We start from the raw sequence: 129,638 nt of genomic DNA, 5'->3' as shown, positions 1-129,638 counted from the left end.
AATGGATAGATCTGAGTTATCTAATCATTGGGATAAATTATTAGCTAGTAATTGGGATCAAATTATGGTATATCAATTCAACAGAATGTTACTGATGTAGAAAAATTATTCACAAAAACATTAATTTTAAAATAAGCACATACTGGGGCACCTGGCTAAGCATCTGACTCTTGATTTTGGTTCAGGTCATGATCCCAGGATTGTGGGATTGAGCCCTGTGTTTGATTCTGTGCTGAGCACGGAGCCTGCTTGGGATTCTCTCTCTCTCTCTCTCTCTCTCTCTCTCTCTCTCTCTCTCTCTTTCTGTCTCTCTCATTCTCCCCCTTTGCCCCTCTCCCCTGCTTGCATGCTCTCTCTTTCAAATAAAAAAATTAATAAAAAATAACAATTTTTAAAAAGTACGTACCATTTAGTATTATAAAGAAAAGAATCATATATATGGTTAGAAAAAAGGTGTAGAATACTAATAGCATAAGTGTATCTGGATGAATTTATTTTCCTCTTCATGGTTTTCTGTGTTTTCTTATTTTAGTAAGCAATCCCCTCAAAACCCCCAAAACTTCTGTAAGTAATGTCTCTATACTTAGCAATCCTTACTACGATTAAGACTTAACGGAAGCAGCCTTATTCACAATAGCAAAAAAAGTGGGAACAACTCAAATATCTGTTAACTGATAAATGGATAGATAAGATGGGGTACATCTGTATAGTGGAATACTATTCATCCGTAAAAGGGAATGAAATACTGACGCATGTCACAGCATGGAGGAACCTCCAAAACGTGCTGCACAAAAGAAGACAGACATGAGACAACCTATTGCCTGGTCCCATTGATCGCAAATGTTCACAAAAGACAAATAGTGGGACGAAGTAAATTATTTCTCGTCTGCAGCTCCCGAAGGGAACAAAGATTAACTGCAAATGGGCAGAGAGATTTTACTGGGGCCGTGGAAATATTCTGGAACTGGACAATGGTGAGGCTTGCACCAATCAATACTAAAAAATCACCGAAGAGCATACTGAAAATGGAATGATTTTTATGAAATGTAAATTATACCTCTGTGAAGTTGTTTTAAAAAAACCTAGTGAAGAATGTGGTGAAAGCTCAGAGACTGAAAAGTATTGAGATTCCATTTGGTTTGGTTTCTAGCATGAAGGAAGAGAATGAGGTACGAGTGTTAGAGAAGACACTAACGCCTGGGGGTCAGTCAGTTAAGCATCTGACTTTTGATTTTGGCTCAGGTCATGATCTCATGGTTCACACTGACGGGCACGGAGCTTCCTTGGGATTCTCACTTTCCCTCTCTCTGCCTCTGCCTCGCTCAGTCTCTAAATAAATAAATAAATAAATAAATAAATAAATAAATAAATATTAAAAAAACATGTTCGAGACTTTACAACTACAAATTACAGCAACTGGCTTTATATGTGCAGTGGCTATCCAGATATATTAGGGTGGGTATACTGTGGTACTTTTGATGCCCAGGGAGACAGCTTATCTAGATTTAGATGCAAAAGAGTGGTCCCATTTCCCTAACCAACTGTGGGTTCCTAGAGGAAAGAGATCATACTCTAGCCTTGAGTATTAATGTCTGCGCCAAACAGCTATGTGACCTTGCCTAAATCACTTCTTTCCCTAGGTTTAAGTTTCCTCATTTGTTAAGAAAGAAAGAAAGAAAGAAAGAAAGAAAGAAAGAAAGAAAGAAAGAAAGAAAGAAAGAAAAAATAAGAAAAGAAAAAAGAAATTGAGTTGTACTAGATTGTTTTCATAGTCCTGTTCAGCTGGAACATTATTTTCCTTGGCATTCACCACCCTCACCACTTTGCCCCAGACTCTTTTCCAACCTGACTTATTGCTTCCATTCTTGCAGTCTTCACATCAGATAAGGTGACCTGGTTCTACACTGTTTGTCTGTATTTTGTCTCCCTGGAGCCTTTGCTGGGCCCCAGACATTCTTATCAGAAATGGGATTTTTCTAATTGTTCCATCCCCAAGCATTTCCCTATCTCTAGATCTCCCTGACTTAATCTGTACACCCTTTGTGGTCTTTCACTGCTGTTCCATTTGTCAATTGCTATATTGCAAACCTCTCCAAAACCTAATGACTTAAGATAACAACCATTTTATTATGCTGACCATTGTGTGAATTAGGAATTATGCACAGCAGGGATGGCTTATCTTTCCTCTCACATGGCTGGGGCGTTAGCTGGAGTTACTCAAAGGATTGGAGGTGGCTGGGATGGGGCCATAAGCCGTGTGCCTTGTTTCTGGCAGATGGCTAGGCTCCTCTCTTCTCTGTGTGGAGTCTGCTGGGGCTTGAATGTCCAAGATGGCATTTTTACTCCTGTGAACAGTGCCTGGTCTAGGACAGCTGAGGTAGCTGGAGCTGGTTATACACCCTCTCCACATGGCTAGGTTGGGCTTCCCCACAGCATGGAGGTCTCAGGGTAGTTGGATTTCTTACACTGTGGCTAGCTTCCATCAGAGCATCTGTTCCAAGAGTGTAAGGTGGATGTGGCAAGGCCTTTTACCACCTGGCCTTCAGAAGTCATGTAGTGTCACCTCTGCTGCATTCTCCTGGCCACACGGGCTCAACCTCAATTCACTGTGGGAAGGGACCAAACAAAGTGTGATCATTGGGAGTAGTGGCTCATTGTGAGAGGAGGCGTCTTTGGAAATTGGCCACCGCAGTTCCTAATCCTTCTGTGTTTTATTTTCTCAACTGAAGTCCAAATTACTTGAAGTTAAGGGTCACGTCTTTCATCTTTTATTATCTCCATTCACTTCTCCTCTCTTCCCAGAGCATCAAGAACAGAAACATGTGTTTTATAGACAGTGGGGATAGACATAGGATAAGTTTATGGATCCCAATCCTGGCTGTGTCACTTATAAGCCATGGGACTCGGGCGATTGCTCAACCTCTCCAAGTCCAAGTTTCCTCATCTACAAAATAATGTTGGAGGTGATGTAATAGCTTTTTCCTCATAGAGTTTATACAGAGATCAAGTAATGATATTGTTTGAAAGTCACTTGGGAAAATAATAAGCAACCAATAAATACCAGCTATTATTGTTGACTAAATGTATACCAGAAATTTATGATAATTGGGAGCAGTTTTGCCTAGGGGAAAAGTGGAGAACTCAAGCATTATTCTCCAGAATGAAAAAAAAAGTTATATAAACTATGATAATGGAAGTAACTGGCTCTATAGTATCTATTCAAATTCTATCCCATTTGCTGGAAACTTATGAAGACATAGTTGAAGTTTTCTTGTTTCTTTTTGTTTCTTAAAGTCTTGTCTAAAGAGAGGATAAGTCTAATTGGCTATAAATTATGATTTAAAGAGTCACAATAAAGTGGTTGTTAAGTACTGACCTGATCAAGAAAAACAAATATAAATAAACAAAACCCATAAAGGAAAAAAATAGATGTGAAATGAAGAAAATGTCAGTGCAGGAAAAGAATCAATCGAGGGGTGTAGATCAATTGAGGGGTGAAGGAACCCTTAACAGAGAATATACACAACCCGAGGGCAGAATGGAGCAAAGCGAAAGGAGAAGATTGGAAGAAGAATCCAAGGCTATGTCTTGATTATGTACAATTGACAATAACATAATTACTACCCACATGTTAAACACTAGGGCATCTTGTTGAAAGGGTTTATCTTTATTCAGGAAAAAAGTGACTAATGTGAACTCTTCTGGGAAAACAATATAAAACAATCCAGTTATGCCATTTTAACTTTATAGAGGAGTGCCTGCAATGAGTTTACAATACATATAATCAACAGAAATTGTTTCAAATTGCAGGGGAAACTATTTTTCTCCTGCTTAGAGCTCATAGTTTTATTGACTATTTTCTTCGCAAGATCGGTTTTCTTCTGAGTGGCTGCACTATTCAAAAGGCATTCAGGAAAATAGAGAGCCCTAGCAATAGTTTTTTTGCAATACAGTCAAAATCATGGCTATAAGACCCCCTTAGTGAGGAAATGTCGGGAAATGACCTTGCAGAAAAATCAAGAAAAAGGTCATAGAGTTAATTTTGGGAATTTCAGTATTGAGAGGAAAGTGGGTCTGTAGCACATACAACATCTTAGATTGGGGCTCTAGGAAACACAGTTTTCAGAAGGACAGTTGAATGCAGATGGTTTTGGGGTGATGCTCTTGGGAACTACACCTGTAAGAAGGGGAGGGTGGGACTGGACAGAGGCCTAAGATGCAATACAACCAAGGCCTCTGCCAATTCTACAGGAAGTTCTGGAGTGGGGATGGCTTTCAAAGTTGTCCCACATGAGATAGGACACCAGGCCTTTGTATATGGCATCCGCTTTCTGGAGAGGGTTAACTCTGTACAGGGCACTTCTCTGCAGTCAAGGGCAATCCCGTGTGAGGGACACAGATGTGAGCTATCTGCTGGTAGCATCCAGGAGTGACCCAAATCTCTGATTGGTTTCTATTCATGCACAGAACTTCATTTTAATTGAGATATTACATACAATAAACATTCCATACAACATACAATATGTAATAAATACTACATTCAATAAAGTGCACAAATCTCAAATATACAGCTCCATGAATTTTTATCTATGTGTATATTCGTGTAACCCCCACTAAAATCAAGACATTGACTAAATTTTCACCACCCAGCTGGTTTTCTCATCTCTCCTCCCAGTCAATAACCACCTTCACAAAGGTACTCGCTATTCTCACATCTATGACTGTACATTAGTTTTTCCCCTTTTGAACTTCATATAAATAGAAACATAGTATATGAACTCTTTTGGTGTTGTATAGAAGTTCATTCTTTCTTACTGCTTTGTTGCAGTACAGAGTGAATATATAACAATCTGTCTCTTGCACTCTTGATAGGCCCTTGAATCCAGTTTGGGCTATTATGAATGATGCATCTATGAACATTCTCATTCATACCTCTTGATGGGATGATTACCACTCATTTCTGTTATATATCAAAGAGAGAAATTGCAGGATGTTAGGGCATACACATGTCTAACTTTATTAGTATATACTGCCAAACAATTTTTAAAGGTGTTTGTATCAATGTACAATCTACCACAATCTTTGATGCCAGAAGAGGTACATTTAAATAATTTCTGCATAAAGAATGAAAAACATGTTCACTCTGAATCGAAGACAACATTAGTTAGGTTAATGATAACTAGATTATGAGACCTTAAAAAAAAGTAACATAAAATCTCATCAGGTAGTCTCTGTAGATATTGCAGATACTTTTCTCCATTCATTTTGCAGAAGTGTAAAGAATGTGAAGGAAGGAGTTTTTTAAGATGAGCTCATGGGTCAGGTGCCCTAGATCTATTCCCCAGAAGCAGATCCTGAGGCAAGGATTTGGCTGCCTGTGATTTATCCAAGAGGTGTTTGCAGGAGAAACCAGTAAGGGAGAAGTGAAGAAAGACAAAGATAGGGAAAGAACTGAATGAGCATGTGGACTCAGGAAAAATCTACTCTTGGCCACAAGGAACTCTGAAGCATAAGCCACACTGGAGTCATCTGCTCCTTTAAGGCAGTCTCAGGACCCCAGATCAGTTTTCATGGTTGTGGGCCTGATGGCAGAGTGGTAGTGGTGTTGGTGGTAATTATTTCCTGGAGCCTCCAATCAATCTATGGCAGTCATTTTCAACTGTGGGCAATTTTGTCCCCTAAGAAACATTTGGCAAAGTCTGGAGATATTTGTGGTTGTCACAACCGCAGGGCTGGGACTGGTATTGGGAAGCTAGAGGCCAGGATGCTGTTAAACATCTTACAATGCACAGGACAGCCCCCCACAACAAAGACTTGTCTTCCAGAAATACTTGGGGTGGAGAAACACTGGACTAAGGCAATTCTTTGAAGAAGCGGTCAAGGGCAAGCCACTAACAACACTCCTTACTAGTGACGGATGGGTTCCCTGTTTTCCTAAAGGGCACCTGGGCAGGGCATCAAAACCACACCTTATGTAGATGTCTTTTAGAAATATGATGTTACACAATGAAGGAAGCTTGAGACGCTGTTTGGTTAGCATTCTTATGTGATCTGCGTTTCATCTAATGGGATGAGACTAGCATCTTGAAATATGTGGTGCTAAACCCTTGGCTACACACTGCACAAAAATGTTGCAAAAAGCTTACTGGTGTCAGCTGCAGCCATGTTAGATCTTCTTCAGAACTTTCCTGAGTTTGTATGAAATTTAAATTGCACTAAATCCTACCTGAAATACCCATTACTGTGCTATTGTTGTTGCCAGTACTGTGCTCTTTTAACAACGTAACTTGAATTTGCTGAAGGATTGGTGCAAGGATCAGAAAAAGTGCTTAACTACAAAGGGTTTAAAAAACAGTGGAGACTCATGGGCTGCTCTATTTCCTGTTGGGACCATCCCTTAAGCCTCTTTTACGATCCAGTATTTATCTGTAAGTTATCTAAGAATTCATCCAAGCCCTCTGGGAATCGCAAAGCTTAGGATATCTAGTCTTACTGTATTTACTACTGTTATATAGAAGGATAATTTTATTTCATACTTCAAAATGTTTTTATTGAGTTTGTATTCTAACTTTCGTATTTTTTTGACATTTATTTATTTTTGAGGGAGAGAGAGATAAAGAGAGAGCAGGTGGGGGAGGTCCAGAAAGAGAAGGAGACACAGAATCAGAAGCAGGTTCCAGGCTCCAAGCTGTCAGCACAGAGCCTGATGCGGGGCTCAAACCCACAAACTGTGAGATCATGACCTGAGCCGAAGTCGGATGCTTAACTAAGCCACCCAAGCGCCTCCTAACTTCTGTATTTTTATCCTAGGGTTATGATCTATGTTTATGATTCTACTGTTGGTTTCATTTTTTTCATCTCTCAAAAACAATCACCACTTTGTTCATTTCTTAAGTCTTATGATACTAACACAGGTAAATAAGGAGTGTATGGTTATGATACAATATTCTTGGCAAAAAAGTGGCCAAATGGAAATATTTCAATGCTATGTTAGGTGGAAAAAATTCAAAATATAGAGTATGATACCATTTTTGTTTAAACGTCTTTCTATACTTCCATGGAGTCTGAAAGGAGGTATGCCAAAATAATAACAATTTAAGGTGTCGTTTGCAAATTCTGAATAAGATCCCACCGCTTCCCAAAATGGCTCAGAGAATCAACTAGAGTTATAAATAGCTTTTAGAGGAAGCTACTTCTAACATAAGTTAAAATTCTGTTCTTTGTAATAACATTGTCTTAATCGACTGTACGAATGCCACCTTCTGGAAACAAGGAGTATTTCACCCTAAAAGACTGCTAGAACAATAGCATTTTGTCATAAGGCTGAAATTGGAAATGTTTATAGAAAAAATATTTTTAAATTTAATACTTAATTTTGAACCTTGAAGATCACAATCAAGTTTTGTTAGAAGAGGGGCTGAATCAAAATAATCAAAGATGTAGATTATATACATATGCTCAATAAAGTGGCCAAGCAAAAGATTATTTTTAAAACACTGGAAGGGCATCCAAAAGTAAGCCTTAAGGAGAAGGAAAAATGTAAACAAATACTGTAGCCATTGAATAGCTCAAAAAATGATGAAAAGCTTCATTCCTGTTTGATTTTCCTCTAGAGTTAACACAAAAAAATGAAATATTGTCTTTCTTTTGAAATAATGTCTATATCTAGACATGAACTCAACTGGATCTATGAGTCAATGTAGATATGTCTAAAAAATTACCAAAGTAAAAAATTAAAATAATGTTGTAGATTTACATCTGTAGTGTGATAACATACCTATGCACAGACAAACAAAGTAACACGGTACCTAGAAATGTATACAGAAATGTAGAATGTTTACAAGTGTATCTAGGATGATTAACTTTGGGGAAGTGGGAGAGAGAACCAGTTAGATGGCAAAGACTTACATGTAAGTTTATATAGGAAACTTATGTGTATGTAATATTCTATTTTTTAAAAAGAGAATGTATTTAACTTGTATAATTTACTGCTAATTGGAAATACAAAATAAAATGAACTCTTGCTTAGAAGTAAAACAACAGAATCCTGTTATATAGGTACAGCTGTCAATATTTTGTGCTATAGCAGATGCAATGTATGTTTCTTACATATATTGTATGTGAACCATACAGTCTAACTGTATTGCAATCCTGTGTGTGTGTGTGTGTGTGTGTGTGTGTGTGTGTGTGTGTGGTCAAACACAGAATAAAATATCTAGGAAGTGCACAGCTCTAATTTGTAAGGTGCTTTCACTTACAGTGTCCTCATGGATAACACAGATTCAGTCTCAGTTAATTCTTTGGCATTAATAATTTAAAAATATTAATGCTTGTGACCTATAGAAATGAGGTCCCCTGGTAGAAGTAAAGATTCTAGAGCAGCCAAAGGCCTATCTCAAGGGACCTTTTGAGAGTTTTGCTGATTCCATGTTTGCACCAATTCATTTTCAATATTGAGTGCCTATGATAATACCTGTGGTCTAAATGTGGAACAATTGGGTACATGGTAATATTGGAGGGATTGGTAACATAGAGTCAATTCTATAGTATATGAGAGCTGGGCCCAGGAATCAGACTCATTTGGGTTTCAATTCCCATTGCACCATTCACAGCTGTGAGATACTGTGCCTGCCATGGGAATATAGAATGCCTACTTTAAAGAGCTGTCAAGGGGTGCCTGGGTGGTTCAGTTGGTTAAGCGTCCGACTTCGGCTCAGGTCATGATCTCATGGTTCGTGGGTTCGAGCCCTGCGTCGGGCTCTGTGCTGACAGCTCAGAGACTGGACCCTGCTTTGGATTCTGTGTCTCCCTCTCTCTCTGCTCTGCCCCCCTGCCCCCACTCATGCTTTGTCTCTCTCTCTCTCTGTCAGAAATAAACATTAAAAATTTTAAAAAAAAATAAAGAGCTGTCAGGAGGGAAAAGGGAGATCATTATAAAGGATTTGGCACAGCGCTGGCACATACTAAGTATTCAGTTAATTCAATGAATCCTTCTGCTATCCAGGAAATAGATCAATGTTTAAAGAGTACTGTTTCGGGGGCCTGGATGGCTCAGTTGGTTAAGTGGCCGGGTTTTGATTTTGGCTCAAGTCATGATTTTATGGTTCTTGAGATTAAGCCCCCAGCCCGGATCTGTGCTGACAGCACGGAGCCTGCTTGGGCTTCTCTCTCCCTCTCTCTCTGTCCCTACCCCGCTTGCACTCTCTGTCTCTCAAAATAAATAAAATAAACTTAAAAAAGATAAAAGGTACTCTTTCAAGTGTTTCACACACAACCTCTTATTTTGTGTTTATTAAAACTCCCAGAGTTAGGGCGACTAGGTGGCTCAGTCGGTTGAGCATCCGACTTCGGCTCAGGACACGATCTCATGGTTGGTGAGTTTGAGCCCTGCATCCAACTCACTGCTGTTAGGTCAGAGCCTGCTTTGGATCCTCTGTCCCCTTCTCTCTGCCCCTCCGCTCCCCTTTCTCTCTCTCAGAAGTAAACTATTTTTTTAAAAAATTCCCAGGGTTATGGGGTGCCTGGGTGGCTCAGTCGGTTAAGCGTCTGACTTTAGCTCAGGTCATGATCTCACGGTCTGTGAGTTCCAGCCCCCTGTCGGCCTGTTTGGCTCTGTTTGGTCAGTTTGGAACCTGGACCCTTCTTCGGATTCTGTCTCCCTCGCTCTCTGCCCCTCCCCCGCTCACACTCTGTCTCTCAAAATATGGATAAACATTAAAAAAAAAAAACAAAAAACAAAACTCCCAGAGTTAAACAGAGTGGTTTTTATTTTGTAATTTTTATTTTATTTGCTCCTACTATTGTTTTCCGGGGTCCTAATTAATTTTGAAGATTCATAAAAATTGGAGGTTGAAAAGTCTTTTGAAGTTATCTGGTCCACTACCACAGGGATGACTCTTACCCCTTTTCCATTGACATTTAAAACCAGGAGGTAAATACTATTTCCTGGACTAATCTAGTTTCTGGTGGAATAACAGCAAATACAACAAGCAGCAGCAAGGCCAAGGGACTAAGTAGGGAAAGATGGACATCAGTGGGACGGGTACTGGGAGAGTATGAGGAGCATAGACTAAAGTGTGCAGAGAAAACTGAGAAAAGGAAAGAAGGGATATGGAGGTACAGCAATTTGTCAGTTCAGGCACTAACAGGGTTTACGAGTCAACGTTCTGGGTTCTGGTAATTGTAAGATGCATGATTATAAGACACAGTGCTTAACCTCTCTTGACTCGTGTTCTTTGAAACTCATAGTAGAGATTAAACGAGGTTAGGGAGATGGACGATCTGTATACGAGAAAACTACTCAAGGAAATCGGAAGAGAAAAGAAAGTAACAGATAAAGAGAGGGAGAGGGAAAGGGAGGGGAAGAGAAATGGGCAGTGAAACACGGAGGGGGGCTGGAGAAAGGGGGAATTGCGGACAAGGCAGGTGAGAACTAAGGAAACCACAGTAACGACGCTGCTGTGGCTTCTGCGGTGACTGCTTCCACACAGGGAGCGTTGACAACTTGCCAGGTACCTTGTTAGAGCTTTACTTACATAATTTCATGTTATCTTCACATCTCTGCGGGGTTAGTGTTAGTGCCATTTTATCGAAAAGTTATCCGAAGCATGGGGACGTTTTGTAACTTCCCTAAGGTCTTAAGCTGAGAGGTAGCCGAGAAGGGATTCGAACGCAGGTCTGTATACCTCCAAGGCCAGTGAGGTTAAAATTAATCTCTTAGGATTTCTAAACAGGGTTGGTGGGTCTAAGGAGGATTCTAGTCCCGGTTTTTCCAAGTTTTGACCTTAGTTCCATTTCTGCGGTCAAATCCCCACGCTCCCCGCCCTTTCTCCACTAACAGCGTCCAGTCTCCATGGAGATCGGCGTGGGGCGGGACTTCCTGCCTCACGCGCAAACACTTCCGTCTCGAGCCGGAAGCGCCTTGGCTACGAGACCCAGTCTCCCGCGTGGGTACTTACTGGGGTGTTTGAGTGGCGGGACTGCGGCGGCCGTGAGTGTAAGTGGCTGGGACACCTGAGTCCGGCGCGGCCATGCTGACCCCCGCGTTCGACCTCAGCCAGGACCCCGACTTCCTTACCGTCGCCATCCGCGTGCCCTACGCCCGGGTCTCCGAGTTTGACGTCTACTTCGAGGGGGTCGACTTTAAGTTCTACGCCAAGCCGTACTTTCTCAGGCGAGTTCTCTGTGTCTGGCCCTGGAAAGAATGTATTTAGGGGATTGATTCATTGATTGATCTTTCATCTCTCAGTTACTCTTGAGATAACTGTTTACCGAGGAAAGAAGAAAGAGCGAGGGATTTAATGATTGCCTTTTCCCGAGATTTCCGCGGCTTCTTTCCGTGCTGAGGAAATGACCTCGTCAGAAGTGCATTCCACGTGTTGTACAAGCTCATTCCGTTCTTAAACTTTGTTAAATCCCACCGTAAAAAAGATTTCGAGCCATTATAAGACTTGGCGTTTGGGATCTTGTAACGTCTGCAGTTTCTGTCCTATCGCCCTAGTTCTCGTACCTTTTTACTGTTGTTATCGCCCTGCGTTGGTCCTCCTACCCTATCCCCTGCTCCAGGACGGTGCGCGCTGACTTCCCAACTGACCAGTCCTTTTGACTTTTATCAGTCGACCTTCTGCTTAAGAGTTGTGTCGACGCTTGGCGGGCCGCTCCCTACTTCCTGATATTCTCTCCTTTCTTTGCCCCCTTGACACCAAATTAACCTCGTTTTCCTACCTCCTCCTAACTTGTCTGATTTTGCCCTTTAGTTGCGGTTGTCGTCCGTTCGCAGTGAGGGCCCTTCATCACAACCTGTTTGCATTTTTTCCTTACAGAACCATAACAAAAGTAGCAACAGCTCCGTGGGCTCACTTTAACGCATAAAGTAAGGCGTATTATGTGTATTTGTGTGTATTATCCCATTTGACCTGGGCAGCGAGCGCTCCTTGGAAATAGGCCTTGATTGATATTAGCTTCTTTTTACAGAAGACACTGCGGATTTTTCTTCCTAAAACATTGTCAACCCCTTTCCCTTTCCTGCTACATAAAATCCATTCTCCTAATCTTTCTAATTCAAGTGTAGCTGTAGCCTACCTTTTCTGCCCAAGTACTTTCCTAATAAACCTTGCTCTTGAGTCAAACTGGTTCCTTCACCGGGTGGGAAACCGTTTTGCTCAGATTCCCATTAAGCCCTGACTTAACTTGCATATACTGCACTTTTCCTGTTTCTTTATTCATTTGTTCCTTTGATTTATTTATACCAGGCTGGGTTTTAGGTATTGGAGGTGTAGTAGTGTCTCATATAGTTTACATTCTAATGGGGAGAGAACAGCAATAAATGAACAAGTAAAGGTATGACTCCAAATTGTGATAAGTGCTCTGAAGGGAAGTGCACGGAAAGAAAATAAAGGGGATCCTGTTGAAATGTAAAGTGGCCCCGGGAAAGACTTTGAAGAAGTGATATTTAAGGCAGGACATGAAGAATGGGAAGTAGATGGTGATGGTGGTAGCAAACATTTAGTGAATTTTCACTTCAGGTTAATACTTTATGTGGATTATCTCATTTGATTTTAAGACAGTCCTACAACATAGTTTCTGTTGTTAACTCATGTCACAGATGAGGTATCAGAGGCTCAGAGAAAAGATGTTAAATGTGATAGGAATGTAAAATTAAACAAATATGATAACAGGAGTTTCAAGGTAAAATCCATTTTGCCTAAGTTTGGGAGTCTTGATGAAGCCCAAATAAGAGGTTATTTGTGAAATACTTTAAAGAGTATTCTTTACACCAATTCATCCATTCCTTGAGTAGCAGGGACTGGGGAGTTGGGCACACCTGGGTCTCAGCACGCTTAACAGTTCTGGCACTTACGGCAAATTATGCCGTCTCAGTTTCCTAATCTTTACAATGGGACTAATATTAGTGATCGTCCAGAGCTGATGTGAGGATTGAGACAATGGATGCATAGTTTTTATTGCCATGCCCATATGTTCAGTAAATAGTAGATATTTATTATAAGGGCCTATTGTTCTAGTTATCTTTTGGTGCATAACCAATCAAATAGTGTTTTAAAACAACAGTTATCTAACTCTCTTGCCCTGGTTGTACCTCAGGAATTTGGTAAGAGCCTGGCTGAGCTGTTCTGACTTGAGATCTTTAATTCAGTTGTAGTTATATATTGGCTGGACCTGGAACAGTGAGGGCCAAAGCAGCTGGGGACTGGTGGAGTGGCTGGGGCACAGCCTCTCTCTTTGTGTACTCTCAGGACTCCCTGTGTGGTGTGTTTGCATGGTCTAGTTTGATTCCTTTGTTGGGGGGCGGGGGTGGAGCTGAAAGTTTCAAAAGCCAAGTATTCCAGGGGACAAGGCAGGTTCATATCATTGATGACCTAACCTCAGAAATCACACTGTCATTTCTGTTCCATTTCATTGGCCCCAAGGCCATTCAGTTTAAACAACAACAACAAAAAAACCTAGTTAGTTAATTTTTATTTTAATTCCAGTATATTTAATATACATTGTTATATTAGTTTCAGGTATACAGTATAGTGATTGAGCAATTTTGCATGTTACTTAGTGCTCATCATGATAAATGTGCTCTTAATCCCTTTCAGCTATTTATTTATTTATTTATTTATTTATTTAAAAAAATTTTTTTTAACGTTTATTTATTTTTGAGACAGAGAGAGACAGAGCATGAATGGGGGAAGGTCAGAGAGAGGGAGACACAGAATCCGAAACAGGCTCCAGGCTCCGAGCTGTCAGCACAGAGCCCGACGCGGGGCTTGAACTCACGGACCGTGAGATCATGACCTGAGCCGAAGTCGGCCGCTCAACCGACTGAGCCACCCAGGCGCCCCTATCCCTTTCAACTATTTAATCCAGTCCCCCCCCCCCCCCCCCCCCCCCCGTAACCATCAGTTTGTTCTCTTTGGTTAAGAGTCTGTTTTTTGGTTTGTCTCTTTTTTGTTTTCCCTTTGTTTTGTTTGTTAAATTACACATATGAGTGGAATATGGGATTTGTCTTTCTCTGACTTAGCATTATATTCTAGATGCATCCATGTTGTTGGACATGGCAAGATTTCATTCTTTTCTATGGCTGCGTAATATTCCATTCTAATATGGCTGAGCAAATATATATATGTGTGTGTGTGTGTTTTATATATATGTATATACATATGTATATGTGTATACACGTACACACACACGCTGCAACTTATTCATTCATTTATCCATGGACATTTGCAAGCTCACTCAGTTTTAGGGGGAGGGGACATAGACCCCACAGTTGGGAGGAATGATGTGAGATGGGCCATCTTTGAAAATACAGTTGGCTACAGTACAGCATAGGTGAATAAAACCTCCTCGCTCCTCTGCTTGGGAAACCGAGAGTCTATCAGGGGTGGCAGATCTGTGAACAAATAGGATTTCACTCTTATGCAGTAAGAATTTAACTCTATACTTACAAAGAATTTAGGAGAAGAACATTGGTATTAATAACTTACATTTTTGGAATGCTTACCTACTTCAGAGTAATAACCTCTTCTTGCAGTAACTCTGGGGGAGATCTGTTATTTCTCACTTTTTACAGATGAAGTGTATGAGCTTCGAAGTTGATTAACTTATACAAAAATGTTGGAGAGGTGGCGAATGGCAGAGCTGGAACTCAGTTCAGATTCTGAAAGTGAAGTTAGTGTTTGTAACCATTAAAACAAGGTAGTTTATCCATAAACGGACTTCTTATGTTGGACTTAGAAAGGATTTTGGTTTGGAAACTGCATTGTAGCTCCAGGAAGCGTTAAGATCAAAGTTAACTAGGTTGTGAAGCCCTGGGCCTTTGGGACCTGCCAAGTTTGGTTGTTGTTGTTGTTGTTGTTGTTATTATAATGTTAGAATAGGAAGCATATGAATAGGAGATATGGGAGGAAAGGAGCCTCACATTTTAAGTTTGGAATGGAATGGAGCTGGTCTCATATGTGGTACTCATGAGTGTAAATTATTGAGTTGATGTCAGGCAGCCATGAAAACTTTTTCACTAGAAAAGTGACACTCTGATTTCTGTTTAATTTTTTAAAGTCTGTTTCAATGTTTATTTATTTTTGAGAGAGAGAGAGAGAGAGAGAGAGAGAGAGCGCGCCCAAGTTGGGGAGTGGCAGAGAGAGGGAGACACAGAATCCGTAGCAGGCTCTGGGCTTTGAGCTGTCAACACAGAATTTGATGCGGAGCTTGAACCCACAAACCCTGAGATCATGACCTGAGCTGAAGTTGGGCACTTAAACCCACTGAGCCACCCAGGCGCCCCTGATTTCTATTTTAGAAAAATTCTTTTGGGACCTCTGTGGAAGACGCCACTGAACCAGAGTAAAACTGGAAACAGGGAAATCAGTTCATTTCCTTTACAGTGAAAGGGGGAAAATCCCTGTATAGTAATAATGAGAGTTGAGAAAAACTTTTGTTTTTTGCTTTTTTTTTTTTAAAGTATTAATTTGCCCCAAATAAACAATTGGTTTTGTTGTTTCTTTATTGTTTTCCATTTTAAAAATGCTTTTGGGAGGGAGGGGAGCCATTTAGTATACCTTTTGGGAGCCCCTGCTGTATCAGGCACCAGGTATATTAATAACTCCCTTACTCATTAGGAAGACGAAAGTACTGTAGAAATAGTGATGACTAATATTTATTGTGGTTTTTCTTTTCAAGCGTCGCTTTTATTGGTGACTAGGGAGTATTCAGACAGAAAGATGAGGCAGCTGTGATTTCTTTTAGCTAGGGAAGAAATGTAAGTTATTTAGTTTGCAAGATGTTAAAGAAATGCTGAAGAATTGCCTTTTAAAATGGTTGATAGATTTCAGTGGTAAACGTACTATCATTGATGGTCACTTATACTCGGTAATTTAAGGACTTGATGTAACCTATTAAATCTGCAGATTAACCCTTCCTGGAAGAGTTGTAGAAAACGGAAGTGAACAGGGATCCTATGATGCGGATAAAGGTATTGCCTTTGGAATTTTGTTACTTTTTTTCTTTGGATTCTTCATGTTAGAATAAGTACATCATAATCTTTCAAGATACTATGGGGACCTTTAGATGTATTGCAAATGCACACTTCATTGTTTCTTAACGCCGCGTGCCTATTGTTCATGGATTTCTTGACAATTACAATTTCCTCAGTCCTGTAAAGTACTTCACAGTATTCTTTAAAGTTACTTAAATACCCTGTTTCTGTTTCCTAGGTGTTTTATTTTCTACTTCTTCTACTTTGAATAAGAGTTTAAAAGTTAGATTATGTGGGGGGTGCCTGGGGGGCTCAGTTGGTTAAGCGACTGACTCTTGATTTCAGCTCAGATCATGATCTCACGGTTGGAGAGTTTGAGCCTCACGCCGGACTCTGTGCTAACAGAGCAGAGCATGCTTGGCATTCTCTTTTTCTCCCTCTCTCTCTGCCCCTCCCCCGCCCAATAATAAATAAACTTTTTAAAAAAGTTAGATTATATGAGAAAAGATGTGGATGATTTTTGGAAGCTGCAAATCAAATTTTTCTTTTAAACTTTAAAAAAAGTTAAAACTTAATAACAGGTAAGTGAGAAACTGTTCAAAGGTGGCAATTAAAGGCCGACTGCATTTTCTTCTCAAGATTGATAAGCCCTTCAGTTTAGCTAGTGTCGAAACCATTTATTTTCCTTTTGTAGATGCCTCTGGATTTTTCTTTATCAGTGGATCTGGAATAAGAATACCCTGTATAGTCTTGTGTAATTTATTAAGTGAATATTTCTTGACCTCAGTAAACTAGGGTAAGAGAGGAAGGATGGCATGAAAGTTAAATGACAAAGTTATAACCCATAATACAATGTAATTAATGTGATAATGAAATATGAAACTGCCTTTCTAGGTAGTAAATGTGCTTTTAATTGCAGGGAAGCTGCATACTGAAACAAATTTATTAAATTTCAAAAGTACCCAGGGATTTAGGAAGCTGTACCTGTGGGTTTGGATTGAGTTGTTTTTGATGTATACTTGACTTTCATACAGCGTGGGTTTGAACTGTGCAGATCCACTTATATGCGGATTTTTTTTGATACGGTATTGTGTTGTAAATGTATTTTCCATACGATTTTTTTAAACAACAATTTCTTTTCTCTTTAGTGTAAGGGCACAGCATTTAATACATACAATCTACAGAATATGTGTTAATCAACAGTTTATGTTATTGATACGGCTTCTAATCAACAGTAGACTATTCATAGTTAGCTTTTGGGGGAGTCAAAAGTTAAACAGATTTTTGACTGGGTGGGGGTTCACATCCCTAAGCTCCATTTTGTTCAAGGGTCAACTGCATTGAAATATGTTTAAGTGCAATGAAAAAGGTAAAAAATATTTTAAATTCACAGTAGTAAATAATGTAAGAAGTCTATGGGGTAGCCTCGATGAAGTGATAAACCTAGTCAGGGAAAGGAAAGAAGTGCATAGGTAGAATTTGAGTCTGTCTTAGACTTTGGGGATATGTCTCTTGAGATCTCAGATAACTTTTTAAGCTATAATTGCTTTAAGATTTTGTGAATTTTTGAAATTGCTGCTATTCATTGGATTAGATATCTTGATTTTTCTTTCCTAGTTCAGAAATAAATCTTATAAGTAGCTATGGGCTAATTCTAAGCTACTGCCTTCTCAGGTCATTGAGTTTTAGAGGTTTTGGCTTGGACTTTTAATATTATCAGTAGGTTAAGGGGATACTGTGTAAGACTAAAGCATTCTGCAGCTTTAGCAGATTAATTTCTGATACAGGTGACAGCTGAATCAGTGATTCTGAAAAACCCTATTTGAGCCTTTTTCTTTTTTTTTCCAAGGTTTTTTTTTTTCAATATTTATTTTATTTTTGAGTGAGAAACAGAGCGGGAGCAGGGGAGGGGCAGAGAGAGAGGGAGACACAGAACCTGAAGTAGGCTCCAGGTTCTGAACTGTCAGCACAGAGCCAAATGTGGGGCTTGAACTCACGAACCGCGAGATCATGACCTGAGCTGAAGTCAGACACTTAACCTACTGAGCCACCCAGGGGCCCAAGCCTTTTTCTATCCTGATTTTTATTCACTATATAACAAGGGCATAATTTTGGAGCCCTATGAAATAGGAACACATATTTCTTGGATGTATTTGTGTGAAGTCTTTGATTTTTTTAATAGAGCTAAGTATAAAACAAATTTATCTTTAAGGAATTTTTACCATTCGATTGCCGAAAGAAACCCCTGGCCAGCATTTTGAGGGACTGAACATGTTAACTGCTCTTCTGGCACCAAGAAAATCCAGGACTGCCAAACCACTTGTGGAAGAAATAGGTATGTTTATTGTAGTTAAGAAGAAATAAAGATAAACAGAAAATTTGGAGTGCTTTGTGTTTCTGGGGGAAGAGGGATATAGCAAATAGGAAATGGGAGAAAATCCTTCAGGTGACAAGATAAGGACATCACATGAAAATAAAACTAGCTCATTTGGTGACATATAATTTTATTTATTATTTATTTATTAAACATTTATTTATCTTTGAGAGAGAGAGAGAGAACATGAGTGGGGTTCGGGCAGAGAGAGAGAGGGAGACACAGAATTCGAAGCAAGCTCCAGGCTTCAAGTTGTCAGCCAGAGCCCAACACAAAGTTCAAACTTGTGAACTGCAAGATCAATCATGACCTTAGCGGAAGTTGGACGCTTTACCAACTGAGTCACCCAGGTGCCCCGGTGACATATAATTTAAAGACAAAAAACACATTACTGACTCAGTGTGTCGGTCACATTTTTGGACCAGTTAAAACAGCATCTCTGTCTTTTGCAAAGTAATGGCCTCTTGAGCTTTGATCAAAAGTTTATAAATCCAATGAGTTACATAAAATGAATACCGCCTAGGTCAAGAAATGGAATGTTTCCAATACCCTGGAATCCTACCCTGTGCCTCCTCCTGGTCCCTTCTTCCTCCCTCTGCGGTGTTACTGCTACCTTCAGTTTTGCCTGTTTTTGAATTGTGTATATAACTCAGGCAGTATGTGTTCTTTTTTGTATGGCTTCTTTCACTTAATATTTTTCTGAGGTTTTTCCATCTATAGCTGAGGTTTGTTTGCTTTCATTGCATTTACTATTTATACATCTGACCCTTGAGGGCCTTCGGATTGGTTCCTTTTTTGGGGGGGAAGCTATGAAAAATAGTGGGGTTGGGGCACCTAAGTGGCTCATTTGGTTAAACATCTGATGATGGCTCAGGTCATGATCTCATGATTTGTGGGTTGGAGCCCCATGTTGGGTTCTGTGCTGACAACGGGGAGCATGGAGCTTGCTTCAGATTCTGTGTCTCCTCCCTCTCTGCTCCTCCCCCACTTGTTCCCGTGCCCTCTCCCTCTGTCTTTCAAAATTAAACGTTAACATTTTACAAATAATGAGGTTATGTATATTCTTTTACATACCTTTCAGTGCATGTGGGCAGGCATTTTGTATACTTTTTCCCCTCCAAGTTGTACCTAGGAAACCCCGTACTTGAATAAATTAATATTTAACACATTCAGGTGCTTCTGAAGTTTCTGAGGGAGGAGTAGAAGCTGAGGATGAAGAGTTTGACTGGGAAATTGAACAGGTCCCCTATGAAGAGGTATCAGAAAGTGCTCTGAATCCACAGTACCACTATGGATTTGGAAATTTACGATCCGGAGTGTTTCAGCGGTTACAGGTACGGTTTCTTTCTAAAAGACCTTGTTGTATAGGGTTTTACCATTTTGATATTTTAATTTCAGTTCTGCTCCTACTTGGAGATCTTTAATGAAGATTATAGGAGGTGATGTATTCAGAGCACAAGTCACAGCTGCTTCTCTGTAGTGATTACACACGTTTGTTCCTTTCCATTGCATTGGTGGTTCTGCCCAGTCACACTGTGCTTACAGATGTCAGATGTCCTGTTACTTTCTTTTTTCTCCACTTCATTCAGTATTCTAGACATGAAGTTTCCAAAACACAAAACGGAACTCCTCTTTCCTCATACTTAACTGCAAATCTTTGTGTTACACTTCTGAAAGATGAAAATGATTACATGATGTTTTATAAATATAAATGAGAGAGAATGTTCCCGGTGAGAATGAATTTGTGTCTTTTGCTCGAATTGTTTAGTTCTTGGTGTACAGTAGGCACTTGTGTCTGTTTACTCTTGGTGGGGGTTGAATGTAATCTCTTGTTAGAACCCAATCGTTTGTCACTTAGGCTAAAAAGGAATGACATCAGTCTCTCTTCCTCAAAAAACATAGGGAATTCTGCTTTATTTTAGTTTATGGGGGGAGAATGAAATGGAGAGGAGAGATTTTGAACTATTTTGTACCTGTGTTGTTTTATAGAAAATGCCTCCCTAGATTGTTATATGATGGAAAGTATTTCTGAACCATTAGCTTGGAGTTTTGTTTCGTTTTGTTTTGTTTGAATTTTAAATGAAAGAAATCGTAACAGACAACTTTTTTTTTTTTTTTTTTTCTTTTCAATCCCTATCTGGGCAGAGGACATGAAATCTCTTTAGACTGTAGTTTATTATAGTAAGACATATTTGAATTTACTAAAGAAGGGTTTACCTATGTTTTAGTCCCACTTCTGCTGCTTAGATTTGGGGTGATAGGCCAGTTATTTGATCATAAACAAGTTTTGTCTCCTCTTTATCAAATAGGGATAAATTTACTCATCTACTTTGTAATAGCATTTAGAAAACTTAGGAGATGCTGCATTATAAAAACTCTTTGAAAAAGAATAGGATACTAGAAAGACTTCTGCCCATGAAAAATATAAAATGCTCTCCAGACTCTTTGAAGAGAACAAAATTGGGATTTACTTGAGCAAATAATGCTGATTAGATACTCCCTTCAAAACCCTTAATGCTTTTTTCCCTGAATTACGGTCTCTCCATAGTCTCTCTCCCTAACCACATTTTCTGGTCATCTCTGAGGTAGAGTCCATTTTGTCTACAGCGCTAACTACAGTGAATGGACCTCACCTGTTTAGCTGAGAGCTACTTTGTGGTCCATCACTTGGGGTTTACCTGTGTGAAGCTCTAAATGAATGCTAATACAAGTCAAGCAGGCCAAGTACAGATTGTACATTTAGATGGATCATCATTTCTGAGGCGACGGAACTTGGTTTCTTGCTGCTGCCGTTGAGGGGAGAGCATTTCAAGGGATTTCTGCCAGGTTGGTGAGAAGATGCTGGAATGCCATAATGTAAGCCTAGGCCAAGTCCTTTAGGTCCCAAGTCCTTGTATCTGTTGGAAATGTTCAATAAGTAATTTAGATTTATTTTAAAAAATGTTATGAAATATTCTCTGTGTCTTTCTGAATGTCTTAACTAAGGCACCAAATCTTTGGGCACCTATCACCCAGCTTTAAAAATAAATGTCAGCATAGTTAGAGCCCCTGATTACATCATTCTGTTTCCCCTCAGAAATGAAACACTGAATTTGATGTTCATGATTCTCGAGCCTTTAGCTTGATGATCTAAAATCATTAAAATGTTCAAATTTTAACTGAATGAGCATTGCTGTTCTAAGCTGTTTGAATGCATATTTTCTTCGACAGAGGAAAAAAAGAGAGCCACGGATGTGAACCAACCCTGAGGGGTGATGTAACTGGTAACTAGTGGTGCAGGCTTATAACCCATGTCTGTAGTAACGGGGTAACAGAAAGTTCTCAAAGTAAACATTTTTGTGTGTTTAGTATTGTGACAAAACCTGATCTGAATCGATGTCTTTATTATTATTTTTTTTAACATTTATTTTTGAGTGGAGAGGGGGAACAGGAGGGGCAGAAAGAGGGAGACAGAGGATTGGAAGCAGAGTCTGCACCGTAAGCGCAGAGTCTGATGCGGGGGCTTGAACCCACGAGTTGTGAGATGATGAGCTGAGCCAAAGTCAAGTCGGCCCCTTAACCCACTGAGCCACCCAGGAGCCCCACCGATGTGAGTCTTTTATTAGTTTCTTAAATCCCGCTTAGTGTGCATATTGACAGATTTTGCCAGAGAAATAGTAATACATTTGAATACAGGGTGCTGCCCCAGATTTAGAGGGGGTTAAATAAAATATGTAATGGGTGTGTACCAGTTAACTTTTCTAAATTCTTTAAAAAGTCTGAATGCTGAAGTTCACTCCTCTCTAGGGGGACTTGAGTAACAGGTACTGGACTTCCCTGTCTGTGCATCAACAGCCAACAGCTACTGACTATGTCCCTGTGCCAGGCACTGTGCGGGGCTCTCGTGTCTATCTGTTCCATCCTGGCATCGTTGCTGTTACTTGTGCACCTTTTACCAGTGGACAAACCAGTAGATGTAGGTACTGGTTTTTCAAAATGATATACATATATTTTTTTATTGAATGATTTTTTTTTTTTTAAATATAATTTATTGTCAAATTGGCTAACATACACTGCGTAAAGTGTGCTCTTGGTTTTGGGGGTAGATTCCCGTGACTCATCGCTTACGTACGACGCCCATTGCTCATCCCAACAAGTGCCCTCCTCAACGCCCATCACCCATTTTCTCCTCTCCTCCACCCTCCCCTCAAGATTATATGTTCTAATGAATAAAACTAGAAGTTTGTGGTATTCTTCATGACCATTAAGGAATGAAAACTTTCAAAAATCCTCTGTGAACCAAAGGACACCCTCTCTGGGGTATTAACGTAGGTGTGTTTTGTGCGATAGTGGCCCCCAAATCTCACATAATTGGTGTTCCTTGCAGAGTTGTTCTGCATTCATGACTGCTCTGTGTATGACACCACTACCCTGTGCTTAAAAACTGAGTGATCATTTGACTAAGGTTAGTGGTGTGGGTGTCTTTCTGCTAGTGAAGCAATGAGAAGAAGCTGGAATGATTACTGCCTAAATACCTTTGAGAACATCTCTTCTGTTTTCAAGTGATGGACTTAAGAAACATCAGCATTTTCTCAAAGAATGTTTTCTCACAAGTTTAGACTTTCTCTCATTCTGCCTTTGGATGAGAAAATATCCATGAAGTTTTGTTGATGGCTCGTATTTTACTAGTTTTTCCACAGTCTCTTTTTTCCCCCCCTTAAGTGAAAAATAGGTTTATTTTCTTTGATGATAAAAGCGATATATATTCATTATAAAAATATAACAAAGAAAGGAAACATCATTCGTAATTCCAAGACCCAGGTATCTGCTCTTAATCGAATAATTTAATCCTTCATGGGGAGGGGGGGATTTATAGTCGATGTTTTTTTTCCCCTCCAACCATGTACACGGCATATGCTTAGAAACTTCCATATTTCATACTGATAATGAGAAGAAAAAAGAAGTGCTATTTGCTGAAACATTCTTTTTAACGTATCTCTCCCCTCCCCATCCCTTTTTTTTTTTCCTTTTAAAACCGCTGCCAGCCGCCAGGGCGCCTTTGGAAAACTGCCCCGGCTGCTCAAAGTCAGGGCCTCACAACCGGCGTCAGGCGGTGGGGGCTGCCAGGAGCAACCATCCCAGAGTCTCTGGGCACCAACCCAGCAAGCTCCCGGCACCACTGCTGCCAGCAGCCACAGGACGCTGGCTCGCCGGCCCTTTTCCTTCCCGCAGCTGCACCAGGGACCCGAGGCTGTTGTCTCCAGGAGGCCTACTGGCCAGATGTGCACACAGTTCATTTTCTCCCTGGAGGGTCTCTGCCATAGCGATGCCAAAATTTAACATAAGCCTGATTTTCATCCTGCATGACCTTTTCTTGGCAATACCCACTTTAAATGGTTCGACTGACAGTGGCCGTAGCAGAATCACCGCTGTTCTGGTATGGCCGAACATTTCCCATCTTCCTATCTTTCTGCCTTTGGTTGGTTGATGCCCTAGATGGATTTCTCTTCCCCCACGCTAACTTGGCTTTGTAGTTCCTTTTGGTTCCTCTTGAGAGTCCGGTTTGAACAGGGCCACTGTGTATGACCGTGCGAAGGACGAGCCTGGTGGGACTTGTACTGCTGGGGATGTTCGTGTTCTTTGGGGTACAGACTGCATAGCTACATGTGGAGGCCCTGAGTCTGGAAGCAAGAGGGGAGAGGAGGGAGAGAGGAAGGACAGCTGCATTCTTACTGTCTAATTCTTACTCTCATGAGAGCAGAGACCTGGTGTGTATATTTATTTCTGGATCTCTAGCACCCCAGGCAGCCCCTCATACAGTATTTGCTGAATGAATGATTTAATACTGAAGGCCAGGAACAGTGCCAGGGATACAGTGAGGAAAAATATTGACCAGACTCCTGTCCTCATGGAATCTTCTAGTGGGAAGCTAGTCCGTAATCCTGTAAACAACAAATAAACTAGAGAATTTCAGATAGTGACAAGTGAAGGAACGGTTGGGGTAATGTGGGAGACTGTGGGGTACTCCTTTGGTGAGGATGCCCAGAGAAGGCCCCTTTGAGGAGCGACATTTGCACTGAGTCTTGAATGGTGAGAAGTGTATTGTAAATGCAAAGTCTCAGGGTTTTAGAAAGGGAAGGAAGCCTGATATGTGGCTTGGGGGATTTGAGCCAGAAGAGGAAGGTAGGAGGTGGGCGTGAAGTATAGGACAGGGGCTAGATTGTGCAGAGCTGTGGGGAAAGTCTGGGTTTATTCTCAGTGCAATTAGTATTTTGAAATGCCTGTGGTTCCCTTAGTCCGTTTATCCTCTGAAATGTAGTTACCTACAGAAATTCCCAGATTCTACCCCATTTGTGACCTTATATCTGGTTCAGGTGAAGTAATGAAGCAGCACATTTTAATCCCTATTTTTCTCTTTTTATTGCTACTGGCAAGTGAGGACGTGGAAGGGGAAGGAGGACAGGTATTCCCAGTAGGAAGTTGGACAGTGAGTGCAGGGAACAGCATGGAATAGGGAGACACAGAGGAAAGAAGCTAATTATTGAATGTATTAAGCCTTGTACTTGATGCTTTACTCGTATTATTTCATTTAATCCTCATAACAGCCTGTGGTAGACAGAATGATGCTCCTTCCCTCCCCATTCCCTGGCATGTCTGTGTGTGCCAGTCCCTGGAACATGTGAACATATTGCATTATGTGGCAGAAGGGACTTTGCACGTACAATTAAGTTAAGGATCTTGTGATGGGGAGATTATCCGGCATTATCCAGGTGAGTCCTATCTAATCACAGGGCCTTTATAAGAAGGAGGTAAGACAGTCAAAGTGAAAAGAGAGAAGGCCACATGATGATGGAAGCCGAGGGAGGAAGGGCATTGTCATGGGACATTTTTTTAATACACCTGCCAAGAAATGAGGAAGCTACCCTCCAAGATGAAAGAGGCAAAGCAACCGATTCTCCCTTAGAACCTTGAGAAGGAACCAGCTTTGCCTTTCCTTCATTTTAGCCCAGTGAGACTGACTCTGGACTTGGGAGCTCCACACCTATAAGAGAATATATTTGTGTTGTGTTAAGGCACTAAGTTTGTAGTAATTTGTTATGGTAGCAAGGGGAAACTAGTCCCCAGCCTCACGGTGGAGGTGTCACTAGACTCGTTCACAGAAGGGAGGGTAAGATTCAGGGAGGATGCACAGTTAGACTGGAGCTGAGGTGTTTATTTTTTTTTTAATTTTTTAATGTTTATTTTTAGTTTTGAGAGAGAGAGACAGAGCGTGAGTGGAGGAGGGGCAGAGAAAGAGGGAGACGCAGAATCTGAAGCAGACTCCGGGGTCTGACCCCGACACAGGGCTCAAACTGAAGAACTGCAAGACCATGACCTCAGCTGAAATTGGACGCTTAACCGACTGAGCCCCCCAGGCGCCCCTGGAGCTGGGTTTTAATTTCAGTTTGTCTGACTACAGATTCACATTTTTTCTGCTTCATTGGGCTGCTTTCAGAAGTGAGTGAGTGAGTGAGTGAATGAGTACATGTATGTGTGTGCAAGGAACTCCTTGGGGCTAGTAGGGAACCAAATGTGTGACTTAAGGGTGCTGGGAAGAAGGACTTGGGGTCTATGGGCAGGAAACGGCTCTCATGGTAGCCATCTGGCTGACATGAGTCCAGTGGGCCCAGTACAACTCGACCTCTCCTCCCAAGGCCTACAGTCAGCACCTTTTCTGGCTATGTGCCTGGAGGACTTCATTTCAGGCAGGTGAGGAAGAGGGGAAGAGTCCAGATTGTCCTGCTTGGGGGAAGAGATGTTTGTGGTGGGTTGCAATGGAACTCTGAAAGCATTTTTTCATGGAAACATTGCCACAGGGTTGTATGCCCTTTGAATGGAGAGTACTCTATTTAAAGTTTATTATAAGTGGAATAAACTTGTGGGTTACCATGAGCACATAAATACTGGTTTTAATAGTATTTCTATAGGGAAATATATTCTTAATCTCCCAAAAGTGAATTGTAAGGGAACTTTTGGAATGCAAAATTTTATTTGGGGACAGCCAAGAATCTGGTTTTTGCCTGGAATGTTTGTAGTTAGAAGTATTAACGTATTCTGGACGTGACATCCAAAAAGTTTTCTGGGCCCTTTCATTGTATTAGAATGTGCTTAGGTTAAATGTTGTTGATATTACTTGAGCTAAGTGGATTGTGATAGGAATGAGAGAATTTTTTTTTTTTCAATGCAAAAATTTGGATTGTGTGGGGAATGTTTATCTTAGTGTCTCCTTGGCTCCTTTAGCTTATTGTAGCTCATTTCTTTGTGGTGAGGTTGCCTCACGGCTCTCGACTTTAAGCTCGATTATTAGGCACTAACCTGTCATTCCATTTGCCAGTCTGTTTTCAGTTTCCCTCCATGACTCTCTCGAGTAATTTCCCTGGATTTCTTTTTAGTTAAGGTTCTTTAAGTTTCTATACTTCTCATTTGTGGTCAGTAATTGGAATGAGGAGGTTGAAAAAAAGATGTCGCTATAGGGATATTTTGCATTGTATGAGGTTTTTTGGCTTCATAATTCTAATAATAATAAAAGATTATATGGTTTCCTAGACAGTTTTCCTACTATACCTATTTTCTGTAGGATTTGACCTAAGAAACATGCTCTGTATCAGTGTGTGTATACATCAGTGAAGACTTTTATGGTAAAATTGAATATCAATTAGGATTAGATTTTTAAGTTTGCAGATAGAAAGTCATGTGCATCAAAATTGCCCTTAAAAATTCTTAAATATGCTCATAAAGTAGAACACACACAGTTTTATATGTAAGTTTTATTTGGAAATCCTTATTTGAGACCAGCTGAGTTAGTCCTTAGGAAGAAACAAAAGGAAAGTCTGCATGTAGATGTTCAAAAGTGATTAAAGAAGACAGTTTTCAGTGATACAAACAGACTTTATTTAACGCTTTAGGAAGTGAACAGTCTTCACTGGGAGACTTGGAAAAATGGGTGAAAGGCAGAAAATTTTAATGGGATAAAGAATAACAAGGAAGAAAGATAGGAAATGTCTGATTGGCCAAGGCCACACAGTCAACCCTGTTTGGGGTAAGAGGGAACCAGGAAGTAAGCATAGCACCCAGGGTTGGCCTGGCTTCTGGAGACTGGCTGACTGGGTCTAGTGGATTTCTGGTCGAGCAGAGATTTATTGGCACACAAAAGTTATCTAAGGTTCTGTTTGCTAACATGGCAGGAGCATCTCCATCTTCCAGTCTAGAAATGTATTTAGGGGCGCCTGGGTGGCTCAGTCAGTTAAGGGTGCGACTACAGCTCAGGTCATGATCTCACGGTCTGTGGGTTCGAGCCCCGCTTTGGGCTCTGTGCTGACAGCTCAGAGCCTGGAGCTTGTTTCAGATTCTGTGTCTCCCTCTCTCTCTGCCCCTTTCCCACTCCCGCTCTGTCTCCCTCTGTCTCAAAAATAAATAAACATTAAAAGAAAAATTTAGAAATGTATTTAAACATGCTGTTAATAACTTTAAAATCTCTAGGAGTAAATGGGGAAGAGATGGAGAATTGAATGTTCCTGTTGCTTGCAGGGAGTTATTCTGTTTTTTGCTTTTTGTTTTTTGTTTTTTGTTTTTTTAATGATGAATGTTCAGGGGTGCCTGAGTGGCTCAGTCAGTTAAGTGTCCGACTTCGGCTCAGGTTGTGATCTCATGGTTCGTGCGTTTGAGCCCTACATCGGGCTCTGTGCTGACAGTTCGGAGCCTGGAGCCTCCTGTGGGTTCTGTGTCTCTCTCTCTCTCTGCCTCTCCTCCGCTCGTGCTCTGTCTCTGTCTCTCTCTCAAGATTAAATATACATTAAAAAAATTTATGATGAACGTTTATGTCTCTGATATATATTGATCACTTGTACGAATTAAATGAGATAACTTATGTGAAAACTTCTAACAGGGAAGCAGTAGGTGTTTAACAAACATTTGCTGGATTTGAATCTACATGTCACAGGTAGTATTACGGCCTGCTGATCAGATTGTTCCTTTGTTTTGGCCTGTCGTGCAAAATTAGATTTTTCGATGACAAAATAGGAGATAGCAATTATTCTTTCTTTTCTGGGTGTTCTTAGGATGAATTGAGTGATGTTATTGATATTAAGGATCCAGATTTCACTCCTGCACCTGAACGAAGGCAGAAACGCCTGGATGCTGAGCTGGCCAAGTTTGATCCTGATCATTATCTGTGAGTATTGAGTTTTTTGAGCGTTTAATTGACCTGACGTTGATTTGAAAATTTTTGGAGTGCCTTTTTAACTATGCTAGGCCTGTGGTTTTGGGATTCTTGAAATTAGTGATGGCTCAGAACCTTAATTGACTTTTGAATTAACCTACAAAGTGTTAAGCCTCTGTGATCTTTCTAAGATATCATTCCAGCATCGGAGAACTCTTAATGTACTTCTTTAAGTTTTTCCTTGCCAGGCTTAAAAGTAGAACACTGCATTCGTGAGAATATTTATAGTTCTTCTCAGTAGACTTTTTGTTGTAATTAATGGTCTATGTAAATGAAAAGATGTTTCAGTTTTTTTTTTAAGAATTTGAATCTACATTTACTACATTTCTTGGCTGATCCAGGGTTTTACCAACACTTCATCTCCGAGCACCTGTAATTGAAGATCTGAGTCTAATTAACAAATAATTGTTCATTGCAGTAGGGTATAAATAAGATCTAATTTTAAGTTTTGTTGTATTTCCCATCTGCCTTAATTGTGTCTTTTGCCATAATGTGTCACTTGCAGGCTTGTATTTGCCTAACAAACTTACCTAGTTGATGCATAGGTAAATAATCACTTGAGCATTGTGATGTCTCTCATTGGCCACAAAAGCAGTACTTCTTCCAAGTAAGGGATTGTCACCTGGCTTCTGTGGATACTCAGTTCTCTTAGGATGTGAGTCCTAGGTTGATGTAGGCCTCAATTATTATTCTTCCCAAGCTCTGGGCCAACAATTTCTAAACCGTTATACATGCAGCTGTAATCATCGTATTCCCTTATATTTGTATAGTGCTTTCAGCTTATCAAGTGCTCTCAAGTGATTATTTAAATCCGTTTTCACAACAGTTGGGTAAAGAAGGTTAAGGGACTTGCCCAAGGTCATACCACTACTAAGTGGCTCCGTCAGGACTTGAAAAGAGTCTTTCCATTTGTCATTTTGTATTTCCTTTTCATGTACACTATTTCAGTTTAACTGCTGTTACTCTTGTGATTAACATTCTATCTCCTGTGACACAGTGGGAGACTAATTGGAATGGCAGAAATATATCTTGTGATGTGCAAATGCATTGAGTGATGTGTAGTGATAAATGGTCAGAACTGTTCAACATCCTAGGGGGAACTGGGTAAGAGCAGGGTATGTTATATTTTGGAGGACATCTGAGAGATTCAGCTCCATTTATATTGCCATTTCTAATTACCTTTATCTCTCCAATTGTGGCTTTAAAGGTCCACTGAAGAGTAATTTGAAGAAACCTATTTAAAATCATGCTGAATATTTAAAGTGGGAAATTTCATTGTCAGCAAATTTCTCGGGCCAGCATGAAAACAGAATGAGCTTTACAAGAGTAAAATTTCAAGTGGGAGGGAGCTTAATTAGAAGAACTGCCTATCTCTTCTCTTCTAAAACTGGAAGAATAACGACATGGCCTGAGAGAATTAGGAAATTGGAATTTATAGTTAGCAGTGTGATATTATATGCAGCCCTTATTTTTCTCCATCTTCTGTGTTTCTTTATCCAGAAGCTCATTTTCTTTAATAGTATGCATGAGCTATTCTTTCCATTATTTAAAGAAGAGTTCTTACACGAGTGGTTTAAATTTAGTCATGGGCAGGTCAGAGAGTGGGAGCTGTGCGGTAAAGGTTCTTTGTGACTCCTCCAGTAACAGTAAGACTTTGGCTAATTGTAGTTTTTGTGTTACTTCTTACCCATTATTTATATTGGCTGACTGACTCACCCAGATGTGTTAATGCTAGTGAAGTCCAAGTAAAATTCTTTTAAATTTTCAATTAAAAAAATTTTTTTTTAGCTCAGTGCTTTTTAAATTGTTCTTAATGGTTAATACAGTGGAGGAAAAGGTTTGCTTCAATTTTTACCTACCATGCAGATAATACATTGCGTGTATCATGTTAGACATTTATGTACGTGAATGTAATGTACATGCATAATACATAATATACGTCATTGTGAAGTATATGAGACTTTCAAGTTGTGTGACTTCTTACTGGTCGTGATGTCTCGTCACGGTGTCTGATATTTTACAGGCTTAAGGAAAACTAATTTTAATTCTATCCTAAGCAGAACACAGTGAGGTAAATTCAGTATATAGAAAAATTCATACCTTTCAAAGGCACATATAAATGACTTAGGATAATAATTATTTTTTAGGTCTTGTGTTGTAAAATCTAGAGGCCATTCTGTGATGTTATTCCTTGCTCTGTGTTTTGCAGCCCAGCAGAATACTGGGCATATAACAGATGATCCATAAACATGCATTGTTTTTGATTGTCTATTTTTTGCTATTTGTAACTCCTTTTGGGCATTATTTTTACACTACAGTTTGTTGAAGGTATCTGGAAACATTCTTTAATAGGCCTTCCTGTTTTGCCTATCATAGCCAAGTTTTCATATTTCTCTTGCCGAGAGTGGTTTTTCTTTCCTTCCCTAGGCATATTGTTTTTTTTAATTGTCAGCATATCTTTTACCTGAACCAATTCATAAATCTGCCTATGTCCTTCTTTGGGAGAAAATAGAAGAATTGAGTTAGCATTCTAAATATCTGTGAGATGAGAAGAGGTACAAAAATGATCCCTAGCATTTGGGGTGCCATTTTAAATTGTAACTTTTCAGTGCTGTAAATTTGTTTAAGAGTTTGATACACTCATGTGGCTTTTGGATTAATTGAGGAATGTCAAGGCTCTGAGTACTAATGATGAGGCTGGGAAGAAGATCACTTGCTTCCAGCATGGCTCTTTATTCAAAATGGCAAGCTTAGGAAAAAGCATTAGAGGAAAATCTCATCGATTTCTTCTTTCACATATGCACTAATTTGTTCAACAAATCCCAGTTTGAATGAACTGCATGCCAGGCAGAGTCACACATACTGAGGATTCGTGTGAATACCACAAGGTCACTGCATTCATGGGGCTTACTTTCTAGTGGGGAAGGAGACAAGATTTGGATTGTGATAAGTGCTCTGAAGAAAAGTCATGTTGTTAAGGGTTTGGAGAGCGACTGGGTATTTGCTGACCTCCTCTGCTGAGTGTCCAAAATTGAACTCATCATTTTTACCTGGAAAGTCTTCCTGCATTTTCTGTTCGGTGGAGTGTACCATTTTTCACCCCAGTCACTCAGGGTAGAAACCTGGGATTTATCTTCGACTCCTTTCTTTCTCCACACTTCTAATCCATCCAGAAGTGGTACCATTTATCTCTTTGCTGTTTCCTTCACTCAGTCTCTTTCTGGTCCTCCTGTATGTCTGGCTTAGTGCAGCAGTCTCATGACTTCGTATTTGGTGTATCCACCTCCAGCCTGGACTCCTGCAAATCCATCAACCATAAAACCACCAGTATCATGTCTTAAGTACTGAAAGTGAACATCTGCTTTAAATCTTCACTGGGTTCTCTATCAATTAAAGTATATAAACTTCTGCCTCCTTAGCATGGTGTAGAAAGTTCTCTGTGATCTGGACTGTGCTTACGTCTGGAGCTTCTCTTTTGCCTGTCCCTGTCTACCCTGTACGCTGCAGCAGTAATGAATTTTAGTTATTTCTCTGCTTGTACCACGCCACTTCTTGCACACTTTGTATTCATGATACTCCTGTGACAGCTGTTTTCTCCCTTGCTCCACCTGACTTGGATAACTTTTATCTTTTAAGACTGGGCTCTGGTGTCACCCCTGGCACACCCCCTCTCAGACTGGCAGAGGAAGCCCTGAGGATCAGATCATCTTGATGTTACAATATTCTCTCTTTGTATCCATTCCCATTTCATCGTGGAGCCCTGAAGGGTCAGGAGTGTCTTACTGATCCTCATCTCCCTGATGCTGCATTTTCATGGGGCACTCGGTAAATGCTCATTGAGTGAATGACATTTAGAAACTTGAAAATAAATTTATTTTGGAAAGTAGAACATTAGTCAACTTCAGATCTTGTTCACAAAACTCTTGAACCATGGACAGTGTAAAGGATAAGCCATTACATTTTCAACTATTGGGACTATATTAGTGAGATTTTACTCAAAAGAGTCATTTAAACATTTTGAAATTTTTAAAGGGAGGGCGTGGAAGTGGTAGATTTTACAAGGTCTTGTTTTGGTTTTTTTTCCCATCACTTCTTCTAGGGAGACCCAGAATCATTTTAGATGGGCTCTTCAACTCTTGACTTAAGTGTCGTCAGCCCTCCAGTACGTGGAGTCCTTTTTTCTCATTCTCCCAAGTTCTCTCTGGGTGATTGTGTGTTCTCCCTTGGCCTCCGTCACTGTCTAAATGCCCACGATTCCATGTGTCTCTCCTGAGCATCAGATTTGTGTGGCTAACTGCCTATTGCACCAGTCTCTGTATGTCCTGCAAGGATGTCTCAAACTCAGCCTGTTCCAAGCGGAAGTCTCCAGCTATTCTGTTTAGTGTCCCTGTGTTCCTGTCTCGTCAGAGGGCACTGTTGTCCACTGAACTGTCTCAGCTGGAATGCTGGATATAGACCTTGACTCCTGGCCCCCTTTATGTCTACATCCTAAGGATTCTAGCCTCTGACTGTAGCTCAGATCCACTTTGCTCCATGTCCGTTGCTACTACCCCCTTCCGGGCCTCCATGATTTCTGTGCTCTGGGGCTTGCTCCTAGACCATATTCCAGACCAGTGAGAGCAGTGGGCCAAAGCACACTGATATGAGACCCATATGTAAAAGGTTTTAAGTGTCTAGTCGTTTTTAGTGACAAATATCCACTAGATTTTTTGGACATGGCTTACAGTGTTGTTGTCACTACAGCGTATTGTTTTCAGCTATCCTCAACTCCCCTTTGCCCCCTTAAACGTGCCTTCTTGTTTCCTGGCCTTTGCTACCTATTCTTGGAGCCAGAATACTCTCTCCCACCTGTCTTAGTCTAGTTAACTGTTAATTGTCATTCAGCTATTGGCTTCAGAGACCTTCCCTGTCATCCCAGTTTGACTTTGCCATAGATGCTCGTACTGTTAGGTCATAGTAGTTACATAGCACTTATATTGTGACTGCTGGGCCCTCCTATGACACTGTAAGTTCCGTAAGGACCCTGACTGCATGTCTCTTATCAGCCGTGTAACCCCAGTGCCCAAAATGGAGTCAGTACTACTGTTGGTTGGCACAGGGCAGAGTCAGTACTTCCTGTTGACTTTTATTAAAGCATTTTAGCTGTTTACTTGTAGTACTTATCTTTTTGAAATATCTGTCATGTACCTGACAAAAATTGATAATTGACAATTACTATTTCAAGATCATTGCTATTCAGTTTTGTCCCATATGTACTTTTATTTCCTGAAGCATAAAAATGGAATGTTTATATTGGTTAATGGCTCGGATTCTGGAGTAAGACTTAATTGGGTCCAGATCCTGGCCACACTTCTTCCTGGTTCTCTGACCTTGGCCACGATGTACAAGTTTTCTGACCCTCAGTTTCCACCCATGTAAAATGGGAGTATTAGTAGTACCCCCTGCCTATGGGGATGGTGTGAAGATTTAAGAAAGTGATGGGTGAAAAGTATTTAGTGCAGTGCTTGGCATGTATGAAGAATTCAGTAAGTTATCTGATTTTCTAATCAGAAATTAACTCAGTTAATAACTCAGTTATCTGAGTTTCTAATTTTAGAAAGATTTCACTATCTCAGTTGAAAGAAAAAATATTTCAGGTCATAAAACTATCAGCTAGAAAATCAACCTGTGAAAACAACCAATTCCTTCAGTTTCTAATTAACTGACATATAAATGAATTTTTCACCATGAGTTCTACTTTTTTGTTGTTCTGTTCCCACGAATACCAGTTTTCAGCCTTGAATGCAAGGTGGTAGAATTTCTGAATAAATGTCCTCCAGGAACCTATTTTGAAGGTAGCAGTTATTTTGCAAGTTAAAACCCAGAAAGTGAAGTACACGCAAATTAATTTTCTCTCCTTTACAAACGTTGCTTTGTTCTTTTCCAATAGTTTTAAGCCAAGGGACTATTAGGACTAGCAGAGCTAAGTAAGAGAAATTGCATCTTGGTAGAAAGTATGAGGGCGCATGCTAATAAATGGTGTGTGTGGGGGGGGGGGTGGGTGGGTGTGCAGTATCTTGTATTTCCTGTTGATTTTTTTTTTTCCTTTGGTAGAATTAAAAGATTCTTTCCTTTATTGTAACCTTACCAGAACAGGTGGTACTTAAAAACCTAGCCCAAGTTCAGTGCTTCAGTCCATTTTGTGTTCAGATTTGCCTCATTCCATGCCAGTGCAGTACGGGGGTGGGCCTTCAAGGGAAGGACTGGTCCTTTCTCCACTTTGTTTCTGAGGAGAGCAGAAATGTCACATATCCCTTTAGTCTGACCCCAGCTTTCGTTTTATGGTGATTAGTGACCACTCAGAAAGTGAACACAGTGCTCATTTCCTTGATCTGTACTTTGAATTAACAATCTCTGTTTCTAATACCAAACATAAGGAGTTAAGATAAAATTAAAAGAAAAATGAAACTCAGCTCAATTCTATGTAACAAGCTCGTTGACTGTTTTCTTTCCAGAGCTGACTTTTTTGAAGATGAGGCTGTTGAACAGATTTTGAAGTATAATCCTTGGTGGACTGACATATATTCAAAAATGATGGCCTCTTTGGGAAAGAGTCAGGAGCAAGAAAATCATGCTGCATTAGGTAAGCAACTCAAAATTAGGCTCATTTGTTTCCCGTCTTCCCTGTTACTAAGCACACAGTTGTAATTCTCTCATGGAGGGAAGATATTCTTTTGGTTTGCTGATTTTGGAAGTGCAGTCTTCACCCCAGACTGGAAAATGCTACTCGATGATTAGACTGGTCTTGGAACAGTCTTTTGAAGTATAGTTGAATCATTGGGATCCTTTTAAAAATTTTTATTTTTTAAGTAAATTTAGGGACATGAACACACAGGACATCTGTAATAGTTGAATAATCTGCTTAAAAGATCTGAACATTCCACTGTAGTAAGGGCATTTGAGTATTAGCAATGGTGGGAAAAGACCTAGTTTTCATTCCCTTTGTCTGTTGATTGAATTGGATATGTCCTCTCCAAGTTTTTCATGATATTACATCTGTATGTTAGAATTATAACAGTTTCAGATAGATCAAGAGTAGAAGGCCCATGTTTTGCGGTATACTGATTTGGCTTTTATTTCTGTATTAAAAAACAGTAATCACTCTTAACAGTTTTAGGGTTTTTTCAGTGCATATACCAACATCTGAATATTAGCTGTAAGAAATTTATAAACAGACTCACACGCACTCTCTTCTTTCTTGACTTTCTCCAGTGTGTAGCACATGTTGTACCTCTTCCATGTCGGGCACTTAGGGTTCTTCCTGAGCTTTTAATAGCTGCCTGGTATTCTGTTGTATATTTTTATCATGATCAATGGACATTTGGGCTATTTATTACTGATGGGACGTTTGGGTTGTTTACAGTTTTTTGCAGTACCTTCTTTGGCCACTCAGTCTGAAGTAGCTGCAAGTCTATTGCCTAACAGTACTTTGATTCTCTGCATAGTAACACGGTCGTCTGTCGTTTGCTGTATTTCTGTTGTCTAGCAGAGTGCCTGTTGTATACTAAGTTCTTGGTAAATATTTATGGAAGAGATAAATATTGTACAAAGTATTTTTGTAGTTCGGTTTTGTTAGAGTTTAGGTGATTTCTACCAGATGGAAAAACTGCTGCTTTAATCTTTTATAATTGACTACTGCAGTAGAGAAACTCATTTATAAATAATGGCTCTTGTTACATTCTTTTCAACAAATCCTTGGTTTTATATTTGATTTGAGTTTAAGAATCTTTCAGTGACCTCCCACATTATATTGACACATTTTCAGGTAGAGGATTGCTAACACAGTTGAGATAGGTAATTGTATATGCCACGTAGGTCTGCTTAAAATGTCTGCTCACTCTGAAATCATCAAGGCTGTCTGCTGGTCTCAATCAGTTTCCCCAAATTTGGTGCAGTGTTTTGATAAGGTGGTGCAGGTGGAAATTGGTGGTTGTGTAGTTAAGTTTTCTGTCCACAAGGGTGAGCTAGTTGCCCTAAAAATCAAGAAAAGGCATTACCTTTCTTTAAATTCGAACTTGCTTCACTTGGATCCTTTGTAGCTTGCTCTAGGTCCTGTTTTCTGTGAGAGCCAGCCTTTGAGTTAGTTCTCTGTGTGTAATTGTAACAGAAGATTAGACTAGTTCTTCCCTTTAACCACTGCCTCTCCTGTCCCTTCATCTTCATTCCACCTGTGACATGTATCCCGACTGGTGCTTAGAGAACAATTGTAGCCTGCTAAGCTAGTATGGTGATTCATTTTAAAAATCACCTTTAAAAATAGCAAGGACTTGTGATCTAAGGTAGAAGAACTTGAGCTCTGTGTTGTTGTACAGAAAGTACTTTTCGTAATGTGCCAAGTAGGGTTAAGGGTGGATATAAGCTAAAGATGGGGTTCGGGCTTTAACACCTTGCTCCATCACAGGCTAGTTGTGTGATCTTGCAACTTGGCAGGGTTGCTGTGGAAATCTTATACCTACCACATAGAGTTGTCTTGATGACTGAATGAGATGATGTACTTGAAATCCCTAGCATGTTGTAAATGTTAGAGGTTATTTTTGTAGACTAACATCAATGGTGGGAGTGCCAGAAATTGAATGACCTCTCTGTGAAATTAAAATTTTTGTACATTTATGAAGCTTTAGGGGGAAGTTTTTTGTTAATGAGATCTTTCTTTCTTTTTTTAAAAAAATGTTTATTTTTTTATTTTTGAGAGAGAGAGAGCACGTGCATGTGAATGGGGGAGGGGCAGAGAGCGAGCCAGAGGGAGAGAGAATCCCAAGCGGGCCCTGTGCTATCAATACAGACCCTGATGGGGGGCTCCATCCCACAAACCATGAGATCATGACTTGAGCCGATACCAAGAGTCAGACATTTAACTGACCGAGCCACCCAGGTGCCCCTGTCTTTCTTTCTTTTTTTCTTGGTCAAGTATTGGAGGTCCCCAGAATTGTGAAAATGTTTTGAAGTGTGTTCACCCAGATGATAATATGGGCAAAAAAAAAAATAAACCAAGAAATAAACTTTCAAGTCCTTAGCCTACTCAAGGAGCATGCTCGTGCTGTATTTTCCCTTCCACTTCCTCTTTGTTCTTTGCCTCCCTGGCCTCCTTCCTTTCTGTGTTACTGCAGTGGGGTGTTGCCAGGCAGATACAGCAGTGCGGGTGAGGGCTCTACCTTTGATTCAGTCTCATCATAAAATAGTAAGCTAGATTGTTTAGAATTCCAGATAAGCCTTAGATGGTGAACTTTGCTCCCTGTCTTTGCCTCAGTTATGATTCCTTTGATTTTATGATTCCTATGATTTTCATTCAAGGCCTGAGTTACAACATGGAGACTTTTATTAATGATCCCAGTCTTCCTCCCCAAAGGCTTGTAAATGGAAGTGTTAAATGCTGTGCTCCTGCTGAGCTCTGGTTTCATGAGGATGGACTTACCACATTTCCCATGTTGTCTCTCCGTGGTTAATCTCAGCCCAAGAATCTTGGCACATGGTTGCATGGTGTGACACCACATAACATTTTTAGTCAATGAACTTCCTAGCGGGGACATCCTGTTTGGCACCAGTGAGTTCTCCAGTGTTTGTAGAGCTAACTGTCAGTGTCAGCTTTGAAAGTTGTAGCGCTGCGGGACTACCCATTTAGGCTAAAGGTTTGAATGCAGCACATTTTCTTCTGGTTCCCTTGATCTGTTTCCAGAAAGTATACAATATAATAGACAGATTTGCATTCCTCCGAGAGGAACCGGATCAGGGATTATTTAATTGTTGCCCCACAGAAGACAGATATTTGGGAGGGGGATTTAGAGAGAAGGGACGATTTCAAAGTAACACAACTAGAGAATGTTCAAAGTGAAGTTAAGAAGGTCACTTTCCATTTTGATGGGAGCCCCTTTGCAGTCTTCACATGTACCGATTGGGGTTTTTTTTTAACATTGGGAGGTGGTCCCGGGCCATTTGCATCATGCGAGTGCACCAGTGTCTTCCCCAAATGAATTGAGCTTTCCGCTGCCTTTGTTTGACTGTAGATTATTTATAGAAGTATAATTAACCGAAATGTTGTGAACTGTATAGCAAGGCTGCTTTGTAGTGTAGCTTAGTCATACAAATGCTTGACAAATGTTACTCATGGTGGCAATCATCCAAGTATTGTTGGCACCGCATCTGTAGTCATTTCCATTGCCGCTGCTTAGTTAGACCTGATTGTGTGCAAACCTCCCCAAGTTCCCCTTTGGGTGATGTGATTTACAGTTCTAATCAAAAAGGCCTTGGGGAGCTCAGACTTTTGGTTTCTCTAGTGATTTCCTACTTTGTTAATATTGTTATTTATCATCTCTGGTTCCTTTGCTTGAATTTCAGAATTTAAATGCATTTGTGTATTATTAATGAGCTATTTAAGCCAAAATGGACTTGAAAACGTTCAGAAAAAGGTGGTGGTGTGTTTTAAGGAAAGGTTGGGGCACCTGGCATCCAAGAATTCGTGAGTACATTCAAGTAGGCTTTTCTTGCATACACGGTCTTGGAAAGTGACTTACGTTATGCAGAAGCCCTTACTTGTGGGTAATGGAACATCAGAACCTATAGTTCCTAGGTCAGTCTTTACAAACGATTAAGTGTATATACAGGTGTGATTACTTGAGAATGAAGGTATAAACATTTAGATGAGTAAATGTATTATTAAATGGTTCTGGGAATGCTTACCTTATGATTTAGAATTATCTGGAAGCAGAAGTCCTTATTAGTCAACTAGGATAAAGGCTTTTCTCAAGTGAGATAATATCATCATGAACACCTGGCACTTTGCTATTAGCTGAAGTAATGAACATCTCAAAACTATACCTATGAGAATACTGTCTCAAACCTTCTTATGAATTACTAGGGGACTAAAATACTTTGTTAGGTATACGTTCTTCATGCAGTGAATATGTGCTTTCTTATATTTTCCTTAAATCAGATTGCTTTAATTGAACTGAGAGCTTCTATTTAAATTAAGGGATCCTCACATTAGCCCTTCAATGAGACATTCTGCACCCAGTTTATCTGTCTTATTAATACTATTTCCAAATCCCAGTCTTTAAAGAATGCTTCACCTGACACCTACCTGCATTAAGTTTAAAAGTATACACATATCTTTATGTTGCTGCCAGCAAATTAAGCAAATGCATTCCCATCGTTGTCATTTATGTAAGCAGCACTTGTGCAAATATATTTCCTGTTTCTTCTCATACTTTTTAAACATAGAATTTCTAACATCATTAAAAAATGGTTACATAAATATATTTCAAGATCTGGTTTTTTGCACTAAGTAAATTTTAATGAGTAGAGGGGTATTGCTTCTAGTAATTTCCAATAACTGCGCTTAAGATTTTTTTCCCCCAGAGGATAGAGTGTAAAATGGCTGGAAGGAAGCCTTTAAACAAAAAGAAGCCATGTTAAAGTTAAGGCTCCTAAGAGAGGACGGAAGTGGGTTTGGGAAACTATGTGAAAAGGGCCCAGCATGTGTGAGGAAATCTCTCTCTTCTGGCCTTGTCCAGTTGTGATGAGCAGAAGGGCAGTTTTTTTGTTTTTTTTTTTTAACGTTTATTTATTTTTGACACAGAGGGAGATAGAGCATGAATGGGGGAGGGGCAGAGAGAGAGGGAGACACAGAATCGGAAGCAGGCTCCAGGCTATGAGCCGTCAGCACAGAGCCCGACGCGGGGCTCGAACTCACGGACCGCGAGATTGTGACCTGAGCCGAAGTCGGACGCTCAACCAACTGAGCCACCCAGGCGCCCCGCAAAAGGGCAGTTTTTGTTGAACAGAGATAGAAGGGATGGGGTAACTGGCTAGTAAGAGAGTGATTTGGGAATACTAAAAAGCAACTTAATTTTTGGGCTCCTAAAAGCATCACGGTCACCTGGTGTCTGTTTTAGTCTTCCTCCCCTCAGGGGCTTCCTGAGTTGGAGCTAGACACATGAGCATGCAGCTAGTGACTGCCCCGTTGACTCCCTTTGCTTTCCTTCTTCGCCCTCAGCGTGGTCCTGTGCCTAAGTCCTGGGTGATGGGAAGTGACGGAAGTGGTGTGTGCCCTGGCCCCGGTCTTTAGAAAGAAGGAGCTTGCCGTCTTAGGCTGCTTGCCCATTGGTTAGGAAATGGTAAAAACCTGGAACAGCTTTCTTAGATGCATAGTTGGAAGTCATATGATGGAGATGCTGATGCCTCACCAGTCCTGGATCATTCACTCAGAATAGTAGTGTGGGAGACAAACTTCTGTTTCAGAGAAGCCACTGTATTTTGGGGTCTCTTGGTTAGCAGTTTAGCCTGTCCTTACCTAAATGTGACAGGCAATTCTAAAACCTGAAGAGAGAGCCTTTTAAAGTTTTGTTTTGTTTTGCTTTGTTTTGAACTACGTTAGTATGAACCACTGGAACTGGAAGCAAAATATTCCTCTTTATTGAGCCTAACTTTTTAAGTGAATTTGAAACTAATGGTCTGATAGGGCATGGAACGAGAATTAAAGATTACTTTGCAAGGTAAAAGGTTGACAACCTTTTTTTTTAGAGGTAGCTTAAAATATCTAGATGCTTAAGTTTCTTTAGAAATTGCTCTAAGGTCTGAGAACAAACTGAGGGCTGATGGGGGGTGGGAGGGAGGGGAGGGTGGTGATGGGTATTGAAGAGGGCATCTTTTGGGATGAGCACTGGGTGTTGTATGGAAACCAATTTGACAATAAATTTCATATATTAAAAAAAAAAGAAATCGCTCTAAGGTAAGTAGCAGGCCATGTTTTACTTACACTAGCTGGGAACTGAGTACACTTATGTTGTTACTTCTTACTCTTTCTGTAAATCTTGCTTTAAGGTAAGATGCATTTTACTTTGTATATATGATAATAACTGATAATGCTCATATTGTTTTAAAAAAAACTTTTTTTAACGTTTATTCATATTTGAGAGACAGAAGGGAATGTGAACTGGGGAGGGGCAGAGAGAGAGGGAGACAGAATCCAAAGCAGGTTCCAGGCTCTGAGCTGTCAGCACAGAGCCTGATGCGTGGCTTGAACTTACTGCCTACAAGACCATCACCTGAGCTGAAATTGGATGCTTAACCTACTGAGCCACCCAGGAGCCCCAGAAAATGCTCATGTTTTAAATGTGAGAAAATAGATCCTTGACGATAGCTTGTCTATATTGTAAACATCAGAGGAAAGTTAGAAAGAACTTCAGCCTTATATACTTGCTTACCTTACCAATGTAGACATAAAGGTTTTTTTTTTTTTTTTTTTTTTTTAACTATTAGCATTCATTAAGTACTTCGCTTTTTTTTAGTCAAGGCAGCCAAATATTGGGTAAGGTGGTTTGTGAAAAGAAATAGCTTTTCTCTGTCCTATCAAAAACTACTGGAAATGGGGGGGGGGGAGAATATTGTATTTACAAGTCACTAAAGCTGAAAATGCTTGGAAGTAATTGTTAGTAAGAAAACAACAGATCTATTTGACAAAGCTAATAGTTCGGTACAGTGGGGAAAAGATGGATTACTGACCAAACTGTGCTGGTGCAATTAACTGTTTACCTGGAATTAACCAGAATCCTTAAACATGAAAAAATTGCTTCCAGATGGATTAAAAACTTAAGATTTTAGAAAGGAAACTGTAAATCTTACAGAAAAGATGAGAGGTTTCATGTACATTTCAGGAGTTGGGGAAACTTATCAGAGACTGTCGATCCAGAATCTGGTTTTGTTTTTTTTTTGTTTTTTTTTTAAAGATGGACGTATTTGGCTACACGCAAAAAAATAGATAAATCAGTGGCAAAGGATCCCATAAACAAAGTCAGTAGAGATACAGTCGATTTGGAGATATGACTAGGGTTCATATCTATAACAGCAAGTTCTTAAAAATTTGATAAGACAAGCCATCCAATAGAAAAAAGTGGGTGAAACACATTGAATGGTTCATTCAGAGGTTGCCAGCAAACCTATAAAATAATGCTTAAAGTTTAGCAGTTAGAAAAATACTAACCGCAGTAAACAGTGGTATATCATTGTATTAGGTTTCTTTTGCTGTGTAACCAATTACCACAAATTAGAAAGAGTTCAAATTTGACTCATTTTCCATGGCTTAGGACTCGAGTTTGCTAGCTGGGTTCTCTGCTCAGGGTCTTATCAGGGTGTACATAAATATGGCCATCTTCTCTTTTCTTTTTTCATATGTGTTGGTAGCTATGTTCTTTTCTGGACCTCAGGGCTCTTTTCCAGGCTCATTTGATGGTTGGCAGAATTCTGTTCTTGTGTCTGTAGAACTAAGGTCCCAGTGCCCTTACTGGCTGTCAGCTGGAGGCTACTCTCACATCTCACAGCCCCCCACACTCTCCTGCCAAACAGCCTTCTAACAACATGGCATCTTATTTCTTCAAAACCAGCGGTGAGTCTCTGGCTCCAGTCTGTTCTTTAAAGCGACATAATCATGACAGTGACTGTCTGATCACCATTGCCATATTCTTTTGTATAGAAGCAAGTCACAGATTCTGCCCACATTCACTGTGTCTCCTCTTAGAATTCTTCATACTACAGTCATTTCCTATCTGTTAAAATGGAAATGAGTAGGAAAAGCTATGATATTTATCGCTGGGTGGGAGGGATGGGTGTAGAAGGAGAACTTGTATCCAGGGCCATTAAAAAGGAGAGTTGTAGCCTTTAAATAAAGTATTCTTAAAAAACAGATGCACTTTTTAACCCAGTGAATTTACTCTCGGGAATCTCTTTTATAGAAATAAAACCTCCCAGTATCCAAGGATGTGTGGTAAGGACATTTATGCAGTCTTACTAGCAGTGGCAGAAAACTGGAAGCATAGTGGATGCCCATCAGTAGGGGGAGTGGTTGGATAGAGCATACCACACCATGGAATATTCTGCGCCTTTACAAAAATTAGCTAAGTACCAGTTGACTTGGAGAGATTTGCCAGAGTTATTCAGTGAGGTAGGCTAGGTGGAAAAAAAGGATCGAATTCTATGGGTGGGGGAGGGAGGATCATATAAATTCCTTTGTATATGTTTATGTGTCTGTATAGCATTACATGATTATAGAGAAAAATATGAAATGATATATACTAGATTTTTAATGTGGGGGAGGCTGTTGTTGAAGATGTAGACAGGGTGAAAGCCAGAGAAGAAAAGACACACTGTTGAAAAGAACCACTGTCTTCCCACAAGTCAAATATGTGTGATGTGGTCCCATTTGTGTGTTATGTAGGTAATACTTTGTGTCTAAAAGATATTAATAGATACTTTGCCCTTAACATTGCCTATTATATGGGAATATTCCTATTCTTTTGTATAGAACTTTCAAAATGGATAATGAATATTTACAGAGTGTTTATTTAGCCATTATGTTTTCTGTTCTCAAACTGTGTTATCTGAATTTTAAAGTCAATAGCTCTGGCATTTAGATGCCTTGAATACAGGACAGTGTAGCAAAAAGAGGGGGCATCCCGGAAGTAAGGAATAAATACTGTTTAGACATTTCTCCTTTATTTAGCTCTACTAGGGTTTGAGCAGATGCACAGCCCTTAATAAAACTGTGAAGCCTAGTTTAAAAGTTCCTTCTATATTCAGAGTTAAATTACTCTTATTTCAGTTTCTATAATCGAAGTTCTAATTTTGACAAATCCTCCGCACTGGGTTTTTTTTTTTGCAAAACTGAATGGAGTGTTTCATTTTTAAATGCATTTTTTTTCTAGTGTCTTTTTCTGAAGAAGAGAAATATCAGCTGCGAAAATTTGTCAATAAATCTTACCTACTGGACAAGAGAGCTCTTCGCCAAGTGTACTACAGTTTGATTGATATCCTTCTGGCATATTGCTATGAAACTCGTGTCACTGAAGGAGAGAAGAATGTAAGTGCACACGTGTCTGTGCATGTTGGCATACGTGAGCAGACTAAATCAACTATAAGGCGTCACTCCTGTGGAGAGTAAGCCCTGTTGGGATGATTTATTTGGGGGATGCTCCTGGCAGAGCTGCACGTGCGTGTTAGTGGTGGGTACCGATGTGAGCACATATTGCTGGCTTGTTCTTTTTTCCTTCTCTCTCTGCGCATCAGTGTCTATCACATGGTGGAGTGGGGCAGTCAAGCTGAGGGTAGAGAAAGGATATCCTGAACGCTCATCTCTTTAGGAGAGGACTTGTTCAAAGAGGGCTGTTTCCATGTGACACTTGACATTGGCAAGAGGTGAACTTTACCATACCCGTTTATATTCTCTGGCCAAGCTGTCCATGAGCAGATGTGAGGTATATCTATTTTACAAAAAAGGGAATCTGAGCATTTTTCTGCGGGTGTCCCTCAATTTATATAGTATGTATGCTTCTGAAAAAATTACATGTAAATTACATTTTGAAAAACCTGAATCCTATCTTTTTTGCTATTTAAAGAAATCTTGTAAAAGTAAAACCTTTTGTAAAGAACATTATTTCTTAAATGGTCTTGTTTTAATAATATAAACATTTTTTGTATCTCTTCTTGATCCACATTTGATTTTATAAATGAAGAGTTTAACGTCTTTCTCACCTATTTCAGTGATCATACATTTAAAAAAGGCTGAAGACTGAAAAAGTCTTTCCAGTCCATGTGCCCCTGCAGCTGTTTATATTTGTACTTGCTCAAGAGTTGTTTTCAAGCTGAGCATATGCTCTCCTTTTTTTTAAAATTATGCAGATAATTCCTATCAGTATAAAAGGAAAATATAGGTATGAAAAAAATGATTAAAATTTCCCATAATCTCAGCCATTAGAAATAGCTACTGTTACAAGGAGATACATCTCTTCATTCAGTCTTTCATTGTGTACGTGTGTTACGTGTATTTAAATTGGGTCACGATGTATATTACTTAATCTGCTTTTCTCACCATCACAGCATTAGCATAGTATTAAGATTAGAATTTGATATGTGCCAAATTTTCTGTTGTTAGGATTCTGAAAATTTCAAAGGTGACTCTTGGGATTTGCATTTGACTCCCAAATGAATATTAATGAGTATGTCACGGGCACACTATAGCTGGAAATGGTTTTTGTTTCCGTTCATCGTTTAAGGATACTGTACTTGGAGAAAATATTTTCTTTTACGAAAAAAGTACTTCACATTATTGCTTAAGGAAATGAGTGAGTGTGTTCAGTCATGCCTGATAAAATTGACCATTTTTGATTCTTTTATTTGCATGTTTGATGCCGCGAAGTCTTGCAACTTCAAGACCTTCTCTAGAATGCACTTACTCTCACAAGCCTTCTCTGAAAGGCCATATTCCGAGCATCTTTTTAAGTGCCACAGTCAGCCCTTCAGCATTATCTTTGAGTCCTTTGGCAGATTACTTACAGAATGTTTGGGTAAGTTAGTTGAGAAGGACAGTAATTGAGCAAACATCACTTTGCTTTAAGTTTTAGTTTCAAAGCCCCTGCTTGTTTGCTCTTATGTTCTGGTACTCTTATCAGTGGAAAAGCTTTACTTTGTGAAATCCCAAGGAAAGTAGGCAGAAACTTGCCTTTGATAGCTTCTGCAAAGCAATTATTTTTCCTCAGCCACAGACGCTTCTTAGTTCTTATGTATGTACTACTGAGACACTGGTTGAGTGAATGGATATATTTACTTTATTTTTGAATGACTTTACCTCGAAAATGACACTGCTCTTTTCTCCAAAACAAATGAAGGTTGAGTCTGCATGGAACATTAGAAAACTGAGTCCCACACTGTGCTGGTTTGAGGTATGATTTTCATTTGCAGTTCTTGCCATTTTGTTTGTTTAGAAAGTTCTTTTTTCTGTCGCCATTAGTTTGTTGTGGGTAATTCAAGCAATTCCTTAACTTTTTTAAAGTGGAAACTTGATTATACAAGTTTTTTCCCCCCATCTTTTTAAATAAAATTCTGATTGCGTTTGTAACTCTTCTAATGAAGCTAGATAGGGTATTGTAGCATTTGGGAGAAGGAGAACAGCGTTTGTAAGTTGGTGAGTATTGGGGCTCAGAGCTCAAAGTTGGGAAGCAAACCTAGGTGATAATTCTACTAGGGGCCATTTCCTGACCATCAAAAGCTGTGCTAATAATAGCCTTTTACATGTATTACCTCTCCTGTTCATTCCAGTCAGTCTGTGAGATAAGTATTACTGCTATGTTACAGATGATGAAGCTTAGATCATAGAGTTTAAATAACTTGTCCAAGGTCCTACAAGTAGTATGGTCAGATCTGATAACTCTTCTAGTATAGTAATCATTGCTTTTATAAATACTTCCCAGTAAATCGTTTTGTAGATCTTATCAAAAATATCAGAGGATGCCATTTTAAAATTTACTGGCTCCGAACAAATTGTTGAATGTAAAAACAGCAGTTAAAAATAGAAGGGCACCTGATGGCTCAGTCAATTGAGTGTCCGACTCTTGATTTCAGTTGAGGTCATGATCTCAAAATTCATGAGATCGAGCCCCACGTCGGGCTCTGCGCTGTCAGCGTGCTCCTCCTCACTCACACACACGCTTTCTTTCCAAAAGAAAGAAACATTTAAAAAAGTTTTTAGGGGTGCCTGTCTGGCTCAGTTGGTAGAGCATGTGACTCTTGAACTTGGGGGGCTGGCATGTAAAATAATAAAAGCTAGCATGTAAAAAAGAAAAAAAGTGTCATTTTACACAACTAACAGTTGCATCATCAATTAAGTCAATTAGTTTTTTGCTTTTCCAGTTTAGGCCCCCTGAGTGGCTCAGTCAGTTGAACATTGGCTCAGGTCTTGATCTCGCTGTTTGTGGGTTCTAGCCCCAAGTTGGGCTTTGTCCTGACAGTGTGGAGCCCACTTGAGATTCTCTGTCTCCCTTTCTTTCTCTGTTGTTTCCTGCTCTCTCTCAAAAATAAACATTAAAAAAAAATCCTAGATACAGTACATTGTAAGTTATAAAATCAAGGTTGTTTCATGGCATCACTTTTTTTACAGTTTATTTGTTTTGAGAGAGAAAAAGCATGGGTGCATGGGGCGGGGTGGTGGGGACGGGCAGAGAGAAGAGAGGGAACATCCCAAGGAGGATCCATTCTGTCAGATCCTGACAACGACATGGGGCTCAATCTCACGAACCAAAAGATCATGAGCTGAGCCAAACACTCAACTGACTGAGCCACCCAGGCGCCCTTCATGGCATCACTTTGTTTAAATAATAGATAAGATGGGAACAGGAACTGAAACATTCAGCTTTGTTAGAGAATTTTGCTACTCCAGAGAGTGTTCCATGAACTAATGGCTTGACCAGCATCTCAGCTGGGAGCTTGTTAGAGAATCTCAGTCCAGACCCACTGAAGCAGAACCTGTAGCAAGATCCCCAGGGATTCGTATCCATGTTAAAGATGGAGGAGCACTGCTCCCTAGACTTCATTTGAGTTCTACTTATTGCCGTGATCAGCATATAATGGAGAAACTGGATTTGGTAATAATGGCATCGATTACTGATGTTGAAAACAAAGTAGTCAGTAACTGCAGAGTTTCATAGTTCTTTTATTAAAATCTACATGAATAAATTCACCTATATATGATTTCATTTTGAAATTTTTATTGATTTTGAGATAACTTAGAATTGCCAGAGCTATTGAGAGCTATGTGAAATTTTTATTAGTTTTTGGTAGAATTTTTTAAAAGTTTATAGTTCTTTTTAGGTATAAACTGTTCTTTGTGAGATACTCAATATTCTTAATCAGATCTCTCATTTGTTAAGGATTAATATACATGGAAATTTTTCTGCTCCCTTAGTTTTACTTTTATATTTTAAGTTTTATATATGGGTTACATTTTTCATACAGTTTTAATCAAAATCCAATTAAAAAACAATTTTGTGCAAAATTGCCTTCGTCTAGTGTTTTCAGTAAGTTGAATTGCTGATGGTTTCAGTTTGATACTATTCAAGATAAAATACTTTTTTCAAGAAAGCACTTTTCTCTTTGATAAGTGAAAGCAAATTACTGAAATAAATACCATGTTTTTCTCATGCCCTAAACACTAAAAAAGAAGAAAAAGAAAAAGTAGAAGAGGGAGACTGTGAACACACTTCACTAAAGAGTTCTCCATCTTTCATCTACACCATCTTGAGTGGTCCTAAAGGACAAAAACATGAAACATATATCATTTAACAGTGTCTTTTATGTGCATCTGTATTTTGTTAGTACCATGTGTTTTAGATTCATATTTGTAATTCTTAAAGGACTTTTTGAAACTTTCCTGCTGCATATGTGATTTTTAAGGAGCATTTGTGATACCTTGATGAAGTATGAGAAATTACAAGGACTGCAATTAAATATTTTATTGTAAGGTGTACAAAAAGAATCTCATTTCATGGTTTTATATTTCTCTCTTGCATGGCTTTGTGATGATCCGAACTTATAGTTTTTAATTGAGAGTAGTTTCATATTTCGTTGTGTCCTTTTATTTATGTAATATGGAAATGATTACTTATTTAAACTATACTTCACAGACTTGGACTAATGTTCATGAAATCCTGGTGTCTTTTGGAAGAAGAGTTTTATGCTACCCACTTTATCGCCACTTCAAGCTGGTGATGAAAGCTTACAGAGACACTATAAAGATCTTGCAACTAGGTAAGATACTCCTGTGCTTGCAGATTTGAGAGGGAAAAAGTTATGTTTTTAGTCTGTGAGGATGTAGTCATGATTTTTGCTTCTCTATGCATAAATCAGTAATGAAGATCATCAAATCCAATCACTTCTCCCTGCCAAGTATAAAAAGCAATAGTTCGTCTCTGTAGATACACTCTTTTCTGAGAGCTGCTGGGAGGGGCAGTGGAGAAGGTACACAGGATTCCAGACCAGTTCGTATTAAAGTAGAGTGCATCATTTAGTATTTCTTGGAAGCCTGCAGTTTTCTAGGCACTATGCTAGGATTGTGGGTATAATAATAATAAGATCTGTTCCCTGTTTCTATGCAGTTTACAGTTTTGCCAGGGCGACAGATGACAAGTAAACAATTCCATTATAGAGTGAGAAGTGCTCTGCTGGGGGATGTAGTGATCACGGGGAGGGGGCACAGAACCTGGACTTGGGAGGTCAAGAAAGACTTTCCAAACAACAGCACAGCTACTCTGAGGACCTTTGACTATTGCAAATCTAACCTGAAGAGACAAACATTTCCTGGTTTTAAGGATGTGGAAAATTTTGAGCTCTGAAACAAATTCCGAAGTGACTATAACAGTATCGTTGGATTAAGTATGTAATTTCCAAAGTAATGAATTTGAAGGTGGCAGCATCCGTTTGTATGGATTAGTTCTGGCACATTTATTTAAAAGTCACTGTCCATCCTTTATGGTCATTTCTTCTATTCTTCCCTGGGGAGTCTCGTTGTTCCTTGGTCCTTAGGTAAAATACTTCTAGGTGTAGGTTTTCAGACTTGAGGATAAGAAGGAGAAAGTAAGGAAGCTCTTCCCTTTACAGCCACTTGACGTCATTGGCTTAAAAGGAAGAGTCCCATCTCCAACGTTTGTCCCTCCTAGAGGTATTCCTAGGTTTTTCTTTGACTTCTGTGTGACATATCACCTTCTATCCTGGAAGCAGAAAATCAGTTTTGAAGTAGATTCTTTTAAGGTAGACAATAATTATCAAAATGAATTATGGTTAAATGAAAGATACCTTTTTATTAATCCAGTTGGCTTAGGCCATCTGTATTTTATTTCGAAGGATTGTTGCTTGTAAAATTGCAGAGCTACTACCTTTGAAAAAAATCAGTCTTTCTTAACTCATAGGTAGAAAAGAAGCTGCTTTGTTTTTTATGTTATTTCTTCTTGCCCTTTTTTTTTTTAGACGTTTATTAATTTATTTTTGAGAGACAGAGACAGGGTGAGAGCGGGGAGGGTAGAAAGAGAGGGAGACACAGAATCCAAAGCAGGCTCCAGGCCCTGAGCTGTCAGCACAGAGCCCGATGTGGGGCTCAGACTCACAAACGGTGAGAACACGACTTGAGCCAAAGTCAGATGCTTAACCAGCTGAGCCACCCAGGCACCCCTCTTCTTGACTTTTAAGAGGTTTCTTGAATTGTAAAAAATTACCTTGAAAGATCAACCTACTATAAGTGACTTGAACTTGAGTTACATGTCACAATTAATTTCTTGTTTGTATTAGATGATCTGTGCGTTATTCATAGATTTAAACAATGAGAGTAAATGTGCGATTATCCTGTTACATCATGGTTTCCAGATGGAAAACTGGCAAAAAACCCCATGTGTGTGTGTGGGCGTGCCCTCAGGCACATAGTTGCTACTCTTTATTCTGGGGAGTAATCTAGTTCTCTGAATTTTTATTTGAAAAGTAATCAGTTCTGTGATTGCATAACCAGAAATAAATTTGCTTGTGTCGACTTACATGGTAATCGATTACTCTAATAGTTTTAGTAGGTGAGAAGTGAAATTTAGACTTAACTTTACATCTTTATCCATCTGACAAGAAATAGTCTTATCAGCTGTGTCTTGATAGCAACAGAAACCTTAGGTAACACTCTTGAGGTCTGTCTGCTGAAAATGAGTGGGAAGCCTCTATAAACTGTACACAACATGTTCTGTGGCTGATTTGGGTTGTGGTTAGTTAGTTAGTTCTGAGACAGAGCTGGGTTGTCTAGAATTCCCACCATAAACTATGGGGAACACAAGCTCCGGATGAGGGTTGTAACCTGTGTTTATCCAGGTGGATGGCACAGGGACGCCATTATTGCCATTGAAGAGTCTTGTGTGTTTGGATACCCCGTGATTTCAATGGGGATAGCTCTTCTGTGGCATTGAATGTTTTCCAAAAATGAATTTGTGTCTACTTATAATTCAAAATGCAATCACACTTTTTATTAGAAAGGTCTGTTGAGTGCCTCCATAGTTTGAAAGTAATGAATAACTCTCCAAATAACTCTCCCCCAAAGAAATATTGATCTTAACTGGAATGAGCTTTCAAAACCAATGTAGCAAGGCTTCAGAATCTACAGAAAGTTTCATTATAATGGAATGACTACAATCTGAATTTTTATTTTGTTTTTGTAAGATCTGAATCATGAATTTGCCTTGAGTGACTTCATAGTAGCCTTCCAAGGGATTCTTTACTGGGCCTTTGGCTGTTTTCAAGTTTGTGTTCTTTCTCTTACCCCTTCCCCACCTCTGAAAGACTGTGTACGCTGCTCTCTTGCTGTTGCTGTATGTCTAATCCAAATTCCTTTAAGGGCAGAAAACCTATGTTGTCCTTTTAAGTATTGTTTTAGCGCTTAACGCAGGACCTTGCGCATGGAGTTTCTTTCCCTGGATCAGTACCCTTTGGGCCACATGATCATCCCCCCTTTTTGTTTCTGTCCTGTTTTAAGCAACTTTTACTTCCTCCTCCCTGTTTCATTCTTTAGGATTAAGTAGGTCGAATCCTTGATGGAAGCATTGCTTGGCTGCTGTTACTCACCAGAATTAAATGAAAAAAGAGATGAAAAGAGAACAGCTTTTCTAATATGCCTTGAAATTTTATTCTGTTTAGAAGTGGTATGGTTTAAGTTGATTATATACTTGTTACTATTTATTATTTGTGCTAATATCTACATTTCATTAATCTGTATGATGGCGCTCATCATCTTCTCTGCTCTTGCTGGGCTTTTGAACATATAATGTAACTATTATATGGAAGATGCTGAACACCATGGGAAACAGCTTAGTTTTTTCTCTCAGTTCCCCCTTTGAACTCATTCTGTCTGTTCTTTTATTGTTTCTGGATGGAATATATAACCTATAAATATCATATCACATACACACCTATCTTGTATAATAGGTATTCTTTAAATTTTTATGTCACTTTAAATTACAAGAATCTCTTTTAAGTACCTAAAACGTCCTCTTTGAACTTGATTAAAAAAGTAAATCTTCCCTTCCCCATCCCCGGCCTGCCTCAGGTTGGGAAGCCAGCACTGGGGGTGGAAGGGTTGGGGGTCCTCTTTGCTGTTCCAGAGCAAGCTTCCACACAGTTACCACAGGCTGCTCCTTCCTGCTTCTCGCTGGTGGGCTTTTATCAGGTATGAGTCAGTCACCAGTCTTTGTACCCCACAATTTCTAAGGGTGATAGGTTACACTCTCTAGGGGACTCTCTTAAAATTCCCTTTCTCTTGGTTTATGGTGACCAGAAGGTAGTTCCTCCCCTCCGCCATGGAGAGTGGTTGAAACCCCATAACACTGCAGTTTCATCCAAAGAGATTTTCTGGACTTGTTTTCCTTAAACTCCTGGAGGTCACTGTTGGGCTGAGGGGGGTCATAAATCACCAGTTTTTGTTCGTCCCTCTGTAACTTTAGCATAGAGAGGTTAGTATCTCTTTTTAAAATATGGGAATACTTGCTATTTGTTTTGTCCTTTGTGGGGCTCATTGGAAATGAGTCAGAAAGAGTCCTGCCTTTCTATGCTCGTATAGTAATAAAAACCGCAGCTGCCATATTAACTATTTTCTGTGGGCCAGTGCTAGGCTTCATTCTTCAGGTACCTTATCTCATTTCGTCCATTTTGCAGATAGAAGACAAGCTCAGAGAAGTTCAGTCACTTGCCCAGGGTCACACAGCTATTGGTTGGTAGAGCCTAGACTTGACACCGGGTCTATCTGCCTCAAAGTCTATGGCTTTTGATGTGTTGAAATAGTTATAAATGAAATGGTATGAAGCCTGGGATTTGCTTCAGAATAATCCACAAGGGGTTGGGGGAAAGTGGGCCAGGTGCAGGTGAAACAAGGTTGGCCCTCAGTTGGTAGCTGCTTAAAGTTGAGTGATGTAGTTCACTATCCTGTAGTCTCCATTTGCATGTGATTTTCCTTTATAAAAGATTTTTGTTTTTGTTTTTTAAGTGTGGGTTCTTAACCACTGTGCTTAAATTTATTCACCATTTTATGGAAAACATTGTAATTCTTGATCAGACAGTTGTATACATATTTTTTTTGGCTAATGAAAACATATGTGTGAAATAATCTTTTTTGGTTCTGTGGGTTTTTTTGTTTTTTAAAGACTTTATTTAAAAAAAAATTTTTTTTTTTTTGAAAGAGTGCACATATGCAAGCAGGGGAGGGACAGAGAGAGAGGGAGAGAGTACCTTAAGCCGGCTCCATGCTCAGGGTGGAGCCCAACGCCGGGCTCTCTCAGGACAGTGAGATCATGACCTGAGCCCAAATCAAGAGTTGGATGCTTAACTGACTGAGCCACCCAGATGCCCCAAAAGATTTTATTTTTAAGTAATCTTTCCACCCAGCGTGGGATTTGAACTCACAGGCCAGAGATCAACAGTTGCATGCTCTACCAACTGAGCCAGCCAGGTGCCCTGGTTCTGTTTTGTTTTTAAGACTATCAGAAACCTACCTTTCTATAAATGTTTGACTTCTGAGGACTCGTAGCCACATGTCAGGCTATAACCCAAGAAACAGCCTTCAGGAGATTAGTTATTGTTGCCACCCAAAAGCTGATTTTGCTTCATATAATCAATAGGCCTATGTATGAGTCATTGTCGGGCTTAATCATCATTTTTTCAGAAATGACTGCCTTACTTAGCCCTTCTGTAAATATATATAATAGTACATTCTATGTGAAAGATAAGAACCATAGCACGGGGCTTGGGGCTATTCTTTTTCTTTAAGGAAAGCAATTGTCCAAGAAATTGGGGTATGACAAGTATATTGTGTGAATCCGAGTTCTGATGCAACCTTGAAGATAAATGAGTTTTTAGCATTTGAATTCTCTTTAGCCCAAAGTCTTCTTTTTATTGAGTTGTAACAGTTACCCCCAACTTGAAAACTAAAAGATGAAATCACAAGGATTTTCCCATGTTGACATTTATCTGTATTTAATTTTTATGAGTTCTGTATTACGAAAATTTTATTTTATTACTTTTTTATTTTGAAAGGGAGAGCAAGAGAGTGTGAGTGGGAGAGAGGGGCAGGGGGAGAGAGAGAACGAATTTTAAGCAGACTCCCTGCTCAGCACAGAGTCTGACAGGTGGCTCGATCCCACGACCCTGGGATCATTGCCTGAGCCAAAATCAAGAGTTGGACATTCAACCAACTGAGCCACTCAGGCACCTGTGTTACGGACATTTTAAAGAATTGTTAGACCTTCTAATGTCACTCCTTGAATACCTGATGTAAAACTAGTTTGCAAGTTATTCAACTATTTGTTGAGCCTTCGCTGTGTCAGGGTGCTCAGCTGAGTCTGGAGGTATGCTTGTGAACAGGGGACATGCAAGTCATGAACTCAGGGAGCTTAAGATTCTCATGGGGGGGGGCGTGGAATTATACAACTATCAGGTTTTTAAAAAATTGCATTTGTAATAAGTAGTTCAGAGGAGAAATACATTAGGTGAAAATAATAAAGCCAGGGAAACAGACTTGCCTTTAAGTTGTCATTTAAGACATGTAACCTCCCGAAGAAGGGAACCTCTACCTTATTTGACTTTTGATTCTCAGTTCTTACTCCATTTTCCTGTCATTTTTTTTTTTTAATTTTTTTTTTAACGTTTATTTATTTTTGAGACAGAGAGAGACAGAGCATGAACGGGGGAGGGTCAGAGAGAGGGAGACACAGAATCTGAAGCAGGCTCCAGGCTCTGAGCTGTCAGCACAGAGCCTGACGCAGGGCTCGAACTCACAGACCGCGAGATCATGACCTGAGCCGAAGTCGGCCGGTTAACCAACTGAGCCACCCAGGCGCCCCTCCTGTCATTTTAAAGCACTTGTTAATTGGTTGATGAGTTCATCTATTAATTTATTCATTCAACAGTTACTTTGTCAGTACCCACTAAAATGCAATTTATTATGTGTAGAGTAGAGTAACCTGTAAATATAAAGAGCTGCAGAAAGATGAATTAGAACCGTGTACTGTATTTGGGGAGTGTATGCACTCATCAGGGAGCTAAGAAGTCCATCACAACCACAATACATAGTAGATGGTGGTAAGTATGTTATGTGAGGCACAGACGAAATAGTTCAAAAAAGGAGAGGTGACGTTTCACTAGGAATCAGAGAAAGATTCGCTTAAGGCATGAGATTTGAATTGGGACTTGAAGGGTGAGTGGTACTTAGACATAGCAGGATGGAGGGGAGTGTTCTAAATGCTGTGAGTGAACAGCATCAAGTGTATAGAATAGCGTTTCCTCAGTGACAATTCCGAGTTGATATCTGAGAGTTGGCCTACAGCCTGCGAAATAGTTCCCTTTCCTGGATGAGTTAACTGGCTCACCAGGATGGATTTCTCTAGTTCTTCGTGGTTATCACCTAATTCCCTGCTCCCTATCCAGGAGGAACTTAACTTTCTGTTTTCTTTCTCTCTTGAGTTGTTGTTGAACTTTTCATTTTCTAGCCAGTTCCCCACTGCAGTTAAAATGTTTCTAAGAGTGGAACAGTCCTAGAGCTTTCAGGAAATTTAAATAGCATGGAACTCGAATAAAATATTGAAGTACCATCTGTGCCTGTTTGTGCTGTCCACTTCCATGGCAAAGAAGGAGGGCCTCAGAGCCCTAGGGCACAGGCCCTGCAGCCCGAGTGTGTGAGAGGGAGGACAGGGCTCTGCTGTGCGGTCACGACTCAGCCAGTCCTTGTCCCCTTTCTCTCCTTGGCTTGTCCTGCCATGTGGCAAAGCAGATTCCTTTTCCTCTCTTCCTCAGAGCTGAAATCTGTGTTCCCAGTCTCTTAAATTGGCACATTCTTTCTGTTTATCCTTACTGTTTGTCCTTGGAGTATTTGTGGGTTTATACACACGCTCCTATATAGAAGGATATTGTATGTGTGCATAAACATTAAGGTGAAGAAAATAAAATTCCAGTCATCTCCATCGGATTCCTTTTTCCTCTAATAATCCTGTCACTCATTAAGTATTGGTATCACTAGAATTTTAAAAAGTTGCTCTCATGGTAATTTATGGGTTACATTTATATAAAACATTCTTTGTTCTTATAAAATACTCTGTAGAGGGCAGCATTTCCTGTATGGTTTACAAAGATAATTTGCCTTTTAATTGCCATAGATGATTAAGAGTTTATAGTGATTCTGCTACAAAAAAAAAAATCACTTGAAATCTTTGTGTCAGGGTTCTTTGGAAATTTGATTTATATAGTAATGCTTGCTGGTAACTATAGCTCACAATCAGCTATCTCTTAAATATTACTCATATCTAGTCAATTGAAATTTGCATTATATTTCCTATACTATTTAAGGTAAGTTTTGTTTATTTCTGCAGTTTTAGAGCTCAACAGTGTCAAGAACTAGGTTAGTTACATGGTTTGATATTATGGCTTAAAATTTTTTTCTATAATTAGTGCCTTTTTAAAATAAATCTAAAGTCAATTTTGAGGGATGCCTGGGTGGCTCAGTTGGTTGAGTGTCCTGATTTTGGTTCAGGTCATGATACCAGCGTTATGGGATCGAGCCCTATGTCGGGCTTCGTGCCGAGCATGGAGACTGGTTGAGATTCTCTCTCTCCCCCACTATGCCTCTCCCCCACTCATGGTCTCTCTCTGTCTCTAAAGTAAAATATAATAAAATAAGTCAGTTTTGAGATTTTTTTATTGATCTGAATTTTTTTTTTAATATGACTTTATTGTCAAATTGGTTTCCATACAACACCCAGTTCTCCTCCCAACAGGTGCCCTCCTCAATGCCCATCATCCACTTTCTCCTCCCTCCCACCCCGCCATCAACCCTCAGTTTATTCTCAGTTTTTAAGAGTTTCTTATGGTTTGGCTCCCTCCCTCTCTAACTCTTTTTCCCCTTCCCCTCCCCCATGATCTTCTGTTAAGTTTCTCAGGATCCACATAAGAGTGAAAACGTATGGCATCTGTCTTTGTATGACTTATTTCACTTAGCATAACACTCTCCAGTTCCATCCACATTGCTACAGAAGGCCGTATTTCATTCTTTCTCATTGCCAAGTAGTATTCCGTTGTATATATAAACCACAACTTCTTTATCAATTCATCAGTGGATGGACATTTAGGCTCTTTCCATAATTTGGCTATTGTTGAAAGTGCTGCTGTAAACATTGGGGTACAAGTGCCCCTATGCATCAGCACTCCTGTATCCCTTGGGTAAATTCTTAGCAGTGCTATTGCTGGGTCATAGGATAGATATTGATCTGAATTTTTAAGGAGGTAACTTTAATTTCTTTAAGAGGACAAAGGCAGAAAATTGTATATATTTAAAGACAAATTTGGGAGAACAAAGAAGAAACATTTTATTTGATCCTAATGAATCAAGGTCCTATTGCACAGTAATAGCTACAGGCCTAGATGAGGTTAGTTGAAAAGTACTTCACATGTTGTCTGTAAAACATGGAAGATTTGTATTCTTGCAATTTAGAGTTCTTTAAATAGGAATTAATACTGAAAAATAACGAGCAGGAGACATTTATGCAACATAAATAAATCAAACCCCTTCTCTGTGCAAGGCATCATAACAGAATCAGCTAAGAGTTATAGGAATATATATCACTTGGCCTTAGCTTTTAAGGAGTTTATTATGTAATAGGAATGATAAGACAAAGGTAAGATACAAAATACAAGGATTTACAAGATACAAAAGAGAAAATCCACTAGGAAGATACCTTAAATGAACTCATAGGCCAAATCCAAATCCGTACTGTATATGACCTATGAGCCGAAAATGCTTTTTACATCTTTAGATGTTGAACACAAAATCAAAATAGTGTTTCATGACACACGTAAATTATATGGAATTCAGATTTTAGTGCTCATAAATAAAGCTTTATTGGAATACGTTCGTGCTCATTCACTTTATATTGTTTATGGCTACTTTTGGGATATAATGGCATTGTTGAGCAGTTGAAACATATTATGTGACCTGCTGAGCCAAAATATTTACTCTTCGGCTCTTTACAGAAAAAATGTGCCTACCCTTGCTCTAGATATACATACATACACAGTTGGAGGAGAGCCTTTCTGAGTGAGCGGAAGTCTTTGGCTGTCTTCCATCCTAAACAGTGGCCAGTGTTGAAGGCAATCATTTCAGCTTTTTCTTGTCCTCCCCAGAGGGTGAGAAGTAGCTGATCTTGCTTGTTCCCATGAGAGTAAGGCCCTCAACACTAGGAGAAGCGAATTGAGATGCCTACTTGTCCAGACAGGTAAGTGAATGACAATGGTGGAACTTAAGACAGTCTGGAGTAATGAGGCCTGTGTGAGCCTGGGACATACATGCTCCATTTGTAGCCTGTTGTTGCCATGTGGAAAGGTAACATTACCAATTTGGGGACTTGAAAAAAAGAATTGGAAAGCAGTGATCTTTAAGATAAAATATTTCAAAAGTCTAAGTGTTAGCAATGAAGTAGAGGTTGTCAATAATACTCTAAGAGCCATAGCATGTCTCAGTGCCCAAGTCAGCCTGTGTGGGTCCCAGGTTTTTCATTTGGACTCCCAGGCATTCCAAGTGCCAGGCTGTTTTTCTCACACCCTCCTGCATCTGCCAGTTTCCAGCTGTGTTGAGGGCTTGTGCCAGATCTCTGCTCTTTCAGTCCCAGCTTGAAGCTGAGTCTCATCCCTGTGGGTTCCAGGAGTAGATTAGAGAAGGATGTGGGAGATAATCTTCATTACCTAAATAGCTATGCCCAGAAACCTTAAAAAACAAAAACAAAAACAAAAAAGGCAGATCCCTTACCTGTCTTTCCACTTACTTTGTGTTACTCTTGAGAGCCAGAGCCTCATCAGGATGAAGGGGATGGGTCACAGGATTCTAGTACCACACCTCCCTGAGACCCCCATAGGGTGGGTGCTTTTGAGTAGAAGTGAGGGGAGGGCTTGATAAGGAAGAAGCAAACGGCACAGGCCTAATGAGGGAGGCTTAGGTAGTTATTACTTAAAGAATGTGTAGAATTTAGAAAAGAAGTGTGACGACAGGTATTCCCTGAGAAAATAGAAGATAGAGAAAAGCAGGGAGAGGAAGATAAGTTACGTGCAAGAAACGGCCAGCACTCTAGTTTGTCTGGAGGTTTGGGATGTGAAGGGGAATTGTGGGAAAAGGGTACAAACGGTGTGCTGCCAGGAGTGTGGAGGGTCTGCGGTGGCTTGCTGAGGAGACTGGGTCTTACTCACCAAGGGACCGTGGAGAGTGTGGTGTTGGTCTTTGACGGGCTCATAAAGTCAGGTTCATCCAGCAGTCACACAGAGGATAGAGTCATAGAAGGGGGTGAGGTGAGCAGCACAGACGAGAGAGGAGAATACTGTTCTTTCCTGAAGCCAAGTAGTTTAGGGGCAGGGAATACGGTCCGAACTGGAGCGCTGGCTCTGGTGTGGAGAAGGAAGGACGTGGGGCAGATGCTTCATAGGTAACGGAGTAGATGCAAGGGAAGGGAGTCCTGGGGCACTTGATCCTGAATGACCTGTTGTCTTCCTTCCCTTGTCATCTGTAAAGTTCACACGGTCATTGTCTCATTTCCTTCCCTTAGCAGTTCTCAAGAATGTCCCCCTCTGTTGACACATGTGGAAACAGATTCAGATTAAGTACCAAACAACTAAGAAATGACACCAGGAGCAAGCAGACCGGGGTCTGCATAACTGTTCCACACGGAACAGGTGAAATTGTTACATCATTTTTACATCAGAGGGAAATTAGCTAGGACTGCACAAAGATTATTTATGTGTAGCTTTTTTTTTTTTTTTAAGTTTATTTCTATTTGAGAGGGACAGAGACAGCGCAATTGGGGGAGGGGCAGAGAGCTATAGAGAGAGGATCCCAAGCAGGCTCCAAGCTGCCAGTGCATGAGAGAGATCTTGACCTCAGCTGAAGCCAAGAGTGGGACACTTAACCGACTAAGCCACCTAGGTGCCCCTATGTGTAGCTTTTTAGTGATCTTTATTTAGCCTTTTATAGCTTGGGACCAGAATTCTAAGATCTAAATTTCATTATCAAAGCTCTATGTAACCTTTTAATGTGCATTAAACTTACATGTAGATACAGATACCTAGCCATTTTTACTAAATTATATTTGTTATACTTGATTAAAATGTAAAGAAGTGTAACTCAGTTCTACCAGCGTGCACCTCATTTAGCAGTAAGCATGCTGTCACTGTAGCACATTGCTGTCTTCCTGAGGTTTGGGAATTCCTCTCTTGAGGTACTCCTCCCTAGGTCATATCCCCAGAAGGGACTCAGAAGGCTTTTCAGGCTGGGTTTGTTTTTTCTTCCTATGAGCCATTTGCGGAATCCACTTGTCTTTCGTCCTATATGTTCTTTTTGACTTTATGCACAGTTTTAGCTTTCCCAGTTCTAAACTAAATTAAATCCATAGAATGAGTCAGAACTGTGACTATTAGGTAGTATCTATTGGAAAAATAAAGTCTCATAGTGTGAATAGTCAACAATAAAAATTTATTTGAAATTGAACTAACAGGCATTGAGATACATGCTGTACTCATAAGGTGCAACAGTTGACGTTTTGCCCACAGAATTACAAAATTTTAGATTCTTCTTATTTTTTTTAAAGGTTTAGATTTAAAAGCAACTGTTTCCAGGGGCGCCTGGGTGGCTCAGTCAGTTAAGCGTCCGACTTCAGCTCAGGTCACGATCTCGCGGTCAGTGAGTTCGAGCCCTGCTTCGGGCTCTGGGGTGATGGCTCAGAGCCTGGAGCCTGCTTCCAATTCTGTGTCTCCCTCTCTCTCTGCCCCTCCCCCGTTCATGCTCTGTCTCTCTCTGTCTCAAAAATAAATAAACGTTAAAAAAAAAATTAAAAAAAAATAATAATAAAAGCAACTGTTTCCAGAGCTTTTTTCCACGAATCTTCAGCTTTTTAACCTTTTCTATCTTTGTAGAAAGGTTTTTTTTTTTTAATGTTCTATCTTAAATTTGGATGCCCAGTTCTTAATTTCAGAAGAAATTAGAAATTAGTCATGCCTCCATTATGCAATTTTGATGACATCCTGCTATGTATTTCTAGACTGAAGCAACCACTACTTTGACAGGTGACTTGAAGGAAAATGGAGTTAATGTCAAGGCTGTCCTTTCAAACCAGCAAACCTTGTAGGAATTGTTAGAGCAGAAAAGGAAAAAGGCAGCCTTGGGTTAAATCTATTACTTGAACTTTTGATGGTACAGTGATACGAGGAAGTTGGCACAGCTGCGTTCTTTCTTGTCAGGGAATAGACGTAATAAGGGAAGGCACAGATAAACTGTGTATCTCACATTTGTTGTGACTTAATGACATAAATCCATAGATCACATACAGGTTTGACAACTAGACACTAACTGAGCAGTTTGGCCAGATGTTTCTAAACTTGGGCTTTATGTACTCCAGACCACATTAACAACTAGCCTTATTGAACAGACTCCTGCAGTTTGTCAGACACTGTGCTAGCCCAGGGAAGAAAGGTGAGGAGGTGCCATGTTTCTTTTGCTGTCCAGGAGTTCACCACACCAGGTGATAAATACTGACACGGTATTTATTGCATATGGTGGCTGGGAGGCAGAAGTACTTATTTTCAACTCCTGCCTTACTTTCAAATCCTACAGTTGCTTCCTAACTGTCATCTTGGCCAGCTCCATGTCCTTGAGCCTCACTTTTCTTTATGAAGTGAGGAAGGAAGTACCTAATTGGAAGGGTTAAATGATGTAATGTGTGGAAAGTACTCGGTGTAGAGCAGGTAGGTAGCTACTAACTCCCATATTAGATGTGCCAGCCATCTGGCACCAACCTGAGGGAGTGTTGGAATCCTCTTCCTAGAAGAGGTACTGCCTGATTTGAGACTTGATGGTGAATTGGGGTCGCACTTGGGGTTGTTTTCCCCAGGCAAAAGAAGTATCTACAAAGTGTTTGTTTGCTTTGTGTCAATTTTGTTTGTAGCTATAATAACAATACATGTAATTCTAAGAACTAACAATGTTTAAAAAACTGGCACAGGATTATAAATTGTGCTCAAAATAGTAACTCTTATTGCTTCATACGTGTTTCTTACTACAACTCCCAAATGCAAGAGCCTAAATAGCTATATGCGGAATTTGAGAATAAAAAAAAAACCCCGATAAAATGGATTGAAAAGCTTTCTTAAAGCTGAATTTAATGTATGTTTGTGTTAATTGTTAGGGACTTGACTTTAAGCTACTTCCTAACAGGGCCTGGTATTGAAGCAAATTACCACACTTTGATTCTCTTAATTTTGATTAATTTGACACAATTACCCTATCATCCCTTTTTATGGTTAATAATCTATGAAAATTAATGTTAGAAGTAATTCATAAGTTATCCCTCCTGATAATGTGGTCTCATCAAAATCCCAGCAATCTAACTGATATCTACTAAGTTGTGCATTTTAAGATGATAGCATTGTTGGCTTTTATTTTGAGATGATTTTATAAATAAATACCAAGCAGTGTTTCCCTTCAAGTATTCCCAGTAACTACCTCTTTTTCCTTTACTCTGATTGGCCTCTTGTCTTGTGTAGCTCAAAACTCTAAAGGGTAGAACTAGATACTCAGAAAACAACAGCCATATAGTAGCTGTAATGTATCAGTAGTTGAAAAGAAATTTAGGTCTTACTATATAGAGTTAGCAATTGATAGTTTTTTCTTTTGCTGACTTTTAGCCAGCAAAAAAAAAAAAAAAAAAAAAAAAAATCCACTATTCTGATAATCTCTTAGTGATGGGAGCCCTGTCTTTTAAGTGCTTACAACCATGAGCTGGTCTGTCAGTAAGACATTATTGCCAAACCTGATCTATTAATAGGGAGATTTCAAGTAGCCAGTGTCTTCTAGTTTAGAATAGCTTAGTCTTGTTTCTCTTTTAAGATCTATAAACCTGAAATGCCACATATGTCAGAACAGGAAAACACTGCTCTTAGTTTACCTACTGTTTAAAGGAAAGCTGGAGAATGAGTAGCCAGAGAATGTGTTAAATACTGTTCACTGCCCACCTGCTTGTTGACTGGCATCCCTGTTTTCTTTATGTTTCTCTTTGTTGCTACTGTGCATTTTTCCTGAGGTAAAACGTTCATGGCCCTTGTCATTTATAATACCAGGATACTGATTTTAAACTGCCTTCACAAATGAACAAGAGATCTTGGTCCCAGAAGCCTTTCTTCCATGGTTACTGTTGGCTTAAGGAAAGACCACGTCTGTCTGGAGAATCCCTAACTCTCTGGAGATACAACATCTTGGAGAGGCCTGTTAGGGCATTGCTGTAGTGACAGTAGTTACTGTGGTTACTGTGCAAAGCACCTTCTTTTTTTTTCCTGCTTTGGACCAGGCAGCGAACTAGCTGAAAATGGTCAATTTTCTCCAGTCCCGTTCAGCAGAAAAAAATGTTCTCAGACTGAGGCCTGAGAAGTTTTTTTATACCTGTATGCTCTGTGATGAGCCCACAACTGGGTGAAGCCCCTCAGGAGCCAGGTACTTTGAGTCCCCGAAGGCTTCTAGCCACTGGTCCTGTCACAGCTTGGAGCAAGGCCAGTTTTTTTCTTTGCTGATAGCTATTAGATAAGTGGTTGACAACCTGAGAGAAAGAGCAGTCAATACAACAGAGACAGAAAAAACCTGCAAGCTTCCTGAATCTCTTGGCTGTGTGGCTGTAGTCTGTGGTGGTTTAGTGGGAACAAAAGAGATCAAGTATGACCTTGGGGTAACAATACACATTGTTGGGGAGAGGATAATTTAAATGTACTTATTGTTCTAGATTGTCAACTGCCAGTAGCCCAGTTCTCTTTTACCTTTTTTTGTCACACAGCTTACCGTGAAAATACTTTGAATGAGACCTGCAGTGACAACACGGCTTTTGGGGAACGCACAACTTTTCTTTTCAAAACTGCCTTGCATGTGATTTTCTAAAATTACCTGATCTAAATGTTGCCTCTCTGTGGTTCAAAACTACAACTTAAAGAAAATTTAAATATGAATTAAAACTTTTTAGCATTCTTGCCACTATTTCAAGGGTTGGCTGTGTGGCCAAGTGTGTCTAACTTTTTGTTAAATAAATGTTTATTGTGGAGAAGCTTGAAAACGGGAAAGTTTAAAGCAGCAGCAACAACTGTAATCCCACATGTAAAACAGTGGTGGGCACACACAGGCACTTAGATATGTTCAGTGAATGTAGAGACAAACTGTAATATGATTCAAGTGTATATATGTTTAAGGGTTTTTTTCTATGTGTATTTGCCTTTGTTTTTTTTAAAGAAAGTAGGGATTAAAACATGCAGGTACAATGTAACTTCTCTTTAAAAAAAAAAAGATTATTGGGGCGCCTGGGTGGCGCAGTCGGTTAAGCGTCCGACTTCAGCCAGGTCACGATCTCGCGGTCCGTGAGTTCGAGCCCTGCGTCAGGCTCTGGGCTGATGGCTCGGAGCCTGGAGCCTGTTTCCGATTCTGTGTCTCCCTCTCTCTGACCCTCCCCCGTTCATGCTCTGTCTCTCTCTGTCCCAAAAATAAATAAAAAACGTTGGAAAAAAAAAAAAAGATTATTTTTGACATTTCTTGTATTATTATTCTTCTGTGATAATGAAGATGTGAATTTGCCCATGGCCCTTAGCAGGGGGGCAACCTTACTTTAGGCATCTCTCCTAACGGAAGCTATAGAATTTCATTAGGGGAGTGGTTGCTATGGATTTTCATTAAATACATGACCTTAGTAAAATCTTAGTAAAAATCCTTGGAGTCAGGCCTCTTATCCTTGCACAGCTGTGTCTAGGCCTGCGCACCTCATCCTTAGGACACCTGTCTCCCCATCCCTGGTTGCACTCTTCTTCCCAACTCACCTGCCTACTCTCCCCATTTCCCATCTGCTCCAGTCTAATGATCTTTTCTTGTTGTTCCCTGAATCTACCCCATTTTATGTCTCCTTTCTGCTCCATTTCACACCATCCTTCAAGCCAGTGCATCTCCCATTTTTCCCATTTTACTTCACTTGCTGAATTATTTACTGTGAGGTCTTGCTCCAAATCCTGCATTTTTTTTTTAAGTTTACTTATTTTCAGAGAGAGAGAACACAAGGGGGGAAGAAACGGGGGAGGGGTGGTAGAGAGAGAATCTCAATAAGGCTCTGCACTGTCAGCACAGAGCCTGATGCGGGGCTCCAACTCCCAAACCATGAGATCATGACTTGAGCCAAAATCAAGAGTTGGTCTCTTAACCTGCTGAGCCACCCAGGCGCTGTCTCCACCTCCCCCCCCCCCCCCCCAAATCCTGCACTTTCTATTAATCGGCTTGACAGTATTCTGGGGTGTCACACTGTAGAAGGGCTTTTGTAAGTTTAAAGTAAATACTTTTTCGTTTCTGATTTCGGGGTGTGTGTGTGTCTGTTTTTGGTAAAGATACATGGTTAACTTTTTAAAACTTTCAGTTGGTAGTTATAAAAGTAAATTCCTTCTCCCTGGACCCCTGCCCCCCATAAAAGAGAGAGAAAGAAAGTAAGAAATTGGCATATGCTTACCCTGACATTTTCTTCTCTGTGGCAATTAAAACTGTTTGAGAAATCCTTAGACTTTAGGGGTGCCTGGGTGCCTCAGTCATTTTAGCCTCTGACTCTTGATTTCAGCCTAGGTCACGATCTCCTGGTTTGTGGGATCAAGCCCTGCATGGAGCTCTGTACTTAGAGTGGAGCCTGCTTAAGATTCTCTCTCTGCCCTTCCCCCCTCGTGTTCTCTCTCTCTCTCTCTCTCTCTCTCTCTCTCTCTCTCACATAAACATTAAAACACATTCTTACACTTTAGTTAGTTCTCGATTTTTTTTCTTCTTGGGTTAATGTGGCTAACTTGGTTTCATCACTTCTGTGAGTTTTGATTGTATTTCGTGCCTCCTGTCATCAAACTGTGCATACAGCATTACATAGGCATGTAATGAAAATAGGCCTGCCGTGGGGGGATTCACATGAGTCATTTGATATCGTTAATCTGGGCCACTCTGATATATCACAGTTCTGGCCGTGACTTAGCCAAATATAGTTTTAGGCCTTCAAAGTATTTGTTTCTCTTACCCACTTGAGCATTGAGGTTTTTATTGGCATTCTTCCCATCTGCACGTGAGGAAGCCACATAGTTAAAATTTTTGAATAAGTGACGGCTCCTGCTTTGAACGTACTATTTAACTCCTGAGTAATAAAAGTGTGCTGTAGACGGAGTGGGCCACGAACGTATGGGTAGTGTAGCACGGTGGCTCACTGCAAGCTGATGAGTTCAGAATTTGGATCCTGTGAATACCTTATCAACCTTGAGCCTCAAGTTCTGCTTCTGTGAAATGAGCAGGGGGGCTGTGGGGAGAATCATCTCTTTCTTTTCCACATTCCTTTGCAGGGTTCAGTAAAGAGCTCTGAAGACTAGGAAGTGAGCCGAGGCTCCCTGAAGGGTGAAGTCTTAATGCTAGGCCGTGAAGGCAGGCTGAGATGTTATTCATTGGAGTGGATTAGAAAAGGCATGGCAGGTGTGGGAGCCAGTTGAGCACAGGACTTTGAAAGCATGTACAGAGAGGGGACTTGAGGAAAGCAGTGCATAAAAAAGTGTGTCTAGAAGGACAGTCTGGAATGCAAGGGAGGAGGAGGAAGATATTATAATCCAGGCATGAGGTGTTGAGAGTACAGGTGAGGATAATTGCCCAGGGAGTTGGGGGGAAAGGGCAGCTACAAGGGCATATCCAGGAAGAATCCTCAGGGCTGGTGTGTGGTGCTGTGGATGAGAGGAATTGCAAGGGTGTAAGGCACGTGAGAACTGTGTCATTCATTCATTCACTCATTCTTAAGATACTGAAATTGACAGTCTGCTGCTCCAAGGTTCTGTTCTAGGTACTGGGGACTAATCCCTAAATAAAACAGAAGTCCCTGCTCTTTTGAAGTGTATTTTCTGGTGTTAATTGTGTTAAAATTTTAGTGGCAGCAATTTTGGCACCTTGAGATGTCATTATCTAGCTCATGATTCTTTTATCCTGTCTAAAAGTCAACTGGGAAATGTCGATGAAAGCATATCCAATATCTTCAGGAAATCAATAGACAGTATTTTTATGTTTCAGGACTGTAAAGATATGAATGGAACTGTTAAACTGAAAATGCTGTATTTTACTGATCAGAGGAGGTGGGGCTACTATACATTTAGTAATTTGCCTCATAGTTTACACATTTCAGGGAATGTCATGAAGTTGGGACACCTAGGGACTTGTTGTTGAGTTGTCAAAGGTTCCTTTGGTAAGCTTTTGGTGGCGTTAAAACTAGGTTCATTCACTAACCAGGAGGAAGTAATTAGATTGAACAAGACTTTAGTACTTGAAGGCTTTTTTCCAAGAGATTTTGTCAGCTTATTTTTGAATGAGTGCTGTGATATTTTAGTTTTCAGCCTCAATTTTCCTCAGTTCTTTAAGGTGAAAAAATTTTAAGCTAATACCAGATAACTCCTTGACAAAAAATGTTGACATAAGAAATAAAGAGGCTTAAAAACCAGAATATAATTTTTCATGGTGTTTTGAAAGCTTGAATTAGAAGAACATTTTATAATTAAAACTATGGTGCCTTTAAATATTCATTTAGTTTGGAGAACTTTCCTTGTACCTAGTTGTATTTCATAGTGTTTTTATGGTAACCACAGTTAATCTGCTATAGAAATAGAGCATAAGAATTACTCATAATTCTTTTTTTTAATGTTTGTTTATTTTTGAGAGAAAAAGACAGAGAGAGAGAGGGCGGGGGGAGAGACAGAGATTGAGAGGAGGATGGGCAGAGAGAGGGAGACACAGAATCCTAAGCAGGCTCCAGGCTCTTAGCTGTCAGCACAGAGCCTGATGTGGGGCTCTTAATCCCTCTTTCTCAGTTTGTAGCATGTACCCTGAAAGAGCACCTACTTTTCAGGAGAGAGGGAGAGAGAGAATCCCAAGCAGGATCTACACTGTCTGCACAGAGCCCCATGTGGAGCTTGAACTCACAAACCATAAGATCATGACCTGAGCCCAAGTTGGATGCTCGACCAACTGAGCTGAGCCCCCCCCCCCCCCCCGCAGGTGCTCCTACTCATAATTCTTAATGAAGGAAATAAAGAGCTTTGGGCTTTATAGTACTGATAAGATTTTATGCAATAAAGGAGTGTTAAAAATATTCTAGAAACATGGTTAAGTTTCTTAACTGATATATGTATGTTACCTTGCAGTATCTGATTTTCTCAGTTTAAGATAATCAAATGTTTTTTCTTATGAATGACTTGATTTTTTAAAAATTTCCTTTAGGTAAAAGTGCAGTTTTAAAATGTCTACTGGATGTTCACAAAATTTTTCAGGAAAATGACCCAGCTTACATTCTGAATGATCTCTACATCTCAGACTACTGTGTGTGGATTCAGAAAGCCAAGTAAGTTTTGAGTTACTTATGAATTTTACATGCCCCCATTTCTGGAATACCTCCTGACCCAGGAGGAAGAAAATGAAATAGCTTGGGAGACAAGTTGTAATGAAAAAGAATACCCCATCTAGATACCAAATGCTTTAAAAAGTGACTAGATCAACATGGGGAGCTTGGCGAATTGGCCTTGGGAAAGGTACAGATGGTAAAAATTTTACTGGAAAACATGGTTATAGCCTAGAAAGTAGATGTGAGAACAGACAGTTCTGATTGGTTGTGGCTATGCTATTGACTGTCCAATATGAAATCTCAAGATTTCGTACGTGGGTGTCCAGACTTGTGTCTTTGGTGTACTCACAGTGGGCTATGAGTGTGTGTGTATGCATGTGGGGGCACCTTGTGCAAACTCCATTAAGACACCAGCCTAATCAGCCGTCATCCTGGTGAGAGTTGTACACTCATTGGCGAACCACTGGCTTACAGAATCTGTTACACAGAGTATAAAAAGTACAACCTTCAATGCTTCATGTGATGATTCTTGGTAACACAGGTATCTACGGGTCTGAACTCTCACAAATAGGCTCCTTGCACATGGTATGTAAGATTTTAAATTTTTTTTTTTTTCAACGTTTATTTTATTTTTGGGACAGAGAGAGACAGAGCATGAATGGGGGAGGGACAGAGAGAGAGGGAGACACAGAATCAGAAACAGGCTCCAGGCTCTGAGCCATCAGCCCAGAGCCTGACGCGGGGCTCGAACTCACGGACCGTGAGATCGTGACCTGGCTGAAGTCGGACGTTTAACCGACTGCGCCACCCAGGCGCCCCGGTATGTAAGATTTTAAAAAAGCGTTTACCATTTCCTCCCTCAGAGAGGGAGTTTAATAAGTTTATTAAGTTTAAAAGGAGGTGAGCTTTTAGGGTACCTGGGTGGCTCATTTGGTTAGGCATCCAACTCTTGACTTCGGCTCAGGTCATGATCTCACGGTTCATGAGTTTGAGCCCTGCATCTGGCTCACTGCTGTCAGTGCAGAGCCCACTTTGGATCCTCTGTTTCCTGTCTCTCACTGCCCCTCCCCTACTTGCTTCCTGTCTCTGTCTTAAATAAAAATAAACTTAAAAACTGAACTTTTGTGAAGAGGTTCAACAGATGTATGCAAATTAACCATTTCAGTAGCAGGAGACGATTAACTGAGAGCATACAAACAGAGCTGTTGATGAGAACGCTTCTTACGGGTTATGGGGAATGGTGGCACAGTATCACTCGTGACTTAGAAGAAAAACAGCCACGACAGTTGTACTGTTGCTGTGATTGGTAAATGAGTGCTTTAGCATGCCTTTAATGCCTGTTTTGAGTGAGCCATTATATAGAATTCACTTTTGGCCTCTGTTCATGGGGAAGCAGCCCTAATGCCGAGTGAGATGAGAAAACCTTGTGGCCATACCTGTGGTCGGGAAAAGCTGACGATCTGCTCAGCATAACGCCTAATACCATACGGCAGGTGGTGGTGGTGTCTGTGGTGGAAATCTCAATGGCTCCAGATGGAGAACTGCATCTTTGACCCCTGAGGTCATCATGGCGTGTCATCACTCCCGTTTGATCCTCCTGCTAATTGAGCTTGTCAGGTACCCTGCTGCCATTTCCTGTTGTTTTCATAATAAAATTAAATTGAAATAGTCTATTTGTGTGGGTTTAGATTTTTCTTGTTCCCTTCAGGGTGAGGATTTTATAAACATGCAGTGAGCACTGAGGTTTGTTGTGAGGATCCCATTTCTAGGAGTGCCTCCTTTCTCTATGGCATTCCTCATTAACTAGAGAAAAGATTGTGTTCCATTAAAGTAGAAGGGCATGTGCCCCTGTGTGCATGTGGGGATTACCACACCTCCTTGCGCTTAAAAAATCCTTTTTCCCTTGGTTTTAAGTTGCAGGAAATGAAATGAAATTCTTATCTTCCTAATAATTGTTATGATAATACTAATTTTTTCAAAGAGATAATGGATTGGGAAATGAGACAGGAGAGGGATACCAGCAGGAGCTCTTCAAATTACTTTTTTTTTTTTTTAATGTTTATTTATTTTGAGAGAGGGGGGGAGAGACAGCCAAGCAGACAGAGAATCTCAAGCAGGCCCTGAACTGACAGCATGGAGCCCAACGTGGGGCTTGAACCCATGAATCTTGAGATCATGAACTGAGCCAAAATCAAGAGTCTGATGCTAATTGACTGAGCCACCCAGGTGCCCCTCTTCAGATTACTTTGGAAAAGAATTTTTTTAAATTATTTATTTATTATTTGAGAGATAGAGTGTGAATGGGGGAGGGGCAAAGACAGAGGGAGAATCCGAAGCAGACTCCAGGCTCTGGGTGGTCAGCACAGAGCCCAATGCAGTGCTCGAACTCACAGATCGTGAGATCGTGACCTGAGCCGAAGTCTGATGTTGAACCGACTGAGCCACCCAGGCACCCTAGAAAAATTTTTTGGACTTGACCAATTTGACCATAACTTTCCTTTCCCTAAACAGGCTGTATTGTTTTCACTTTGTGTGTTACATTTTAACTCTAGTTGAATCTGGCTATTTTTTTCTTTCTCTTGAAATAATACATTTGTTCATTTACCTGATTTTTATTCAGTTTTCTGATTTAATCCTTAATTTTTCAAGCGTAACATAATTGAGGTTCCATGGTCATCTTTACCCTGAACTGTCTTGGCTCTAAATCATTTATACTATAGTGAATGTTCATGATTTCCATAACTAATTTCTTCCTCACCATTCATCTTCTGGTTTATTTCTTTCCCATAGGGTTTATCAGTGAGATCTTGCACCCTATTTTTATGTTTTAAAATAGTTCTGTATTTTCTTTAATTTCTATTCGATGATTTTGATTATAAAGACTGAAATTTTATTTACAATATCAGACAAGTGCTAAATTCTAATGAACACAAAGAACAGCATTTCATTTTTATAGTCTGACATTCACTTTGGCAAAAACTTGTTGGAACTGGGTTGCGAAGTCATTCTTATATTCAATTAATAAAGTTAGGATAACAGTTATCCTGCATTTTGCTTTATACTGTGTAGTTCTTTTTCCTTGTGATGCCTTTGTCTTGTAGAGCATGTTTGCAGATTTTCAAAACTGAAGGTCCTATATTCTTATTCTGCGTTAAAGTCTGCAAATTATCTTTCTGAAAAGGAACACCCCCTGCCATCCTTCACCGTAAGCGTCATTGGAAGTTTCGAGAATGGTGGTCACTGCAGCAAATGCTCCCTGGGTGGCAGCATGAGGAAGTGATTTGCTTGAAGTTATGTAGCATCTCTGAGATAGGTGTGTGATAGTGTCAGAGTTTCTGGATCTGGATTTCATGTTTTCCCAGCTATGCCTTGTAGATAACCAGTTTGTCTTTACCCATGGCATGTGAGGGGAAAATGCCAGAAGACACAAGTTCTCCATTTAGAGAGCTTTTTCTATTGGAAGAGGAGTTAATGACTCACTCATCTTCCTCCTAGATGTTCCCATAGCTTTTGGTTTAAGATCATGTAGGCATATTTCACGCCTGCCTCATTTTGTAGTAATTGTAGTGCTTATCTCTTTCCCCTTCTACAATTTTAAAGTCCATGTGAATGAGCATCTCTCTGGGCCTGTCAAAGTCCTTGGGAGCACAGTAGGTTTTTGTTGAATGGTACTCAGTACAGCCAGTTAAATGAGTATTTTTCATCGTTTAAAAAAAAAAGAAAAAAGCATAGCACTCTAAAAACTATGCATTGGCTCTTACTTATTTTAATTGACATTTCCAGCTACATTCAGTGGATTTTCCCTTCCTTGATTTCTTTCCTGGTGGGCTTCCTTAGCAGTAGCAGGGATTGTTCTGACCCTCTGAGAGTTTACACCCTTTTATATAAACGTGGATAGAAAAGCATGAGCTGTAGTGTATGTGCCAGTTCTTTCTTTTCATTGGCGGCAATGCTTGAGCAAGTCACTTTCGTCAGTTTATCTAATGTAGCCAATGTTAGTATTTTAGTATTTCCTCTATTTTCCAGTGCATTTTTAAACCATTGGAAGTAATAGTGCACATGTCATTTTGTAACTTGTTTTCTCTTTATAATAGTACCCTATGAGTAATTTTCCTTTACCACATAATATCCATAGCATAGTATGTTTTTTAAACAATTTGTTTCTCATTGTAAAAGGAGTATGCACCCACTGAAGAAAATGTGATAGTGCATGGTTTTAATGCATGGTATATTTTGAAACAGGGGGTCAAGTAGGGTATTATTTTGTTGTTGCTACGTGGAGAAATTTTGGTTGCTTCTTTTTAAAAAACTGAAATTAAAATCTAAAATCTTGGGTGTCTTTCAGTCTCAGTTTGAGCTAGTCATGAAGGTCTTAAATCATACTTTTTCTAATATAGTTTTTTTAAGGTAGTTGGTTATGGAGAAAAGAACAAAAACGTCTTTGAGGAAATGAACCACTTTGCGTCGAACTGATAGTTTACTCTGCTTTATACACTTGGTCCATTTATCTTTTCACTTCTTTTTAGCATACTTTGCCCACCAGATCTTACTTTGTGGCCCTTTGGACACTAATATGGAAAGTTTTTAGAGGGAAACTGTTCTACCACTGAATCATTGTATCTTATTTGATAAATCCTGGACCTCAGTTTCCTCAGTTGTAAATGAACATAAGCCATTTCAGCCCTGAAATCTTAAAAGTCTAGAAAACTTAGGACCTCATCATTGCTTTATACTGTTTCACCTGCTTCCTCTGTGTATGTGCTTTGGTAGGGGATAGGTTATGCTCCTGAGAATAGCACAGATCTCTTCCTTTTGGCTCTCTCTTGTTCTTGGTTCACCTGTCAAAAGTCATGGGCATGGGGGTAACTCAAATGCCAAGGTTGAACGTTAACATTGAGTGTAAAAGTGGAATTACTTATTTTTTCAGCCACTAACTATTGAGCCTTACTATATGCTAGGTCCTGAGGTGGGCGATGGGGATACTGTGGTGAACGAGAGGCACACCATCTTAAAGCTGATCTTGTAGTGGGGAGTACAGATGTAAGGGGAACACAGTGCTGTAGCCTGATAGTGGCTGTAGTGGGGAAGCAAGGATGCTGTGGAAGCACTTAGGAAGCCACATGTTTAGCCTTGGAATAGAGGAAACAGCTTCTGGAAGGAACAGTTGAAGCTGAGAGCTGAAAGATGAGTAAGAGTTGGTCAGATGCAGCCGGGGAAGCTGGGGCAAAAAGTATTTCAGACAGTAGGGACAGAAGAATATGACTCTTTTAGAGAGCTCAAAAGCTCAGTATGGATGGATCACAGTATAGGCATGAGAGGGAAGAAATGAGGCCAAGGAGTTCATGTGGAGCCTTGGCCACTTGAAGATGCTTGGACTTTGTCCTGGGAGAGTACAGGGTGACTGAAGAGGTTAAGCCATACAGTGTCTGATGTGATGAGATTCAGATTCTGGGAAGAGCCATCAGGTCCCCTTCCAGGGAATGAACTGAGTGGGGCAGAGCTCAGACTCAAGACTGAAGTCCTCATCAGGATGTGGGTGATGCTGGCAAAAGGTGTGGACTAAGCCAGGGGAGTGAGCAGGGAAGGAGACTGGTGGTCATATTTGAGAGGTGGATGAGCCAGGACTTAGTAATGATGGGATGTGAGGGGAGAGGGAGAAGCGGAAGCATCAAAGAGAAGATCCAGACTTTGACTTGGCCAGTTAACTGGGCCATTTGAAGTGTATTTGCTGAAATTAAATAATAGTGGAGAGAGGGTGTAGGTTGGAAAGGAAGAGAGAGGGAGGGAACATGTCGATTTGCGGTCTCTAAGGAATATCTGTGAGGAAGTAGTCAGGAACATTTGGATCACAGCTGGAAAATATATATGGATGAGAGTTTGGACAAAGAAGGGATCTAAATAGCAAAACATAAAAAACGGTATCTAGTTGCATAGTACTATTACACATATGAATATAATAATAATCAGGAATGGATCCGTTCCAAGCTGGGAAAATAACATCATGCAGAGGAGTAGATGAGTAAAACATGTAAGTAACATGATGAACAGATTTCCTGGTTGTAGCTATGGTGTGTTGGAAGGGTGAGAACGGATGTAAGGCTTTTTTGCATTTAGATCAGTTTTATCTGTCCTCGTAGTATCTCTTTATTACTGAATAAGAGAGTTCACAGTTAGCTTGGGGTCGTAGTGTTTTGGTAATAGAACCACATTTGAAATCCTTATTTCTCCCATTTGGTTACACAAGAGAAACCCACTCAGACTTTTATAGTAAACATAGCAACTTTGTTAGGAGGCTCTAGGTTATCTTCTGGAACCCAGGTGCAGGGAGTACAGCTGGACTTCATGAGCTCAAGTGATGAAGAAGTAACAGCAGTCAGCTTACTCTCTGGTGACGTGTGGTCTCTCGTGTTGCTTCCTCATGGAGGTCGCTGCCACCCTTCTCTTTTGATGCATATGGGCGAGAATGGCTGTTTCCGCAGCTGAGTTCATGTGTACCTAGTTTCAGTAAAGGTAAACTACGAGTCCCTTGCTTGTAATTCCAAGGGAGGAGGAATGGTGGGCCCAACCACGAGTCAGTGTCTTCCTGGTCTAATTGCCTTGGTCACAGTGGGCATGGGGTAGGGATGCTCCGTAAGGTGGTACACGCAGGACATTGGGGCCCACTTTGTCACTAGTGGCATTTTGGAGAGGGATGCATGTGGGGCATGCGGACACCTTAAGAGACACTGCTGTAATTCCATGATGCAGTTCTGAGCCATAGCTGAGGAAGAACCCTAACACTTTACCGTCACCCATGTCACCGATAGTCATAATAAAGGTACAGTGTTGAAGGTGATTTCAGGGGTCTGTTAAATTCAGGCATACCACATAATAATCAGACACTCTAGGTGGTTTTACTTTTGTATGGGAAGTTACTTCTGTGATAAATGGTAAAATGTTAAGTGTTACATGAGCTGCTAATGATTAGCATATAGAAATTTCAAGAAACAATTGTGCATAATTTCAAGCAAGTTAAACCTCTCTTGAATTGAAATCATTCTTGGTAAGGTGCTTATTCTGGCATGTCAAGTTGCTCTTTGGTTTTACTGTTTATTTTTAATTAAATCCACAAATTCATCCTGGATGGGAGTGGGTTTTATCTCTATAAGAAAAGATTAGTGCATGCCAATATTCATTCACTTGTATGCCTTCTGTGGGGTTTCATATGGAAAGGATTTACTTAATGGTTCTTTACCTTATCACCAGTAGTTCAGCAGTGCCCACTGGGGACTGTAGCTCTTCATTAGACTTCTCTTACAAGAAATGTGCCAATAAATCATAGGATTATGAATGTTCCTACAGATTTCAGACTAAAATAACTCTTTGTATAGATACCAATGCTCTCTGCAACTATGTGTATTGAGAAAACTAGCAAAAGAATTCTGTACCTGAATGTTAAAGTTTTGTGGCTTTTTTTTTTTATTGTAGTTGTTTTGCTTATTATGTTTTTCTTGCTTGTAAATTTTTTTTTTAATGTTTCTTTCTTTTTGAAGGAGAGAGAGACAGAGAGTGAGCGGGGGGGGGGGGGGGGGGGGGGGGGAGGGGGGCAGAGAGAGCGGGAGACACAGAATCCGAAGCTGGCTCCAGGCTCTTAGCTGTCACCACAGAGCCCGACGCGGGGCTCAAGCTCACAAACCGCGAGATCATGACCTGAGCTGAAGTTGGATGCTTAATTAACTGACTGAGCCAGCCAGGCGCCCCTCCTTATTTGTAATTTTTACCCTACTTTTTCTTAAAGGTAAACTTTTTATTTTGGTACGGTTTTATATTTCTGGAAGGTTTGTGAACATGATACAGAGTTCCCAGATAACCTACGCTCTGTTCTCCTATGATTAACGTCTTCTATCAATAATGAACCATTATTGATACATTATTATAAACTGCAGTCCATAGTTTATTTAGGTTTTTCCTAATTTTTACCCAATGGTTTTTCCTATCCCAGAATACCATGTTTTGTTTTGTTTTTACTAAGAACTGGAACTCAAGAATCAGTAATGTTCAGTTTCTTGCACATTTTGATTCTTCAAGAGCTTAAATGCTATTGAAAGGTAGTAAAGTGTTACTGAGATACTAAGATAGCTGATATATACAAATACTCCAACCATCAAGATTCCAGACCTTGAAAACAGTAGTATTAACATATTTTGATAATTTTTAGATATTTGGAATTACATAAGTCGTTTATTATTTTTACTTCTACATGTGCTGCAGGCATCATTATTATGATCTATGAATAAACATTGGAAGTTTGCAAAGATATAGTGGGCAAGACTTTATATTTTCATGTTAACTTTTTTAAGGTAGAGATTAGAGGTGAAAGTGTGCCTGTGAGTTCTTGTAAAAAGTGAATGAGAAGTCCCAGAGGTGAAATAGGTGGCCTCCGAACTGGAAAATGCCCCCATGTTTATGGTACATGGGGGCTTGTGTGCATCAGGCCCATTTTAGAGCTGTGACTGGGTGGCTGTGTTAGGTTTGTGTCTGTCCTTGTTTTTTGGTCTTGGGTACTTGGCCAGACTCCTCAAATCCTTGGTTTTGGCTTGCTGGAGTCAGGGCTTTTTATAGTGTGTAATTAGCGACTGTGTGAACAAATTGGCATTTTCCCTCACCTCCTTGTTCTGAGGCTTGTTCACCCATCAGAGGTCTTTGGAGGATTCTCCGAGGATGCTCACAGGATCAAGTGAGTTCGGGGTGGGCTTGATTTAGTCCGGTTTTGTAAACCAGTATTCTCTACTTGATGTAGAATTGTCACAGTGCTCGGATTGTCTTCACATCTCATTCCGAGAAGAGGCTTACGTTGATTAATGTGGCGTACGTGTGGTTATCGCACTTGGAAAGTGCTCTGTTTAAGGAGAGCTTTGTCAAGAGCGTCCTTTGAATGGAGTCACACGAAACCTTTTTAAAAAAACTGTCAACTTCAAGTACAATTTTCTTTTTCTTCTGCCTATTATGATTGAAACCCAATCCCTGTTATAACATAATTATCTCAACCCAAGGCAGCAGGGAGTTGCTGCCTTAATGTAAGGGGTGTGAAGTCCCCTAAATAAATAGAGGATTAATTACATTCACAGCATGTTGTGAAGGTGATGAGATTGATTGTGATCATTTGACTTGTCCCATTTCCTGCTCTGTCTACTTTTCTGAATAAATACAAGCTGGGAAAATAATAAATAGAGCTACAGAGCATATTTTCGGGACTGGGGTGGGGAACAATGTGGGGAGCGGGCCTGCTTGAAGTAGAGTTCCACATTTTGAGTGATATATGCTATTTATCTTACATAATTTTATCAGTGATGATTCGCTTACTATTCTCAATTTAAACAGCTTTCTGGGAAGTAGTTTTTATCTAAAAAAAAATAGATATTAGCAGAACATTGAAATAATTTGACAGATTGTATTTTCAGTGGGTGGATATCAACAAATTTCTGATTCATTTTTAAATGTTTTCACTTAGTGTGGCTTTTTGAAAGGTTAAACTAAAGAAAATGTTAGCTGTTATACGTTTGTATTGTCTTTTCCTTGTAGAGGCTCTGTGCTTTTCTTAAACTTAAAATGATTAATTGGTACTTTCCTAAAGTAGATCATGTTTTCTGTTTTTATTTTATGTTTGTCTTACCTCCTTTGCCTGGACAGTTTTATAATGTTGTAAATTGTGATTTTGATTTATACATTTATTCTCCAAATTTTTTATAGCAATGGCCTCCAAAGTGAAGTGTATTTACCCCATGGAGCACATTGAACAGTCTTTTTGGAGTGGAGGAAGACTAGAATAGGCATATCTGTTTATTTTTAAATGTTTATTTATTCTTGAGAGAGAGAGAACGAGTGGGGGAGAGGGCAGAGAGAGAGAGGAAGACACAGAATCCAAAGTAGGCTCCATGCTCTGAGCTGCCAGCACAGAGCCCAGACTAAAACACCAGACTCAAACTCACAAATGGTGAGATCATGACCTGGGCCAAAGTCGGACACTAAACCGACTGAGCCACCCAGGCACCCCTTCTGTTTATTTTAAAAGAAAGAAATCAAGGTCATTAATGGATTTCTAGCAAAATGTCATGTTTTGTGAATACCAAACATATTTTTAGCGATAGGATACTTGATCAGAAGTTTCGAGCAACGACCATCTTCATTTCCAAAGAGAATCACATATGTTTATTCTGAGTGATGACAGGGGAGGGTCGTCTTGCCTAAGCCATTGGAGTTCAGGTTCAGGGACTCAAGTTGGTCTCTTCCAGTTGCTTGAACTAAGTTGAAGACATGTAGGATTCTGTGAGGAATGATTTTGTGATTTATTGTTAATTACTGACTCAAGGAGAATGGGTCCAGAGAAACCTGGATTGTGAATGTTCTCAGGGTCAAAGATGTTGCTCAGCTTGGTACCCCAGCACCTTAGTCAAATGCGTGTTGCTTATTAATGATGCTCAGTAAATGCTCATTGAACTGAAAATATCTTTTCTAATTCAGTTAAAAGCTTCAATGAAAAGAAGCAGCTTTACCTTCTTTTTACATGATACTGAACCTACCTCTTGTAGGACCTGTAGTGTGTGTCCTGCTCTTCATATCCTAGCATAAAACAAGGATGCCTGCTTTTATAGAGGTGGTATGTATTGGGATAAATGACAAAGGAAACCTATAACTTCCTGCTTGTTTACTTACGTATGAGGAAGTCAGAATGAGTTTGAGGTATATAAGAGAGAGCCAGAGAATAGTGTATGGGTGTTTGGATTATCAGGTAGATGGATGTTTAGATCTCCTGCATGCCATCTATTTATTGTTGTGCAGAATTGGCTCAGAGTGTGGTGTTGGGAATGCCATGTACCTTTCCCAAGGAGTCAGGCTCAAGAACTGACCATCTTAGGATCTGTATCCACCTGCTGTCCCTCCCCAAGTCTGGAGACAGAGTGTGTGTATGGCGGTTGGGAAGGAAGAAGAGATTCCAGCCATCACTTCCAGGATGTTCCCCAGACTGTCATCCCCAAATTATGCGCATGGCCAGGAGACATACTGAGCGATCTGTGATGTGATTGAGGGATATCAGGTATAGCCATTCGATTTAATCCTGTTTCCTGTCGGGAGATAACCTGTGAAAAGTTTTGTAGATTATACCACATCTATCTGAAATATTTATGTCTTTATTAATTATTAATACCTTATTCTTTATAATTATCAATTATTTAATTATTAAATATGATTATTTATAATGATAAATACCTCTGTTTTCTGTGGCTCATTTGTTTTAAATGAGTTTACAGTGTAATTGAACCTGAAATTTATTGAGCACTTGCTATGGCTGGCATTGAACTCTGTGCTATAGATAAGATCAAGGTCAAAATTTCTGCAGCACGGAGCCCACTGTCTGGGAGGGTTAAGGATACTGTACTGCCATGAAAAATCATAACTGGAAAGCTAAATGGCAAAAACAGTGTATATGAAGCTGTATATGCTGAAGTGTTGCAATCACATTAAACACATATTCACAGGGCAAAAATCCTGGAAGGAAGCTCATTCATGTTCATAAAAAATCATCTTTGGTTTGTGGATTCATGGGCACCTTTTCTATTTCATACTTTTTGGTGAGCATGTATTTTGTTTTTCCCCCAGATATACATCTTACTTTCATCAAGTATAACAGGATATTACACAAGTAAATAAAGTAAAAAGTGTGGTGGTCTACACTCAAGGCTCAACTACATAGATAAAGGCATGAAAAAGGGAAGCCTTATGCCCTGAGTGGAATGAAATAAATGGAATAATTAGATAATCAATGCTTGTTTGAGCTCTCTCAAATATTAACTTGCATTTGAGTCACTGTTTTATTAATTTTAGGAAACCACATAGCAAAAAAGAGACCACCTTTAGGGGTCAACTGTGTGCATGTTCTTAGTCTTACAAGAACACATCAAGCAATAGAAAATATGTCTATTATGGTACTTTTGCCTTTCGTTTAGTTAAATTTTTGTTAGTGTTGTGGTGGATATATTACCTCACAGATTTATAATGTGGTGTGCTTTAAATGACAAGAGTGAAAAGTGATGTCTGTTCTGACCATCTTGCTTTCTCCAGACTCATTCTTGCCTTGCAACCTCAGGCCACCTACATACCCAGAGTTGTTTTGGGGGAATGTTATTTTTTGATGCCTTACTAGAACCCAGAGTTAGTTTTTTGAGCAAAGAATAAAACACCTTTGCACATGTAGTATTAGGTACTTTTGTGCTATTCCAAGTAAGCTTACCAGCCAAGTTGGATGTTATTGCTGTCCTTAGAGCCCCCTAATACTTCAGGAAAACAAGGGTTTAGTTCTTATTGGGAGAAATTGCCTTCATTTTGAACTTGATGGTAAAAATTACAGTTGTCAGCATATGTCCTATATTCTTGTTTTAAATGGACACAGCAGTTAAAAGGGTTTCACTTATGAGCGGTGTAGGCTAAAGCTTTGTGAATAAAATGATTGGCAAAGGCTCTCCACTATATATGGATTTTATAATTAATCCATTAAATACTGGATTAATTATAAAAAGCAAGCTTTAAAAACTCAAGAAGTTGCAATGCTTGTATTCTGAACACAGCAGCACTACACATACTTAGGTTTCAGAGGCTTTATTATAATCCATGATTTCAGGTAAAATTGCAAATCTAAAATGTTCAGGAAGTAAATACTGGGTTTATCTTGCCTTTTTATCAGAAAAATCCAGTCTTGCTCCAGGTTTGTAAGAGAACATTTTGGTTTTGATTTTAAACAAGAGCTATAAGCATGTTCCCATCTTCTTTGTAGGACTGTGTAACATTTTTCCACGCATCCTACTTTTTCAAGGATCACCTACCAGTCTAAGATGGGCTCTCCCTTTGAGGCCTGGGAATGAGAGGTGATACCATACGTCTGTTTTGTTTCATATCTGTTGGGGTCTTGTTACCCTACTGTGGTGGTTGGGAGTGGGGGTTGTGACTGCTTTAGGCTTGAATATCTGTTCTTCCATCCATCCATCCATCCATCCATCCATCCATCCATCCATCCTTTCATTCAACAGATTGTTACAAGGTTCTACTCTATGTGACATCCCATGCCAAGATTCTGAGCCTAGGATGGTAAGCGAGAACCAGACATGGCCCCCACCCTCCAGGAACTTAAGGTCTAAGGGAAGAGAATTGTTAATCAAATAACCAGTTACACAGAAAGTGGAGTCAAAACCTTGGAAAGGGCTACAGAAGAAGTTTGTTGTTGCTGAGAAAGCACATGATCGCTGACCTAGTCTACTTGGGGGGATGAGGGGTGGGGAGAGCTGTGTCAGGGAAAGGTGTGCTTTGGGTACTCAAGTACAAGTAGGAGTTAAGACAGGTGGACTTCAGGAAGGTGTAGTAGGTCCACCATGTGCAGAAGTCCTGTGGCAGGAGGGACTTTTGTGTGTGTTCAAGAAACTGAAACAAGATAGGGTGTGCAGTGTGGCTGAAACAGACAAATGTGTGCATGTGGAGGAGGTGGGTGCTGAGGGGCCATGATGAGGCTGGTGATTTAACCACGGCCCAGATATTACAGTACCTTCTAAGTTGTGTTCAGAAGTTTAACTTTTATCCTTAGAGCAACGGGAAGCCAGGGAAGGCTTTGGGACATCTGGTGGGAGAAGATCCGTGGCAGGGACAGTAGTGTGAATTGCTTATTAGGCCAGTTTGAAAGGTCCTTGGGAGGCATGAGTGTAGCCTGGCCAGGGCAGTAGCATTAGGAACTAAGGTGGATTTGGGGAGGGTGGGGGAAGGCAACAGGGAGCGTGACGCCTGATGCCTAGGTTTAAGGCTTGTGCAGCTGAGTGGGTGAAGAGCCCTAATTAGCATAAAGTAATTCTCAGGCTGTTGGCTTTTCTTAGAGAAATTCTTCTCTGTACAGAGCCCTGCCTCTCTGTGGGTGATCTGTACTTTAGTTCATAATTCTGGGTAAGGGATAGTTGTCTTTCTTTGTTATTGTTCCCTTTATTATTTAAAGGAACTGTTGGACTCAGGTATTTATGGAAGGTTACCTTTTGTGTACCATTTTTGTTTGTAGAGATATTTCTTAAAATATTTTTTCATGAAATACAAAATAATAGAATACATAAAATATATGTGTACATTTTAAAGAATAATAATAAATTGAATATGCCTGTACCCACCATCAACCTGAAGAAATAGATAACCAGGAGCACCTGGCTGGCTCAGTCAGAGGAGCAAATGACTCTTGATCTTAGGGTCGTGAGTTCGAGTCCCACGTTGGGTGTAGAGATGACTAAAAAAATAAATAAGATAAACTTTAAAAAAAAAAAAAAAAAGATGACCAGTTTCCCAGAGGCTTCCTGTGGAACCAGCCCCAATCATGTTTCCCCTTCTACCACAACCCTGACTTTTGTGTTAATCATTACCTTACTTTCCCTTAAGGTTTTACCATCTATGGATGTACCCCAGTTTACTTTTAGTTTTGCTCACTTCTCATACTGTGTGTGCTTTTCTGTCACTTGCCTCTTTGGATGTAATGTTTTTTTCTTTTTTCCTTTTTCATTTATCCATGGTGATGTACACTGGTGTAGTTTATTATTTTTCTTCCTGTGGTGTACTTTGTCATTGTGTGATACATTGCAGTTTGTTTATCTATTCTCTAGATTGTTTGTTGGTGAATAGTTTCTTTCCAGTTCGGGTTATTAGGCAAACACTGCTCTGAACATCTTTGTGCGTGTTTCATGGTGTGCTTATGTACAGCTTCTCTAGCAAGCTCTGTGCCTGGGAATGGAAGTGCTAGGATTTAGGGGATGGCTGTGGGTGAGACTTTACTGGGTGATGTCCAACTGTCTTCCACAGTGGTGGTACCAATTTATTTCAACTGCTTCACCCACCAGCAAAGTACGAGAATTTCCCTAGTTCAACCATAATGCCAGCACTCGTTTAGATTTTAAGATTTGCCAATTGGTGAGGGTGTTGAAAGAGTTCCTTTTGTCGTTTCCATTTTCGTTTTTTTGATAAGTTATGAGACTGAGCATCTTTTCATGTGTTTATGGGCCTTTCGTGTTCGCTCTTCTTTGAGACGTCTGTCTGTGGTATTGCCTATTGCTCATTAGTGCTCTCTTTCTCTTTTTGATTTTTAGGATCCTTCTGGTATTCTGGATATTAGTCCTTTATTAGTTAAACATGTTGCAAACATTTTCTCCCAGTTTGTAGTTTATCTTTTAGGTTCCTTGTAGTGTCTTCATAAGCAGAAGTTTTTAATTTTAATGTTGTAGAATTTATCAATATGTTCCTTTATAGGCATGCTTTTTGTTTCTCATTTAAGAAACTTTGTATGATGTGGATGTCATAAAGATATTCTCATACAGTATCTCCTGAAATTTTTATTCTTTTGCATCTAGCATCTAAGTCTTTAGTCCACCTGGAACTGATTTGGTGCATTTCATGAGAGAGGGGATCCAGTTTCATTTTTTCTCATATGGATCACCTTACCCCAGCTTCATTTATTAAATAGTCCATCCTTGCCTCATGCATCCTGCAGCGCTCACCCTGCCATACATCAAGTTTACATCTATACTTGGATCTGTTTCGGGGTTGTCTTTTCAGTTCCACTGCTTTGCTTGTCTGTCATGTGCGCATACCATACATTCTTAATTACTGTGGCTTTATATCTTAGAATCAGCTTGTCAAGTTCCATGAAAAACATTTTGATTGGAATTGCTTTGAATCTATAAATCCATTTGGGGAGACTAAAACATTTAGTCCCCTTCCATAACATGGTATGACTCTGTATTTAAGTTGTCTTTAATGTCATTCAATAAAATTTTATCATAGTATCCTTAAAAACTTTGTACATCTTTGGTTGGAATTAACTGCTATAGATTTTGTGTGTTGCTATTGTAAATGATAGTTTTTTAAAAAATCACTTTGCAACTGTTTAAGCATCTAGAAATATTAATTTCACATTTTTATATCAATTTCTGTGTCCAGCTACCTTGCTAAACTCTACTATTAACTGTTAGTATAGGTTCTCTCCAGTTTTCTGTATAGGCAATAGCAATGCAAATAGTGATAATTTGGTTTCTTCTTTTCCAATTTTTATATTCTTTCTTTCTTTTTCTTTATTCTTCATCTTACTGTACTACTTACACCCTCTAGCACAATGCCCAATAGGTAATGGTGGTCAGGTATTTCTCTATCTTGTTCTTCATCTTTAAGAAAATGCTTTTGATGTTTGCTGCGGGCTTTTGTAGATCGCCTTTATCAAGTTAAGAAAAGTTCACATTATTCTTAGTTTGTGAAGAGTTTTTGATCTCAAATGGTCCTTGAATTTCATTGCGTATTTTCCCTCATCTTTTGAGATGATCTTAAGGTTTTTCTTTTTTAATATGTTGATATAATGAATGGCATTTATAAAATTTCTAACTTAAGTCAGGCCTTGCATTCCTGGGATAAACCCATCTTGATTGTGATGAATTTTTTAAATGTGATTCTGGATTTGATTTGCTTGACTGTGTTTGTGTATTATACACACCAAGAAACAGAAATGGAGAGAGAAGGAAGGAAAAGGGAGGAAGAAGGAGAAAGGAATTTGGCTCATAATTTTCCAGTCTTGTACTGTCCTTTTTTGTTCTCTGAGGTAATTTCTATAAATTGTAATCTCTTCCTTGATTCTTAAGTAAAATTCACCAAAACCATCTTTCTTCTTTTTGAGATTACTAACGATTCAGTCACATTTTCCAATTGTTAGAAAACTGTTCTGGTTCTCTATTTTTTCTTGAGTTGGTTTTTGGTAGGTTGTGTTTTTCTTGAAATGTGTCCACTTCATCTAAATTTTCAAAAGTATCTGACATTAAGTTATTCTTATTTTCTGTTAACTGTTTTTTTTACAGCATCTATGTGTTGTTTTACTGTAATAATTATATTATTGTGTCCTATTATCTTACTGTAATATTCATGTTTCCTTCTTTTTTAAAAAATTAATCTTTCAAGAGAGTATATTTGACTAGTTTATCAAAGAACCAATATTTGCTCTTTTGATCTTCTAGTTTTGTTTGTCTTGTGTGTCATTACTTTCTGCTTTTTTTTTTTTTTTTTTTTATTTGAGAGAGGGAGAGACACTGAGTCTTAAGCAGGCTCCATGGTCAGCAAAAACCCCTATGCAGGGCTTGATCCCATGACCCTGGAATCATGACCTGTGCCAAAATCAAGAGTCTGATGCTTAACTGACCAATGACCCAGGTGCCCCTACATTTTGCTGTATCATTTAATTCCTTCTCTTTTGGGGGGTTTCTTAGGCATCCTCTTCTCCCACTTCTTATCTAGATGCTTAATTCATTAGCTTTGGAGCCTTTATTTAAGCCTATACACTTTCCCACAGGCGTCTGCTTTGTGTGCACTAACAGGGTTTGAAACATACTGAATTTTCATTATTATTCTACTCCAGATATTTTCTGATTTTACTCATGAAATGTGGAGAAGTACATTTCTCCTTTCCATGTAAATGGGTTTTTTATAATGATATCTTTGTTCCTGATTTCTAATGTCCTTGTATTTGTCAGAGAATTTTACCATTGTTTGAAATTTGTTGAGATTAATTTTATGTCTCGTATGCAGTCACTTTCATAGATTTTAAAGCTTGAGTTCTGTGTCCATTGGGTGAAACTCATCAGTTGAGCTGTTTAAAGTTTTTTATCCTTGTTAGTTTGTTTTGTCTGTTTCATACATCAGTTTTTGCCTTGGAAGAGTTGTGTGAAAATCTCGTACTGTGTTGGTTGTGTTATTATCTTTTTGTAGACAGATAGTCAATTTTTACTTTATATTTTGAGGCATATTTTATTCATTTTTGCTAGTTTAAAATTGTTACATCTCTCTGGCGAATTGCAATGTTTATTATGTAGTGGTCTTCTTTGTCACTAATAATGCTTTTTTACCTTTGTTTATTTTGTCCTATATTAATATGGAGATCCCAGCTTTCTTTTGGTTAGTGTTTACCTGGCATATCTTCTTTCTGTCCTTGGAGGAATTAATTTTTATAGACATGATTCTATAAGCTTTTGGTGACTGGTTTCACATTCAAAGATAATTACAAAATGTTGTATTTTTTGTATGTGAAAAATGTACTCTGAGCATAGGATGTAAAGCTGTGATGGGATAGTAGTTTGGGACCCAGATGTTTTGGGGGTTATTTTGGTCTTAACTGTTGGGCATGTTGACATATGTGGGTTCCCCGATTCAGGTATATCTGTCTTTGACTCTCCACCCCACACTGAATCATTCACAAAGTCCTTGTAATTCTTCCTAGATGATGTCTTTGATTTAAATTCCTCTTTTTGGTCTTACTGCTTGTCTTTTAATTCAGGCTCTTGTTTTCTCACTGATGCCGGAGCATTCTGTCTGTTCTTCTTGCCACCAGAACCTCGTTCCCCTCTTGTTTTTCCTGCAATAATGCCAGTCTGATCATTCTGAAATGCCCGTTTTGATCATGGCTGTCCACAGAAGTTCTGGGTGATTTCCCCTTCCCAGCAGCACAGAAGCCTGAGTGCCTCAGCTGGGCTCACAGCCTGAGCTCTGTATCCTCCTCCTCCTCTTCTTTTATGCTTCATCCTTCACTCCTGCTTACTGAGCTCCCTGTCCTTCTCCTGCCAGACAGATACTGTCCCCACTTCCCAAGTTTGCCATAAACTTCAGCTTTTCATTGCCTTTGTGTATTCTGTTTTCTCTGTCAGGGATACTACATTTTGTTTGAAGTTTTGTCTCGTCACCCCAGCAAAGTCATCTCCATTGTACGGCTTTTCTTGGCGATGAACATCTTTAATTCAGTCACTCATAGAATTGAAATGCTGCACAGTCTTCTCATTTGGGGATCAGTTCCCCCTGTGCTGTTGTCACTGTGTGATTGCTTAGCCTTGTCACAGATGGCTCCAGTGCCTAGAAACCCTCTCTTGAGTGAGAGAGCCTATTCTACTCTGAAGCACCTTAGATTGGTTAAAAAAGTTCTCCCTTAAGTTGGACTGAAATCTGTTTTCTTCATGTGAGATTGACTGATTGACTGATTGATTTATAAGTAGGCTCCATGCCCTACTTAAGTGTCAAACTCACGACCCTCAAGACCAAGACCTGAGCTGAGATCAAGAGTTGGACACTTAACTTGGCCACCCAGGTGCCCCACATTAGTTTTAATTCTGAACCCATATAGAATAAGTCTGTTCTCTCTTCTAGCATGCCTTCAGCTATCTAGAGGATCGCTACTATATCCCTTTTAAGGGCTCCCGATCTTTTTTTGTCTTGAAGTTATTCTTACAGGTTCGTGCGTCCCAAATCTTCAGCATTCCTGGTCTTCTTTTAGGCAAACTACTTTGTCAGTACTTCCCCTGACAGTATTTCCCGGCATCCTTTTTAAGTATCCTTCAAGCTAAACAAAACATTCCAGGTTTGGCCAGGAAGTAGAGAGGAGCTTTTGAGCTGTTACCTTTCAGGGGTGTGTGTGTGTGTGTGTGTGTGTGTGTGTGTGTGTGAACATTACCGTATTCATTTAGTCTGGGAGCTCATCTGCTTATTATTGGGAAACCTCAACACACTATTCTTATAGTTTACAATTAGCCAAAACTCTTAACAATTTAGTCTCAGACATTGGTGTTTAATTGTAATTCTGCTTCTCTATAAGTGGTTGAAGAACTTTGTATTTGTCCCTGTTCGTTTGCACCTTTTTGGATTGGGTTTATTCTGTCCACCTGTATTAATAATATTTTCGGAACTGGAATCTGCCATCTGCTGTAACATAGTTTGTAAACTTCCTCTTGAAATCCCTTCAGTGATCATTTTTGAAGTACCTACTGTATGCCAAGCATAAGGCAAGGCCCTGGGGAATTGAAGAGGCGTTAAGTTAGATAAGGCTTCCACCCTTAAGGAATTAGAATGAACATTTTCTGATTTCATCTAAGACAGTGAATGAAATGTGCAATGAGGAAGTCTGTCGTTAACAGCTTTGTGCTCTTCACTAGATACTTTCCTTCAGTTTTTAAATTGCTCTCACCTGTAAAGTCAAATGTGCATCCAGTCGGCTTTATAATCATCCACCCTGTTTTCTGTATTCTGCCCATAAAAAGACACAGAAAATTGTCATATGCCAGCTTAAAACCCGGGCCCTGTCTCTGCGCGAGGCTCCTGAAGGCCACCGTTTCCCCCTCTTAACTGCCTGCCATTCGTGGATTTTGAGTTCACTGTCTTTGATTTCATCATTTTCCTTTTTTACCTTTTTGAAGTGAAGCGGGATATAGATGCCTCTTTTCTGTCTTCTCTGGATGTTGGAGGCTAGAAACATGGTTCTGATTCCATCCCTAGTTATTTTTTCTGTGATGAGCAAACTGTCTTTTCTGTTAGTGTAACCTGTGTCACAAGTTTTGCCTTCCCTAATACCAGCTATCATGTTATGATTTGGGCATTTTTTCTCTTCTCTTCATTCTCAGTTTATTGAACAAACCGACAGACCTTGGTCACACAGAGCATCAAACTCTGTGAGTCTTCAGAGATATAGTCTGGCCCAAGCCAGGTCCTGATCATTCTGTTGTCTTAAGCCACGGCCCACAAAGCCAAATCCTGCTTTTAATCCTCCTGTTTGCAGGAGCCAAACCCTCCTGCAGAAGGTTGAGGTCAGAATGTGTCCCTTGCCATCAGGAATGTGGAGAGACCATAGAGTATCATGGTTAAGAGTGTGGGAGCCAGCTGGCTGACTTCACATCTCTGCTCTGCCTGTATGGCCTTGGACAACTCATATAAATTCTCTCTGCTTCAGCTGTTCACAAAATGCGGCGAATTAGATGAGGAAACACATGCGGTATGATTAGAGCATGTTAACACAGAGTAAGCAGTCGATAAACGGTTCGTGAATAACAAATTGCCAGCCATGCAGTGCTTGCTTAACAATAACACCGGCTGGGTTAGGCACTGAGTCTGCAATAGTAATAGCTCACTGCATGGCAGGTGTTGTACTGTGCACTTTACGTTCATCATCTCTCCTGATTTCACAGGTACTATGTGAATTTGGGGTATGTGTCCATTTTGAGAGCCCCCGGTTAGAAATATGGAAATTGAGGCTCAGAGAGATAAGGTAATACAGGTCTATTTGTCTTCAGATCCTGAGCTTTTAGCCCCCTTGCTGTGGTCCGTCAGTTAGTTCCCTGTCATCTTCCAGAGTGACTGACACCAGCCTGCCCCCCATTAATACTGCACGCGCTGTAGACAAAGTTTCAGCATGGTTTCCCTAATTGAGCATTTAGTCTGGTTGGGGAGAAGATACACAGATGGCAGAATTAGAGCACTGTGGAGTGGGAGCCCCTCCACATCGCCAGTGGTACAAGTCATTAGAAAGATCGGGATTCGAGGAAGGGTGACTCCGTGTGGTCTAGGAGGCTTGGGAAGTAGAGTGTTGAATTGGGAACTTGCGATGGGTGGAGTCTGGCCAGGGACAGAAAGAAAGGAAGGGGAAGTTCTAGGCAAGGGCACAACTGAGGCAGATCCCCAAACTTAGGGTGTGCTGGGTATGGGAACAGAGGTAAACTGGTCACACTAGTGGCAGGTCCTTAAGGGGTGTACACGATATGTTAGGGCATAGGAGAGAAGGAGCGAAGTCTGCAGAATGTGGAAGTTGCACGCCAGGGGCCCTTGGGTCACATTTGGCTCTCAATGAGTTTTTAAAAACTTTGAATTGGTTGTCAGCACTTAAAAATTGAAAGATTTTATGTAAAAGTCTGGATTTACAGCTGCTCTTGAAATACCGGAAGTCCTGGCAGTTGCTGGGCCCACATCCCCACATGGTAACAATTGGCTAGAGCTGAGGCCAGCTGTCTCCATTATGCGGGACTGGCGCTGTCTGCTGTGGCACAGACCCCCGCCCCCTCCACTAGACTCCATCTGCACGGCCGGTGAGAGCAGCACAATTGGTGGCCTTGGCCGAGTGGGCAAGGGGTCTGATACCGGATCAGAAGTTCCTGTACTTTCTTCCTGCCAGACTGCAAGCTCCATGCAAGCAGGAGCCATGCTTTGCTTGTGTACCACTTTACCGCTGGGGCTAGTGAAATGCCCAGCAAATCCCAGGCACTCGATAACTGTGGCACCTGTGTGACAGCAGTGACTACGTTATAGTGGAATCCATCTCAGAAGCTGCAGCAGGCCTCTCGAACGCTTAGGAGAAAACAGAGAAAACAGACTCATGACGCACACACCAGTGGGCTGTATGGTTCATGTTGAACCCTGTTTTTAAGGCAAAATGTGGATGACCAGTAAGCAGCAAATAGGCTGCTTATAAAGGAGAGAGTGGTCTGTGTGCTTGTCAGGGCAAAAGCTGGTCAGGAATTGCCGTTCCCAGCACCTCTCCCGCAGGTGGAGAGCTACCCTGTCGGTTTCTTCTTCAGACACACACTAAACAATAGGAATGCGTAAGTAAGGTTTGTGGCATGTACGTACTTCATTGCCTCCCTCAGCAGGACAATAGCACGACGGAGATCACAGCCAGAGCTCGGGCCTCTGTGTGGCTTCACGAAAACCTGTAACACCGATTTGCTTTTAACCAGGAATATGATCTTTCTTCTTGGCTGCTGCTGTTTCCCCTCTCCGCTGTTCAGCCTGTGTTCTTGTTTTGTTTATTTATTTACTCGCCTTTCTTCTGCACTTGGTATTCCTCCGGGCTCCGTCTGAATGCACCTTGCCGTCGGGAGCACTAGGAAAGAAGAAAGTCAAACTGTCTCTCCCCTCGGGCTCCAGCTCTGGAAAATCAAAGCCAAGCAGAGGCAGCCCTTCGCCGCCTGCAGCAGGGTCAGCGATTTGTGTAATGTTTTCCCTGTCAGCTCATCTCTGCTGATTTCTTGTGTTTTTGAGCAGGGAAATGAAAAGCTGTAGCGCTGTGGCTGCCTTTTTTGAGCAGGTGGGAACCGCAGCTGGGATCAAAGCCCAGCTCCGGTGCTCCCGCCGACAGCAGCCCCTGCTTTTTTGTAAACCGCTCATCGCAGGGGCTGGATTTGTCTCTGCGGAACGAGGTGGCTCCAAGAAAAACCACCGGCACAGATGCCCTGACAAGGAATGAAAGGAGAGAGCATTTCTGCCTCTCACCCCATGCGGGAAGCGTTTGATAACATCATTTGAATCAAACCATAATTAGGCTTCTGCAACCAGTTCGTGTAGGAACATGAAATGCTGTTCAGCCAACAGGTTTGGTTCTCACAACCATCTGACTGGCGGTTTAAGTTGTACTGTGTAGCCCTATATTTAGTCAAATAATATCCTTGAGCCACTTTTTCATTCTTATTTTTAGCCATCAGTAATTTTTGTAGGTAGTAATTTGGGTCTGATTGGGACACTTTGGCAACTCTTCAGTTCTAATTATAGAAGACTTTTTGCTTCTATGTCTTGATGATAAAGCGAACAGGGGATTGTAAGGAGCTGGCCAACAGACTAGTTGAGTCCTAATTTTTGAGAATCGTGGTTACCACCTTAAAATATAGAACACATTACAGTTCCCGTCCAGATAAAACTACCCCGGGAGACTTAATCTGCATACATGTTTTGTCAAGGATTGGATCCCATGACATAGGAAAGATTCTCCAGTGGTTTTCCTGGCAAGTGCCCTCTTCAAGAATCTTGTTTCATGTAGTAAATGACCTCTAATTACCCACATGGTATCACTACCGCACTGTGAGCCAGGACCTAGTGGGTCTGCACATCAGCAGCTCTGACCGTCCTTGGGATTAACCCTTTGCCATTAGGCACATGTTTGCTTCTGAGCACTGATGAAGCATGGACAGTTGTACAGACCTGTTTAGCTCATGTGGCCAAGGAGAGGATCCGACAGGCTCATGCATATGAAAGCCGTTGGAAAACCCTCCAGTCTGATGCCGGTGTGGAATATTAGTACTCAAGGTTGTGGTTAGTCCTGTGGCCTTAGCTATGTCTAGGCCTCATCTTTGTCAAAGAAAATTAGATTGGCGTGGTCCAATTTTGTATGCAGAGCCACATGAGGCTCTTTTAATGTAATCAGTTAAATAAGATTTAAGATTCAATTCCTCAGTCACATTGGTAACATTTCAAGTTCTCAGTAGCCACATGTAACTAGTGGCCACCTTGCTGGACAGCATAGAGAACTTCTCTGTCATTATGTAAAGCTGTACCGGACAACCCTGGACTCGGTTATCTCTCAGATATCTTCTGATCTGAGATGGTGTAGACTTCAACAAAGTGCCATGCTTGGTTCTTAAAGGAGAATTGTGCCCTCAATGTCATCCCTGCCACCCGTAACAGGGGCTTGGATAGGCTGAAATCTATACTCCTTGCTGTCCTGGTGGCTGAGCATGAGGCCTTCCTATGGCATCGTCTCCAGTTTTTTACATGAGATAAGTTCGTTGTAGAATGATACATTTTGGGGCCCTCAAATAGTTCTATCTAGTTTATATTTGTAATACGAAGTAATACAGAATTCTGACTTGGCCACAATTGTTCTTTTTTGCTAAGCTTCTGGGTCTTCCTTTTTAGGAACAAGGTAACCTGTTGCTGTTTCCCCTGAACTTGGGACACTGTAGGGTGGGTCTCAGGACCAGGTGAATAAAAGGTACTAGAAGAAGTAACAGAGGCATGGCAACATGATCTGGAGATTACAAGTAGCCAGGTGGCTGTCAATGCTAGGAGAGGGGGTAGGTGTGAGTAAGCTTAATAGACTAGAGAGGTCAGCCAGGAAGAAATGAAAGAGGTAAAAATCAAGAATAAAGCTAGGTTCCACAGTTCAGGCTATTCAAATATATTGGTCCCTTTCATCACCTTTCAGTCAGTGAGGCCTTCTTGAAGCACTCCTGAAAATTGAACACTCCCCACCCGTAGCCCTCCCGGGCCACCTTTTTAGCTGTTTTTTTTTTTTTTTTCCACAGCACTTATACCATCTGGCACATTCTATATTTTACTTGCTCTGTGTTTATTGTCTGTCTTTTCCTATGAAAGAGTAGAAGCTCCATGAGCACAATGATTCTTGTCTGTTTTGTTCATTGCTTGGGCACGTTAGGAGTTTGAGTGCTGAATGAATAAATGAAAAGAGCAGATGGAGAGAGAACGTTTCTGAGAATGAGCCTCAGATCAAGAGAAGCCAAGTTGGTGACTCTTGAGCCAAAAGGACCTTTAGAATAGGGCTACTTTGCAGTCCCTGTCAAAATAACACCAGCATTCTTCACAGAGCTAGAACAAACAATCCTACAATTCGTGTGGAACCAAAAAAGACCCCACATAGCCAAAGCAATCTTGAATACGAAAACCAAAGCTAGAGGCATCACAATCCTGGACTTCAAGCTGTATTACAAAGCTGTAATCATCAAGACAGTATGGTCCTGGCACAAAAACAGACACTCAGGTCAATGGAAAAGAATAGAGATGGTGCTGGGAAAACTGGACAGCGACATGCAGAAAAATGAACCTGGACCCCTTTCTTACACCATACACAAAAATAACCTGAAAATGGATGAAAGTCCTAAATGTAAGACAGGAAGCCATCAAAATCCTCGAGGAGAAAGCAGGCAAAAACCTCTTTGACTTCGGCCGCAGCAACTTCTTACTCAACACATCTCCGGAGGCAAGGGAAACAAAAGCAAAAATGAACTATTGGGACCTCCTCCAAATAAAAATCTTCTGCACGGCGAAAGAAACCATCAGCAAAACTAAAAGGCAACTGACAGAATGGGAGAAGATATTTGCAAGTGCCATAGCAGATAAAGGGTTAGTATCCAAAACCTATAAAGAACTTATCAAACTCAGCACCCAAAAAACAAATAACCCAGTGAAGAAATGGGCAAAAGACATGAATAGACACCTCTCCAAAGAAGACATCCAGATGGCCAACCGACACATGAAAAACTGCTCAACATTACTCAGCATCAGGGAAATACAAATCAAAACCACAATGAGATACCACATCACACCTGTCAGAATGTGTGCCTTCTAAAGGCAGTCATTGAATACTCCAAGCCTTAGCAGACTTTTACATTGATTCCCTGCCTGTGAGAGGTGGTTATACCCTGGAGGGGGTGTGTGTATGTGCTAAGCCATGGATCAGAATGACCCTCTAGGGACCTGGATCAAAGTTACAAGTCGGTTTTTATGGTACAGACAAGCTGACAACACCTGACTCACTCTGAAGGCTCACTGTACCTTTAAAAAAATTAGTGTCCTGGAAGATTTAATGAGAGGCAAAAGGAGCGTTCAAAACTATGGACATTTCAGCTTTTGGGTCTGATAGTCAAGGTCCCTTGTAAGTAGATGTTCTTATGTGCACCTCTCTTTCCTGCCCGTTCCAAGATACAGTTGACCTTTGAACAACATTGGGGGGTAGGGCTGCCAAACCTTTCCCCCTCCCCAGTCCCTGTCTCTGTCTCTATGTAGTCAAAAATCTGCATATAACTTTTGACTCTGCCCGAACTTAACTACTAACAGCCTACTATTGGCCAGAAGCCTTACTGATAACATAAGCAACTGACACATATTTTGTGTTACATGTATTACATACTGTATTCTTACAATAAAGTAAGCTAGAAAAAAAAAAAGGCCATGTTACTTAGAAAACTGTAAAAGAAAATACCCTGACAGCACTGTACTGTATGTATTGATAAGAATCTGCATGCCAGTGGGTCTGTGCAGTTGAAAGTCGTGTTGTTCCAGGGTCATACGTATTTAGTTCTTGTGGAATGTTGTCAGTCTGTCCTGTGGTCCAGGGATGTAGCCATGGACCTAACGGTGCTGTTGTTCTTGTGCTGTGATCCTCTGGTTCCCGTGTCCCCAAACCCTTCCCACTTTTCTCACTTGGACTGCTCTCATAGGCCTTAAAAATGTTTCAGTGTAGATTACCACCCCTTTTGTAGGAGACCTTTTCTGCTATTGTCCCTTCCCTTTACCATTCCACCCTAAAGTGGCTGTCCTTCCTCTTTGGTGTCATGGCCAGGACCGAATTACGGTCAGTTCTTGTTATTCATAGCAGTTATGTTCCATTAAGTTTCTACAAACCCTGACTTAGCAAACTCAATCATTGCTCCTGGGGAAATACAGGGTTAGTTTCCTGTGAGCCTCTGGTTACGTTTTCATCAGTCATTCAATAGGTATCCTTGTTTTATGTGTGTTTATGTTTAAAGGCACTGTATTAGTATGTATTGTTGATTCATTAGCAGTGAACCTCATGGCAAAAGCTTGGGAACTCAAGCCTGGACAAAGCTTATCTAACACAACTATTTTCTTTCATAAGACACATTATAACCTTCAAGCACTTAAGAATACTAGAAAGTACACTCACTAAGTATGAGTGCCATTTTAAAGAGCGAAATTATCAACAAAAAGCCCAATGTGGCACTATCTAGACCATGAAAATGACATGTTTTTCACAATATGAGAGCTAAAACAAGAAGTCTGGAAATGTGTTGATTCGTAATTGAAATTTTCATCCCTCTGTGCATGTCCGTGAATGACCATAGAAGTGCTAAGGAGTGTTGACTTTGAAGTTACAGATAAAATTTAGCAAGTAGGCGAATTCACAAATATGGAATCTGCAAATAATGAGAATCTACTATATGTTATAGACTGACTAAGCATTGATATAGGGGTTAGCACACAAGAGACAGAAAAGAATATATGTGTGTTTCCTCAAAGAATTTAATATTTAAAATTTCTTAAAAAATTTTTTTAAGTTTATTTTGGGAGAGAGAAAGCAAGTGGGGGAGGGGCAGAGAGAAAGGGAGACAGAATCCCAAGCCTACTCCATACTTTCGGCATAAAGCCCAATGTCGGGTTCAAACTCAGTAACCATGAGATCATGACCTGAGCTGAGATCAACAATCAGATGCTCAATTGAGCCACCCAGGCGCCCCTTATAGTTGAAATTTCAAGAAAAGCATTGAAGTAGTCAACCTGGGCAGAATTAGGATTTGGGTGGATTTCTTGCCTCCATTTAAAAATACAGAATGGTTTTTGCATAGAACTCTCTGTAGGAGGAGTCTGTCTCCTCTGTGCCCAGGACTCTCAAAGCCCCTGAGCTGGACATTCGCTGGGTACCTTGTGTTAATCATTCTCATAAACTTACTTCACCATGCTCTGATGGCTTGTTTCTTGCCTTCCACAGACTGAGATGATCTGATCTGCAAATCGGAGACTGTGTTTTGTCTTCACCATTATATACACCAAACCTGGCAGATAGCAGGTGCTCGATGAATATTTGTCAAAAGGCTGATCTTGGACCTGGGCACTTGAGCTGAAAAGCTGCAGCTCAGTCTGCTAGCTTCTGGTTCTAGTGCTCAACCCCTTGTGTGCAGTTCTGAAACCCAGAAAATTTTGAAAGCACAAGTATCTTCAGGGCAATTGGCAGCAAAACCTGACTGACCTGAACTCACCTGACGTGAGGCTATTTATAATCTTTACTTATTCCACTTAGAGAGACTAGCTGTACATTTTGCTGCAGAAAAATATTAGTATATTTGATTACAGGTTGTTGCTGGGGGTGTTCGGTCATAGATGGTATAGTAGTACATATCCAGGATTACCTTTTGGAAATGCAAAACAAACACATGGAAATTCCTACAGGTCCAAGGGTTTCAGATAAGGCACTCTTGACCTGTAGTAGAATTTAGAGATTTTCTGTAGAAATTTTATTGGAGGAAATTGACAATTTATTTAGAAGCAGATTATCCAGAGGCATAAATGGTTAGTCTCTGGCTGATGAGAGTAGAATTGAGTGATGTAATCTGTGGCATAACTCCTGAGGGGACAGCAGGTAATATAAAGTAAAGCCCTAGGGTTAGTCTGAAGAGTGCTAAATAGTTCTTTTTTGTGAAGAGGTAGCTTAAATAAGGAAAGGGAAGGGAAGGAGTGGATTCCTCTAGAGACTTTATCATCAGTATAAGAAATATTTACTTTGAGTGTTAATCTACACATGAGTGGAGTTTATTAGAAAAAGAACTCCCTTGGGGCACCTGGGTGGCTTAGTGGGTTAAGCAACTGACTCCGTCTCAGGTCATGATCTCATGGTTCGAGAGTTCGAGCCCCACGTCAGGCTCTGTGCTGACAACTTGAAGCCTGGAGCCTGCTTCAGATTCTGTGTCTCCCTGGCTCTCTTCCCCTCCCCATCTTGTGCTCTCTCTCTCTCCAAAATAAATGAACATGAAAAAAAATTAAAAAGGGACAGCTGGGTGGCTCAGTCGGTTAAGTGTCCGACTTCAGCTCAGGTCATGATCTCACAGCTCATGAATTCAAGCCCCACGTCGGGCTCTGTGCTGACAGCTCATAGCCTGGAGCCTGCTTCGGATTCTGTGTCTCCTCCTCTCTCTTCCCCTCCCCTGCTCACACTGTCTTTGTCTCTCTCTCAAAAATAAACATTAAAAAATTAAAAAAAAAAAAAGAAATCTCTTGAATTAAGGAATTGATTTGAAAAGTCTGACCATAGGTGCACCTTGTTGGCTCAGTCGAGCATCCAACTTCAGCTCAAGTTATGATCTCTCAGTTTGTGGGTTCAAGCCCTGCATAAGCCTTGCTGCTGTCAGCACAGAGCCCACTTTGGATCATCTGTCCTCTTCTCTCTGCCCCTCCCCCACTTGCACACCTGTGCTCTCTCTCTTTCTCTGACAAAACTGAATATTAAAAAAAAAAGATAAGTCTGATTATAATATCCAATTCTATTATTTCACAGAGAAATGTGTTGGTGAACATCCTCATGTGGCAAAAAAATAAATGTCAGCATTGAGGCAAAAATCCCTCAGCCAAAAAAATGTGTCCTTGTTCAGTTCCCTAATCATCATCATAATAAATGAAGCATCTCAAAACTTGGTCTTGTTGTTTTCCGCCCCCCCACCCCAGGTGGGAAGTTTTTTTCTTGTTGCTGTATAAATTTTAATTGGGATTGCCTATACAGAACGTAGTCTTCTAAATCTTTAATGCCCATTAAAAAAAAAAAAAAAACCAACTATCTATTGTATGGAAGTAAGCTTTATTCTGTAATACACAAATTAGATAAAATCTCTCACTTCAAGTAAAATATTCATACAACTGGTATAAAGACTTTTGGTGGCTCATCTTTAGGTTTTCGATAGATAGGATGCAGTTTTAGAGGCTTAGAAGCAGTACTAGAAGGAAAATTAATAGAAATTATTATTTTATATTTCAGAAAGTACTAGGGTTGGTCTGTAGATCAACTGTCCAGGGGACTAGGGGGCGAATACCTTTAAAAATATCATTTGAAATGCCCCCACAGACAGGTTTTCACCGACACCAGGGGAATAACCTCCATCGCGGTGAGCTGTGTACTTTGCAAAGAACAACTTTCTGTGTCTAGTACACACATTGAAAGAGATGACTAATGGGTCTTTCTCTAGGCACATTTTGAGATTCTCTTTGTATTTGGTAGAACATGCCATGCCTTTTAAAAAGAAGTTTGCAGTGAGGAGTGTTGTATTAGAGGTCCTTCCCAGTTTGCCAGAGGAAACCAGAGCCAGCTCCATGATCCTGTCCCCTCAAATGGACACATTCCTCCTCTCCAACACTCCATCCCCTTTTCCAGAGCAGATTGTCCAAAGCCTGTGACTTCTTTTCCAAGACTCGTGCTTCTTATTGTGATGGTTGTTTTAAGCTAATTTTTGTCGAAGTGCGCACAGATGATAAGTAGACTAAGAATGAATTCTGGTGTGGTGTAGTGCCACCCAAATCAGGAATTGTGCCTGAGAGGTTTCCCAGAAGCCCCTTAGTGCACTGTCATTCCCCAGCCCCCACCCTGTAACCACTGTCCTGACTTCTCTCACCATCTCTTGGTTTTGCCCATTTTCGAACATTGTACAAGTGAAATAATACAATCCGTACTCTTGTGTGTGTGTGGCTTCGTTCCTTCAGCGTTATTTTTGTGAATGGTCCAATCCAACACCAATCTTAAAGGTCTCTTTGGGGCACTTAAAAAAAGAAAATCTGGCACAACGAGAGCGTTAAATCTGAAGAAGGTGCACAGCCAGTAACGTAGTAACGTAGCTGTGTGGGGAGTGCGAAATAGGGAGACCAGGGAGTCCCAAGTGCTGACTAGATTATAGGTGGCATATTTTCTGAGCACTCTCCTCTTCGCCTCTGCTGACCAGTTCTAAGACGTGCCAGCAGGACCCCTTCCCTTCCAGGGTGGTCTTCCGGGTGCAACAAGGAACAGACGTGGTGGATCTCCATTTAGGAGGGGGCCGAATGCTGCAGCTCTAGGTCCGGCTTCCCCACAGAGGGAGACAGGTCAACTAGCTGCCCTTGTTATACCAGTGAACTGTACGGATGGGCACGGCACGGAGTGATTTGTGTAAGAGCAGAGGAAGGTATGGCGGGCCGGCCCCGGAGGTGGCCACTTAGCACTGTCACTGCCCCTTGTGAGGAGCTGTCTGTCCCAGAACTGTGTCCTGTCATGTCGTTCCTGTTTTCTCACTAGGAAAGCAAAGGTTCCAAACTTCCCTTAGAGAGCGTATTAACCGTGGTTCACAGCGAGTGGCGAGAGGCAAAGCTTATGTGATACGTCAGACAATTAGTAATTCTGGAAAAGCCAAACCAGCAAGCAGTGTACCACTGTCATTCGTTTCGTAGGAGAGGATTGTCATTAAGAAACCATAGAATGTCTCGGGATTACGTGCTTCGTGCCATTGCGATGTGTGTTTCAGAAGACGTTCCACTGTGTATCATACCAGTGAGTGGATAAATATTTCAAATTTTCAAAGTTTTTGACGCTTGTCCCAATCTGGAGAGCTGCACGCTTCAGCCTGTGCATGTGGTAAACACACCAGCACGTAAGTATTTTCCCGTCTTAGTATTGTGAAAGCAACATAGCGCACTAACTTTATATTTTGTAACCAAGGAAAATTTTAGCATTTAGAGCAAGCGCTCAAAGAAATAAACACATTAAATCACTTAACCCTCTTTTTCAGAGGATGCCAGGAAATTTGGAAGCAGCCATTTTCATTCTGCTTTCAAGAGGGAAGGTGGAGACAAAAAGGACATATTTGAAAAATTCAGCCAGAACTTCCACTTGTGTAGACCTCAAAACTGCCCTGTTCCACCAAGTTCCTAATAGGAGGTCTGCGTATGAGAAGTTGGAGGGCAAAGGGCAGGGTATACTGGCTGGTGGTCCATGGCACCACAAATGGGTGTCGGGAATGAGAACATTGGCCCCTCACCTTCAGGATGGCAAGTAGGGTGCAGGCCCAGTACCATGCCAGGCAAAAACCACTTTCTTTGTGTTCCAGGACATAAAATAGGTCTGGAAGCACTGCTTTTGTAAGACTGAGGTGGTATTTTAGCTGATACTGAATGAGTAAGACCCAGCATGGGAAGACTTAGGGGAAGAGTGTTCCAGGGGGGGTGTGACAAGGGCAGGGGCCTTGAGGCACAATGCAGCATTAGTGTGTCCTCAGGATAGAGAGAGGGTGGTGAATGGAGCACAGTGACTTGGACACACGTATGGCAGGTGACCTCGTTGAGAGGCAGGCAGGCAGCACCCAGGGGCCAGATCCCTGGGACTTTGTCCTCAGTGGGGAGTTTGGATATTATCCTATTTTGGGGAAGCTGTTGCAGGTTTTTACACAGGGAAACATCATGATGATAGCACAGAACTGTAGAACCAAGGTGTTGAGATTCAGACAGGAATCGAAACAGACCATTCTCTGTTCATCCATTCTCTGCATTTTATGAGTGAAGACAACTTTTCTGTGCCCTGCTGCTGTTGATATTTTTGGTGGTGCCACTCTGTCATCTGTCAAACCAGGAACTTGTATGAGCTTCTTTCTAATTTGTGTTCAGCTCTAAAAATCTTGATCTTTATATACCCCTCTTTGTTAGTTCCCGAGGACCAGTGTAACAGATGACCACGGACTGCATGACTTACAACAACAGAAAGTTAGTCTCTGAAAGTTCTGAAGGCCAGAAGTCCCAACACCAAGGTGTCCTCCACAGGGCTGGTTCCTTCTGAAGGGTTGAGGGGAAAATCTGTTCCATGCCTCTTTCTTCCTTCTGGTGGTAGTGAACAAGCCGTGACATACCCTGACTTGTACATACGTCGCTCCAGTCTCTGTCACTGTTGTCACATGGCCTTCTCTGCATCTCTTTATCTTCACATGGTATTATCAGGGCAGCAATCCCTTTGGAGTCATTGGGTTGAGGGCCTGCCCGAACCCAGTGTGACACCCTCTTGACTTGATTATATCTGGAAAGATCCTGTTTCCAACTGAGGTCATATTGACAGGTTCTGGGGGTTTAGGACTTCAACATACCTTTGTGGGGGACACATTTCCACCTATAACACCTTTCTTCTGACACCACCTTCATAGTAATGCCTTCTCCATCTTTTTGATTGACCTCCACTTGGTTTAATGGAATCCAAGCAGCCATTTCATCTGAACATTTAAGAAGAGGTCAAAATACTGTGCCTCTATTATTAAACAGCACCATCTGCCCTTTTCGCATAGATGAAATGTAGAAATATTGTCAAAATGGTTCAAGTCTGAAATACCCAAAATGTCGTGCTTCGTGGAATCATTTTGAGAAGAAAATGTATCTGTCTCAGGCTGGAACCCATAATCCTCATTTCCCCATATCCTTTTCTGTCCAACAAAAGTGGGTTTTTTGTTGTTGTTGTTGTTTGTTTTGTTTTTGTGTATTTTTTACTTAACCAGCTATTTTATTTCACTCAAATGACTAATTTTTTTTCTTTGCCTTCTACCAGAAATTATCTAAAGCATTTGTGTGTGTGTGTAAAACAACATGGCATTAATTAAAGGTAAGAAAACAAAAGCAACAGAATGAAAAGGAAGGCAGGAGGAGCTCTGGGTACATTCCATTACACCAGGCGGGTCACAGATTTGACTTCCCTAACAGCCAGCAGGGAAAGGGAGCCCTCTGAGTTTGACAGTTCCAAGAGTTTCATGGGGCCGGTTTTGAAATTGACCCTGAACACCCAGTTTTGGAGGATTACAGTGGAGCACATTTCAGCAAAAGCTTTTCTGCTGAGATGTGGGGGAGTAGAGGGAAATGTGGCAAATTTATGGGACTCACATTTCTATCTCTGCTAATCTGATTCGGTCTGACATAAATAAATGCAAAATAGTTTCAAGGAGGAGTTGAGTCCACTTCTTTTGAACAGTTCTTTATGAACTTTGTATCTTTCTTAATCTGTTTATCACCTTCACCCTTCCACTTCTTAGATGGATATCAGTGATGAGGCGAATGATAGCCTTTCTAGATCTCTGGATTTGGATAAACCTTCATTCTTCATTTACCTACCTGAGGCATAGTCTTCAGTATGTGGGATTACTATAGCAATTTATTTATTTATTTTTTTACCTCAAGTCTAAAAATTGTGTGTGTGTGTGTGTGTGTGTGTGTGTGTGCAGCTGCGTATATATGTCATGCAGGGGGTCCTTATTTCTGAATATTCATTATTTGAGTTTCTGACTTCCAGAGTTAAAGAGAAGTGCTGATAGTCAAAACACAGAAATATTCCCTAATGACCAAATCACTTAATAAATTTAGTCCCACTGTAGCATATCATTTCCTTTCTAGCTTCCTCCCCACCCATCCAGCCAGGCTTTTTGTCATTTGACCTCTTGCTGATTGTTGGTAGTGTTTGGTACAAATAAATTGCACATTGTGTGAAAGATCAAGGACTTCACAAAGGCAGCGAAAGTGATTAAAGGAGCTGTGCTTGAGCCACACAACCACAGACACTGATGCTTTGAAGTGTGGGATTAGTTAAGTGCAGGAGGGGGCCCCTGGGTGGCTCAGTCAGGTAAGTGTCCCAACTTCAGTTCAGGTCATGATCTCGCGGTTCATGACTTCGAGCCGCGCATTGGGCTCTGTGCTGACAGCTCAGAGCCTGGAGCCTGCTTCAGATTCTGTGTCTCCCTCTCTCTCTGCCCCTCCACCACTTTGCTCTGTCTCTCTGTCAAAAATAAATAAACATTAAAAAATAATAATAGTTACTTGCAGAAGAAAACTCTACAATAATAATGGCATTAGTGACAAATATTTAAATACCAAAGGAGTCATTTGAGTGTCACATGATTGAAAGACCCTTGAGAAAATGGATGATGCTTTGATGGTTATCTGTTCTCTGATTCGCCCTAGAAGACTGACCTAAAGTGATGAATATCATACAGTGCCATAATATAATTTTGTTAGAACAGATGTAAATACAGTTAATATCTGGTTCATTCTTTGTTCATTTAGAGAAATGGTACATAGTCATAGTTTTAACCTACATATTAAATGATTAAACATTTTATGAACTTGTTTGTGTAGTTTGTTTGAAGGTGAAATCTTAACTTTTTAAAAATTACTATTTACTATTAAATTTTGGCTTTTTGTGTTGCTTTACCTTGAGTGACCTTTTTTGGTTTTAATTTATCTTCCATTAATAATCATCTCCACTGTCTGTTTCAGCTCTAAGGAGTACAGTATGTTGGAGAGTGTCCCCTCAGAATTCCCAGAACCTGAGAATGTGACTTTATCTGGAAATTGGGTTGCTGCATATGTAATTGATTGTTAAGATGAGGTCATGCTGGAGTAGGGTGGTCCCTTAAGCCAATATGGCTGATATCCTTGTAAGGAGAGGAGAAGAGCCAGAGACACTGTCATAGGGAAGACAGCTTGTGAAGAAACAGACACACGCAGAGAGTGCTGTGTGATGACAGAGACCGAATTTGGAATGATGGGTCTATAGGCCAACGAACGCCCAGGATTACCAGCAACATGAGAAGTGAAGAGCGAGGCATGGGACCGGTTCTCCCTCAGCCTCAGAAGGGACCAGCTCTGTCAACACCTAGATTGAGGACTTGTAGCCTCTAGAACTGTAAAAGAAGGAATCTCTGTTGTTTTAGCCACCAGTTTGTGGTAGTTTTGTATGGCAGCGCTAGGAAGCCAGTGCAGGGAGTTTTCAGGAAATTATTTGGTGGCATTATTATGGCATTATTATAATTCAGGAAATTATTCGGGTGCATATGTTAATATGCATAGCCCAAGCCCACAGTGGTGGTACGTGAAGTCAGAAATAGGGTGAAAACTGATTTCACTGGCCCAAACTCAATATGGGTTAAGTAACTTGTAGTATTTTCTGTATTAAATTAGTAGCTTTTTATTTAAAGAGATCATTTCTGTTAATGATGGAGCTGGAGGCGGTTTTCAGTAGTATGGTATGATGGCACATAATTGTGTGATCATCTGTGCATCAATGTGTGTGTGTTTTTCAAGTCAAGACAAAAGACTGTCATTAGCAACTTCTACTTAAAGCTAATGTACTATCTTTTTTATCAGGCTACATCACTGTGTTTCGGGCAGGGGATTTTGAAGTTTGGAACTGGTACTTTTCAATAGGGAGGAGCTATGATCCTATGCCATCATTATCAGTGTACCCTTTAAAAAGATAGTTGATGTACTATTTGTTCCCACACAGAGCCTGGTGTGTATGTGTCCTTTGAAATTAAAAGGCCAAGTCATTGTGTCCTGTCACCCTGTATGAAATGTTTGTTGCATTGCCTCACTGGCGTCCTGTCTTACGTTATCAGTTGCTGGCTCTAGTGTCAGTATGTCACGCCTGACAGGTTAGTGGCTTTTGGCAGAGGAAATGAAACCTAGTCAGTTACTACGAGATTTATAGTAGATCAGCTATTGCAGGAAGTGGTGAAAAGCTGATTGATAGTTGGAAACAAAACTCTACAACAAGAAACAGGATGTATGCTTTCTATTTATACATCATTTTCCTTTCACTTTAGAGCCCTTTTTGGACTTTGTTTTGGCTATTTCATAAGGCCTTGGATCCCTCCCCCCCTTCTTTTAACTCATTCACCAAAATATAAAATAATTGAGGAAGTTGTCTATTAGCCTAGCGATGGTCAAGGAGTGTACTTCCAGCTGTTGCTATTAGTCACTGATCGTAGTTGTATTTGCTACAACTTGTCAGAGAGCATTTTTAATTAAAAAAAAAAAATCCTCCAAATAGGAGATTATTTCACATATACAAACAGAATGAAAGCTTTTTAAAAAGCTACATGGTAGGATTACATTTCCAAAAACTGTCTAAGGAAAACCTATTTTGAGTATAGTTGTGTTAAAATATGACATTACCATTATCCAGTTGTCATGGCTCTTAAATAATGAATCTCTTCATTCCTTAACAAATACATTCTTAACAAGTAGGTGCTCTTCATTTCAATATAAAATGTGTACCGTAAGTACAACTAGTAACTCAGTATATTCATTGCTTGGATCAGAATGTACCTGGTTTTTGTAAGCATTCTGGTTAACTAATAATGCCACTCGGCAAAGCTTTCTGACATGACCTAGCTGGTCTGTTTTGACTGTGACGGTGAAAAACCACTAACTACATTAAATGAGGTGCTCTCTGAAATGGAAAGCGCCGTTGCAGAGTTAGGTCCTAGAGTATAAGAGTGGCAGATTTAGAACCAACTCTAATTTTACCCGTGGTTGAAAGAACAAAAAGGCTACTCTTTCTCGGCTTAATTTTTTTTTTCTCTAAACAGATAGTTTCTTTTATTGTAAACAGTGATTGCTAAGTTATCTGCATAAAATAATTTAATAGAAACAAACCCAACTTTAATTCTTTGGACTGTTGGGTCACATTCTCTGTCAATGATGTTTTGAAATTTTTAATTCCTTTTTATTCTCGCATTCTTTAAGTGGAGAATTCAGAATGCTTCCTCTATAAACTTAAGGTTTCTCTCAGAACTTTAGTATTAATTTAGGAAAGTAACCAGCTTGAGGTAGTAAAAGTGGGATTAATAAGAAACAGAGATGGGTCAGCACTGTGAAGAAGCAAAAATGAACATAGGATTCATTTTTTACATATTTTATATAAATGGGTCACTTGAAACGAATGCAGTACTTAAAGTGAGAAACAAACTGAAGGGTAAAAATTCACATCACCTGGTAAGAGGCACAAGTCCTGTTGGGGGTCATATGGCTCATCTGGGCCACTTTCCTGCCTCTTAGAGTAGATCCTTGATAGTCTCACAGTGTGTGGGGTTACACTGTGTCTGAAAAGAGCCAGGATTAGGGGTGAGGGGCTTTGAAATTCCAAATTTGTTCTGTTACACATGACACAGATAGTGGACACTAACAAAGATCCAGATGGTTTCAACCTGAGAGTTCACCATATCCTCACAAATAATTCAGATGTTTTGCTTCAATTTTAAACCTCTGTAGTTAAGGCTTAGTTAGATGTATACTTCGTTTAAGACTGCTAAGCTAAAGAGATCACTGTTTGCAGCCTTCTTTGCCTATGCCTGTCAGAACTTGCTCATTTGGAAGATGTTGAATTGAGCTCCACCTGGGGAGAAGGGAAGAATGTGGTCACAGGACGGGAGACTTTTCAGAGCCTGGATACTTTGTGGGAGGCCCGGTAGTGGAGGAGGAAGCCCACTAGAGCTCTGCAGCATGGTTTTCCAGTCTTGACTGCCCCTTTCAGCTGGGGAAACTGCAGCAGGTCTCTTAACCCTCTAGGCTTCTGTTTTGTCATCGGTAATGTGGACAAAAATGCAACTGACCCATGAAGTTGTCACTTGGAATAAGTGTCGGGATGTGTGTGGAACATTGTCTTTCATATACTGTCGATAGTATTTGTCATGGCTAATCAGAGTGTGAAATGTATGGTCACTGAAGGAAGAGCTTTGATTTTAAAATCTTTGTTTTTTAATGTCTATCCTTGAGAGAGAATGTGTGAGCGGGAAAAGCGCAGAGAGGAGGAAAGAGGATCCAAAGCCAGCCCTGCACTCTGGGGATCAAACTCATGAACTGTGAGATCATGACCTAAACTGAAATCAAGAGCCAGACACTCAACCAACTGAGCCACCCAAGTGCCCCTGTTATTTTTTTAAAAGTTGATTGATTCATTGAGCGAGTGAGATAGAAGCAGAGAGAGGTAGGGAGAGAGAATCCCAAGCACGTTCCAGGCTGTCAGCATGGAGCCCAGTGCGGGGTTGAACTCATGAACCGTGAGGTCATGACCTGAGCCGAAGTTGGATGCTCACCGACTGAGCCACCCGGGCACCCCCAAATTTTATTTCTAATATTATAATTTAGTAAGAGGCATTGTCTTCTTTCCTAAGTTCCTTGCTCTTTACCTCTCACGGGTGCACATCACTACCCAGAGAGGGCCCACTTCAGTGAGAAAGATGGCCGTGAACTAGCTTCTAGGCTGACAGGGCCTTGGGGCAAAGATATTGCAAACCGGTCCACGAATTCAGACCAAATTCTTTACTACTGGCAGTCAGGGTTTCAGCATATATGGTTTGTGGATGTCATCTACAACTGTCTTGGACATGGATGTAAATTACATCGCGACCATGTGATTCCATAACTGTGCTTTTAGAGATGTCTTAAAGTGATGAGAATTCATCCAGAGTTTGTAGACCATTGGTGAATCATAAGCTGACTTCAGCTGATCCCATCCTAATTTTCTTCTTTACCCTACCCGCCGTTCTTTTTCTAAGCTCTGGGAATCCCAGCACTGAAACTCAGGGGTTTCCTCACATAAGAGGAAGTTGCCCTCAGTGATGGCTGTTGCCCTTGGCCATTCACCTAGCAGTATCTCAGCACCCACCCTGGGACACTGCAGTGGGGCTTCTGGGACCTGACTGCGCTCATGGAGGGCAGCCGGGGCACAGAGCATCCCTGCACAAAGTCATTATTACACTAAATATTCTGAGATCAAAGGGTCTCAGATATACCTGGGCACTTAGGTGAAAAACACCACCTTTGTTCACTAGTTCCCATTGCCCCACCAGTCACTTCTGCTCCAGTGAAACAAAGCCCCATTTTCTTGATATTATGGGATGGACTACACTTTTACAAGTGAATTTATCTTGTGAACTCACCGTCATCCAGTTTGTCTCAAAGCCACTAAATGTTTTGTACACTCATTTCAGCTTCGGAGTTAGAGAAACGTAGAAGCCAAGGTCAGCGTGCTGATCATTTTCACTTGCTCACTGCTACCCTTTTCAGTTGTCACTTCAGATTTTCCTCTAGGGAGGAGTAAAGCCATGAGTTTTGGACACCTGCAGTATGCTTTTTTTTTTTTGCTTCTTTCAAAACAAAGGAAAAGTACGAATACCTCTAAGTTTAATAAAAAAAAGTTTAGTATAATGTAATGTTACAAACTGAAAATTATCCTCTGAAATAACATGGCATGATTTTCTGATAAAAATATAAAGGGGGTGCCTGGGTGGCTCAGTCAGTTGCACATCGACTTGGGCTCAGGTCATGATCTCACAGTTCATGAGTTTGAGTGCCATAACTCTCCACTGTCAGCACAGAGCCTGCTTCAGATCCTCTGTCCCCCTTCTTTCTGCCCCTTCCCCGCCTATGTGTGCTTTCTAAAAAATAATTAATAAACATTAAAAAAAAGTAAAAAGCACGTCACGCTACTCTCTATAGTATTGCTTTTTTATCTTTTGTATACTTAAAATTTTTGAATAGGTGTTACGCTTACAGAGTTTAAAAGTAAACAGTTGCAGTGAAAAGCCTCCCTCTTATCATCATCCTCTACCTTTCCATTCCCCACGAGACCCCCCCACATAAGCTAGTGTTTTCTGCAGCTTTCCAGAGTTTATTGATAAGTATACAAGCAAACAGAAGGGTGTTTTTATTTCTTTCCCCTTGTTTAACATAAAAGGTAGCCTCCACATAACGGTATGCTGTTTGTTGTTGCTGTTACACAGTGTAACCTGGGTTAGCCCATAGAGCGCTTCGTTCCGTACGCAGCCATAGACTCTTCCTTTGCATGGATATTCCATAAGGTAGTTAACCAGTCCTGTGGTCGCGGGCACTTGGTTATTTACCATTTTGGGGTATTGAAAACAATGTCAGTGAATACCCTGGGCCTCTGTCCTGTAGCATGTGTGTTTAATTTCCAGATGTGGTATTGCTCGGCCAAGGGTGTGTACATTTTCAAGTTGGAAAGTTATCGCCACCTTTTCCACAGGGGCCGTACCTGTTTAATTTGTCGCCAGCGGTGTGGGGAGGGGTCTTTCCCCCAAGCCTCTCTCGTCGTGTTATCACGTTTGGATGTTTGCCATTGTGATAAATGAGAAATGTATCTCACTGTGACTTTAGTTTGGGTCTCTTATTTGACTGGAGTTGAACATCTTTTCATATGTTTAAGAGGCATTTATATCTCCTTTTGTGAGAATTGTTGCTTATGTCTTTTGTCCATTTTTCTGATGAATTGTTATGTCCACTTTTAAGAACCGTGTTAGGGGAATTAGGCCTTGCTTTGTGACATGAGTTGCTAGTATTTTTCTCAATTTTGTATTAGCCTATTGACTTTGTTTATGATGTTTTGTTTTTTGGTTTTTGTCCTATAGGTTTTTTTAAATTGAATTTGTCAGTCTTTAGTGGCTTCTGGATTTTGAGTCATAGATAGAAAGGGCTTCCTCATCCTAGGGTTATAAAGGGAATCTCCTGCATTTCCTTGTAATACCTCATCGCTTCATTTTCTTTTACGTTTCTTTGATCTGTTTTGGGATTTATCTTGGTGTGTCACATGAAGTATGGACCCATCTTTATTTTCTTACTACTTTAAGCTATATATCCTGTTTCGTTCTCAGGCCAATTAATGAATTGTCCTAATATTTCTTCTTCAAATGGCTTTCAAGGTCCAATAAGTTGGCAGCTCTTGCAGAAACCTTAAAGGAAGTGTCCCTGACAAAGGCTCAGCTGGGATTAGAACTGGAAGAACTGGAGGCTGCAGCACTTCTTGTCCAGGAGGAAGACACTGCATCAAGAGCAGGCCGTCCTGTTTCCAGGCAGCAGACACCTGCCTGCCCTCCTGAGGCAGGTGACACGGAGGAGTCAGACAGCACCACCTCATGTGAGACCGAAGGCTCGGACTCCGAACAAGGGGAGCTCTCAGGTAGTGAGTCTGAGACAGTGCATTCCTTGCAGGGTCCCTTTCTCAAGGAACGCGGCGACCTGCTAATCGATGACGGGGTGTGCAGAAACTCAGCCGTCGAGAGATGTGGTGGTAGTCCGAGAAAGCCACCCGCCTCCCCCCGGGCTCCTGGAGGCTCTGGGCCGCTGATAGAGGAGCTTGGAGAGCAACTGAACTCGAGAGTTCAAGTGTCCAGACCTGAGGACTCCGCGGCTGCAAGCCACAGCAGCGTGCAGGGCAGAGGCGACTGGCAGACACCAAGTGATTGACTCTGCGTGGTTTTCCTCACTGCTGAGAATTATGGCGGGTTTGGTTTTCTTTACGGAACGAGAATCCACTTCCACTTGGTCCTTTTTCTTAGTGTATACAACACTTTTCCACAGAGCTTATGTTGATACCTGTTGGTTTCCTTGTCACAACCTTAAAAATAACGTTTTAAAGTATTTTCACCAAAGTATAATTAATATTGAAGATGAAATAACAGTTCTGGCAGAATCTCTAGAATGTAGAGCCCATGAATATATTTTTCTTAAAGATTTTATTTTTAAGTAAGCTCTATAACCAACTTGGGGCTTGAACTCGCAACCCTGAGATCAAGTGTTGCACGCTCTACTTGCTCAGACACTGTACATTAAGTATGCATCTCCTAGGATTTAATATAAATGGAATCGTGTAATATGTACTCTTTTTTAAATTAGGCTTATTTCACTCACTGTAATTATTTTCAGATTCATCAATGTAGCCTGTATTAAGAGGGCTTTTTTGGTTTTTGTTTTTTCCCCGTATCAGAGTAGTAGTTCATTGGATAGATTTTTCCATTCACCTACTAATGGACGTTTGGGTTGTTTCCAGCTTTCGTCTGTTCCAAATAAAGCTGTTACGAACATTTGTGTGCTAGTCTTTGTGCGGACATATGCTTGCATTTCTCTTAGGTAAATATCCAGTAGTGGGATGGCTGAGCCGTATGGTAGGTGGATGTGTAACAGTTCGAGAAACTGCCAAACTGTGTCCCAACATGGCTGTCCCAGTTCACGTTTCCACCAGTTCCAGGTCTTTCACATTCTTGTCATCACCAAGTATGATCTGGCTTTAACATTTTTACCGTTTTATTAGGTGTGAGGTGGTATCTCACTGTGCTTTTAACTTGCATTTTTTAAGGCTTCTATTGCTGTGCGTCTTTTCATATGCTTATTTGTCATCCACAAATCCTTGGTGAAATGTCTTTTCAAATCTCTTGCCTTTTTTTTTCTTTTTAAAGCTGGGTTGCTTGTTTTCTTATTTTTGAGCTTTGAGAGTTCTTTATAAATTCTGGATACAAGTCCTCATTATGAGTCATCTTTGCATGCCTTGTAATCTTCGACTGAGTGCCAAACGTTATAAATTTTACCTGGCTGAATATGTATGTATTCTTACGTTCTGTGGCTTTGTTTGGGGATGCAGTTAAGTTACTTGGAAATAGTGTGATCTTTGTGGGTCTTGCTCATGTAATTTGTTAGGCAGGTCTGGAACAGTGTTCAGCCTAGGACAAACTATTTTCTGGTACTAAGGAAAGATTTTCCCATTGCCCTGTGAATTACAAATTTTCCAGTCTAGCGGGTGGAAATAGGCCCCTGTATGCGTGCTGAGCACGGTTCCCTCTAATACTTTCAGATGCTGCCTTCCCACGATTCCACACTCTTAGCAGTAGGTACTCGCATGAATATCAGAGGGGCCCCTCTCCAGGTATCTGGGCTTCTCTGCGGCTGTCTCCTCTCTGGTACTCTGTCCTGCAAATGCTGGCTGCCTCAGTGTCCCCTCACCCTCAGCTCTGTCTCCTGAACTCCAGGGTCCCCTGGGGACTGCCTACATTGTCCCTCCCTGTGCAGCCTGGACAGTGTCTCAGGTCAGGTGATGATGCGGCTCACTGTATTCGTCTCCTGTCCCTCAGGATCACAGGCTTTCATTGCCTGCCGTCCAGTGTCTTGAAAACCATGGTTACGTGTATTATCCTGTTTTTCTATTTTGGTTATGTTGGGTGGGAGAGTAAATCTGGTCTTTATTACTCCATCTTGATTGGAAGCGTAAGTCTCCATTCATATTTTAAATGTGAATTTTCCCACTTGAGGGTAAGCTCCCAGGGAGCAGGTTCTCTGCCGTGTCTGGTTACCACTGAATCATCAGTGCCCGTATTCTCAGCGCTCCATAAATATTGGCTGGATGAATGAATAAATGAAATAAACCAATTTGCTCTAGGGAGGAAATGAAATGAAATCTGATATGTATTAATCTCAGCATTTTTATTTCAAGAAAGGGTATGCTCCCTTTTACTCTGGGTTTATATAGGTTGTGAGTATTTGTATTTCCAATATAAATTTCAGTTTGTATTAACAGGATAGTTGGGGTGACTTTGCCATTCGACACGCATGTTAACTCCTGAACACTGTAACAGCTTTGTCAGAATGTGTTCAAGACTTTTTTCAGGCTCCCTGGAGAGCTTCAAAATGCCTATGACCATTGAAAACGCATTTCTTCTCAGTGGCACATTACCTGAAGCCAGTTTGAAGATGCATTATCTGTTACTCCCCTCATTTACTTCTACTAATGTCAAGTTGAGCAGATCCACTCTTGTCAAAAAGTTTAAAGCCATGGAAGTTCTTCCTTCTATCAACTCTGCCCTTAACTTAGGAATCTGCACAGGATCTACTTCTGTGTGAGACTCGCCATGGTTGGAAAAGCCTGTTACACCCCCCAAAAGAATGAGCAAACATGATCCATCCTAGAAATCCTCAGAACAGAGGAGCTCATTAAACAACTCTCATGAGTATCAAAGACCACATGAGTGGGTGCCTTAATTGTCGACTCCAAATCTGTAGTTTCTTTCACCTGCCCTCTCTTTGTTCACAGAAGGTTAAAGCTTTGTTATATCACATTACCCTGTCTTTGTTTAAGATGAGTTAAGAACACTACACCATGTCTGTAACCCAAAACAAGTCCAAAGGTGCTGCCTCTTATTTCATTTTTTTAAACTAGACAACCTGCCAAGCAACTCTAGGGATCTCCTGTAACCGTAGGAGTTTCCCAAGAACCCTGGGTGATGGGAGAAAAAAATATGTTGGGGAAAGAACAGAAGGGGACCTCAGTGACAGTCACGGGCCAGCAGAAGAACTAAGGCTTTGGGGTTGATGAGACAAGGAAGTGAGTTCCAGAGCTAGAGCTCAGGTGTTGACCAGCCCTCAAGGGGGTACCCCAACCTCTGAACCTCCTTTTTCCTTTTGAAAATGGGGATACAATTTTTTTCTTGCTTATCGTAAAGGGTGATGAGACTATGTTCAAAACACTTTTATGAACTGGAAAGTATCAAACCAACATCAGGGTTGGTTATTATTCTCGGACTTCCCAGAGCTGAACAGGGCTCTCTGTTCAGCTACCTGACAACAGGTCACTGGGGGAGCCGGCACTGTGAAAATGAGTCAGCCCTGCTAATCGCTTCAGAGGCATGCCAGTGGTAAAAGTCTACACAGTTCAGCAGATTAGATAGAAATATTAATTATGTCAATGAATCACGGCACTGCCTCATCTTCTGGGTTCGCATTATCATTGACCTATTTTTCTATGTTCTGTCTCTCCTCTGCCATTATCCTTGAAGAATAATCCGAGGCCTTGCTGTGGGCATGATGGGTTTTAGGTGCCAGTAACTATGCTGATATCATCTTTCACTGGCACAGGATTAATTTACAAATGAGACAGGGCTGCTCCCTACCACTTTCTGAGTTAGCTGAACAGCTGCGGGGCGGTTTTCACACCTGCTAGTGGAAAATCCACTTTGGTTGTATGGATCAAATTCTATTACGAAGAACTGGGGGAAGGAGAGAGAGGGTTAAGTTTTCTTTGTTGTGAGACTTCATAAAAAACTTTTTATATCAGAGGGGCTCCTAGATATCTATTTTTTTATTGAAATTTTTGTAATGTTTAATTTTTGAGAGAGAGACACAGAGCATGAGTGATGGAGGGGCAAAGAGAGAGGGAGACACTAAATCTGAACCAGGCTCCAGAATCTGAGCTGTCAGCACAGACCCTGATGCGGGGCTCGAACCCACAAATCGCGAGATCGTGACCTGAGCTGAAGTGGGAAGCTTAACCGACTGAGCTACCCAGGCGCCCCCTGGATATGTATTTTAATACAAAGATTTTTATTATTTTACATCTTGTAACTAAAAATTGACCCATGTAGTCAATGGTGAAAAAAAAAAAAATAGGAGTTAAAGACCATAGAGGGATAAAACCTTACTCAGATGTATACTGAATCTTCATAATGTATATAAAATATTTGAAGATGCAAAAGTCCCCTCGTATAGACTGATCCGTCATGAAATGACATTGCATGTCAGGTACATTGAAGTTAAACTTCATAAACAAATCTCTGTATCTGTTTGGTCAGGCATCTCCATTAAAGTGAATCAAACTCTACAAATGTTTCCTTAACATCTAAATCCCCGACGGAGTTTTTGTTTGTGATCTGTTCCCTTTCCCGGCCGTTTTCTGAGCGTGTTATATATAGTTTCAATCCATACCAAATGAAGGAAGCATTGATTAGACTTGATTTAAGGCAGCAAGTGATAAATGCAGCTGGAAATTGATTCATGCCTCTCAAGTGACTGGGGCACAGCCATCCACAGTTGACACAACTCTTGTGTCAAGGCTGGAGAAAACAAACAGGGAAACACATGTCAGACAGATAAATGACTTCGCTGTTTTGAGCTCTCCGTGGAGGCCATTTGTTTCCTAGATAAGGAAGACTGCTCTCCCAAGTCATGAAAAGATAAGCTAGAGGAAAAGGATGAATGTGGAGCTGGATGCCTAAGCCCTTGGGGAAAAACGAACAGAAAGGATTCACCTCTGGGAAGTCTTGCCACAAGGCTGTACTCGGTGGTACTCTGCTTTTCTCCAGGGGCGCTGCAGGCAGCGATTTTACTGTGCAAGCCTCCTCTGTCCAGCTAGGCCCGCGTGCTGGAGGCTGTGTCTCTGGGATTTTAAGGGATGGCAGTGGTATGCCCTTGTCTTGTAAGTTCTTTCCAGGGAGACCTTTCCCACCTTCTCTCCTTGCGCTGAGCATTCAGGGGAAGAAGCAGCAGGAATGGCCGAGTGACTTGAAAGCCCAGCTCACGGGCCTCCAGCCTGAAGTTCCAGCAGTTTGACAACGGGCCCAGGACCCCTCTGAACACAGTAGCCCTCTTGCAACCGAGGGCCTCGCATCGAGCTTCTTCCACAGTATGTAGTAAATATTTACTGTATTTATGCTTTGTGTTTTCCCACCTTGACATGTTTGCTCATGCATCGCTTTCTCTTCTCCCTGTCAGTTTGCATAGCTTGACATCTCATAGCCTTCAAGGCCCCATTCAAATGCCGCCGCCTCCAGGAGGTCACCCTTCATTCTTCTAGGCTGGAAATTATTTCCCTCCTCTGAACTGCCACTCAATCAGGGCCAGGTCCTGCCAGAAGAGCCTTGAATCCAGGGAAAGCTAAAGGGATCAGCTTGGGGAAGTGGGATTCCTGCGAGGCTGTGCCCCAGGGCAGTGGGTTCCAGGTTCTTATATTCAGACTTCTATAAAATTAAAATTAGGAAAAACAAACCACGGTAGCATGTAGAGGGCTGCTGATGTAGAGCTGCCAACATTTTATTTTGCATATTCATTTGGCCCATGAACAACACAGAGGTCAGGTGTGTTGACCCCTCATGCAGCTGAAAATCCACATAGAACTTTTGACTGCCCCAGACTTAACTATTAGCCTACTGTTGTTCACCAGAAGCCTTACCAATAACGTAGTTAGCTAACACATATTTTCTGTTACATGTATTATCTAATGTATTCTTACGATAAAGTAAGCTAGAGAAAATGTTAAGAAAGTCATAAGGAAGAGAAAATGGATTTATAGTACTGTATTAAGTGAAAAAAATCTGTGTGTATGAGTGGAACTCTGCCTTTCAAACCCGTGTTGTTCATGGATCAACCATACAGTATGCTAGCCCAGCCAGTGCTCCGCTGAAATCATCCTTTCGTGAAAGCAGGTTACCATCAAAAAAGTAAAAGGACATTCCAAAATAAAAGTCTGTCCTCTCAATTGAACATATTTAGCTTCAAGAAAAACTTCTCCCTGAGAACCAGAGTTACTGCTTTGGTGTCTCTATTTCCAGTGTTTTTTCTTACTGTGTATACTTATACAAATATATACTCACATTAAAAAAGAATTAGAATCATGCACTATATAAATTTTATATCTTTTTTTAAAAAAAAAAAACTTTTTAAATATTTATTTCTGAGAGAGAGAGAGCAGGGGAGGGGCAGAGAGAAAGGGAGACAAAGAGTCCAAAGCAGGCTCCAGGCTCTGTGCCGTCAACACAGAGCCCGATGCAGGGCTCGAACTCACGGACCGCGAGATCATGACCTGAGCCAAAGTCCGACGCTTAACTGACTGAGTCACCCAGGCGCCCCAGTATCCCTTCTTTTCTCTTAACATCAGGTCGTGAGTATTTCCCCAGGTCACTGAACAGCCTCCCCAAATAGGACTTTTCATAGCTGCATCAATAGGTCTTACTGCAATGGAAGAAATTCCTCTCCAGTGTAAATAGAATTAATCAGAATTTTCCTGTGGTGCAGTGTATTTGCCAAGCATGGATGTCTAGCTGACGTAGGTTGCCTCCTCAGCAGCTCTTCCTCAGCTGTGGTACAGCAGCAGCCTAGTGTACTTTAAAGACAGTACACCTTTGGGGCACCTGGGTGGCTCAGTGGGTTAAAGTGTCTGACTTCAGCTCAGGTCATGATCTCAAGATCCCTGAGTTCGAGCCCCGCGTCCAGCTCTGTGCTGACAGCTCAGAGCCTGGAGCCTGCTTCGGATTCTGTGTCTCCCTCTCTCTGCCCCTCCCCCACTCGTGCTCTTACTCTGTCTCTCAAAAATAAATAAATGTTAAAAATAAAATTAAAGACAGTACACCTTTGAATTAGAGAGGAGACTAGACTTTACTAACCGCTGTCACACGTTGAGTCACTGCCTTGTGCCAAAGTCTGTGTGAGGCTTCTCTTGTTTTAAGCATGTCAAGCAGGACCTGTCTACACTTTAGTTCTGTACCCACAGACCCACCACTGGAGGAGGCTCTGCTCTTAGCTGACTGGATTGAAGTTGAACTTGACCCAAGGACAGGCCGGGCCTTCTGTGGACCTGGAAAACTTGACTGAAGTGACTTTGGCAGCACACTTGAACCATCAGAAATTTTTAAGAAATACTGATACCCAGCCTCCACTATATACAGAATCTCTTTGTTGTGTAATGAGGCAAGAGCCGGGACAATCAGATTTGTGTTCTCAGAGATTTGCAGGGGGAAGTGCAGAGCAGATCAGGACATTGGCAGCAATTGCTGAGGGTGAGAGATTCATTGAGTCACGATGTGGGTCTGGAGTCAGTCCTGCAGACTCCAGAAGGAGAAGTATGAATTAGAAGAATGTGTGTAGTGGAGAAAATACCAAGGAGAGGGTTATGGTCATGGCAAAGAGAGTGGCTGGGCACCCAAGGCTGCAGACACGAGCGGTTAAGTCACATTACTCTCTAACATGAAGATTCAAACATTTCTGCCCTGAGGTCCCAGAGCAGCCTAGAATCCCTGTGCCACCCTTTTCTTGTCTCAGTTCCATTAGACTTGACCCTGTGACTGTTCTTACTTGTGGAGTTCGGATGGCATCCATTTCCCATATTGCTGATCAGATTGGAATCCTTTCTTATAAAACAGGAAAATTGACCAAACTGCTTCCAACAATAATGAGCGTTTATTAGTTCATGAAAGAAGTCCAGCAACAGAATGGATTTCAGGAGACACTTAACCCAGCTGCCCAACCATGTGACCAGAGCCCTGTTTCTTGGAGTTTTCTCTGCTCTCCCATCCTCAAATGGTTGATTTCATCCCAATTTAGATATGTCTCATGTCCCAAGGTGGCTGCCAGGATTCCCTAGAGCTACCTACTTCTTGTTAACGTCCACGAGAAAAGTGATTAGCTGTGTTCCAGCATCCCCAGCAATTGTCCTCGTTTTCAGTCTAATTAGATCGGTTTAGGTAAATTCAGAATCATTCACAGTTGGCCAATAAAGTGGAATGTGCTGGGTGGTTTTGTCTCAGTCATGTGGCCACCCATGGTGCTGGGGTTAGCCATGGCCGTGCACTACTGAGCTCGCTCTACAAGGTGAGAGAGCTCATCCTGAAGAGGATGCAGCGTTCACTTGGAGGCCGCACTCTCCCCAGACTGCTCCTAGCCACCGACAGCCACAGCCAGGTGCTAGAACTGGGCCATTCCTGCCTCATGTGGGACCCTTCCCACAGGCTCTTTGCTCTAGGCTCTCTGCTGTCCTTCCAGACTTTCTGAGGTTGCATGGCTGGTGGTGTGGAGTCTCCCTCCCTCCACAAATGCCAGTCCTCGCTGCCCTGGGCCTTCCTCTTCTACTCCTTTCCTCTCCTCGTCCTTCAGTGAGTTTGCACTTGTAATCCTTTCTTGGCTTCCCATTCCCAGAAGACCCACCTGACACACCCTGATTATTCAAACTACCCTGAACGAGTTTCTGATTTTCACAAAGGAGATCAGCTCAAACATACTTTACCCCACAAGTGCCTGAGAGGTGGAGGTTATTCCCACAAAACAAGAAGAGGAGACCAAGGCCCAGTAACTTGCCAGTCACCCATGTAGCCAAAAGGCAGCCCAGGGTGCAAACCCCATCTTCCCCTTGGAGGCCCGGCTCTTCCCCTCATTAGGTGCAGCCCTTTGTAGAGCCTGGTGAAGTGGCCTGAGTTCATCTGGCTCCCCTGGGGGGGGGGGGGGGTGTGAATTCCAGCGCGTGTCTGCTCTAGTGGGCTTTTTTCGAAGCATTCACCCCAGGGGGCGGGGTGGGGGGGGGAGTCAGGGACTAGGGCTGTGCTGCGGGTGGATGAGCTGAAACCGTCGTTGTCTCTCCTACCACGCCAGCGGCGGGACCCACTGCCACCGTGTCGTGCTTGGACACTTGACAGGTGACACGTACACAAGAGTCGACTGGACGTCCACAGGAGTGGCATCCTTTGCACAGAAATCAGCCCGGCGCGGTGTTTAACAAGGAAGAGCAAAGGCACACGCCGCTCGAGCGGGCCGGCAGAGCCACGGCGCGGCGGCAGCAGGAGGCCCCCCCACCCGGAGGCGATCGCGGTGCCCCTGCACCCTCGGGGCCGGGCGTGGGTGGGAGCGCCGGGCGTTTCGGCGCGCCGCAGATCAATGAGGATGCCTGTTCTCCCTTATGCGAGCCCACCCCCTCTAATCCGCCGCATTGTCCACTGACGTGTCTAATTATGTGTCTTACAACCACAGAACTCCCCCCAGAGTAGCGGGGCCCTTCTGGCGGAATGAGGAGCATGATTGCTCCATCTGTTCCTCGGGCGCCGGCCGGAGGCGGCGGCGCGCGCTGGAGCTGACTGCGCGTGCGCACGAGCGGGCCGGGGGGAGGGTGGGGTGGGATGGCCGCCGAGCGCAGGTGCCTGGAGAAAGGGGATCCCAGTGGCAGGTGTGGATGCCAAGCTCGCCGCGGCGGAGTCTCTGTTTAATTACTGTCGACTGAGGGGGCTGTTTTATTTAAGATTTATAGGAGGCAGGTTCAGATGGAGTTCTGAGCCGAGCTCGAGAAGGTAGCAGCCTGGAAGCTGCTGGGGAGAAGAGACACCTGCGTCTTTCATTGAGCATGGCACACTCAGAATTTCCTGATATGTAAAAAGAATCACTTGGAATTTGGGGAGGCTCTAAGGGAGAGGTCAGCACCACCCCGTTCTCCCCCTTTTCCCAAGCTGACTAAACTGTTGTTGTTTGTGATCCCCAAATCACAGGCGTATCATTCCGCTCCCAGTAACACTGTGCGTGCGGAGATCTGGCCCGAAGGGACCATGAAAGTATCACCTGGAGAGGATTACACAGAGAAGACCAAAAATGGGCCAAATATCAGCTTCCACGTGCCTAGCCCTTTACAGTTGGCAAAAGTGCTTCTGCCTTGCCTCGCTTTCAACAGGGACAGGCAGGAGTGGCCCCATTTTGAAGGGAGGAACCCAAGAGGCACTCAGACTTTTGCAGGGTGAGGACACAGGGCAGTGAGATTCCAGGAGTCATGAAAGATCTCTGAAGAAAGGATAAACAGGAGTTGGTCAAGTAGAGGGTGGTTGGGGAGGGGAGAGTGTATCCCAGGTGGAAGGATGTGATGAGTGAAGGAACCAGATTGCTTGGGATGACTGGGATGGAGAGGAGTGTTAACCCAAATAGAATATTGGAAAGTAGCTCAAAGAAAGCCACATAAAGCTGTGGCCCCAGACTCAGGTGTGGATCATATAAAGAAAGGGCAGGGAAGACAACCCAGTACCAGTACCACAGTAACCAAAAAGCAATTGAGTATTCACTGGAGTCCTTTGTGAATTTCATCGCAAAGCACAGCAAATATTGTCAAATCTTCTGTTCTCTCTTGCATAACCTCACTCTCTTGCTCTCTGTCACTGTTTTATTGTAGTCACTGCCCCGAAAGAGTCCTCTTTCTCCCTCCAGACTTCCTCAGTCTCTCTCTCAGACTCTACCTACCATCACTGGTTTCCTTCCTCCCCCCCTCCTTCTCTCTTTCTGTGGCTCTGATTTGGATCCTACAGTATCTGTCTTCCCTCCTGCCACTTTAGATGGCTTAGGGCAGGAATGGACCAACTGGCACTCTAAGGTCAAGTCCATCCTGCCACCTGTTTCTGTGCAGCTTTGCAAATGGACTATATTTTTTATTTTTTAAATATATTTTAAGCGGTTGAAAAGAACTTGTACAAATTTGTTCTCTCTCTTGTTCTATAAATACCTACAAAATAGCTGTGAGCTGGCCTCTTGGCCTACAAAGGCTAAAATACTTTACAATTGGCTTTTAACAGAAAAAGTTTGCTGACCTCCCAGGTTAGGAGAAGTAGGAAATGGATACCTCTCCAGTAGCATCTTGGACACCAGGCCTAGGGCTTCTGGGATTTTCCAAACTGTCCTGGAGGAGGTTTTGCAGGAATGGCCCTTTTTGCAAAGTCCAGGAAACAATAAACTGAGAGATTTCATATTCCAGAGATGGATAACACAGCAGGTCAAGCCTGTCTCAGTAGGTTATTTTTGACCAAGAGGTAAAAAGCCTACCAGAGATGCCTTTCCAGAACATGTAACACATATAACCATATAACACATTCTTCTCCCACTTTTGGGAGAATACCTTTATTGCCTTTTATCTTGGGAGACCTTTTCTTGTTTTATTTTTTGAGCATTTTAAAAAACTTATCATCCTAAGCATCTTCCCATGATCACCTGAGTCACCTGTCTGGAATCCTCTCAGGGAAGCCATTCCTGACCTTCTCTGTAATAATACTGCTTATTCCCTGCCTATCTTAAGGGCTGATTGTACCCTGTAAATCTGTCATAGGGTTGGACCCAGGGCCCAGGTCTGGCCAATCAAAATTTCTGTACCTCTGGCCACAATTATTGGTTCAGGGATGGGCAGATGAATGGCCAGCCAATGAAAGTCCTCTTCAGAACTTTGACCAAAGCTATTAGAAATGATGCTTTTCTTCTCAACTGGTAAACTGGAAGGAAGCTATTTGTGAGCTGTTGATGTTTATCTTTGCAATCATGTGGGTGAAATCTTCCTGGAAAAGGAATATCCTATACAAGAAAGCAGAAATGGGGAGAAAGAAGGAAGGGGATAGAAAAGAGAGAGAAAGAGAGGGAGAGCGAGAGATCTGATATCATATCAACCTCAGCGTTCAGCCATTCCTGAAGCTAGTTCAACCCTGGATCATTCCATTACCCAAGCCAGTAAATTGCCTTTTTTCTTTTTTTAAGTCAAGCTGACATGGGTAGGGTTCTGTTACTTGTATCCAAATACATCCTGAACAATGCAGGGTTTTACCAGGCTCCTTGGTGTGTTGGATGCCTTCCTTTGGTGCCCACAGCCCTTTTTGTCATGTAATTTTCTGTGCGCTCGGGCTCTGACTCTGGACTTAGAGCAAGCTGCTTGGACCGCCAGGATGTTTGCACATGTGATGCATCAACAGTTTGCAACTCTCGGATCCCTTTTGCCATCGTGTGAACAAGTCCAGCTTAGCCTGTGGGATGATACATAAAGCCCAGATGAGCTGTGCCCACTGAGGCCCCATAGACCAGCTTGCCCAAGCTTCTCTGGAAGCTGACAGTAGCCCTGAGAATGAGGCCTGCCAAAGAACCACCCGGCTGAGCCCAGCCCAGACTGCCAGCCCTAAGAATTGTGAGCTAAATAAATGATAGAGGTTTGAAAACACTTCAGTTTTAACATGGGTTGTTAGGCAGCAAAAGCTGATACACAACAAAAGGTGGAAAAGGTATTTGAAAGGCACTAAAGGAGCATAGCTTATCACCCTGTGACCTTTTGCGTGGATAAGGAAAACAAGAGGCTGTGGTATTAAGCTTAAACCAAGACTGGCTCTAGATCGCCAGTACTTAAACAAGGAGCCCACGCATTTACTGAATCTGAGCCGAGCCCTGCAGGTTGAGAAATCCGTCTGGCACTGTCACCCATAGCCATTCTGGGCAGTACTCACTGAGGTCATCATGGCCAGCATAGGACGAGGGATCAGGCTGCACACCTAACAATTCAGAATTCCTCCTGTCCATGTCCTATGGTTATGATAAGAAGAGTTGGAAGGCAGTAGCTTGCTGAACACCTACGATATTCATAATACAGCAACCATTTTTTTCTTCTGTAGGTCTGACTTAGTGTGCTCATAGTAAGTCTCTCTAACTTAGTACACTTTTATTCTTTTATTAAGGTTATTTGCCACCTATAATTTTTCATTTTCTCCTTATGTGTGATTATTCATATCAAATCAAATATTTTTTTTTATTTTTATTTATTTATTTATTTTAATTTTTTTTTCAACGTTTTTAATTTATTTTTGGGACAGAGAGAGACAGAGCATGAACGGGGGAGGGGCAGAGAGAGAGGGAGACACAGAATCGGAAACAGGCTCTAGGCTCCGAGCCATCAGCCCAGAGCCTGACGCGGGGCTCGAACTCACGGACCGCGAGATCGTGACCTGGCTGAAGTCGGACGCTTAACCGACTGCGCCACCCAGGCGCCCCTCAAATCAAATATTAAAATACCACCACTACTACTCAGGATGGCTCACATGTATTGAGTACTTATCAGTATCACCCTCTGGACAAAGGGTCTATAGGCCTGGTCACCTCTAATCTTCCCGACAATCTGGGGAGATAGGTGCTGTCAACCCCAGTTTACAGATGAGAAAACTGCATCCCTCGCTCAGGTTCACAAAGTTATTAAACATCGCAATTACAAATGAAGGGAGACTGATTATACGAGCTAGAGAAGGGTGGAGGCTTCCTGATAGACGCACTTCACCTGCTGTGAAGACAGATCAGGATTTCTCACCTACTAGCTCTGTGACCTTGGGCATCTTACTAAGCTTATCTGGGCCTCCATTTCTTCTCCTGTAGAATGGGAGTCATAATCTCATCTTTCCAGGTGGTTGGGGGAAAAAATTACATGAGAAATATAAAGCTCCTAGCACAGCATTAAACCCACAGTTGGACCTCAATCCCTTTTCTTTTTTCTTCCACCAGAGGAGACTAGATCGTACTGATTTATGGTGATTTTGTCCAAAGGAATGTAAATTCCATGAGAATGTGGGTTTTTTGTTATTTTGTTTACACTGTATCCCCTGCCCTACCACAGGGCCTGGCGTATCATACACACCTAATGCTTCTTCAGTTGAGTTCTGTACTTCTGTGAGCCTGTGATTCTGTGAGATGTGACCAGCAGTGACTTCCTAAGGGCTGGTTGGGACCAGGAGGTAGAGGAGATCAAGGAGCAAAGCTTTGCAAGGAGGTGGAGAGAGATCGACTCTTGCCTCATTCAACAGCCCTCCGGGAGCCAGGCCGAGTGGCTTGCCATGTTGATAAGAAGCACTCACCACCCATCCTGGGGAAGTGGCTTGTTTATTGCTGGAGATCCTGGAAGAGGGTCCTAAGCACAATCAGTGGATGCAGCTTCTCCCCTCCCCCCCCCCCCCCCCCCCCCCCCAAGCTTGTCACGGCCTCTGCCCCGGAGCCCCCACCCATCTGCACAGTGGCCAAGCTTGGAAAGAATTCTTCTTTGATGCCAACTATCAGCAGGGCTCTCAGAGGGTGTGAATTATTCATCGACAAACCCAGCACCCATCTGTCTCCAGTCGCGCTGCCGGCATCTCCCTGGGCCCAGAAGCTGCCCAGGGCACCTCCAACCCAGGCCTGCCTGTGGGTTCCTCATAATGAATTTTCGGCTGCCCTGAGGCTTTTGCCTTAATTGGAGAGATGATGGGGTAAGCAAGAGGCTCTAAAGTGTGCATTTGAAATCAATTTACTTCTTGAAGTGGCATGAAAACCAAAGTCTAAAGGATGCCCACTGTGAGGGGATTTCCCTGGTGCCACTCGGCTCAGTCTCTGCTAATGGCCTGTGTTTAATGGCCCCTTGCATCTTTTGCTCTGAAGAGGTTGGCAGAAACTGTGATGGGGTGGAAGTGGCTTTGTGGGGAATGAGGGCCTTTCAGTGGTGGAGGGCCCACAGGGTGCAGCCTCTGAGAATCAAGGTTGGAAGATGGGGTGGCCGCGATAGCTTGCACATGCATGGTGGCTGCTCCGGCGGAGGTGGGGGGGACCTTAAAGGGCTCAGCAGTAAGATTTCAGAGATGTGTAAAAAGAGGTTAAGTTGCCTGTGAACTCAGCCTACTTCCTGAAATCTCTGGAGGAGACAGCGTATCTGTAGGGTAAGAGGCCAGAGGGAGGAAGGCCTATGGGTTGGTGGTCGTGAAGTCTCTTAATTCTAAGGAAGAAGATGTTATTTGTGTACATCTTTAGTGACCAGTGACTGACTTTCAAGTCTGCATATCCAGGGTTAAAAAAATAATAGGGTCCTCACTGGAAGGTGTATACAATAGTAAAGAGTTCCCTGAGAACTAACAATAGTTGTAACTATTGACATATAGCAAGCCATTTCAAGATGTTTATTGGCCCTAGTTACCCTTAGTTTTAGAACCTGACCCTACAGGATATATTAGATCAAACCTTATAATGTACCATTATCACATATGTATATAATTTATATATATTATATAATACATACCATACATATACATACATATTGTATATTATATATCATAATGCATCCATATCAATATGGAGATGTATTCATTTATTTATTTAAAGGAGTGCAGTGGCCTGCAACGTTTTTTAATTTTTTTTAAGTTTATTTCTTTTTGACAGAGACAGAGTGCAAGCACGAGCTGGGGAGGTGCAGAGAGAGAGGGAGACACAGAATCCAAAGCAGGCTCCAGGTGCCGAGCTGTCAGCACAGAACCTAATGCAGAGCATGAACTCAGGAACTGTGAGGTCATAACCTGAGCCAAAGTCAGACGCTTAACCGACTGAGCCACCCAGGGATCCCTGCATTTTTTAAAAATAATTTTTAGAATTTGCTTTTGAACTTATTTGGCTATGAACAGTCACTCATTTAATTTACTGTTGGCTATGTTTTGTAAGCAGTCATCATGCCTCCTTAGAAGTTCACACAAAACAAGGTAACCAAATCATGAATTTCTTTCAGACGTAATAAAATCTTTATGAAAACAAAACTAGATAGTGGACCCAGTGTCTGTAGACATTTAATGAAACATTTATTCATCTTGTTTTTTTTTTTAATTTTTTAATGTTCATTTATTTTTGAGAGAGAGAGAGAGAGAGAGACAGAGTGTGTGAGTGGGGTAGGGGCAGAGAGAGAGGGAAACACAGAATTGGAAGCAGGCTCCAGGCTCCGAGCTGTCAGCACAGAGCCAGAGGCGGGGCTTGAACTCACAAACAGTGAGATCAGACCTGAGCTGAAGTTGGACGCTTAACCGACTGAGCTCCCCCAGGTTCCCCACATTTATTCATTTTGATTTTGCATATTTTTCTTTGCATATTTTAGGCCCACACCTTTTATTCTTTCCTGGTCTCTAACATGTTTGTGAGAGCCGGACTCTGTGGCCACGTGTTGTCTGTTGTGCGTGTGTGTGTGTGTGCATATGTGTGTGTGTGTCCTAGTGGACAGAGCATCCTTGTCTGGGTGGCTGTGCATATGGGGAGCCGGAGGAAGTACTTTCAAGGGGTCTCCAGGCTTCCGGAAGTCTTATTTCTCACAGGTCTTACTGGTGGTTTCTCTTGGTCGCGGTACTAAGCCTGGCAGGGTGTGCGCTCAGGTAAGGAGGTCTACTGCTTGTGTTCAAATCAGCACCTCCAGGTGAGGAAGACCTGTTGCTGTGCCAAACCCACTAGGCCCTGCTAAGAAACCCAGGGACAGCTGTGGATGTTACCCTCGGGGGGCACAAGAGTCAAGAAATAAAGAGGGAAGGCTTGGTCCTCTCACCTGGCGTGAGGTCTCTCGGGGGCCTTGGTTCATGCATCACCTCACTCAGCAAAGGAATAGTAAGGAGCTGTTCTCATGCCCAACCTGCAGTGGGAGGAGGTCAAGGACAGATGGGACAGTGAGGTTTGTCATCACCACCTGGTCAGTGGCCTCCTCTCCATTAACATATTTACCTCTTGGCCCTCAACAGCAGTGAGCCTTCAACACTAGTTGGGGGCTGACCTGGCTCTGAATGTCAGGGGGCCCCAGGGACTCATGCCCATGGGTCCCAGTCAGGCCCTGACCGCTTCAGAAGTCCAGCATGAGGAACGAGGAGGGCTAAGTGTGAAAGGACATCTTGTGCCCTCGTGTTTGGTTGTTTGCTTCCTAACCTTATGCCCCAAGCAATCATATCCTCTCTTTCAGTTGCAGAAATGGAAACTGCAGAGAGTTGAAATGGTCGCCCCAAAGTGGCAAAGGCAGGATTTGAACTCAGAGCACTCACGCTCAAGCCCTGTTCTGTTTCTTCCACACCCCGTTTGTTCCTTGAATTCCTAGGAATGTTCAGACTGTCATGAGTATGTGTTGGAATTTCCGATATGCCTCAAAAATAGATTAGTGGTAAATTGTTCCTTCGTGAAGCCAAGCAGAGAGAAGTGGTGAATATGCTAATGGCTGCCAAGGGGCCTCTTTCCCGGGCAGAGATGCACAGCAGGAGTCGGGTGAGGTCTGAAATCCAGCCCACACATCACCTGCCCATCAGTACCACGATGTGGACTTACTCAGACCAGAGAAGGGTTTCTTGCCAAGCTCTGCACCCCTGAGCTCACATCCACCCATGGATGCCCCTTAATAAGTTTTGCAAAGGCACTGCTTTGGTTTAGGTTTTCCTGGAAGCAGACCTGGAGAGAAATACTGCAGTGTGAGTCTTCTGGGAGGTGATCCCAGGAAGCACCGGTAGGGAGTAGGGAAGACAGGGAAGGGGTGAAACCATCCCGGTGTGCATCAAGATGGTTATCCTTGTAGATACATTTGGGGCACAGTAGGGAGCATCACCTGAGTCATCCTACTGCCCCGTCAGTCATCATTAGGGCTGCTTCCCAGGGCTCCTCTGCAGGCCCTGCAGGCAGGCTATGTGTTCCAGTTGGCAGAAGGCCTTCCTGGAGGGTCATGGTTGTTTCTGATGGGCTGCTCTGACTGCAGGTGTGTGCACAGGGCATCTGGGCAGGGCGGGGAGAACATCCTCTCTAGGCACCTTCTAGGTGAGCATAACTTCTGTTCCGCCGGATGTAATCAGCTGAGCTATTGTCTGTGACCTAGTCCCCATCCATCACCTGATACATCCACCTGTTGACGTTGTCCTCCCACAGTATAAACAGGGACCGCTTCCGGAAAAAAAACCAAAACACCCACCACTGCTAAAACATAACTGTGACATAAAACTTCCTGACCCTGCAGTCAAGTCTGGGATTTGTTCCTGGCTCTGATGTGTGTGCCTAAACCTGTGGCCTGGCTTCATCTCCTGCCCACCTCCTCCCCCGCCCCCCCCATCTCTTCCTCCCCTCTGCCTCTAGAAGCCCATAAGGAAATCCAGGTTTCCTGGCTTCCTGCCTTCCTGTTTGTATCCTATGGGCCTCCGGAGGGTTGGCAGGGAGCTGGCCCGGCACTGCTCACAGCTCAGGAGGGAGGCTTGCCAGGGGGCCGAGGCTCGGCTGGAGGTCCGGGGGCCTGTCTGGAAGCCCTGTCTGTCACACAGCTGTACGTTCCCTTCCATGGTTTATTTACCGAGGGCGGCCGGTGGACATTATGGGAGGTTGGAGCCGTGCTTGGCATGGGCCCCAGCAAAGCCTGATTCCTGCCTCTGCTGCCTCCCCAGACCTCAGAGTCGCGTCCCTGTCAGCGCTCTCCCCGGGCCACCTGGTTCTGTGGTCTTGGGGCTTTGGTGTGACCTCAGAAAGAACAGAAGGAGGAAGGAGTCTGACAGAAGTGTAAAGAGCTGATTCAGATCAGAAACCCCCAGACGCAGAATTGTGACTATTTTAGTCTCTATTTCGTCCAGCTCTGTTGCCGTTGTTCACTGGAGGTTTTTGATGTTACTCTCCCGTTGCCACTTTCCGTGTTTGCCCCGAACAGAGACTGCTCCTGAGGAGGGGAGGGCTCAACCCTGTTGCTTCCTCTGTCACCGCCGATCTAATGAGGTGTAAATCCCACAGATGCCGCTCGGGGCGGCCGACGTAGTAATTTATATCAATTGGTGTGATTAGAGGAAGCCCTCAATCATCCCGTGGTGTCTCGTCGCAATCTGTCATAGTCGTAATCACATGAGCGTCACCCTGAGTTTGTGCCGGGAAGAATAC

The 129,638-nt window shown here is 41.3% G+C and overlaps 1 protein-coding gene and 1 long non-coding RNA gene across 5 annotated transcripts; one reads left to right on the top strand and one right to left on the bottom strand.

The window, feature by feature from the left end:
* The first annotated feature begins 10,965 nt into the window (after window positions 1–10,965).
* Window positions 10,966–111,746, top strand: SHQ1 (SHQ1, H/ACA ribonucleoprotein assembly factor). Of its 3 annotated transcripts, XM_042929987.1 has the most exons (12): window positions 11,212–11,395; window positions 11,823–11,872; window positions 15,912–15,976; window positions 18,192–18,314; window positions 19,527–19,687; window positions 28,430–28,542; window positions 35,085–35,212; window positions 44,322–44,476; window positions 46,281–46,334; window positions 49,071–49,194; window positions 68,768–68,888; window positions 110,561–111,746. In XM_042929987.1, exons 4-12 carry the CDS (start codon window positions 18,251–18,253, stop codon window positions 111,102–111,104), a joined length of 1,464 nt encoding a protein of 487 aa, XP_042785921.1. In that variant the 5' UTR covers window positions 11,212–11,395; window positions 11,823–11,872; window positions 15,912–15,976; window positions 18,192–18,250; the 3' UTR covers window positions 111,105–111,746. The 3 variants fall into 3 exon arrangements, with proteins under 3 accessions (XP_042785918.1, XP_042785921.1, XP_042785919.1); XM_042929984.1 differs by lacking the exons at window positions 11,212–11,395; window positions 11,823–11,872 and adding an exon at window positions 10,966–11,173; XM_042929985.1 differs by lacking the exon at window positions 11,212–11,395 and having other exon boundaries at window positions 11,671–11,872.
* LOC122214581 lies at window positions 49,209–60,128 on the bottom strand. 2 transcript variants are annotated; one of them, XR_006199976.1, is made up of 3 exons: window positions 59,683–60,128; window positions 59,249–59,494; window positions 49,209–50,153 (listed from the first exon to the last, which is right to left on the bottom strand). It is a non-coding gene; the product is annotated as an uncharacterized LOC122214581 (long non-coding RNA). The 2 variants fall into 2 exon arrangements; XR_006199977.1 differs by having other exon boundaries at window positions 59,249–59,417.
* Window positions 111,747–129,638: the final 17,892 nt, after the last annotated feature.

This window comes from Panthera leo, chromosome A2, assembly GCF_018350215.1.
Source record: "Panthera leo isolate Ple1 chromosome A2, P.leo_Ple1_pat1.1, whole genome shotgun sequence".
Taxonomy (NCBI): Eukaryota; Metazoa; Chordata; class Mammalia; order Carnivora; family Felidae; genus Panthera; species Panthera leo.
This window is presented reverse-complemented; position numbering and strand designations above follow the sequence as displayed.

Excerpts from the sequence above, each read along its gene's own strand:
- SHQ1 (XM_042929984.1), top strand. The coding sequence starts at position 11,031 with ATGCTGACCCCCGCGTTCGACCTCAGCCAGGACCCCGACTTCCTTACC. Across the intron at positions 44,477-46,280 it reads TCACTGAAGGAGAGAAGAAT|GTTGAGTCTGCATGGAACAT; the intron begins GTAAGTGCACAC and ends AAACAAATGAAG. Across the intron at positions 68,889-110,560 it reads GTGTGGATTCAGAAAGCCAA|GTCCAATAAGTTGGCAGCTC; the intron begins GTAAGTTTTGAG and ends ATGGCTTTCAAG.